The sequence below is a fragment of the Salvia miltiorrhiza genome, chromosome 8 (genome assembly GCF_028751815.1).
Source record: "Salvia miltiorrhiza cultivar Shanhuang (shh) chromosome 8, IMPLAD_Smil_shh, whole genome shotgun sequence".
In the NCBI taxonomy this organism is placed as follows: domain Eukaryota; kingdom Viridiplantae; phylum Streptophyta; class Magnoliopsida; order Lamiales; family Lamiaceae; genus Salvia; species Salvia miltiorrhiza.
Window position 1 is genome coordinate 6,710,278 of NC_080394.1, and position 138,963 is coordinate 6,849,240.

The 138,963-nt window shown below is 33.2% G+C and overlaps 19 protein-coding genes and 1 non-coding gene across 38 annotated transcripts; 16 read left to right on the top strand and 4 right to left on the bottom strand.

Moving 5' to 3' along the window:
• Window positions 1–3,865: 3,865 nt before the first annotated feature.
• Window positions 3,866–4,864, top strand: LOC131000495 (glutaredoxin-C13-like). Its single transcript, XM_057926417.1, has one exon. It carries the CDS (start codon window positions 4,243–4,245, stop codon window positions 4,561–4,563), a length of 321 nt encoding a protein of 106 aa, XP_057782400.1. The 5' UTR covers window positions 3,866–4,242; the 3' UTR covers window positions 4,564–4,864.
• Window positions 4,865–7,125: 2,261 nt separating this feature from the next.
• LOC131000497 (membrane-anchored ubiquitin-fold protein 3-like) lies at window positions 7,126–10,787 on the top strand. Of its 3 annotated transcripts, XR_009093748.1 has the most exons (6): window positions 7,194–7,409; window positions 7,961–8,093; window positions 8,247–8,429; window positions 8,893–9,063; window positions 9,925–10,036; window positions 10,157–10,290. XR_009093748.1 is itself a non-coding variant. In XM_057926424.1 (5 exons), the coding sequence occupies exons 3-5, from the start codon at window positions 8,288–8,290 to the stop codon at window positions 9,966–9,968; spliced, it is 357 nt and encodes a 118-aa protein (XP_057782407.1). In that variant the 5' UTR covers window positions 7,126–7,409; window positions 7,961–8,093; window positions 8,247–8,287; the 3' UTR covers window positions 9,969–10,787. The 3 variants fall into 3 exon arrangements, 2 of the variants coding, with proteins under 2 accessions (XP_057782407.1, XP_057782408.1); XM_057926424.1 differs by having other exon boundaries at window positions 7,126–7,409; window positions 9,925–10,787; XM_057926425.1 differs by lacking the exon at window positions 7,194–7,409 and adding an exon at window positions 7,506–7,745 and having other exon boundaries at window positions 9,925–10,787.
• Window positions 10,788–10,925: 138 nt separating this feature from the next.
• On the top strand, window positions 10,926–14,859 carry LOC131000496 (E3 ubiquitin-protein ligase MIEL1-like). Of its 5 annotated transcripts, none has more exons than XM_057926422.1 (13): window positions 11,034–11,235; window positions 11,371–11,462; window positions 11,559–11,646; window positions 11,779–11,835; window positions 11,937–11,969; window positions 12,071–12,148; window positions 12,309–12,352; window positions 12,435–12,475; window positions 12,752–12,834; window positions 12,914–13,005; window positions 13,119–13,188; window positions 14,206–14,237; window positions 14,418–14,859. In XM_057926422.1, exons 2-13 carry the CDS (start codon window positions 11,407–11,409, stop codon window positions 14,515–14,517), a joined length of 774 nt encoding a protein of 257 aa, XP_057782405.1. In that variant the 5' UTR covers window positions 11,034–11,235; window positions 11,371–11,406; the 3' UTR covers window positions 14,518–14,859. The 5 variants fall into 5 exon arrangements, 4 of the variants coding, with proteins under 4 accessions (XP_057782406.1, XP_057782405.1, XP_057782401.1 ...); XM_057926418.1 differs by having other exon boundaries at window positions 11,038–11,235; window positions 14,199–14,237; XM_057926419.1 differs by having other exon boundaries at window positions 11,048–11,267; window positions 14,199–14,237.
• Window positions 14,860–18,274: 3,415 nt separating this feature from the next.
• On the top strand, window positions 18,275–20,679 carry LOC131000498 (zinc finger protein CONSTANS-LIKE 13). 3 transcript variants are annotated; one of them, XM_057926427.1, is made up of 4 exons: window positions 18,275–19,166; window positions 19,554–19,730; window positions 19,926–20,182; window positions 20,284–20,679. In XM_057926427.1, the coding sequence occupies exons 1-4, from the start codon at window positions 18,627–18,629 to the stop codon at window positions 20,372–20,374; spliced, it is 1,065 nt and encodes a 354-aa protein (XP_057782410.1). In that variant the 5' UTR covers window positions 18,275–18,626; the 3' UTR covers window positions 20,375–20,679. The 3 variants fall into 3 exon arrangements, with proteins under 3 accessions (XP_057782410.1, XP_057782409.1, XP_057782411.1); XM_057926426.1 differs by having other exon boundaries at window positions 18,376–19,166; window positions 19,554–19,751; XM_057926428.1 differs by having other exon boundaries at window positions 18,376–19,166; window positions 19,554–19,697.
• A 3,292-nt stretch (window positions 20,680–23,971) lies between these two features.
• On the top strand, window positions 23,972–24,496 carry LOC130997999 (uncharacterized). The gene has a single exon (XM_057923437.1). It carries the CDS (start codon window positions 23,972–23,974, stop codon window positions 24,494–24,496), a length of 525 nt encoding a protein of 174 aa, XP_057779420.1.
• Window positions 24,497–32,428: 7,932 nt separating this feature from the next.
• LOC131000499 (bidirectional sugar transporter NEC1-like) lies at window positions 32,429–33,989 on the top strand. The gene is made up of 6 exons (XM_057926429.1): window positions 32,429–32,663; window positions 32,765–32,801; window positions 32,878–33,088; window positions 33,160–33,321; window positions 33,410–33,529; window positions 33,605–33,989. Exons 1-6 carry the CDS (start codon window positions 32,627–32,629, stop codon window positions 33,833–33,835), a joined length of 798 nt encoding a protein of 265 aa, XP_057782412.1. The 5' UTR covers window positions 32,429–32,626; the 3' UTR covers window positions 33,836–33,989.
• Window positions 33,990–43,778: 9,789 nt separating this feature from the next.
• Window positions 43,779–45,719, top strand: LOC131000500 (uncharacterized). Its single transcript, XM_057926431.1, has 3 exons — window positions 43,779–44,122; window positions 45,000–45,109; window positions 45,278–45,719. Exons 1-3 carry the CDS (start codon window positions 43,942–43,944, stop codon window positions 45,563–45,565), a joined length of 579 nt encoding a protein of 192 aa, XP_057782414.1. The 5' UTR covers window positions 43,779–43,941; the 3' UTR covers window positions 45,566–45,719.
• A 2,692-nt stretch (window positions 45,720–48,411) lies between these two features.
• LOC131000501 (protein TRANSPORT INHIBITOR RESPONSE 1-like) lies at window positions 48,412–51,690 on the bottom strand. The gene is made up of 3 exons (XM_057926432.1): window positions 51,083–51,690; window positions 49,792–50,284; window positions 48,412–49,611 (listed from the first exon to the last, which is right to left on the bottom strand). Exons 1-3 carry the CDS (start codon window positions 51,535–51,537, stop codon window positions 48,811–48,813), a joined length of 1,749 nt encoding a protein of 582 aa, XP_057782415.1. The 5' UTR covers window positions 51,538–51,690; the 3' UTR covers window positions 48,412–48,810.
• Window positions 51,691–71,128: 19,438 nt separating this feature from the next.
• Window positions 71,129–73,431, bottom strand: LOC131000502 (tubby-like F-box protein 3). Of its 3 annotated transcripts, none has more exons than XM_057926435.1 (6): window positions 73,119–73,431; window positions 72,751–72,983; window positions 72,387–72,474; window positions 72,168–72,297; window positions 71,917–72,096; window positions 71,129–71,751 (listed from the first exon to the last, which is right to left on the bottom strand). In XM_057926435.1, exons 2-6 carry the CDS (start codon window positions 72,973–72,975, stop codon window positions 71,325–71,327), a joined length of 1,050 nt encoding a protein of 349 aa, XP_057782418.1. In that variant the 5' UTR covers window positions 72,976–72,983; window positions 73,119–73,431; the 3' UTR covers window positions 71,129–71,324. The 3 variants fall into 3 exon arrangements, with proteins under 3 accessions (XP_057782418.1, XP_057782416.1, XP_057782417.1); XM_057926433.1 differs by having other exon boundaries at window positions 72,751–73,004; window positions 73,119–73,384; XM_057926434.1 differs by having other exon boundaries at window positions 72,751–72,995; window positions 73,119–73,383.
• Window positions 73,432–77,030: 3,599 nt separating this feature from the next.
• Window positions 77,031–79,176, top strand: LOC131000503 (protein NETWORKED 3C-like). 3 transcript variants are annotated; one of them, XM_057926438.1, is made up of 3 exons: window positions 77,031–77,380; window positions 77,908–78,025; window positions 78,332–79,176. In XM_057926438.1, the coding sequence occupies exons 2-3, from the start codon at window positions 77,917–77,919 to the stop codon at window positions 79,003–79,005; spliced, it is 783 nt and encodes a 260-aa protein (XP_057782421.1). In that variant the 5' UTR covers window positions 77,031–77,380; window positions 77,908–77,916; the 3' UTR covers window positions 79,006–79,176. The 3 variants fall into 3 exon arrangements, with proteins under 3 accessions (XP_057782421.1, XP_057782420.1, XP_057782419.1); XM_057926437.1 differs by having other exon boundaries at window positions 77,262–77,379; window positions 77,904–78,025; XM_057926436.1 differs by having other exon boundaries at window positions 77,263–77,380; window positions 77,911–78,025.
• A 115-nt stretch (window positions 79,177–79,291) lies between these two features.
• LOC131000504 (classical arabinogalactan protein 26-like) lies at window positions 79,292–79,983 on the bottom strand. The gene has a single exon (XM_057926440.1). The coding sequence runs from the start codon at window positions 79,873–79,875 to the stop codon at window positions 79,435–79,437; it is 441 nt and encodes a 146-aa protein (XP_057782423.1). The 5' UTR covers window positions 79,876–79,983; the 3' UTR covers window positions 79,292–79,434.
• A 2,880-nt stretch (window positions 79,984–82,863) lies between these two features.
• Window positions 82,864–83,628, top strand: LOC130998000 (uncharacterized). The gene has a single exon (XM_057923439.1). The coding sequence runs from the start codon at window positions 82,864–82,866 to the stop codon at window positions 83,626–83,628; it is 765 nt and encodes a 254-aa protein (XP_057779422.1).
• Window positions 83,629–84,964: 1,336 nt separating this feature from the next.
• On the top strand, window positions 84,965–87,653 carry LOC131000506 (probable indole-3-pyruvate monooxygenase YUCCA10). Of its 2 annotated transcripts, none has more exons than XM_057926442.1 (4): window positions 84,965–85,822; window positions 85,934–86,164; window positions 86,234–86,356; window positions 87,256–87,653. In XM_057926442.1, the coding sequence occupies exons 1-4, from the start codon at window positions 85,214–85,216 to the stop codon at window positions 87,433–87,435; spliced, it is 1,143 nt and encodes a 380-aa protein (XP_057782425.1). In that variant the 5' UTR covers window positions 84,965–85,213; the 3' UTR covers window positions 87,436–87,653. The 2 variants fall into 2 exon arrangements, with proteins under 2 accessions (XP_057782425.1, XP_057782426.1); XM_057926443.1 differs by having other exon boundaries at window positions 87,278–87,653.
• Window positions 87,654–88,333: 680 nt separating this feature from the next.
• LOC131000505 (protease Do-like 2, chloroplastic) lies at window positions 88,334–98,824 on the bottom strand. The gene is made up of 21 exons (XM_057926441.1): window positions 98,490–98,824; window positions 97,904–98,068; window positions 97,119–97,169; window positions 96,018–96,091; window positions 95,736–95,799; window positions 95,274–95,318; window positions 94,295–94,402; window positions 93,422–93,499; window positions 92,928–92,994; window positions 92,705–92,763; window positions 92,319–92,418; window positions 91,914–91,993; window positions 91,128–91,184; window positions 90,293–90,396; window positions 89,822–89,909; window positions 89,639–89,724; window positions 89,516–89,540; window positions 89,352–89,423; window positions 89,112–89,162; window positions 88,947–89,007; window positions 88,334–88,861 (listed from the first exon to the last, which is right to left on the bottom strand). Exons 1-21 carry the CDS (start codon window positions 98,679–98,681, stop codon window positions 88,623–88,625), a joined length of 1,866 nt encoding a protein of 621 aa, XP_057782424.1. The 5' UTR covers window positions 98,682–98,824; the 3' UTR covers window positions 88,334–88,622.
• A 5,031-nt stretch (window positions 98,825–103,855) lies between these two features.
• LOC131000507 (bifunctional 3-dehydroquinate dehydratase/shikimate dehydrogenase, chloroplastic-like) lies at window positions 103,856–111,075 on the top strand. 2 transcript variants are annotated; one of them, XM_057926445.1, is made up of 8 exons: window positions 103,862–104,173; window positions 108,906–109,011; window positions 109,309–109,868; window positions 109,937–110,000; window positions 110,079–110,328; window positions 110,412–110,560; window positions 110,642–110,804; window positions 110,894–111,075. In XM_057926445.1, exons 1-8 carry the CDS (start codon window positions 103,974–103,976, stop codon window positions 110,935–110,937), a joined length of 1,536 nt encoding a protein of 511 aa, XP_057782428.1. In that variant the 5' UTR covers window positions 103,862–103,973; the 3' UTR covers window positions 110,938–111,075. The 2 variants fall into 2 exon arrangements, with proteins under 2 accessions (XP_057782427.1, XP_057782428.1); XM_057926444.1 differs by having other exon boundaries at window positions 103,856–104,173; window positions 110,642–111,075.
• A 520-nt stretch (window positions 111,076–111,595) lies between these two features.
• Window positions 111,596–111,667, top strand: TRNAP-UGG (transfer RNA proline (anticodon UGG)). The gene has a single exon. It is a non-coding gene; the product is annotated as a tRNA-Pro (tRNA).
• A 1,329-nt stretch (window positions 111,668–112,996) lies between these two features.
• On the top strand, window positions 112,997–117,952 carry LOC131000508 (uncharacterized). The gene is made up of 8 exons (XM_057926446.1): window positions 112,997–113,210; window positions 113,579–113,901; window positions 114,218–116,355; window positions 116,451–116,720; window positions 116,808–116,888; window positions 117,099–117,207; window positions 117,287–117,353; window positions 117,547–117,952. The coding sequence occupies exons 2-8, from the start codon at window positions 113,601–113,603 to the stop codon at window positions 117,584–117,586; spliced, it is 3,006 nt and encodes a 1,001-aa protein (XP_057782429.1). The 5' UTR covers window positions 112,997–113,210; window positions 113,579–113,600; the 3' UTR covers window positions 117,587–117,952.
• A 2,787-nt stretch (window positions 117,953–120,739) lies between these two features.
• On the top strand, window positions 120,740–124,169 carry LOC131000509 (uncharacterized). Of its 3 annotated transcripts, none has more exons than XM_057926449.1 (4): window positions 120,740–120,916; window positions 121,736–122,652; window positions 122,736–122,855; window positions 122,953–124,169. In XM_057926449.1, the coding sequence occupies exons 2-4, from the start codon at window positions 122,440–122,442 to the stop codon at window positions 123,847–123,849; spliced, it is 1,230 nt and encodes a 409-aa protein (XP_057782432.1). In that variant the 5' UTR covers window positions 120,740–120,916; window positions 121,736–122,439; the 3' UTR covers window positions 123,850–124,169. The 3 variants fall into 3 exon arrangements, with proteins under 3 accessions (XP_057782432.1, XP_057782433.1, XP_057782431.1); XM_057926450.1 differs by having other exon boundaries at window positions 121,783–122,652; XM_057926448.1 differs by having other exon boundaries at window positions 120,764–120,916; window positions 121,764–122,652.
• A 3,668-nt stretch (window positions 124,170–127,837) lies between these two features.
• LOC131000510 (uncharacterized) lies at window positions 127,838–130,517 on the top strand. 2 transcript variants are annotated; one of them, XM_057926451.1, is made up of 9 exons: window positions 127,838–128,039; window positions 128,135–128,242; window positions 128,552–128,613; window positions 128,723–128,959; window positions 129,039–129,206; window positions 129,291–129,340; window positions 129,685–129,817; window positions 129,909–129,946; window positions 130,027–130,517. In XM_057926451.1, the coding sequence occupies exons 1-9, from the start codon at window positions 127,976–127,978 to the stop codon at window positions 130,121–130,123; spliced, it is 957 nt and encodes a 318-aa protein (XP_057782434.1). In that variant the 5' UTR covers window positions 127,838–127,975; the 3' UTR covers window positions 130,124–130,517. The 2 variants fall into 2 exon arrangements, with proteins under 2 accessions (XP_057782434.1, XP_057782435.1); XM_057926452.1 differs by having other exon boundaries at window positions 127,841–128,018.
• Window positions 130,518–131,631: 1,114 nt separating this feature from the next.
• On the top strand, window positions 131,632–135,028 carry LOC131000511 (uncharacterized). 2 transcript variants are annotated; one of them, XM_057926453.1, is made up of 9 exons: window positions 131,632–131,841; window positions 132,067–132,171; window positions 132,612–132,673; window positions 132,785–133,021; window positions 133,087–133,254; window positions 133,355–133,404; window positions 134,182–134,314; window positions 134,497–134,534; window positions 134,626–135,028. In XM_057926453.1, the coding sequence occupies exons 1-9, from the start codon at window positions 131,823–131,825 to the stop codon at window positions 134,720–134,722; spliced, it is 909 nt and encodes a 302-aa protein (XP_057782436.1). In that variant the 5' UTR covers window positions 131,632–131,822; the 3' UTR covers window positions 134,723–135,028. The 2 variants fall into 2 exon arrangements, with proteins under 2 accessions (XP_057782436.1, XP_057782437.1); XM_057926454.1 differs by lacking the exons at window positions 131,632–131,841; window positions 132,612–132,673.
• Window positions 135,029–138,963: the final 3,935 nt, after the last annotated feature.

Genomic DNA, 138,963 nt, shown 5'->3' on the forward strand with positions numbered 1-138,963 from the left:
TTACTAGTTTGCAATTATAATTTATTTTGTGGAATAAAAAAGGAATAATATAGAGAAAATTATATTCTGCAGCAATGGTACCCTAGCTAGCCATGTGCAAAGCTAGAGTGTGTTTGTCCCCACAAAATTCCTCCACATCCAAGACTTGAGGAACTTGTATGTTGAATTGGCAACGCAAAAAGTTTACTTTGAAAAAATATCGCAACTTGGAAAACACGAATCCATGTGATACGCGTATAATACGAGATCAAATACTACTATTATATACTTCATCCGTCCACAAAATGTTATCATAATTTGCCGTTTTTGTTGTTCATAAAAAGTTGTCATAGTTAATCTATTTTCAATAATAATTTGTGGGTTCTTTTCTCCATTGACATTTACTAACACATGAGTCACATTCTCCACTCGCTAATTTTATTAACTTTTTTCACTTTTCTTTATTTGTGAGCCCCTTTATCCATTCAATAAATAAACTACACAATTTTTCTTAAAATCCATGTCTCCTTCCCTTATGACAATATTTCATAGAGGGATGGAGTAATTTAATTTAATTAAGGGAAAAGATACAGATTGGCCCCCGAAGTAATAGTCCCTATAGCGTATAACCCATCTTACTCACTGTGTGTGCAATTAAACCCCTGAACTCCGAGAAAAGTGTGCAAATTCCTCCCTCTGACCAAACGCCGTTAAGTGTCCGTTAACGTTTGGGTTTAATTGCACCCTCTACTTCAGGGGCGGATCTGCACCTCAGTTTTTTTTATTTTTTATTTTTATAATTTCAGCAACCCACCTCCGGCATCAACTTAACCGTCCCCGTACTCATCGATTCTGACTTGCACCTTGTTAGCTCGCACGCGCCCAATCTCTTGGTTGTCGGCTGCCCACCGCTTACATGCAGCAACGCCACCAGCTTCTTCATCGCCCCGCACAACAACATCTCCTCCAACACTTTAACCTTTTAGGCTTATCTTATGATATTAATTGTGTATATATTTATCTATATAATATATATTTAAATTTTATTTATTTATTTTTGAATAATTATTAAAACTCTAGATAATAATTATGATTTTATTTTTGGTTAATTTAATATTTGTAAATTTATTTTAAAAGAGAAAAAAGAATGGATCCGGGTCAGGACTGGAGACCCTGTGAATCTAATGGATCTGGACATGAATCTCGTTCTTTTGGACCTAATGGATTTGGACCAGATCCTAACCTAAGTAAAAAAATACAGATATGGATTTGGACCAAATAGGATTCGATCCAGGTCCACATCTGGAGTTGGTAATGCTGCTGCATGTCGGCGGTAGGCAGTCGACGATCAAGAGATTGAGCGCGTGCGAGCTGACAAAGTGTAAGTTGGAGCCGATGAGTACGGGCCCCGGGGGGCGATTAAGTAGATGCCGGAGGTGGATTGCTGAAATTAAAAAAAAAAAAAAGGTGTAGATCCACCTCTGAAGTAGAGGGTGCAATTAAACCCAAACATTAACGGACACTTAATGGCGTTAGGTCGGAGGGGGGAATTTGCACAATTTTCTAAGAGTTCAGGGGTTTAGTTGCACACACAGTGAGTAAGAGGAGTTATACGCTATAGGGGCTATTACTTCGGGGGCCAATCTGCACATTTTCCCTTTAATTAAATACTCAATATACATTAATACCCACAAAATGTAGCAGTTGCCACCTTCCCCAGCTCAACATACATTTTCTAGCTGCGATGTGTAGTCGATACTAGATTCGTGATACCATACCAACATGTAACGTCAAATTCAATTCAAGAATCGTTAATTTGCTTAATTTGACCGAAATCATTATGTATACACAAAATAATGGGGACTATATATGTTTGAAGGTGCTATCAGTGTCAGATTGATCTTCATAAGGTGCTGTAAAGTTTTCGTTAATTTATTTAATTTTATATTACTAATGAATTACAACTAAAATTACAATTTCCAACAAAGCTAGGGAATAAACCTTACCTATTTCAAATTGTAGTTGAATCAGCAGCATCTGCGCGCATGCACAGTATTTAGTTGGATGATGACTGGCGTAACATTACCATTTATATGCACAATTAATACTTATAGGCTTCATAGCTAACAATTTTCGACACGATACGAAAGCACGATACGAAATCGCACGAAATCAATGGGTTAGTGACATGCACGATAAGGTTCGGATCCTTATCGGGTCGATCTGATAAGGACCTGATAATTTCGTGTCGGGTTCGGGTAATCCGATAGAATTAAAGTTTTATTAAATATTTATTTTTAATTTTTTATTCATGATTTCTTTCTACACTTTAGTTTAGCCTTTATTAAATATTTATTATTATTATTATTATTATCATTATTGATGTGAATGAACTTGAGCAAATCAGATCAGCTCCAAATTCGTGTTGTTATTAGATTGTAATCAGATCATGTCGCTATCCTGTCGTGTCAACACGCTTTAAATCGTGTTGTTATCGGGTTCGTGTCGGGTTCGAGTTTAGGTAAATCGTGTCGAGTTCGGGCATTCCCTTAACAGGTCGTGTTCGAGTTTGGCCTTATCAGGTCGAGTCGATATTAGGTCGACCCCATAACGATCCGACCCGCACGATTTGCCAGCCCTACCAAAAATATCCTTATGAAACATTAGATGGGATCTAGTGTCTTTCAATTTTGTGTGTTATTGTGTCCCATTATAATTATATATTTATTATTTTAATGATATTTTTTAATGAAAATATTATGTATTAATTATACTTAATTTTTATTTACAAAAATTGAAATTTTCAAAAAATCATATACCCTCCATAACTTTGAATTTATCAACCTAATAGTGAACTCAAACTAAAACTAAATGATAAAAAAATTATACTTCCTAATTAAATGAAATAAATTTGAATTAATAATCATAAAATTAAATTAAAGTATACAAAAATTGAAGAAAAAAATATATAAAAAATATAGAGAATTGAAAGTGAGACACAAAAGGAGACAATAACAAATCATGACTTCACATATTATACGTACTATATATTTTTCAATAACAAATCACTTCAAGTGGTGAAATATTATTCAATAACAAATCACTTTACGTACTATATACTTATTTATTTAGTGGCATTTTTCATGTCACTTATGTCATTATTAAAATATTTTATTGTGGTCATTCCCGCAACATAATATTACACACGTATGCACCCATTGGAGCATAGTATATAAATACTTATTTACAAGTACAATACAAATACGAATAGTGTGTACGAACTACACAAGTTGGTGGTCGCAACTCCAAGATTCACCACCGAAAGCCTTCCATATATTCCCGATCTTTCTTTCAACATAGAATATAAATTTATTTATTTTTCCCCACAAAGGATGATTGCAAGAATCTTGATGAAAATCGACCACCCCTTGTTCAACAGACATGGGATTTTCAAGCTTCCATCTCTCCAAAAAATAAAAATAAATCTTAATATAGAGAAGAAAACGTGCACCTTCAACGGTCAGTAGAGGCTCAACGTGTTTTCAAGGGTACCCATCCTAAAAAAATCTTGAGATTATATTCTTTGTCATCGAGGATTTGTATTTATTTTTTTGCTAATAATTAATCTGCAATTCTGCATATCATCAGACAGTTTATATATTTCCAAAGAATTTATTCAAAAGTGTGAGAGGAAAGATATATAAAGATCTGAATATTGTGATGTACTACATGTTCAACTTGAGTGAACAAAAATATTTGAGTACGTATCTTTTCTTGAAAAAGTGACTTTATGATCCACGGATTTAAATTTGGCATCCAAAGCGGGAATCCCCTAGAACAATATTAATTTCATATCTTATTATGATCAATGCATGTCACGTGTATTAAATCGTAAGTATATATTAAATTTGTTATAATTAAACAAGAAAAAAGAACAAAACTAATTATATCCTCAATCGAGCTGTAGCATAAACAAGATGACAAAGTTCGAATTAATTAATTATATGTATTAATATCGTTAGAATATATAGAAGACGAAACACATTAGAGAGAATCCAGAATCGAAGCGTCAAACTAGCTAGTGTTGTAAAGCCAACCAACTTTTGAATGTTCTAGTTTGGAATCTTAGCTGCTGCTGCTGCTGCTGGTCTTCATTTATAAATAGAGGCGTAACACCAGTCCATTTGAGGCAAGGTTTGTAACCTACTCCTCCCCACAATTTCGCAGGAAGAAAACTTAAAAAGACATCAAGAAAGAAGAAAAATGGAGAAGATAGGGAAAGTGGCGTCGGAGAATGGGGTGGTGATCTTCAGCAAGAGCACGTGCTGCTTGTGCTACGCGGTGCAGATCCTGTTCCGGGATCTCGGGGTGCAGCCACTGGTGCACGAGATCGACCACGACCCGGAGGGGAAGGACATCGAGAAGGCGCTCATGAGGATGGGCTGCAGCGGGCCCGTGCCCGCCGTCTACATCGGCGGCAAGCTCGTCGGCTCCACCAACGAGGTCATGTCGCTCCACCTCAGCGGCTCCCTCGTCCAGCTCCTCAGGCCTTACCAGCAAACCAACTTATCATCCCATGATTAATTTATAATTAATTATTTCCCACTTAATTAAATTATATTAGGGTTTCTCGATCTCTATGTATTTGTATAGCTAGTTGTGGTAAGATTTAAGAATAAGAGTTGGTGCGCGCCTTGCTAGCTGGATATATGACTTAATGTAGTCATAATATATACTCCATTTAATGGTGTGATTAGGCCTAGCTAGCTATAGCTTTCCATTTAGTTCATTAGCTATGATCGCTATTATTTTAGTTTCAAGGAATATTAATTGTTGTTCTCTTTGCTTTTTGCATATTAATTAAATCAAGATTAATGTTGATTAACCTCTTCTTTTTGCCTACTCATATATAACTAGCTCTTCGCTTCAACGGTTATTTTATTACTGGCCTTTTGGCCACTCAATTGTGAAACAACAATATTATTTCGTTTTATCTAATTTAAAGATGTGAAATTGCGTTTTGTAAGTTTTCTTGGTATTTTAATTATTAATTGATAATAGAATATAATTTTTTTTAAATGATTGACAATGTACATAAATATCTTCCCTATTTATATTTCTTTAATTTTGAGGAACTCCTCTATTTATCTGTTTGGTGTTCGAATGATTCATGATAACCTATACGTAGGTTATTCCAAATAATGTGCAACATACTATGGAGATAAATTCCAAACAATGTGCAGCATATATGTATGGCATAATAATTTCACTTTGTATAATATTAGGACTCGTTTGTCAGGGATGATAAAATATACACCTATAACACTCGAATATTATATCTGCTTCAAAACTGAGGTTCTTCATAAACCATTGATGACCCATTATATATTATCCAAATCTTTTGGGTTTTGTAAATCACCTCCTAAGTGGGATATATATGTAATAAAAAGTATTATAATATTTATTAATTGATTAAACTATCATAATTTCACTCTCCTACCATAAATTAATTAAGGGTAAATATCATGAAAACCCCTGAACTATACCCACTTTATCAAAAATACCCTGAAACTTTCGAAATGTTTTCTAAACCCTCAAACTATCAGGTTTTTATCAAATATATCACGTATCTATTTTTCGGTTAGCAGAAACGTGATGTGGCTCGCCGGATGCCACAATGTAATTTATATAAACGGCGTCGTTTTTGCCATTGCATTTAAAAAAAATAGAATATAAATTACATTGTGGCATCCGGCGAGCCACATCACGTATTTGGTGACCAGAATATAGATGCGAGATATATTTGATAAAAATCTGATAGTTTGAGGGTTTAGATAACATTTTGAAAGTTTCAGGGTATTTTTGATAAAGCGGGTATACTTCAGGGGTTTTCATGATATTTACCCATTAATTAATTGCCAAAATTTGATTCGCATACCATAATTTATTTTTGTAGCAGATAATTTAATACATATAACTAAACATAATATTGATACAGTCATAAAAGATATTTCAATCAAACATATCACACTTTATCTCATACTGCATGCACACTTAGTGTGTGCGATATTATATGTGTTCTTATGTTATACACAAAAATTCATGCTTAAATGTTGATGAAGTTTAACTCAAATGATAAAGTTGAGGTACCATAGTCTCTCATTTTCTTTGTGAGAGGTCTTTGATTCATTTCCATCAGGGTGTGAGGAGTTTTTTCAATTTATCTGAATATAATTTAGTACTATTTGTACTAGATGGTTTGATTACACGTGATGCAAAATTTCTTTGTACTATGTGTTCTAGTTGATTTGATGATGCATTTTTTTTTTTGTAACATATGTTCATTTTATAACATGATACGTATCATATATTTAAAAATATATACAAATAATTCAAAATTGTGTGTATGTTTTTGAGAGAGATCGGAGAGAGAATTTGAAACATGAATATATTTGCAGGAAAGAAAGGGACACAAGGGATGCTTTTCACTTTATAAAATGCCTTGTCCATTTCTCCATTTGCATAAAGTTGTAACAAAAGAAAAATGCTCCACTTTGTGTAGTATAAGAATCCATGGATTCAGCCACTATATTTTAGATAAGGAAAGGCATGAAATTCCCTTTACTTTTCCCATACTGTTTCTTTTTTGGAATCATCATATTTTATTTCCGTATATCAAATCGAACTCATCTCTAAAATACCATACGTACATTGCACATATATCATTGTCAAAACTTTATAATCTTATCATTTTGATAATTTGATTTTGAACTTAGCATACATGTTTGGACCAATATTTCATGGTTGCTACTTTGAATTATTTTTGTGAATATTTTATAATTTTAGGACAAACGTAGTTGATTTTTAAGCGATAAATGAAGTTGTTTTGTATTCTTTCTTGCTTAAAATCATTTGGATTTCTTTTTTCTCTCAATTTCTTATTTCTCAACTCAAACCCAAAAAAATATCAATGATTAATTAATATAATTTTTTAGAGAAAACTGAGAGTTATTATCACTTACTGAAAATCAATAACCATGTAAGTAATTCCACTTTTCGTGAATTGAGAAAGTAATAATTATGAAATGTGTGTGCCGTTTAATTTTATTTAGAAAAAATTTAATTTTTTCAGTGCATCGTATTTTTTTTTTGTTTGTTTGGAGCAAGAGCGCATCGTATTTTTCTTAGAAAGGGAATAAAAGAAAATTTTGACTCCCTCACTCCTAAAAGATACTACTACTGCTACAAGAGAAAGAAAAGCGTGAAAACGCCACCGAATCGTCTCTCTCTACGGAGCTCACATTCTCGACGACTATTCACATCTTATTCTTTTATTTATTTTTACCGGCGGAGGCGGAGCAGCTCTCTCGGCCGCGCGAAATTTTGTCTCCGCCCCTGATTGGTATTCGTATATATGGCGTCTTGATCAGGTTTCTTTTCATGCCCCCTTTCTCTTTTAGTTTTTTTTTAGGTGTTTGTTGTTTTACTGGTTCGTATCATTTAAGCGGTGGAAAAGAGGAGAAAGTAGTGGAGGAACTGGGTTCCCTTATTCCACTTATTTTATTGTGTTTTTGTTTATCAGCTTTTGTTATTCTAGATCTCTGACTTATTTTTTAGTATTTTTTATTTTTTGGTGTCATAGCTTCTGTAGAAGTCCAAAAGGATTTTGTACTACGTGGTGACTACAGAATGTTTAGAAATTTTATTTTGGACATCTGACTTCAATGCTGCGTAATATTTTCCTAGATGTGATGATAGAAGAATATGTAAGTAGGTTTTGTTGTCTAGATATACAATCTGGCGATATTTTCTCATTTATGAAATTGTTTTCATGTGAATGCTCATTTTCTTGTTATTATTGTTCAGAAAGGAGTACTAAAATTTAGTTTTCAGTTCAGTATAGTTGATCGGATTACTTGTTTCAATGAATGTTGTGATGGAAAATCTTTGAATGCAGCGTATTGACGTGTGTTAGATGCAGGGACTTCTTTTGAGGTTTCCTGCGATAATTGAAGGTTTTGGATCATATGAAGTGGTTACTCAGTCAACTGGATGGTGATTCGAATGTACAGTTTCTATTGTGTTTTCTTGAAGATTTATCTAGATTGAGGAAGGTGTGTTGAATCTGGTATTTTATTTGTTTCAAGATTAGTTTTATTGGATACTTATGCAACTTGTCTTTATCATTGTTTGTAAGGCATGGAATGGATGGATGTTTCACCTATTTGCAAGGCGAGATTTTCTAACTTGAATTCTGTTACTCGTAGATTTCTTGCTCCGAGCCGGACTTCCACAAGTATAGTAGAGGATGGCTACTACAACTGAAGGAAGTGAGAGCCTTCAACTGAAATTCAGAATATTTGATGGGACAGATATAGGTCACGGGACATACTTTTCTTCCATCACCGCTGCTACACTTAAACAAAAACTTCTTTCTGAGTGGCCTCAAGGTGAACAAATTCCTTCTTGATTACTTATGGGACTGAAAATGTCTTTGGTAAAGTTTTTTCTGAGACTGTATTGGATGTAGTTAGTCACCAACTTAGATCTCCAATGGGTTTTTTTTTTCCATGTGTAAACTTGCTGTTGTGTTCCAATTTTTTTGGGCAAATGTACATTTTCTGGAATTGCATTTAGTAATGCATGTAACTTCTTATTCATTGGACAAATACTTCATTGGCAAGTGGTAACATTAAAGACTTGCACTACTAAAAATTTGTTGGAGAATACCTGGGAATTTAGAAATGGGTGGAATACTGTAGGATAACTCTAGTTTAGCTTATCTTCTTTGTCCACTATGCTTCTGTATAACTGAAAATTTTAAATGATGTTAACTGTTGTAATATTTTTTTCGAATACTTTGTGAATTTGTTTTGAAGCTTTGACTGAGCTGTGGCCCATCTGCATCTATAGATAAATCAGTTGTGCCAAAGTCAGTGAGCGATATGAAACTGATACATGCTGGAAAAGTTTTAGAGAATGGGCAGAGACTTGCTGACTCTGGTTTATGTGTCGGCAACCTTACAGGTGAAGTTATTACAATGCATGTGGTTGTACAGCCTTCAGTTGCTGAACAGAAGTCAGGTATATGCTTTACTGATGTTTTGTTTAGTTTGTGAATGATATGTCCCTTTTCTTGCTGTGTTAACTTACCTAGTATCAATGTGATCTGAGGTTGATTAATACTTATAACCTGCTATGATTTTGTGAGATGAAAAGCTGAATTCCTTTTCGGCATATTAATCTTGAATATTTGCTCCTGAATTCCTCCCGTTAACTAAACTTTAGCAACTGAATTACATTTCCTCATGAAGCCATAGAGGCATAAATCCACATGATTCATGTTGGTTTCTTTATATAAATGATGGAAACTCATTATTTGCTTTGCCCTCTTGTATTGGGAACTTGCAAAAGTATTGTTTGTTGATATGTAAGACATGCTACCAACATATTTACTAATGGCTGTCCAATGGAAGTAAGTAAGTAACCCATAAATTGGCTTTCTGGTCCCCAAGTTCATGTTCACACGACCGTCTCAGGCTTCACCGAATCAGAGTGCCCTCCTAACTAGGAATGCAAGAGCTCATAGAAAATCCTACATAAACTCCTCTAAGTTTGACATAAAAGAGCAAAAGAAAGAAACTCTTTGTGCAATCCATTTATGTTCCATCTTAATGACCTTATATTATGAATTCAGTGGGAAATTATCCATCCATTTGACAAATGTGCATATGATGGTGAAAAGTCATCATTATGATTTATTAGAACACTCAAAGCCTTGCAACATAGAAGACTGGTTCTCCTCTAGTGCTGGGGATTGGCAATTTTCCTCTATTACCTTTCCTCCTCCTGTACAGCCATAGTATGTTGTTCCTTTGAATTCTCTGAGCTGAACCTCTAGTCGAGTGACAATTCATTTGTCTCTATGCTTTTGGCATAATGCAGGTAAGAAGCAAGATCAGCATTCATGCTCGTGCACCATCCTTTAGAGCCTCTCAAAGGGACTTGAGCTTCTTGTTGCCGAGGCGAAGTCAGACAGTATTTCCACCTCGATTTTGTATGGTGCAGCCTCAGTCTTGGTGGTATGTAAAGAGTGATAAAACCATATCAAAGGTTATAAGGTTGCAGTCATGCTTGTGACATTTTGTGATACTTTAATGATGGTGCTTCTGTTTAGATTGAAATGCACCTAAAGTCACTCAGCAATCGTACGAGTTGGAAGGTCACCCAAGTCGTATCTCTTAAAGAAAGCTAAGCAAGTCATTCACTCATGTTACATATATAAAAAGTAATAAATCTTATGCATTTTACTGCATTTTACACAAGAGTTGGATCTGCTACTCATCATCTTAATAACTAATGTGAAATTGAAGAAAATAGATAAATGAAGCGATAAATTAAAGTATATAAATCTAGGTTCTAGAAAGTAAGTAAAACCAACGAATTAACGATAAAATAAATCATAATTCTAGCAATTATTTCAAATGATTTCTACTTACAATAGATAAGAGGCTTATTTCCCAAAATGCTCAAGTGAAGATATTTTACTACTTTATTCTAATCTTTTTTTAATAAAAACTGATTGCAGAAAATGAGAGGTTTGGAGGCGCAGCGGCTGAAGCTGGATTCCAATATAAACAAGGCTGATTTTAGAGTTTTGGATATAATCAGTTTGATGTATTGTGAAATTTGAAACATTGTGGAAAGTGCTCATAGTTGCACAGTCAATTGTATCATGAAGATCATTGTATTTTTTTGTATTTGGAGATTTACTGGGATTTTTTTTTTTTTTTATGTGAATTCATTTTAACTTCTTATTTAAGACTAAAATTTTTATGCATATTGTCAACCAGCTGTAACCCAAATTACTAAATTATTATACTATGAGTTATAGATAAACTTTGAACTACTTATAATTATGTTGAGTTTATATACATACACGTGGGATTTCGATTTGACAGTTTTTTTATAGTTAACACGACTCCTATCTCAATTCCTTAATCTAACTTGCGGCAACATTTCATGAAATAATTTACATAGGTAACCATCAATCAACGAATGTAATATATATAATAATAAATGAATTTTAAAGGTTATTTGCTATTTAGGGGTTAATGACTACTCTTTCTCCAATCGTCCAAGTTATTACTTCTTTAATAATAGTCGCATTCGAGTAAAGCAAAATTCGACCAACAACGAGCGCTTTTAGCTAAAAACACCGGCGCATTCCGTCCCCGCAAAATCGCCACTGCCGCCGTGAGATTTCCAGCTTCAGTTTTCAATTGGTGGCTGAGATTTCTTGTGGCTTCTAGCTGCTTTAATTTATCGGCGTGGCGCAACATTGCCGCGGCCGCCGTGAGATTTTTTGATTGAATTTTTTTGTGGTGGCAGAAATATCTTTTTTATTTTTTTTCAATCAGCCCGACGATGGAAACCCTAGGAGCGAATTCTGCAGCTGAAGATTCCGGGGCATTGCAGCACGGGTTTGTTTCCTTCTTCCAATTTTTGTTACATTTTGGTGCAAGTTTTCCTTTTTCTATCTGACATGTTCAATTCTGTTTACCAAATGTGGTGTTTAGGTGCGAGCATTACAGGAGAAGATGCAAGCTGAGAGCGCCTTGTTGCGATCAGATTTTTACGTGCCGTCACTGTCACAACGAAGCCACGGTTAGCTTGTGTGTGTGTGTGCGCGCCCCGCGCTACGAGAGAGAAAGAGATGGAGATTTTTTTTTAAGATTTGAATTATATCTGAATTTTCTGGGGGTTTTATATGGTTGATACATGTGGAACTTTGTGTAGAGTACTTTGAGCAACCCGAAAGATAGACACGAGATCGTTCGCCATGAAGTTAAGCAAGTATAAGTCACTTCCCTTTTCACTTCTTTGTATGTTTGTTGATATTTTAAGCTTTTTTCCTGCCAATTATGGTTGATTAAGTGTTTTTTTTATGATATTAGGTTGTTTGTGCAATATGTAATACTGAACAACAGGTTTGTCTGTCATATTATCCTCTGTGTTTTGTGCTTTTTTGTCGTTTTGAACATCCTTTTGATTGTTATGGCTATGAGTTGGGTTGTTTCTTCCTCTGCAGGTGTCCAATCTCTGTTCCAATTGTGGCGTCAAATTTGGTGAATACTTCTGCAACATATGCAAATTCTATGATGATGATGTAATACATTGCTCTTGTTTACTTTGGTGACAATACAAAACTTGCTTAGCAGAAGATTAATTATTTTTAAAGAAAGAGTGAAGCAGATGCTCTTTGAACCGGGGATAGTATTTATTTCTGTTGTTTATTTAGTAACATGGGTAGCTTGTTAATGTGACAGACCAGTAAAGAGCAGTTTCATTGCAATGACTGTGGCATTTGTAGGTAAGAGAACTCAATTAGTGATTTTACATTGCAATTATTTATTTTATTAATATTCTTTCTTTGATGCAATCGATATTCCCAGAGTTGGCGGTCGCGAAAACTTCTTTCATTGCAGCAAGTGTGGTAAGTAGTTTCCCTGTTTTTTTTTTTTTGGTTGGCCTGTTCTTGTGATGCATATTCATGTGCCCAATGAATTACTTTCCATTTTCATTAAGTGCAATTTATGGCTCTATCTAAAGCACTCAAAGATAAAATATCTTTATAATTTGACTGAAACAGTAAAATGCATGTTTTCCTCCTAATTTCCTACCTGGGAATGTGTCTATTATCCCACTTTTTCTTTAATGTCGGTCGTGTATATGGCTTAGAACACATCTTAACTATCTTCTCTCTGCACAGGATCTTGCTATTCTGTTGGTTTACGTAATAATCACAAATGTGTAGAGAACTCAATGAAGAACCACTGTCCTATCTGTTATGAGGTTTAGTACATTACTCCTTAATACTAATATCAATGTGGTCTTATGCCCTTGGGTAAATAATCTTGTCTCTTTCATGCAGTTTCTTTTCGACTCAACCCAACAGACTACAATTATGAAATGCGGGCACACAATGCATGCAGAGTGTTATAACGAGTTGTTCAACCAAAACCAGTACGTCTGACATCTGTGTCTCTTCTCTTCACTTATTTCTATATCATTTGGATCTTTCTTGTCTCTGTTGTCTCAAATTACCTTTTAAACTTTATATCCTAAATATTTTACAGGTATCGTTGTCCAATCTGTTCCAAGTCGGTGTTCAATATGTCTAGTAGTTGGGAAAGATTAGATGAGGAGGTATTTTGTAACATACCTTTTCTGCTTGCAGCTTTATGCATATTCTCTTGCTTTTGTAAATTTGTAATTTTACTTTATTACTAAGAATGCATTCCTTCTTCATGCCATTATATGAAAGATCCCAACTCTGGTTCTTCCACTTCCATAGTTTTCATGGAATGATGCTAGATAGTTACTTCCATGCCATTGTATGAAAGATCCTGATTCTGGTTCTTCCACTTTCGTTGTTTTCAAGGAATCATGTTAAATAGTTACTTCGTGATTCTAGATGGTCTTCCTTAAGTTTCATGTACAAATTCGCAGGGCATTTCTTCACAGCAAGTTAGACTGTTGCATGCCTATTAGTTTCTTGCTCTCTTTCATCAATGCCATTTATTACTGTCATGATCACAATCATGTTTTTTCCTTCACTGCATTGCACCGGGATGCCTTGTGAACTCCAAATATACCCTTGAATATCAAATTTCTGATTAAAGTGGTAGTTGAACACCTGGTTATCTGTGGCTTATTCTTGGTGTTCAGTTATGGCTTAAATTCTTAAAATATAGCTCCTGCGAGTATTTTGTAGAATAAAACATGGCATGGATACAATATTGTTATCATGATAATGATAATAATGGTCCCCACCTGTCGGTGTCACCCTGAAATTCCTAAGCATTGAGTCGAGCATTTAGTTATCAGATATTTATTTTTCTAGAAAAGTTGGCTTCTGGTCTTTCAAAGATTTCATATGGAGCTGTAACTTGTTGAGCAAATTTAATTTACAGTTCTGAATCATATCTCTACAAATTCGTCCATTCTGGTTTGCAGAGATCCTGATTTATTCGGAGATTCTTGAAACCTTTATTCTATCCACTTCTCTTTTCTTACATTTTGAAGATACCTATGCTAACTACTAAGCATCTAGAATTGTGGCATGAACAATATCTGGCCAAATATTCTCTCCTTTAAATTATTATTCTTTAGATACCTGATATGATATTTGATATTTGAATTTGACGTTCTGGTAGATTGCAGCGACTGCAATGCCTGAGGAATACTGCTATGAAGTAAGTTCATCGTCCACTTCTTAATGACATTGTCTTATGTTACATTGTGTGGAAGATAATTGATATCAATCAGGTTGATTTCCGTCTCAATCGAACTTGTGCATATACAGAGTTTCTTCTTTTCATTCTTGCATTGTGTACTTAATAGAATTAGATACCAACGTAAATGCAACTATGCAGGTTGAAAATCTCTGCAACGATTGCAACAATACCAGCAAGACGTTCTTCCACATATTTGGCCACAAGTGCCAACACTGTAATTCCTACAATACACGCGTGATAACAAGTGGGGAGAATCGGCAAACATAGCTCAGTCACGCCGAGCATATTTTTCGCTGGATTAGCAAAATTATTACTTCTTCATGGGGATTTTGATCCATCGTTGCGATGTTTACCAACTATTCTGCGTCTTTTTCAGTTGGTGGTTAACATGCTATCATATCATATGCAACGCGCATTAATCTGGAAAATTCTTGATGCTTGCGGTTAACATGCTATCATATTCATATTGATAAGAATGATTACCATTATTTTTTTCTGCCTACTTTTACCTTATGTATGTATGTATTTTGCCTTGGATGGACATTGCATTCTTGTCGGAAATATTAAGGATATTATTTTATTTTGTGTTCATCTTTTCTTATTTTTTCAACTGTTTGCAACTTTTTTCCATTGGGACGTAAATAGAGTTCGATTATCATAGTTTGAGTGGCAAACTATTTTCTCCCTAAATATTGTTAAATGTTAATAGTGACTCAAATTGCAGTTTCTCGTATACCTATTCCAATATAAAGTTCCTATAATCCAAGATCCATTGTATCTGTATATTTTTTTGCATCATCCAAGATTCCTTATATGAAGTCTCTTTTTTTATCAATTAAATCCTACGACAAACGTTTCAAAATACATTTATTTTTATTTATCTATCTATCTATCTTTTTTTTTTTTGTCTTAATATGGGATTATATACAATTCCTAGCAGGTTCCAGACATAAATTCTTTAGTCTTCTGGTAATTTCAAACACAAATAAATATCTCTGCTGGAAAATGACCTGTTACTGATATTTCAGACATGTTGAGTCCAAAGAAAAGTCCGATAGTTAACTCTTTGCGTGTGCCAATAAAATCATTACAAGCTTGTGTAGTAATTAATCACTACTATTATTAGATTGTACTCCATCCGTCCCGGCTTTTGGTATCCAGTTGAAAATGGCACGCATTTTAATAAAGTGATTGATGTGTTGTAAGTGGAATAAGGGTCCCACCTTTTATGTGAGAGTTAAAATAATTATAGTAGAGTAAGAGCTCCACCTACTTTTACTAAAAATAGAAATGGATACCAAAATGTGGGACGGCCAAAAAAGGAAAGTTGGATACTAAAAGCTGGGACGGTGGGAGTAATAAAAAAGACGAATCAATCTATTTTATTTCATTTTCAAGATTCTATCCATATGTTGTCTAGTTTATATGTTATTATTATATGGTTAAATTTCATAAGTAAGACCAGGAACAAATCATGAATAAACATTCATTCATAAACTTTGGAAACGAGATAAAGATTTCCCCAAATCTAATCATCTAGAAGAGATAGTATTAATAATACATGTATAGGAATATTAATAATAAGATATATATTCCCCAAATAATAAAGATTTCCCCAAATAGATAGTATTAATAATAAGATTTCCCCAAATAGATAGTATTAATAATAAAGATTTCCCCAAATAGATAGTATATATTTTAAAGTTTTAGCCCTAATACATGTATAGGAATATTAATAATAAGATATAATAGGTTTGAAATTGAAAAAATTACAAAGATAAACATGTATTCAAAATAATACTACTATATTACATTGGTGTGGTGGGGGAGGGGGGGCATCGAATAAAAAAAAATGATCTTTGATTGTCATAAAATTTGCTATCAATAAAAATTGTTATTTTTGATAGAGGCTGAATTGCTATATATTTTTCTATCCTCATATACTTAATTGTATACCGACATATGGTACTAGCATTTATTAAAATTGAATGTATAGTAAATAAAACAAGATTTTATTGATAAATAAATGTACTTTATTCATAATTTCAAACTTGGAGAACAAGAAAAGGCAAATGGTCAAAAGTCAAATATAATGTTTAATAATTCATTTCTCTATCGATTTAGCTTGTAGCTAGCTAACCTTGCCTTGGAATGCGATTGTGGCGATTGACATCATCACCAACACACCAACTACGTAAACATGTCATACATCCTATTATCTCTCACGAGAGTTTCGATGTAAAATTTCTATATTTGCTATATCTCTCATCTTATGTATACATCTTCAAAGCATAAGACTTTCAAAGATCGATTAATTAGCCGTTATTGAGTTTGTGATGACTCGGTAACAAAAACTGTAACAACGTAAGCATACCGCATACGACTTTCAAAGATCGATTAATTAGCCGTTATTACTTATTAGGTTTGTGATAACTCGATAATAAGTACTGCAACATACTCCCTCCCTCCAAGAAAAAATTTCCTATCTTTTCTTTTTGAGACGTCCATAAAAAAACTTCCTATCTATTTTTGGACTATACCCCACTATTTATAATTATTTATTTTTCACTTTTTCATAACTCTCAATATTAATTATAACATATTTTCACAACTCTTAATACACTCAACAACTTTTTCTCCACTCTTAATACACTCAATAATCTTTTTCTTAAAACTCGTTTTACTTTCTCCTAGGAAGTTTTTTCATAGACGAAGGGAGTATAATAGACTAAGATACTGCTACATCATAACTAGGATTCATTGTGATTATTGTTTTGCTATTTGCCCGTATGACGACCCCCCATGATCGGAATGCCTCGTATTTTAACTTTGTTTGCTATTTGCCTGCTAATTTTCAAGTGGCATAAAGATATTGTTTCGAATATTATTCAAGTCATGGAGGATGCATCCAACAATAAGTCACAATTTCATTTTATAAAATATTACACCATTATTATATCAGTTTTGAGAACTCATTTACTTTTTTTTCTTTCTAAAAGCATCCGTAGCAATGAGCAATCAGCCCTTAACGAGGCTCTTAGGTGATCCTCACCAGTCACCACTTAAGAGTCATTTCCTCATAGTAATGCTAGCTCTCTAATTTTATTAATTTATCTTTATTTTAAATTATTTTTAAATTAAATTAAACATTAATTTAACAATATAAATTTTATTAAAATTCAACATTACGTTAATTTTTTTAAAATGCAATAACTAAAAAACATTAAATAATTTTTTTTTAAAAAAATCTTCGAACTATGACTACATAGGATCAAATCGTGCTCAATTAACTAAGTACCGTTTTTCATTTAAACTCACAAATCCCCTAGTGTAAGCAAGAAGAAATGAACAAGTTCTTTATTTGAAGATGGGGATTAATTATTTTAAAATGTTGTTAAATTATGTTATTTTGTTTGATTACGAAATTTTAATTTATTTAAAAAACAAATACTACATTTGCATTTTGTTTCATTCAAAAATTTAATTCAACTTTTCAGTCAATTAATTAAAACCTACGTGGTAACAAAAATTCTTTTTTTTTCTGATTTTATTAAAAAAATCATTATTTTTTTTGTTGTCTTCGATCGATATTGCTTACGCTGTGATATTCTTTTGGATCGATTTGCCTTTTTTGTTACTTTAAGTACTGTCTTCAAATATTTAATGACTAACTTAATTAATTAATTAATTAATTATGATCATAATATCAAAGGTTATGATTTCAAAACTAATGCTGACACAAAAAAAATGGTTAGAAACATACCCTTTTTTTTTTAATCATAATGGTTATAAAAACATCTTTGTTATCAATTGTGACTAATTTATGTATTGCCACTAAATTAAAACAATGTAATAGTGTTTCTGAAAAGTGAGCTATAAAATATTGATATATTCACAACCATGGACTATTTGTAAGGTATCTAGATATTTTATTCACAAGTTGTACACAATCTAAATATCTTACATAACATAACAGAACCTCAAAATATATTTCCAAATATAGAAACCATCTACCAAACCCAACATTTTCAGTTAATATTAAACAAATTAACCAATCACAGTAACGAAAAAATAAATTAAAAAAATACAGTTTTCCTAGAATTCATCTGCTTCTTCCCTCTCACAATTTATACGTAGATATTATGACACGTGAATAGCGATAAGGTTTTGCTTTTCGTTTTACCATCTTCCTCACTCTCACACACGCTCAAAATCCCACTGCTTCAATCCTCAAAATTTTCTGCAGAGAGTTTGCAGCACGTCAATCATTCCTAGAGATCTTCCACTTTCTCTCGTAAAATCCAACGATAAAGAAAAAGAGGCGAGATATTATAATTATTTAACGCCATGAGTGAAGCAGAGCTTGATATGCACAATTCTGTTTCTAGGGATCAAAGCGACCGTCTCTGCGATTTCTGCAACGAGTCGAAGGCGCTGCTCTACTGCCGCGCGGACTCGGCGAAGCTCTGCTTCAGCTGCGATCGCGAGGTGCACTCCACGAATCCGCTCTTCAAGAAGCACAACCGCTCGCTCCTGTGCAATTCGTGCAGTTCCTCGCCCTCGTCGATCTTCTGCTGCACCGAATCGGCGGTGCTCTGCCAGAACTGCGATTGGGAGATCCACAACAGCTTCGGGTCGATCCACGACCGCCGGCCGCTGGAGGGGTTCACCGGCTGTCCTTCCGTCACCGAGCTGCTCGGGTTTTTAGGGTTGCAGGATTTGGGGAAGAAATCATTGGATCTCGGCGGCGGGAACGATGAGGAGTTTTTGGATATGTTGGTGTGGGAGACTCCGTCCGTCGTCAGCCTCGATGATTTGATCGTCGCCAATGATTATGATCATTCTGCCCCTGCTTTTCAGGCTACCGGCGTGCCCCCTTTGCCTAAGGTTTTGCTTCTCTGTTTTTTTTTTTTCTTTTCTTCTCCTTGATTTCTGAAGTTTGTATACACACATTGTGACGTCTATACGCATAAATCTGCTGTAGATTCATTTCACGATATAGGGTTGAAGGTTTATAGTTCTTTTTAGCCGCTTGATTGATTTGGTAGGAGACTTGGAATGGTGCTGATGAGTGATGATGGTCTCTGTCTTGTTGCATTAGTGGTCGAGGTTTATACGTGCAGTTATCTTTGCTTTGGTGTGAATAATTATCTTGTAACAGATTGAATACCAAATTTTTCTGCTTGTTGAATGATATTTATCATTCTTGGATTGTGATCTCTTCTTCTGAATAACAGATTGGGATTAACCTTTTGAATGTTGTGATTGTATCAGAATCGAAATGCATCATGTGGTAAACACAAAGAAGAAATATTTTTCCAACTTCACAAGATGGCAAAAAAGGATCCAAACTACAGTGGCTCCCTTGAAGATTTTGTTGAAAACAATCAACCACAAGTAACTGCAAAATGTGTGAAGGCAAGTCCTTGCCTCCAACATAAAGAGGAACCGGTACAACTTCCTTCTTATGAGGTTATGACTTGGTTAGAATCGATCATACTATATTTACTATAAGTACGTATTCTTGATGTATGTCCCATTTCGATTGCAACGTTCTTCATCCATGATCATCTTCCTTCCAAAACACACGATTGTTTGAGTATGAAGAGAGAAAGAAATTAACAAGTTTTGTTTCTCCATTTGCAGGATAGTAATGTAGATTGGTGTTTCGGTGGAGGGGTTCAAGATGAAGGCTTTCCTTCCACATATTTTGGTGATTTCAGTGAGATGAGCCATTTGGTGCCGGACAAGGATTCAGATGCCGGTTTCCAAGAGATTCAAGCGTTTGTTCCTGCCGATTCCAAGGCCTTTCAACTGCTTCCTACTGCTGCAGCGCGTGAACTCAACAGCCAAGAACGAGACTCTGCACTATCGCGCTACAAAGAGAAGAAGAAAACTAGGAGGTAAAATTTCAAACATGTGATATGATGGTTGAATCTGGTATAACTTGAGCTTCTTACATGTATGTATGCTCATCCAAGATTTGGGAATTGTTGTGTGACAGGTACGACAAGCATGTGAGATACGAATCAAGGAAAGTTCGAGCAGAAAGTAGGATGAGAATAAAGGGCCGTTTTGCAAAGAAGGATCGCTAGTTTCTACTCTGCAACGGTGTATGAGTGCTTTCTATAGTGAGATTGTGATAAGGCGATATATATAATGATGAGGAAATTAAAACGAGAACGTATATTCTTTGGGTACTAACAGCAATTTGTTAGGCAAATGTTAGCTTAGCTTTTCCTAGTTTTGCTGTCGGAAAATGTAGCTGTTAGTAACACACATTTGTTTGTTGTCTCCCAACGACGAATGTGTATGTGTTTGTAGCCATGGAAATTAGTTATATGTAACATGAGATATGTATTGTTATGATATTGAGAAGAGTTGGAACATGTTAATTTCATTGTATTCTTTTCCCCACCCATTTTTTATTTTTTGCGATTTTATTATTTAATATTTTGTTGAAATTTGTCGATTTTAGCATCCCAGCCCGCTGGACGTACACATGAAAATAAGTTACTTGCGTTTGTATTTGAGATCAGTATTAACTAATAAAACATACAAATTATAAACTAATCAAGTCATAACTGAAGAAAAAATTTAGAATTACATAAAAGCCAAATTAGCTCTCTCTCTCTCTCTCTCTCTCTCTCTCTGCATGATTCAAGTGAGTCGGAGCCGAACGGCCGTCATCGTCATCGTCCTAGTCATGAAACAAAGAAGCAGCTTAGCAACATCCTGGCTATAAACATCACCGTGGTTGTGGCGTCAGCACTATTATATTCGTCGTGGTCGTGGTCGCAGTAGTCATAAGATGGAACATCGTCTTCTTCATGAGACAAATCGGCATCATATCGATCGCACATATCAATATACCGATCGCCATTACTTAAACCATAGTGATTGCAAGCCATACCACAATAATATTTCAAAGTTTGTAACGCCTAATCAATGCAATATTTCTCCATATAGAGAGAGAGAGAGTGTGAAGAATTGTAGTTGAGGGTGACTCGAGTAAATATTTATTTGAGTTCTAGTGGGATGAGGATTCGGTGAGGGAGTAAGATTATTTATAGGATTCAATATATTTGTTGTATATTGATAACACTAATGTTTCCATGATTTTTAGTGTTCATATAATGTCAATTTTATAGGAAATTGAGTGTTTGATGATTGTTTTGTGCTTAAATTGTTTTATCTTGTGAAATATGATACTTACTCGTACTTTAGTGATTTTTACAGAAATATTGAGTCTGAATTTGAAAAAATAATCTGAAATATAAGTTGTAGCTCATCTCGATACAAGTTTGTGAGCACAAACGGATCGCAAATTGGAGTTCGACGAGAGAGATATGGCGTCGCGCGCAGCAGTGAATAGTATCCAACGGGAATTTTCGAATTTTTGGGATTTTCAAATTTTATCAGTATCTTCGAGTTTTGTACTGTATTTATACCTTGTACCTATATATAGGTCTTTTTTTTTTTTTACCTCTTTTCATATTTTTCAGTTGTAGACTTAGGATTTTAATGCTTTTATAGATTAAATTTCTTTTCTTGCAAGATTGAAGACACCTCTTTTCATATTTTTCAGTTTTAGACTTAGGGTGCGTTCACTTTGATGGATGGGAAAAGGAGGAATAACAAAAATTTATGCATTTAAATGTCTCATTTCTTATCCCACATTTTAGACAAAAGAGAAGTTCACCATTTTTTTCTTCCTTATTTTCACTTGAAGGAGGAATAATATTATCCCTCAGTTTTGGTGTGATAATAAAGGGAAAATGGTGAACTTCTTTTTTGTGTAAAATGTGAGATAAGAAATTAGACATTTAAAGTCATAATTTTTTGTTATCTTAGAGGGATAAAAAACAAACACACCATTAGGATTTTAATGCTTTCATAGATTAGATTTCTTTTCCTGCAAGATTGAAGACTTCAACATTTAAGCTGTTATTCATTGATACCTTTTTGTCTTCCAGTTTATGATCATAATTTCTGGTGCTTGATTTCTTGTGGATTATGTGGCCATTAATTTGCATGTGTAGCTATTCGATTTGAGACCTACCGAAGATAACTGTTTAGCGGATTCAGGAATGTGTGATATGATTGGTCAGATAATCCGCTAAAATCATATCACACATTCCTAAATCCGCTAAACAAGTTATCTCCGTTAGATCTCAAATCGAATAGCTACACATGCACATTCCTGAATCAGCTAAACAGTTATCTCCGCTAGCTCAAACCGAATAGCTACACATGTAAATTATTGGCCAGATAATTCACAAGAAATCAAGTAACTTGAATTATGAATCAAGGCAAAAAGATATCAATAAATCAATCACATAAATCTAATCAACTATTACAAACCATATAATCAGATAAAGAAACTAGCTAGACATTAAGAAATAAATCAAAGACATAATAAATAAGAAAGTAATAAAAATAAATAAAATTGATAAAACTCAGAAAACAGCTTGAATGTTGAAGTCTTCAATCTTGCTATATAGGCACAAGGAATAAATACAGTACAAAACTCGAAAATACTGAAAAAAATCCGAAAATTCCCAAAAATTCGGAAATTCTCTTCGGACACTATTTCACTGTTGCGTGCGACTTTCTTGTTTCGATCATATCTCTCTCGTCCGAACTCCGATTTGTGATTTGTTTGCACCTACAAACTCCTATCGTGATGATCTACAACTTCCATTAAGACCAACGGTCCAAATTCAAATTCCATATTTCTGTAAAATTTATCAAAGTGCGAGCAAGTATCATATTTCACAAGACAAAATAATTTAAGCATAAAATAATTATTCAACACTCAATTTCTTATAAAATTGACATCATATAAACATTAAAAAGTATGAAAACATGAGTGTTATCAATATCAAATTTAAATATTCTTTTATTAAAAATTTGTCATGTGTATCTTCTGGGGAAAAAATAACAAGATCCGAATTTCAAATCCTAATAGAAATTATATAATATATCTTGAATTAAGTTGGGCTTTGTTTAGTGTTTGGGCTTATGGATGATGGGTTTAAATGGCCTTTTATTTTTATCTTTTTAGCTTATAGTACTATACACTTATCTTATTTTATTTTATATGTTCTGTTTCAGTCAAATTTTGATTTGACTAAATTTATTTGTTGATACTTGATAGGTGGTACCTAACTCAATTCAATTTCATTTATTTATTGTGCATCAAAGACAAATCAAGTTAGGTGTCTTTCGATTTGACGAACTAGATAAATTTAGTCTCGCAATATATATTATTTGATTAGATAGACTCGATCCATAATTTAATTTCAAAATAATGTCATATACTAATTAATTATGACTAATTAATTAGGACTTATAAGTCTTGGCCTTCTTTACAATAAAATTTATCTTGGATAATCATGAATCTACTTAGTCTCGAATAATTTCGGACCAATATAATTTAAGTAATCGAAAGCAACCTAAAATCAAGTTGTTTTTATACTTTGAGCTCGTTTAGAACGCGATATAGGATATGGTGTGATATGTTTGATTGTGATGTATTTTATTATATATTATGTTGTTTGGTATAATGTATTAAAATTATTTAAAATTAATAATAGTTATAATTAAGATTTGTATTATATATACCACCTTCGTAGGCATATGATCTCTTGGCGGCAACCAGTGAGGAGCAACAAGTACAACCTTTGGAGATGGCTAAGGTGTGGGAGGCCCCAACACCGCATAAAGCCAAGGTGACTGCTTGGAGATGTCTCAGAAACAGATTGGCAACATGCGAGAATTTGAGAAGAAGAAATGTCCAGATCGGTGTGGAAGAGAGATGGTGCAACGCCTGTATTTCAAGTGAGGAGACGACGGAACACCTGTTCCTCCATTGCCCGAAAGCAGCGGCGGTTTGGGACCAGATTTTTCAATGGCTTGACATCAAAACGGCGAATCCTAGAGGTATCCTACAACACTTCATCTCCTTCATTTCTGCTGGAAAAAGGAAGAAAGAAAGGAGATTACTCAAAGCGTTGTGGGTGGGAACAGTGTGGCTACTTTGGGAGAGTAGAAACGAAAGCCGATTTCAGGGCAAGGTTTGGGATATTGATAGACTTGTTTTACAGATTAAGGGTAGACTCTGGAGTTGGAATGAGGCTTACAAAGTTTTGGGGTTGGGAATACCTTTCTCGTCATGGTGTTCTAAGGGTTTCAATCTTTCTTTATTGTTTTGATTGGCATCCCTAGTGCCATGCTTTTGTTCTGTCAATAAAAGCTTCTTTTTACTGATCAAAAAAATATACCACCTCCGTAGGTGGTATATAGAATCACTCAAATTAATATAACATTTTTTGAATTTTTTATTTATAAAAAACAATTTATTTCGTATTATTTTTTATCAAATAAAATATTATGATATCACATATATATTATATATTCTAATCATCCCTACGAATGATCCTTCTTTGTGTGTATACATTAAGGGTGCGTTTGATTTGTTGTAAAACGGATGGATAGCAAAGGGATATAGGCTTATATGGGTGTTTGGTTTCTTGTAAACACATCCAACATGGCCCTGAGAAAAGGGCTGGCCCGGTGTAAATTCACTGTAGTATCAGCAATACCCAACCGGCCACCCCCCTCCGATACATTTTCCAGATTCTAATACTACTTTATTTCTACCATAATTGCCCTCAACTTTTTCAAATTCAATCATTAAATTTTCAAATTCGCATCCCCCAATTCTCTGCGCTTGCTACCGGGAACTTTGATCATCTTTGCAGAAAATTCGACGGAAGCAACTGAATCAAACCAAGGTACGCTTCAATTCCTCGGAAAAATTGAAGTATAACGAAGATATGCTGAATTTGACGTATGCTGAATTTGTCAAGCGGAGGCCTGACTGAGCGTGGATAATATGCAACGATGTTACGGCAGGAGGTGGATAGACTCGCCGGCGGTGATTCTCACCGCTGCTGTTCGATGGGAAGAAAATAAACAGGGGACGAGAGAAATTTTTTTATTTGAGTAATTCTTGGAGTAATGAGTAATTCTTTGAAAATAGGGAATTTCGTGTTACAGAGAGTGAGAGAGAGATGGAGTAATTCTTTGCAAATGGGGTTTCCGATTTGGTGGGGGTTAGGGCTGGGGGTGGGGTGGGGTGGGGTGGGGTGGGGGGACACGTGTTGGGGATGGGGGTGTGGGTTTGGAGACTTGGAAACACGTGTGGGGGGTTTGGGGGTTGCCAATGTATTTTTTAAAAGTATTTTTTGAATTAATTTGACTCTTTTAAAAGCATTTTTTGAATTAAGTTTATTTAAATTTATATAAGGGTAGAAGAGTAATTTGATTACTTAATCTAGATTTTAATCTAAATCACCAAACAATTGATTCATGTTATCTACATTTTAATCTTGATCTACCAAACACTAAGATACATTATTAATTTTACTTTATGCATGATACATATCTTGAATTTTATCTATATTAGCTTATTCCAATAAAGCTATCAAACATAATTGGAATTAGTATCTACCAGTACCACATATACTTTATATGCATGTTTTCTTAAATAATCGTGAACGTCGTCTCTCAAATTCAACGGGAATTTTAATAATAAAATAAGTTTAACCCGAAAATTTTAACAAATTAAATTAATTGTTACACTATGTGCACAATGCCAACCTAGCTTACGCACGAAATATGACCATAAATTAAATCAAAGTATTTATTTCAAATTGATGGTTTCTTACAAGTCATGAACACTGTCTTTTTAGTAAGTTAGCCATTATCACGTGCACTTTTCGCCCTTCTATATGATTATTAATTTAATTAAGAGATGTTATGTTCAATTCCATTTTATCTTTTAATACCAAATTAAGATAGTCCTCATCCTATTTCTTTTCTTTATTTACTCACTTTGCTGGTTAATTATTTGGTATGACAAATTCTACCTAGCTACGAACGATCACTTCTTTGCGTCGGAAATTAAATGATAAGTGTGTGTGTTGACCTAACGATAAATTGTTAATGCTCAATAACTGAAGTTTTAGTTTTGAGTCCATCGTCGTGCGATTTTTAAATTTCTTTACTTATTTATGTAATGTGATTTATCAAAATAATAATATACAAGTTTACTCGTTTTCAAATTTTAGCTCGTAATTGATCCTTATTTTTTGCGGTTTTAATTTCGAGCCGACTCATCAACGATTTTGAGTCCAAACCGTTAACCACCGAACCGATTTTGAGTCCAAACCGTTAACCACCGACTCATCAACGGTTTTTATTACTGCTCAAGATAATAGATCTAGATGAGTTACACTTTCCTTCCGAACTCCTCTTCTATCTTTGGTTTTATCCTTAAGGGTGCGTTCACTTTGATCGATGGGAAAAGGAGGGATAATACAAATTTATGCCTTTAAATATCTTTTTTTTTATCCCACATTTTACACAAAAGAGAAACTCACCATTTTTCCTTCCTTATTTTCACTTTAAGGAGTGATAATATTATACCTTAAAAAATTAAGGTATTTGCGTGCTTGGGTAGTCACTAATTTGGGAAATTGGAAATCATTAATATCAAAAATTTTCCTTTTCTAAAACCGATATCCCTAAATTTTCAGTAAGGTAATTTATAAGTAGATACTTTTGGTATTGCACAATTGCCACAATTGATCCCGATCAAATGCGTTAATTAAAATGTTACATAAATAAACGTTATCTATTTTTTTCCCCATTCTTATTCATATTGATTCCCAACTTTTTACCCAAACTCGATTTTGATTTTAAAATTAAATCGTACACCCTTAATTTGACATTGCCCGCAACAAACTAAACAATAATTTTGGTGTAGTTTCGCTCGCACACTCAACCTTAAACAAAGTTACGTTATGTCTATTTTCATATGTTTTGTTCATTTTAAACTTATAATTAGAAGTTACTTTAGTTTATGGAATAGCTCTAGTCATGAATTTATGTCTAAGCTAAAAATGAATAAGACAAATAGGCAGAAGGCGCGGCGAACCGTTAGATATAATTATTGTACATTTTCTTGTGAATTATCATAACTAAATAATCAAAAGTGATTCATACAAGAAATTATGTTCGAAAAATACGAAAAAGATAAAATTAAATACCAAATAAACTTAAATTTATACAAATTTCAAATGTGCCTAAAATTGCCTATCTTATATTTCTCTGTTCACTTTAAGTGTCTTATTTTCTTTTTTGGGTTATCTCACTTTAAATGTTCTGTTTATTTTATGAAAACTATTAAGCTTAGAAATGAGAATTTTTGGAGCCCACATCTCCTTTTTAATACTACATCGCACTAGTTAATAATTTAATTAATCTTCTCTTAAATAATCATGTAAGAAACAAGACACTTGTAATGAGAGGAATGAAGTCTGTAATAATTGTCTTATTTGACTATCACAAAGAGTATATAATTATATTTCTTTTTTAGATCATAACCTCACATTCGTTTCTTAAATTTCCAAGCATCTCTCATTTATAAAAAAAAAAAATCATCCCTAGTCTCACACTCAATTTAAATACAATCACTTATTTTTATATGGTGAAATTTTTTATCTATTAAACACACATTCATTAATTATTTTGTTAAAATTTGCATTAAATTTAATAATTTATATTCTTTGCGTTAAAAGAAAGTATTATTTTATGGATTCGTATTTTTTATTGAGACAACAAGAAGATATGTATTTTAACTGGATCGTTACCGACTATCACCCTAATAATGGTGATGAAAAAGAACCATAATGATGAGAAAGAGATATTTTAGTTACTAGGGTGATGAAAAAGAACCATAATGATGAGAAAGAGATATTTTAGTTACTAGGGCCAACTTAGTACTTACTCGCTAGAGGTGTTAATATTATTATATTGGGTTTTATATTTTTAACAGAGCTAACTCTCTCCGTTTATAAAACATCATTTTAATTTTATTTTTTTGCCCGTTTACAAAATATTTTTCTACTTTTTTCTTAAACATAATTCATATTAAGGATGAATTTAACAATTACAGAAGCAACATTAGTCATATCTGAATCGACGGACACTAATAACTTAAAATTACAAGTAATAGTAGAGTCATCTGAACAACATCAATGGACGTGTCGATGGATGAATCAAACATGGCAGAGGCACTAGTGAATTGATATAAATAAATGACGTAAATAACATAAGAAAATAATGAACAATAATAAAAAAATTGTAATGTGTGGTTTAATTTATCCGGGACATCCCGATTGATCGAAGCTAGAACTGTTGAGCGTTGTGAAATGAGGGACGACAGATGTCTGGGCCAGCGGGATTAGTCAGGCGATCCTAAACCAACTAATTATCACCATTTTTCTAAAATTGTGGAATTTTCACTTCACTAAATATACATAATTTTTTTTTTAATTCGTATTCGTTACTTTGAAAAAAAAAATGTTTTGTGGATGAAGTAGAGTAGTTATCTTTTTGTCCTTTTTCATATTGGGCCTTGGGGTTAAACGGTCAAAGGTACTTTTGAACTTCTAACTGTTTTTCCCTATTTTTGCAGCAAGGCATATCATTATTTGAAATTTCAAACTTGTAAATAGACTGTTGGAATAAATATATAAACTATTGTCAAACTACAACGAAAATGTTCAAATTGCAAAATAGATAGAAAAAGGAAAAGAGGATTACAAATGCTATAAAGTTGATGGAATGCATGGACTATATTTGCCTACTGAAATATTTATTCACTTTATTAGCGATGCTGCCGATTCCCAAGATTAATTATTAATACTTGCACATAATAATGGATTATTCGCATATGACATGGAGATACTAATAAATGATAGAATCAACTTTTTCTTCCGAATTTCAAGAAACTTATAATTTATTTTGTAATTAGTCAGTCATCATCTAATAATAAATTATTGATCAATATGCAAAAGTACTGATAAACTCAACCTTTATCTGAGAACCGAATCTAGCTCCTTCATTATCAAATTATTGCATTGGTTCTTATGAACTCTCTCTCTCTCTCTATATCTCTCACGTACACACTCGCACACACATTAGGTGGGGTTACGACTTACGAGATTATTCAACATCAAAATGTGATGTGTCTTCAAAATAGGCAAGTTGTTTGACTGCCTCAACACACTTTAATTTCCTCAAATATCAATGTAGGGGTGGATTAATCGTCATAGCATATTTTAAAATAAAAAATAAGAGTAATTTTTAATGTATGAATTTTATGTAGAACACGTATGAATTTGTTGTATACATATATGAATTGTGAAAAATAAATTTTTGCTACCTTTGGGATTCGAACTCGGTATCATAAATTCATCCAACATGATTACGAATCAACTGTAGATCTTGATGATCTAAGGGTTAAAAATAATTCTTATTTTATATCTTAAGAAGTGTACTTATTTTAGCATATACATATATATATAACTATTGTTTTATTTTTATTTTTAATATTATATTATCAATGCATTGAAAGTATATTTATAGAGAGTGATTAATGTACAACCCATTTTTATTCTTATAAAATAAGTATACTATAACTATAAGAATTCAGTAAAAAATGATTAATTCAAAAAATTAAAAGTTCTGGCACCTATACGGGGATTCGACTGTTGGACCATGAACTTATTTAGCAACCTCATAAATTCACCGTAGATCTTTATTATAAATGATTCATATTTTATAATATTCCATTCGTCCCACCTTAAATAGCACAATAAATTTGGGCATGAAGATTAAGAATAAGGTGTTAAGAGTGTAACATAGATATAGACCTGATCATTAATTATTTAATGTGTGTAAAGTTTATTTTTAGAAAGTGTTATTTTAAATTAGATAAATTAAAAAAAATGTATCATTATAAGTGGGACGAAGGGAGTATATATATATAGAATCATTTGAACTACTCTCATTTTATAATATATATATATATATATATATATAGCCTATGTTGTGCTACTAAAACAGGTGACGAAGTACGACGTCTTAAAATAGAGGAACTCACGTGTTTCTTATACACTTTAATTTAGACTAATCTTCTATTTTATATGCACTGAACTCTTCTGGTTGATATTTTTATGCAAATAAATATATAAATTACAACCGCTATCTATTTATGTAGACTAAATAAGATTTAATTAGTTACTCTTACATATTTGTACTACACATGTTACATAGCTAGTAAATAAAATAGTTGATATTTTTACAAATCAAAGTATGTAATTATAAGTAGGGGAGAAGGATAGAGTTTATATTACTAAAATATGGGCAAACATAGCCATCACCTACAACCACTTTAATTAATGATTGCTAAATATATTGAGCATGCGTAAATTTGTTCTTAACCACACAAAAAATATGCATAAAATTCATCAATATTCCTCAAGTATCTCAATGATTGCTTGAAAAACCTAAAACTACTTCCTAAAATAGTTGTGTGAATCCTAATTTGATATCATTCGGTTAACTTAGTTTTCATGTGTATATAACGTTGATAATTTCTCAATATTCACATACAATAAAGATATTATTATCCTAATCGAAAATGATATAATTTCCAGTAGTTAAGAGTTTTTATTAGCTAATTTTTTTTTTCGAAGAACTGCATGTTGTCTGTCAATGATACATATAAGGTTCGTTCATTTTGATTAAAAGTGATAATTTAGGTAACGAAAAACTTTCCGTTTTACATCAAAAGAATATATATCAGTTAACTAAATGGGTAAGATCACTCTGTAGATAAACTAAAGTTTGTCCAGTGATTTCAAATATTGACACATTTTCGATAATATTTTAATTTTACTTGTAACTTTAGGTCGGCCTAATTATTGGTATGAAATAGTCGCGTTAGCAATCAAATATACACGCAGATTTTTGTATCGAACTTAATTACGTGTCCATTTCGTTTATTTTTATTCGAATATTAATCTCGCGTCTATTTCTGAAGGCCTATGCGATCATTTTTGTACCAGAAAAATGTATATAATTTAAACTTCAAAACGAAATAAATGTACCAATACTAAACATGCTAAGTTTTTTATTTTTTATTTTTTTTATAAGGAAATATTATTTGTGTTAGTTAATGAAATGACGATAATAAGGTAAAGTACGTTGCACGAAGAAAAGCCATCTTTCTAAGCGGAAAAGGGAAGTCGTGTAGAAAGTGTGTTTAGTTCTAAAACGAGGAAATAAAGGCATTAACGGAAGTAGGCCCCGCTTAAACTCTACTTTGCAACTACAACCGTGTTCAATTTTTCCATTTTATTTTAGTAGTATAATTTTTAAAGAATTAATTGAAATTTGCTAATTTAATTAGGATTCTTAATTATTTTTTATATATAAATTCTAATTTTTAAATCAATGGGAGGGAGAGCAGCGAATCCGGGACCTCACTGTTCACACACAGTGTGTTAATTATAAAAATTAAATTTTTAATTTTATAAAGTTAGAGTATATAGTGTAACACAATTAATTTTGGGATATATGGAGGATCCAGTCTGTGACCAATGGCGTCCGTTAATTGTGTCCATGCTTTGATACTTTTTTCTTCACGAAATCAAACGGCTTAATTAAGTTCCAAGCGACTCATGCAATTCTTTGACAAGATTTTCTAGAAAAAAAAAATCTAAATTTAATTATTTACTTCTTTCATATTCATTTGAAATTGTTTCTAATTTCTTAATTTGTCCACTTTATCTCACTAAACGTTTAAAATAAAATAAAAAACTTATGTGATTGGCAACGTCGCATAGCATCATTCGCTTGAAATAATATTCAAGAAAAAAATTTAAAGAGAATCAAATGGCACAAAAAACTAAGACTAGTTTTAGACTTTTAGAAAATGCAAATGAAAGTGTGAAGAAGGTGTGTGGCTTCAAAGAGAAAATTTGGGTGCCGAATTCATAAAGATTATGCTAACCTCATTTACAACAATTTAATTGTCACTACTCCACAAAAGAAATTCCTAACTTTTCTAAACTTTCTAGGAAATGGGTTTTTGCACTTAAATAAAATGAAAATAAATTCATGCAACCCTAAATGCAAGCTTTTCCAAGTTGTTAAATATCTATAAACTAGCTCTAGCTTGCTACATAGGCTTGAAAAATCAAACAAAAAAATTATGACAATTCATTAATTTAGCCAGTTGTTATTCCCAGACAGCTCAAGCCAAACAATAATATCTCCAAACAAACCACAAATTTTTGATCAAATTTCAAATGCACTTGTCTTTTTAGGTCTGTATATATACCAACAAAAATCACAAGAATTTTCTCTCATCATCATCAAACCAAACTTGAGCTCTCAAAACCAAGAACTCACACCATACATCAAGAATGGCACCCAACATGGCCAGTGCTTTTGGCATTCTTGGTAAATCATTTAGTTAATTTCATCATTTAATTTCTTATCGTATTAGTGTTTTAAGATTATCGTGCTTCACCCTAACTTTTTTTTTTTCTTTTTTCTTCAAGGTAACGTGGTGTCGTTCTTGGTTTACTTGGCTCCAGTGTATGTTCCATATCTCTTTATCTGTTTAATTTTGATGTTGAAAATTTCATTAATTAACAAAATTAGGGTTTCGCAGACCAACATTTCATAGGATTTGCAAGAAGAAATCGACAGAAGGATTCCAAGCAATCCCTTATGCAGTGGCATTGTTTAGTGCGATGCTGTATTTATACTACGCCTTTCTCAAGAAAAACGCAGTCATGCTCGTCACCATTAACAGCTTCGGATGCGCCATCGAGCTTCTATATCTAGCAATATACATGATCTATGCAACCAAGGAATCTAGAGTAAGTCATTCTTTTTTCAATTTGCTACTTTTCAATCACATTAATTAATTAATTTTCACTTAATTCTGTAGGTTTTCACCACAAAGTTGATCCTCTTACTCAATGTAACTTCACTAGGATTTATTACAACATGCACGTATTATTTCGCATGTGGGCATCTACGAGTGAACATCGTCGGATGGATCTGCGCCGTCTTCTCCGTCACCGTCTTTCTTGCTCCTCTTAGCATCATGGTAATTACTAGCTATTCCGATCATTTTAATTTATTCTGAAAAATATAGTATTTGATTTTATTAATTGACGGCGTGGGCGTGGGTGCAGAGACAAGTTGTACGGACCAAAAGCGTAGAGTTTATGCCCTTCACACTCTCCTTCTTCCTCACATTGTGCGCTGTCGTTTGGTTCTTCTATGGCTTTCTTATCAAAGATTACTACATAGCTGTGAGTAATTTCTTTTGTCTTTTCATTTAATCAATTGCTTTAATTATTATTATTAATTATTTGATGTTTGTGCAGACGCCCAACATTATTGGGTTTATATTCGGCGTGGCGCAAATGATATTATACTTGGTGTACAAGAACAAGAATGTGTGCCGGAAACAGCAGATTCAACCTGCTGAGGGAGATTCTGCTACCAAAATAAGTGCCCAACTCAAAACCCTAAATAACCCTCAAGAATATTCAGATATTCCTGCGTCTAACAATCGGGAAATCCAGGTGGTCGTTGTCAATTACGATGAAGCCTAGCTAGTTGTAATTCTTGATTTCTTACTTCTTAGCTAGTTTTGGAAAAGGCATCGCCAATTACTAAGTTATTTACTTTGTTATTTTACATGATCGAATATTGTTTGTATGGATAGTGTGTATATGATATGAAAATTCCGTAATTTTGTTGGTTTAATTTCTATATTATACATTATCTTGCGCAATTACGAGGTTTTATGGAAAATATGAACGTATTAATTATTGATCGAGGTATATAAATATTTGTCACTATTGGAATTACACCCAAAAAAAATTAAATTTAGAGATTATTATTATTATTATTATTATTATTATTATTATTATTATTATTATTATTAAAAGTCGGAGAAATAATTTACCGAATACTATTTGATTCTGAAACTTCTACAAAATATCTATTCCGGAATTTTATCCTGTTCAAATAAGATTATTGTTATATGAATTTATTATCTCAATATTTTAGAGGTAAATGTGAAAAGCTGGTAAAAAGCGGATAGTTAGTTAGTGTGTGTGTGTGTGTGATGTTGAGCTGATAAAGGAATAAAAGAATTTATGAGATTTGGTAAGTTTGAATTTATGTTATTTGGAGTATTTGAAATTATAAAAATATATAGGGTGGTGTTTAAGAATTTATTGGCAAAGTGTGGGGATTTGATAGAGATAATTAAACAAAATTTTGGTTCAGAACTTTAAATTTAGCTCCTAGCAAGTCTTGCCTTAGTGTGGAGATTAATTAGATTTGTAATCCATCTCTCTTGTACCGTTTGAATTTATGTATATCTCGTTTTCAAATTGCCCTTCCCGTGCACTTTTTGAATGAATTTACTTACATACATAAATGTTGAGCTGAATAAGCAGTAATTTAATTATGTATGATAAATGAACTTAAACTGGAAAGGAGATGATTTTATTTGTTGTTTATTTTCAATATAAGCATGTAAAAATAGGAGTAATTTCGTTTCAACAAAATTGATTAATAGGGACAGTTACAAAATATTACAAAATTTATTACTACATCTTTAAGTGTAATAAAATTTAGTTACACTCATATATGCATTTATATAAATATTGTTGCATATAAAAATGTAAATAAATTTTATATGCATAAATTATTGCGTTATACACAAAAAAATTGTGTATATAATTTTCATTTAAGAAAAATTGAGCTAATTGACTTAAGGGTTCGAGTCCATAGTGAGCCGATCTTTAAATTTTTTTGTTTAATTATTAATTAATCATATATATATATATATATATATATATATATATAAAAGATATAATATCAAAATGCGAAAGCCTAACAAGATTTTAAATACTGTCACGTTATATCAAAGAAACATAAGAGGATGAGATCTCAAATATAGGTGTGCATAGTGCGTCTTAAATTTGAATTCCCAGTTAAAGTAAAGATGGAAAAAGAATTTTTTACAACCAATTCACCAAAAATGTCTTATTATTATTTATTTTTTTTCCATTTCTACGCTACGTTTGTATTGAACAATAATTCTACTTTTTGATCAATAATTTTCAGGGAGTTGCGGAAAAGAGGCGTTCGAACTGTAATCGTGCGCCGACAAAAACATTTTTCCTAACTGATAGCATTGGACTTTACCTCAATTTTAAACAAAACGTTATTTGGATATGACATTTAAATTTCGATGACATATGCATGAGAACTTTATAACCATAACGAAAAAATTGTATTTAGAAAAAAGTGTGTAGTTTTGATGCAGACAATAAACAATTGAAATCTTCTACACAAGGAACTCGTTTCATATTCTAATGTTTAATTGTACTCTAGAAGCTTCTTGATTTGATATTGATATATTACAGATTGAATGTGTATTGTCCCCGGAACGAGTACGCGCTGCCGGGGGACGTCTTCATGCTTCATAGAATTAGAGTATCACTCGGGGATGACACGAATTTAAAAAAATATTTGATAGATAATATGTTGAGAGGAGAAAGAGATCAATTTTTTTTTAAAGTGATAATAATTGATAGATAATGTGTGGGGTCATGTCCGAAAATGAAAGTAATATACTTTTTTATGGGCCAGATGGAAAAAAAGTAATACTCCCTCCGTCCCATTTCAAATGTCTCGTAACTATAGGTGTCCTGCTCAATTTGAAATGGGACGGAAGAAGTATTTTTTATGGAACGAAGAGAATGCTATTAATTTTGAGTTATGCTCAATTTAAATCCTTGTTAAAGTAAATGAAAAAAAAATGGACGAAGTTAAATGTCCGTCAAGAATAGAGAAATTTTACACTCCTTAGGGGACTATTTGCTATTTTTCCCTTAATTTTATTATAAATACAAAATTGCCACGCAATTTTAAAATTAATTTAAAATTGAAAGTTATGTATGAGGTAGTGTAAAAAAATAAAGAGTGCATAAATTTGGGGGACGTACCAACAATAAAAAATATGCATAAATATGAGGGACGAAGAGAGTATTATAAATATATTATAGATCACTAATCATGTTAAAGATCATATACTAAAGTAACTTTGTAATAACTAAATACTATTATTGAAACTCGTGTACTGTTCTACCAATAATAAAAGTTGCAAGAAAGTGTGTGAGATAGTGGGGCGTGAATGTGATGTGAAATTGTCACTCAAATCAATTTGAAATTGAGAGTTGCCTTTTTATATTACTAGCACACTACAAGAAAATGCGGCTCTAACGATCGAAATTTCGGTCGTTAAAACCCAAAAATCGGTCGTTAATATTTTTAACGATCGATTTAACGACCGTTTTTTTCGGTCGTTGTTTGCATCGTCGCCTGAGTTTAACGACCGTTTTTTCGGTCGTTAAATTTAACGACCGATTTTTTATTTTTAACGACTGAAATTTCGGTCTTTAAATTTTGAAAAAAAAAATAAAAAATAAAAATAAAAATAAATTATTTTTTTAAATAACGACCGAAATTTTATTTTAAACTACCGAAATTTCGGTCGTTAAAAACTAATAAAAAAAATAAAATTTTGAATTTTTTTTTTAATATCTTTGTATCCCACAAGTATTTTTAGTGTAATCTAATGTATTTTGACCTTAATTGCATACCATTTGACGAACTTCCCAGTAGGTCACCTATCTTACTTGTGCTCTCAGTCAAACACGCTTAATCTTGAAGTTCCTTTTGAGTAGTCACCACTCACCAGTACAGAACACTCGTATTATTGATATATATATATAGTACCTATTAATTCATTTAAACTCTAATTCAATATAAAATATCATTAATAATTCATAACCTTATAATATGTCGAGATAATAACTAAGATTTGTGGTGCCGGCGAAACATTAACGGTAAATATACGATCGAATTTAAAATAATAAAAAATTATATTATCGCAATTAAAAAAAGAAAAGAAAATATGAGTATGAAAAATAACAATAATATATATATATATATAATCAAAAAATAAAAATAAAAATAAAAATAAAAATAAAAATAAAAATAAATGAAAATAAAAACGAAATTTAAAAATTTTAAAAATTGAAAAAATAATATTAACGACCGATTATTCGGTCGTTAATAAATAAAATAAAAAAAATAAAAAAATAAAAATAAATAAATAAAAATAATTTTAACGATCGAAAAATTCGATCTATAAAAAAATAATTAAAAAAATATTTTTTTATTTAAAAAATAAAAAAAATAATATTAACGAGCGAATAATTCGGTCGTTAAAAAAAACTTAATTTTTTTTAAAAAAATTATTTTTAAAACAAAAAATAAAAAAAATATATTAACGACCGAATTTTCGGTCGTTAAAATTTAAAAAATAATTAAAATATAAAAAAAAAATTACGACCGACAATTCGGTCGTTAAGAAAAATAAAATATTAAAATATTAAAAAAATAATTAGCGACCGAATTTTCGGTCGTTAAAAAATAAAAAAATAATAAAATATAAAATCGATCGTTAAACGGTCGTAAATCGATCGTTAAGGCCGCAAAATTAACGACCGAAAATTTCGGTCGTTAATCGCGTGTTTTCTTGTAGTGGCATTTGCTCTCCGTGCAATGTATGGAAAATATTTTTATATTCTATATTTATATAAAATTGATATCAACTCAATTATCATATTTATAAATATTATAAAAATTAATTTTAATTGAATATAGTTGAGTTGAAGATATAAGTTTTAAAAAAAAAAAAAAAACAATTTGTCATAAAAAACATAGAAGATATAAGTTTTAATAAAATGAAAATTTTAATTTTAATTTTAATAACAACTCAATTTTAATTTTAATTGATATCATAAAAAAAACAAAGAAGATATAAGTTTTAATAAAATGAAAATGAAAATAAAAATAAAAATAAAAATAGAAAAGAAATGAAAAATAAATTTATTCAAAAAAATATTAGAGAGGATAGAGAATGTTTTAAAATGTTAATCTTTAAATAAATATAATTTTTATATTTTAAATCAATCATTTACATAAAATATATCGTCGTGATCTTTAATTTGATATGTATATTAAATATTTTATAATTAGTCGAATTTCATAATTTTAAAAAGAAATAAAACCAAAAAAAGATAGAGAAAAATGAAATAAAAAGAAAAAATACCACTCCCTCTGTCGAATTTCAATTTGTCATTTTTGTTCTTCCTTATAAAATACATGTAGTCTATTTTTGGTAAGTTTTCCACTCAAAAAAAAGTAGGACCTCTTACTCCACTCATAATACATTCAACTATTTTATTAAGATACGTGTCATTTAGAAACGAATACTTTTTATAAAGACGGAGTGAATATATAATTTATAAATAAATTTTTTATTTTACCATAATTATAAAATTATCATTCAAGCTAAAAATTAATTTAAAATTGATTTCTAATTGAATGTTGCTTTTTTAATATAGCATAAGAAAAATCGATTGTAGAGTATAGATGTGGCAAATATAATAGTAATCTATCTATTATTAAATAGAATACATTTTTGAGAGCCCACATTCATTCTCTATCCTACGTAGCGCTCTCAATAATCTCCATTCTCTTTTTTCTAATTTCTACATTTTACTCATTTTCAATAATAATTAAATATACATATATTATTTGATTCATCATTAATTTCCCATCATTAACATCAATTAGTTATCATCTTGCATTTGGAAAGATAAAATTTATGCTCATTAATTAAAACCTTCCTTATATAATGGCATCAATTACTTTTCATATTTTATACGATATTAGTTATATTCTAATTTTAAAAAAAAAATGCATCATGTTCAAGGATTTATGCTTTAGTATATTATTGCTTTTTTATACAGATCTATAATATTATTTATTTATACTCTAATAACATAAGTCATTTATATTTTTCATATTTTATACTATAATATTGGCTCTATTTAAGCTTCAACCAAAGCAAATCAAATGCATCATGTTCAAAGTTTCACAATAAAATATGATAGTAAGGCCAAATTGTCGTTTTTCAAAACATTCATTAGTGTTCTTTTAGTTTTTTTAATTCACCTTTTGGAAATGATATTTCTTTAATTGATATTATTCTAATTATTCATTAATATTTATCAATCAGCTAATTAATTGGCATGTTACGAAACATAATTTGTGGCAATATTAATTACATTAATAAATTTTCCTTTTTTATACTAATTTTCACCTATAAATTATAGAATTTTGCAACCAATTTCATCCACAATATTACTTCTTTATGCATCTTCATTCTCTTTTCCTATTCAGCAGCTGCGAATGCTATGATATATATTGTATTGTGTGTTAGCAAATTAAGATGATTCTGAAAGTCTCAAGAGAAATAAGAATTTTCTCATAAATAAGAGATCTCAAGGATTCTTGTTGAAGCAGAAGCTCTAGATCTTAGTCTTAGCAAGGAAACCATCACAAATTGCTTACATTGTAAAAAAAAGTATAAAACTCCATCTAAAGAGAATAATGTCTCCAAATGTTGGTTTGATGTATCATTTTCAAATAGATTTGAGAGATATAGATTAATGGCATGTTGTACAATATATAAATCTAGATTTGTGATTAATATGTATATCTTGATTGTTGATTAATATTAATCAACCAATAATAAGAAGTTCCAAAATATAGTTTGTGGCAAAAAATATTGATTATAACAATAAATTTTCTAATTCTATATTATTTTTCTACCTTTAATTTCTAGAATTCTTCAATCAATTTCACTAACATTTCATATTGTCTATGCTTACTCATTCAGACATTTGCAATTAAAAGAGTATTTTCAATATTATATTTGTTGTATTTTCTTCATTCAGAGTTTCAGACTTTTCAACCAACCAATGAAGTATATATTTTCCTTCATTCTGATTTTTCAATTATATGTATTTTCACTCTAATGGATTTACATTTATTGTTGAAGAAATATATCATGAATGCTTTTTCTTAACCTTGTGCTTTCATGTATGTATAGTCAGATTTTGTTGGTAGTAGTAATAAGAAGTTGTGTTACTTGTGCATGTCAGTATATATACTCGATGATGTACTATAGTAATTGATATTCATTGAAAAAATTGAAATACTAATTAGAATATAATAGACTAAGTAATTATTGGGAAACTAATTAAAATAGTAGACTAAGTAACTACTTAGAATTATAATAAGAAACTGAAATTAATATTAAAAGGATAAGGAAACAAATTACTATTAGAAAACTAATTAAAACATAGTAATAGATTAAGTAACTAATTTGAAAAATAAACTAATCTATATATTAAATTTATTAATTATATATAAAAATTAAATATATTGAATGCACTATATTCATCCTCAATTTTAGGTGGCATCTTCTCCATTGTCCATTCTTAGCTATTATAAAACCTCTATCCCACATGAAAAACATATTAAACTTTAACAATTCATAACCTAAATAAAATGACATTCATCATTCCTATATTAGGCATTTGTTATTCCTATATTGATCTTCTATTAAACTTTATCATGGATAAATTTGCGATTCGTGTGGGTTTCACCACATGGCGAATCCCCCCAATTTTTTATTATTATTTTTTAAAATCGGATTCGCGAATCGGGTGCGTCCACCTCACGAATCTGGTGCATTTAGGGTGCATTGAGGGTTATTTTGAATAATTTCATTATTTTTAGGCTCTTTTACAATTTTTTTTAATTTATTGCCCTACAATTATTTGTGTCTCTTCGATCCCTCAACAAAGAAGAATTCAATTTTAAGAAATTATAATCCTACTAGATTTTATTTTCTAAGTTCTATCATAATTAGTAGTAAACTAATAAATTAAATAATTATAAGAATACAAGTGGCAGATTGAAATGCTTTATCTTGCAATTTCAGCTATTATATGTATTTTATTTCTTAATATTTGACTTATATTTGCAATGCAACATTTAATTTATGAATGTTCTTACTTTTTTTCAATTTGATTGGTCATATATAATAAAATATATAAATATAACAGACGTATCCTTCACGAATCGCATAGATCCTATATGTTTTGAAAATCTGTATCCCCACACCCGAATCGTATCGCTCCCGCACGCGCCCCCTCACACCTGTACAACATAGAGTATCATGTTAGTTGATATTTCTATTTGAATTTTTTTATTATTTTAATTCTTTGTTATTTATACATTAATAATTAATGTATATTTTGTATTGTTCGAATTTTGGTTGAGATGTATAATCAACTAATCTAACAAAGTATATTTGATTATTTAGCTATTTTATAAAATGAAAATGTATAGTAACAACAATTTTTTATTAATTCTCTAATTATTACGGGTATGAATTTGTAAATTCTAAATGAGTTTCATCGCAAATATATACTTTGAATTTGATTATTTATATTTTCTTATTCATATTATTAATATACCATAGTTGTTACAAGTTATTTGATTGGGTAGATTTTTATAAAATTTAAACTGGTTCGACAAATTGGCACATATTACTATATGAGTCAAGAATGGATAATAAAATCACTTACTAATAGAGGTTTGGACTAATAAAATTACATATATAAATGAAATATCTAAACTGATTAGAGTTCTATTTGTTAGAGAGTTGACAATTGAAGTTATGGTTGAATATAATTTCATATTTGATGATGTGATGCTCAAAACTCTAGACGAGATGATGCTCTTTCAAGTTTCAGATAAGATGATGCTCATAAGTTAGCGGTGATCTGTAGGGGTGTAAGTGAGTCGAGCTAGCTCGCGAGCTACTCGGGATCGGCTCGAAGATTACTCGAAATCGACTCGATGGTAGTCGAGTCGAGCTCGAGCTCGAGCTACTCGAGTTGGTACCGAGCCCGAGTTCGAGTTTCGTGATACTCGACTCGTTAGGCTCGCGAGCCTAATCGAGCTCAAGTAATTAGTATATAATATATTATATATTAGCCCAAAATTAAATATATTTAAAACCCACAAAATGGCCCAAACGAGCTCGAGTTCACCGAGTTTGAACGAGCTCGAGCTCAACGAGCTTAAATGAGCTCGAGCTCGAGCTCAAACTCGAGCAAGACTCCACAATCGAGCTTAACCGAGTCGAGCTCGAGCTCACAAATATGACATCGAGTCGAGCTCGAGCTCAAAAAAATCAAGCTCGGCCGAGTCGAGCTCGAGCTCGAGCTTCATCAAAATAGTCGAGCTCGAGTCTGAGCATGGCAATACTCGACTCGACTCGGCTCATTTACACCCCTAGTGATCTGTCAAGTTTGAGACGAGATGATGCCCACAACTTGGTTGCTTTTAAAACTCCAAATGATTTATTTGATGTTCGATAACTCAGTTATGAACTTTTAAACATCAAGGCGAGATGATTTTCATAATTAGTTATGATCTTACAAGTTCGATTATGATCTTTCAAACTCCAGATAAAATTATTATCAAAAGGAAAATTAAAAATATTAAACAAAATTAATAAATCTTGTAAAACCAAATGAAACAAATCCCTCTAAAAAAAGGCAACAAATAAATCCTTCATCGTACCTATATCAAATTTATATATTTTTCTACTTTTTTTCTCTTACCCGTCAACTTTTTATAAAATTTCATATGAAAGCTTATAGGAGTATAAAAGAGTATTTTTATTATCTCAAAAAAATTGATATTTAATTGTTAAAAGTTGTTGAGATTAATATATACTCCCTCCGTCCACGAAGGAGTATATATTAAATGGATTTGGAGGTTTTTAAATGGGAAAAATCTGCTGTGGGTTAGGGTGATTAGGGCAAGCCAAGGGGAGTTGAGTTGGGATGGAGAAGGATTCTGGGTCGGGGGTAATAGAGGCTTGGGTGTGGGGTGGTGGAAGCGGGTCCTGGAGTTAAGTCGGGGGAGAAGGACAAATGGCTTAGGGAGAACCTTGCTTTGAGAATTGGGGAGGGTAATCAACTGAGTTTTTGGAATCAATGTTGGGCGGGGGGGTAGAACTTTGGCGGAAGAGTTTCCACGACTCTTTCACCTTAGCGCTCACTGGGAAGGTAGCGCTCACCGGGCAGGGGGTAGAACTTTGGAATCATTCTGGTACCATGTGCAATGAAAAAAATTTCCTTGCCTACGCAAAAAAAAAAAAAATCCCTCCGTTCACGAAAGAACTTTCTATCTTTTCTTTTTGGGACGTATACAAAAAAACTTCCTACCTATTTTTTGACTATACCCCACCACTTATAATTACTCTTACTTTTTACTTTTCACAACTCTCAATATTAATTATAACACTTTTCACCACTCCCAATACACTAAACTACCTTTTATTCACTCTCAATACATTCAACAACATTTTTTCTTAAAACCCGTGTCACTCACTCTTAGGAAGTTCTTTCATAGACAGAAGGAGTATAATTTAAAATGTATCGCTAATTTAATTAATTATATAAATAATTTATATAAAAATATTTGATATATTTTATCATAAAAATAGCGTAAAATATATAAATTACAAAATATATAAATTTCGACGGGTAATACACTAGTGTAGTATTACCGGATTAAATAAAGATATGAGTTGAGCCCTCTTCAGCCGCTCTTGTCTTCTACCAAATTACCCTTCCCGTTTCTGCAATTAGGGTTTGGTTCTTGAGTTGCAGCGCTAAAACTTGATCGAAAATTCACGATGAAGAAAGGTGGAGGAGTTTCCGAGCGATACGGAGACAAAGAGACGGAAATAGGCGGCGTCACGAACAAGAAGAAGATGAAGAAGAATATGCAGAGACTCGGAGGGCGAGGTGGCCTGTCTCTCGCATCATTCGCGAATGCTAAGGCTAGGAATGACAATTACAATCCTTCGGTTATCAGTATGTTTCTCTATTTCTCCTTTTCTTAAAGTTTGCATATCTTGATAATTACTTTACTCTATTTTTCGTTTAATGTGGTAAGTAGTTAGTATAGTGAAACTTGAAATCAGAAATTGACTTAATCTTGTTGTTTGGTTCTTATTCTCCGGCGTTTGCTAGTTTTAGTTTATGTTTTCTGGTGAAATTTGAAGTTATCTTGCGGATTGCAATATGAATGTGTGTTGGGTAGCAAAATTTGTGCAAAAATTGGTGACTATGTTGAAGGATGCAACGACGAGTTGTGAAATATCCTTATTTTGTATAAACGTTTGAATTATGTTATTCTATTGTTTCCTCAATCAAAAATTTGGGTTTGCTTGATACTCGTTCAATGGTTATTTGGAGCTTGCGCATAAATGTTAGCTAATTGATTTTTCACCAAAACAAAATTGCTCTGCACAGAGTTTATTGGAATAGCTGTAGATTAGTAGGATGAAGTGATAAATGGAAGTAAGAGCTTTCAATTCTTTTGTTGGATTGGGGAGAAGGGTTTGCATGAAACTCGGTATGAATTATTTGTGGCATTAGATGGTTGTCGCGACAACTTAGGCATAAGAAACATAATCACAGCTGTGGAGGTTTCGAGACTCGATTTTGTTGGTCTTGGAATTTAGTTTAAATTTTGCTGCATTCAGTATGATTGGCTTTGTTTATCACGATCACTAAGTTGAACTTTTGTTCACCAATTTATCACCTGTTTATGCTTCTAGTGGTGATAAGGTTTTAGATTTGGGGACACTGCAATCATGTCTATAATTGTGAGATGTAACACTTATGCAGGGGACTAAGTGTTGCTGCATCCTATACCTACCTACTAAACAATTGGTTTCTTCTGCAGAAAAGCAAAGAGAATTCTATAAAAATGCTAAGTATGTTAAGAAATATAAGAAGACGATAAACCAACAAGAGCACCGGAGCACTCCTTCCACTACCCAAGGACTGTTAGAGGTTTGAGTTTATTCCCAATCGAATCATTTTCTATTTCTTTCTTGCCATTCTTGGTTCTTATGGGGTTTATAGGTTGAAGTATGAACCTAGATATGCTCCTTGTATCTAAATGTATTAGTGGATTCTGAGGTTGATTTCATCTCAAATTAACAATTTGGTTGATGGCAGGGTGAAAATGTGGCAAACGAGGTTAATCGTGCTAGGCAGAAGAAGACGATGTACAAGAAGAATGCAAGGAACCTCCAAGAGTTGTACGAGAAGAAGCACGAGGAGCAGGAGAAGGCTAGGATAGAGAGGGAAGCGATGATTGAGGCAAAGAAGGAAGAGAGAGAGGCATCAGAAGCTCGAAGGAGGGCTCTCAAGGAAAAAATGTATAAGAAAACGAGGTCTGGCCAACCTGTCATGAAATATAGAGTTGAGCATATGTTGGAAACAATACAAGCTTCAACAAGTTGAAACTCCTTTTGCTTTATATGTTAAATTTTACTATCAAAAATGCTTCTCTCTCTCTAAATTTTTTAGCTTTACTGCTGATATATTTCCCCATAGTCACCTTGGAAGTGTTCTGTAATGAAATGCCAATTCTTCAACTATTTTTTAGTGTGTGAAATATCAGTGTACAACTGCACAGAGAATGTGAGAGACAGTCAAGTTGTATTTTGTGTAATGGGATTTGAGCGCCCCCCTTAGAGAGTGGATCTAAAATCAAATAACACTAAATATTTGTATATATTCTTCTCATAAAAAATGTTATAAAAATGTTATACGTATCTTATTATATTATGTATTATATTACTCCTGTCGTCATAATTAACTTGATTAATATTCTTTTTTGGACGGTCTAAGTTGAGCAATTTTCTTATATGGAATAAATATAATCAAGAAAATATCTAATCATTTATTCATTTTAGTATCAAATGCATTTAAAATGCTAATTTTTTGAATCTCATGCTGAAAAGAAGTTGATCAACTTAGTTGGAACAGAGAGAGTATTTATTATCCAGCCGTTAATTCTCTTCACTATGTTATAATATTATTATAATAATTGTATACTTGTTTTGCCAAACAAGACATTACAATTTCAATAAACACCGTGCAGGGTCTTTCTAAACGCAAATAAAAGTAAAAGCATTTACGTAGTTAAAATTGTTTTGACTTCATTTTAAAGTTAATTTCGTCTGAAGTTTCGTGAAAGTCTATTTGACAAAATAAAATATATTTGGACGAATAATTGCGAACTCATACAATTACAGATTTGACGATGAAAATATGTTTGATTAGAACAAAAAATCTCCGAGGAAAAACTGACACCCACTTAAAGAGAGGCAACTTGTATAATTGACAAGCATTACTTAAAGGTGTTTATGAGATTGGATCTTTCTTTTATATGATAATGTCCACTATAAATTTGTGGTTAATATGAAAAGAAAAAGAAAAAAAAAAAAAACCATAGAGGTGGCAGGCTTTGTTGCAATAATGATACAATAGTGTGATTGACAGTATGGGGTTGAATTTATACATATACATACCTACAAACATAATAAACAAACGTATTTTAAATATTTAACATTTCATAAAACAATAAAAATGTGTGTACAAATCCCAAATGTTCCGATTTGTGTTGTTACAGAAACCCAGAAATTAAAATGCAGAGAAATCAGTTGAAGAATCCTAAAAAAGCCGGAAGAAAATAGAAAAGCATATATTAGGTTTTTATTAATGATTAGATGGGCTACACTGTCCTAAACCAAAACCATGAAAAGTCTAAAGGGCCCATCACATTTTTGTTTTCAAGATAAATAAAGTGGGATTCAGAGACATTAATAACTCAAGCCTCTAGTTTTGACGACTACAACAGTGATCAACGTCTAAAGCTGTTTGACTTATTTGGACAACATAATTACAGATCAAAAGAATCACGTTTTGTCAGAATCACAAAGGAGAGAGAGAGAGTAGAAATGTCTGTTTTTTCTTTTTTTATGTGACACTTCCTTAAGCATAATCTATTTGGTGATATAATCTTTTTGTTTGTGAGGTAGCATTCAAAGCAGAGGTGAAGTACAATGCGATTATGCAAGGGTTTTGTTTGTACAATCTCTTCACCATCAAAATAAGAGACCCAATCTATCTGCTCGAAGACAAAGTAGATTCCTTGAAAGAATATATTCTACAAAAATCGAGGGCTTATCAATGAACTTGTCACAACTTTTGCCAGGACTTGTCAAATTGTGGGACTTTTGCCCAAAAAAACAAATCTTGATGGGATCTTATAAATTACTAAGTTCCAATACCAAATTAGGTTTTTATTTGAGGTTATTCATTTTTCCTTAAAAAAAAAGCCGAGATTTATTTTTATTTTCATGTGTAACTGTCTAACTGATATGGTGCTTCTTATTCTCGGAACTTTTCAATTTCATTAATACAATCATATTTTTTAAGGTAAGAAGTTACCTAGAGTTTCAATTAAATTTAGAGATAAAAGGTCGAACCTCATCACAATCTTTAGTGGTTTTACCAATACTATCACAATATTTGAAACTTGTCAATCCTAGTAGTATAACTTATGAAACTTGTATCAATTTTATCAATTGTTTCTAAGAAAAATAAAAAAGAATTCTTATTAAGCCAGGGTGATTAAATGGAATTTGGGGTGAAGATAATTTGAATGTAGAAAATGAATAGTAATATCCATGCATACTGTTTTTTTTTATTTAGCAAAATTATTATCCTCCGATGTTTGTGTACGTCATGAATAAATTGTGAGTGCTCTTATTATAAGATTGATAAAAATCACTTAGGACTGAAATTGAGGGTGTCGATGATTACTCCTTAAAATATATAGAAGGACTAAGCAAATGAATTAATTTTTGGTTCACAAGAATAGAGGGATTCATCATCAGATAGGTAAAGTATAGCAACCCCCACTTGTTTTATGTCAGCCTTCCAATTACACTTTCTCTCTCTCTCTCTCTCTCCTTTTTTTTTCCTCGTTTCTCTCTCCGCGTTTGTGTGTTGTTATTATCTACCCACTTAAGATTCCACTGCTTTTACTCTCATCTCCAAAAAATAAAATTTAAAAGAAACGACAAACTACGAAACCTCACAAGTAGTGAAGAAATTATTAATCAAGTGAATGATTTGTTGGCCCTTCTCTTTCATGCGTCCAAAGGGCATGCATATGAAACAATATTTTAATTTTCTGTCCAACTATGTGATGAGCATTACGCATAAAATAATTAGGATACAAACATTGGTTGAATAAAATAACAAGACTAAAACACAAACAACCAATTCAAGAGCAGTTTTGTAGTGACAAAGTAATTTATTGCCAAAAAACTGATTACCAAATGAAGCATACGAGTATGAGAAGTTGAAGCTTGAAAATAAACATAAATCCGTGACTAGTATACATAACTACTTCCAAAATCAAATAAACTAACATAGAAGATTGCATCATTATTTGTAACTGATTGCATTGTATAGATAGATAGCTCTCAAGCCAAAGTGAAAAATGATGGCTTTTTTTCGAGCTCGAACACGTTTCTTGTCTCGTTTCAATGGCAAAGTAAGTACCTCAATTCCACCGCCACTGCAATCACATAAACCATTGCTGAAACAAAACAAGAATTATGAGCACGTACAACGCATACCTGCTTCGCCCATAAGCAAGATTCACCGGGTAAAATTCAATCACGGTGCTGCTAGGAATATCTCAGGGATGAATCTTCATCCATAGTCCAGACAAATTCAGGCATGTCGAGCCTTTGCCTGGAAGCAACAGTGCGGTAGACATAGACTCTCTCAACAGAGCAGCTTTCAGGCCTTGAATCGGGTGGGCCTCTCTCGTCTATAACCTCAACGTTGAGCCTAGGCATCTTCTGTGCGAGCAGCTTACAAGCTCCGAAACTCAGGGAGCAAGAAGACATCCAAAGGGATCGCATTGTCTCCAGCTTTGCAGCATTGGCCAAGAGAGCCTTGTCCCCAAATGGACAGTCCCTTATCTCAAGTTTCCGGAGGCTGTCGCAACCAGATAAAACATGGTGGAGGCCCAAGTCACTATCCCCAGCGAAGGCTATTGAAAGCATCTCCAATTTCTTGGCATGGGTCCCGATATATTTGAAGACACGATCAGTGAGGAGGCCCGTCATGGAAAGCCGGCGCAGCTCCTTGCAGTTCTCCACAATGGCCCCAAAACCAGCATCAAGTGGTTCGAGGGTTAAGTAGTCAGGAGCTTGAGGATCAATGATACAGAGTCGGAATCGAATAAAATTAGGCCGATTCCTTGCAATAGCAATCAATGCGGCATTTGACATCTGGCGGCAGAAGTAAAGAACAGATTCAAGCTTGGGGCAGCCTTCGGAGACAGATACAAGCCCTTGTTCCGTCAAAGACACATTAGGTTCTGCTCCAAAAGGATCGGAAGGAAAGACCCTAAGTTCTTGCAGATCCTTGCAAGATGCAGCAAGAGCTTCCAGTCCACTGTCTTCGATGTAATCCAAAACCTGTAAGCATTCGAAAGTTGATTAGTTCACAAATACCATACGACTAAATTGAAGTGAGAATCAGCAGGACTTATTGTAATAATATTAGTAATAGAAAAAATATTTGCAATTAACTGAAGACATGCAACTTAGATAACTGAATAATCGTGTGACAATGATAAAAGGTTGCCAGAATCATACCCAAAGACGCTGCAAATTCTGGCATTGGCAAATAAACTTGACAAGATCAGAACTCGGTATGGCAGCATAACTCAAATTCAGCGAAGTGATTCCAGAACAGACAGAATACACAGCTGGTAAATAAGAAGGAACCACATCCCAAAAACCAGACAAAGCCTTGAGTTGTTTACAGGCTGAAAATGCATCAGCCAGGTTTGAAAACGTATCAGATCGAATTTCAGCTGAATAGGCACCAGTACCTAATTCAACTAATTGGGGGGCACGGCGAATCAGGTTAGCAAGCTTCTCAAGGGGCACAGCACGGTTCAGACGGAGAGTCCTCAGGTTAGGGGAACGTGCAACAAGTCGCTCCAAGGCTGAGAAACTTACCTCAGAACCTAGACAAGACATGTTAAGTGACACCAGAGAAGTGCAGCTATCAGGAAAATGGCTAAGCCAATGCCCACTGAGGTCCTCTACTTCACTCTCCCTCAAATCTAGTTCCCTCAGATGCCTGCAGTGAAAAATCACAATCAACTATCAAAATATTGTAGTATTTAAAAGTAAACCAAGCAAATCCGGATATAAGAGCCTATAATTTGGTGATAAAGATCAATAAAAGCTAGTCTTTTTAAACAAGCACAGGAACATTAAATAGTGATGCAAGTTCTTTTACCATTTTAAAATCTTACAGAATCAAATTTCCCGAGGGAGGAAAATAACAGAAAACAAAAGCAAATAATGCACGCTGAGGAAAGTGTCACAAGGCCCAAAAAGAGTCTAACCCACAAATAAAATTTAGAAAAGAAAAAGAAAAGCAACACTTTTGCAAATATTCTTCAAGATAGCACACTCCCTATCAAGAACTAAACTCTAAACAAGCAGCTTACTTCAGACTTAGGCGATGATTACACAGGCAAGGGAAGACTTCCGGCAAAAATGCAAGAAACAAACCAGATCTTTCTCATAAAAACCTAAGTCAAATGGGTAAATATTAAATATGTGCAACGATAAACGAGATCTAGTAGTCCCTGGGAAAAAGAACACAAGAAAAATATCCTAGAAATTAATCGAATCCTGAATCCACAACTAAAATGTTAAAAAATATTTTTTTTTCAACCACCGCGACATTGCTACCCGTAAGCTGGACACTCTCATTCAGCAGAAACTTGAACAAAAGGTCATCTCGTCTAGCTGCTGCTCATAGGTCGAAATTGTATACACCATTTTAATCGAACCTCCATTATAACAAACAAATAAAGAGAAGGCACATAATAACAAAAGTTAGCAACTATATCTATTAAAAGTTAACCTGCAATTAGCCGCAATCGAGGCGAGACCATCCGTGGTGAAACCCTCGCAAGACGACAGCACGAGAACTTTGAAATTCTTATACGACTTGGAGATCAGCTCCAAGCTCTCGTCCGTCACCACCATGCGCTTCAGCTTGATCTCCTCCAGGAACGGATACGCCTCTGCCATCGCCGCGATCCAAGGGTACAGGTAGGCGCCCCAGCCCTCCGGCACGAGATTGAAATCCGCGAAATGCGGCTTCCCCTTCATCTCCACAGCCCTCAGCTCCGGAAACCGCCGGATCACGATCTCCGGTGATACAGCGTAGCAGTTCCCGACGAATATGCGGCGGCGGCACCACCGCTCAATCTCATACCACGACTTGCACACCAACGAGACGGCGTTCCGGTCTCTGTCGGAGCTCAGGAACGAGAACACGTGCTCCAAAACTTCCTCCGGGAACGAGTACGCCATGGGAGGGGTAAATGGTAAATATCCGAGGTCTGGATCTGAGCAGTTTAGAGAGAGAAATAAGGGGGAGAGAGAGAGAGAGACTGTGAGGTGGAATGAGAAGCCTATTGTAGAGAAGAAGATAAGGTTTTAATTTTTTCCGAGCTTTTATATTTATTCTCACCTGTGGTGAGGTAAGGATTTAACCAATGTCCCAACCAACGAGTGGGAAGGCGACACGTGTCGTGTAAGCATTCCAGCCGTTGGATCCAACGGTGGGGGGTCCCTTTATCTGATTGAAACGAAATGTGGCCGTAGAAGAAGAAAATGTATCTGTGACGTGGGGAATAATAAAGTGGTAATTGGTAAATTCCAGTTACGTTTCGTTCTACTTTTTATAATGTTTGTGTATGAGAAAAATGAAAAACGTGTGTATATCATTATAAGGCATGCACAAATATTTCCGATTACATTTTACCCCTGCTTAATTATACATTTTAGATACATATACGCTTTGTTTCAGAAAAAAGAAACCTATATGTTTCTTGCCTTCTTGGGGTAACAAAATCTATATAATAATATTATAAAAGAAGAGTTTATTCGCTCTCTCTCTTTTCCCACATATTTTTTGTACTATTTTATTGTTTTTCTTTTTTATTAAAATTCTTTTATAAACGTCGTCAAATTTGATTTATAAAAAAATATTCAATATGTATCTTAAATTTAATATACTATAAAAATCATCAAAAATAAATTTAGAATGAGTAAGTTATGAAAAAATTAAAATGTAAAATAATTATTTTCTATTTATTCATTGAAAATTTTAAAAAAATTATTTATGTTTGTGTATGAAAATATTTATATATTTATTATGATGCGTAATATTCTATAATAATAATATGTAATGCTAATTTTCATTATCGAATATTAAATTTATTTAATAACTATAATTATCATTACACTTTATACAAAGTTGAAAATTTACATTTTCATATTCAAAATACTACTATAATTGATATGGATTATTTTATTTTATTTTATTTTTAAGTATGATTGCCTTTCAAGCTTCTTAGTCCAAAATCGATGGTTCACTTTAAATAGATTGATCTAAAAGGAGAGTTAGTATCGAAAATTTATAACTCGAAAAAAAAAATTGAACCAAAAATAGTTAGCGAGTCCGAAGGGCTGACTTGAAAAGCAAGTGAATTGACCTAATTAATCAAAAAAAATCTTATTACATAATAGCTAAATTTTATTTATTTTTAAAATTAAAAATGAGATTTTAATACTTGCCGAGCGTGTCTTCCATAATTAGTTAAAAAAAATTATGACATAAAAATTAAAGAAAGTTAATTATTTATGTGAATGTGTAAGCAATCCTTACTTAACTAGTAAAATCGATCCGACCAATCTGAATTTAGGACTGGATTGGACTTGAAAAAAAGATAACCAAAATTTAAGAATGAAAAATTTGCTTTGACTTGGGTTTCCAATTTTGGACTAAAAAGTCAAAGGTTTTGGGGCCAAAATTAACTCCCTCCGATTTTGTTTTAAAATAAGACGAATTTTTTGTTGAAAAAATATGTCTTACTTTTTTCTTACAAACCAATGATTATAAAAAAAATAATATACTTAAAAAAATTGTAAATTTATTGGTCCAACGAGATAGCCAGAAAACTAAAATTTAGTATTAGGATAAAAAAGAATTATCCGAAAAAAATTCAATCAAATTGACTTGAATCGAAAATGACCTGAAATTGTATGAGCTAATTCCAAATCGTGTGAATTAATCGGATTTACATCCTTATAAATAATCTTGATATATTATAAGAGCATCCGCAATGGGCTTACTTGATAGTGGGGGACCACATTGAGTAAGTTGTGCTGCATTGGGGTTACATGATAGTCTACTTGATTTTTTTAGTTTTGATTTTTATGCTTTTCATTTAAATTATTTATACTCAAATTTAAATAACACATTTTTCTAATAATTAAAAACTCTATTAAATTAAAAATTCTACAAATTACATAAAAATAAAACCCACCTAAAAACATCATTAAAATTACATAAATAAATTACATAAATTCGAAATTTTCATTTTTTTTTTAAAATTCAGGTGCTTGCACTCTCTCTCGCTCGTGTATACTCGAAGACTCGAGCAGGCCTCGAGTAAGCCCTCCCCGCAACGCCTTACTCGAGTGCAATGCTCTACTCGAGTAAGCGCTCGAGTAAGAGCGTTGCGGGTGCTCTAACACATATTTGACATTATATTGAATTTTCAATATATTCCGCCTTTTGTTAAAGAACGTCTATTTTCAACATTTATCATTGTGGGTAGTATATATATTTCACATATTTATCGTAGATATCTTATTGCATTGTCTTGGAGGATTTTTTGAATAGAACGTGTCCTTTGATTTTATATATACGCGGCGGAATAGCAATTAGCAAGTACTCCCTCCGTCCCATGAAACATGACACAATTTTTTTTTGTCTGTCCCACGAAGTATGACATGTTTCTAAAAATGACAAAAAATTTACCATTTATTCACATTTTCACTTTTTCACCTATCACACTTAACATACAAAATACCAATTTCTTAATTCTCATACAGAAAAAAATTGTGTCATGCTTCATGGGACGAAGAGAGTATCTAATTCTTATTATAATTAATTATATTTGCGTTCAGTTATTTATCAGCTCCGCAAATAGAATTTTAAGTGAACAATCAACAATTATTTTTGAAGCGAACAATCAACAATTGTTAAAGTATTTCACATGTCCTACGAATTTTGACACGTTTTCTTTTTTGGACCGTTCCACAAATCTTGATATATTTCCAAATAAGGTAATAATTATTACATTCTCTCTCCTACTTTATCACTTTTATTACTTTATCTCTTCTACTTTTATCAATTTTATTACATTCTCTCCTCTATTTTATCATTTTTATGTACTTTATTAACTACACACTTAAAATATTAATCTACAACTCCTTAATTCTCGTGCCGAAATCAAATGTGTCAAGATTCGTGGGACGGAGGGAGTACCTTTACATTGAAGACATAATCAAATGGATATATGACAACGTATGAAACTAAATCAACTGTCGGACATAATTTTTCCAATTGAATATTTAATTAAAGAAACTCAAAAAGACAAAAAAAAAAACAATTTAACACAATAATAATAATATACTAGTATATTTTATAAATCAACAAAATATGACCAAGTAATAATCATTTAGTAATTAATTAAAATTATATAGTAATAAATTATAATATAAATATATATAGAATAAATTTGAAATTACTTTACCAAAATATTGTATATTCGATTAACAAAATAACATTACACAACACTAATAGAATTTTAAAAAAATGATATAAATTATCAATGAAAAATGCTTGAAACGTGACTTAAAGTTTTTTTTTTTTTTGAGGAATAAAGTTAACTATTTTTATATCTAATAGTAGTTCTCTAAATTCTCAACAGTGACTGGAGTTTAAGGATTTAAACTTTAAAGTATTTTACTTTTTTTTTTAAAGTTAAAATGATGATGACTCATTCAATTAAATTTTTGGGATATTTTCACACGTTAGCTATAAAACATTTGACTTTCCAAAATAATGTTAATAAATAACGGAGGGGATCTCATGATTCTCAAAAGCACGGCTGGATCGAACGGCCAACAATGTATTTTTATGGTGGGGACCACCTTGGGGAGTGAGAGACGCTCTGACGTGAAATTGTGTTTAGCATGATGCCGTGACCACCCAATCATATTCCGATACGTTGTAAACAATCACAATTACAGCCAATTACTCCCTCCGTCTCAAACGAAACGTCTCATTTCTTTTCGGGACGGATATTAAAAAATGTGTATAAAGTAGATAAAGTGGGTTGATGGATATTATTTAAATATTAAGTATAGAGAGAGAGTATATTACCAAAAAAGGAAACAAGACATTTCGTTTGGAACAACCCAAAAAGGAAAACATGACATTTCGTTTGGGACGGAGGGAGTATATCAATAGTTTACTCGCTCTAAAAATCTCTCCATTAAAAAAAAAATGTTATCATTTTCTTTTATGATTGACCTATAACAATTTTGTAAATTTCATTTATAATAGTTGAGTCCATAAAATTTCACTCATATTTAAAATGACATTTTTATTCTACTAACAACCTCACTCACATTTTATTAAATTGTGGATTCTGTGTCATCCACGATTTAATAAAGTTGTATGACCCATATATTTATATTATTGTTAATTAAGTTTAAGTATTGTTAATAAAACTATACTTTCTCCTTCAAAATTTGCTAATGCCACTGCTCCTAACATCGGGGAGCCGCCAGAACAGTGAACAGAATCAAGCAAAAGAACAACAGGCGGAGGGTGGAGAAGAGAGGGAGGCAGCAGAATGTGGAGAGAGAAAGAGGCAATTAGGGTTTAGACTGATTTAATAAGTATATATTAGTGTATTAAGTTAATGTTAAACAAGTCTTAATTATGTCCCAATTTAGAAATATGGCATGAATATTAGGACAATCCAAAAAGAAAAATGGGACAAGATTATTGGGACGGATTGAGTATAATAGCTTGTTTTGTCTTTTTGGTGGTAAAAAAAAGAGCAAGCTTAATAACTCATTTTGAAACACATCAATTTAATTACTTTTGTATTTATTTTATTCAATATATGTTTGTTACAATATTGTAATTATGATCATAATTTTTTTAATTTATTGTGTGTTCAAATCCCAAATTGAAAATAGTATAGCATGTATATATAGAAAACTAATATAGGAAGGGGGGGGGGATAATTTCATTTTCATTAATGCACTATAATGAAAAGTACTTGATATCAGACTTATGGGAGGTGGATTAATTATTGATAGCATATGAATGAATAAGTTTAATTGGATTTGGACATGATTTAAAGAGATGTGAATAAATTGTCCCCAATAATTACCATCCAAAACTCTGCAGTGATCGTGGCAATTGTATTCAATCGATCTCCCACTATTATTGACTTTTTTGCATTAAAGTCTAATCAATTGTCTCGTGTGAAGCCTGTGATCGTATAGATAAACTTGTATCTGCGTAATATGAATTGTATTTTTTATTTATTTGAATATTTGATTTAATTTGTACTACTAGTTTAATTATTTTTATTAATTTATTATAATATACATTTTGATAATGTATTTTGTATCTAAAAGAGTATTCAAGACAAATGTGTAACTAATTAAGATTACTAATTTTTATCCAACTTTGTAAGTTGTGTTGAAGTTCAATGGATCATTTTTTAGATCAATATTCAACTAATTAGTAAAAAAGTAAGCAACGATTTATATACTATCTCAAAAACAAAAAAAAAATAACAACAATAACAATATACAACCAATATTTCCTATATTTGTTTAATCAAATATATATAAAAATACATTGAGGCCCCGCTTGGTAGCCCCGATTAGCTCAAGACAGCAGAGGTATCTAGGCTAATCGATTGTTTGGTTCCTTGATTTGTTATTACGAAAGACCGAGATAATTTTCAAGCTTGTGAGAAAAACATTGTTGCTCTTTTGTATAGGAATCGGCCGCCTACTCTCCGATTATATCATTGATGTGAACAGTGTTCTCGCTACAATTTTTCTCATACAAAATTACCCTTTGTTGGGCTCGGTGCTGCTGCTAGAGGTTTGGGGTGAATCAATTTTTTGTTTTTTTATTTTTTTTGTTTTATCAAATTTTATTTACTAAACACAAATATATGATATCAATCATTATTTTTTTAAAAAAAATTACAAGAGACATCTAATATATAAACAAATCAGCAACTCGCACGCAGACGGGGGACCTTTACACCACACAAAGGTTGAAACACTACCCACACAAAGGTGCGAACACCACCTACACAAAAATAAAAAAAACTATCCGCATGCAGATGAGATTGAACCCAAGACCTCTCACAAATGAGAGTTTTTGGGTGTCTCAGTTTTGCCACTTGCGCTAGGCCTCCTTGGCAATATCAATCATTTTTTCGTTGAAAGTCAAACTTAGGTGAAAATTGCAATAAAAATATAAATTTATATATTTTTTAAGTTAATTATAAATTCATATGAAAATTATAACTTTTTTCAAAATTCATGTATTTTTTTACCATAACCCCTAAATATAATTATGTGTCGATCGAATATTTTAATAGCGGATTCAGAAGTCAAGGAAAGGAAATTTGATTTCTTGAAGGACAATAGGACAAACGAGGCAACAGTAGAAAGGGGCAAATTTGTAATTTTAGGGGGACACGAGTGATTGATAATTGCGACGTGCTTTGATTTTCAAATAATGTTAGGCAACCAATTACAAAAATTGTACCACAACTCATTGCAAGCTGCGATACGACCGACCAAACTTAGGATAAATGATAGTACAAATGTAAAATTAAATAAGATTTAGCATGTGCGTTTTGTTCGTAGATTTAATAATAAAAGAAAGAAGTTGCATTACTGCGACCAGAAAACTTTTTCCTTTTATTATTTATAGAACATTACAAGTGACGATTGATTAAGATCTGTTTCCACTTATTTATTATAACAACTTGTGTAATAGGTATTTGATACGTGTATATTGTGACGAAAGAAAAAAAATAGTGTAGCAGTTTTTTGTTCTTCTAATTATTAACTAAATAAAGAAAAACACATCTACATTTTAACTCTTCAAGTAATTCAAATTTTCAACTTGTTAATTAAAGACGTCTTACAAATAGACTGCACCTCATTGTCATAATATTGTAGCAGATTCATTTAAGAGAATAAACTATTAATTTGTTTAAGTTGCAATCTAAACTACTTCATGCGTTCCAATAATCTTGACTCGTTTCTTTTTTATTTTATATATTATTCAATGCAATATCACTTTATCAATTTTGATATTTTTACATGTAGTAAATACAGGTCAAAAACATCAATTATGGATTCACGATCACACAAATTTCAAATTAAAATAAATTTGATTGGACGATATCAGAATTATATAATAAAAGCATTAAAACGAAGGGGAAACAATATTGTCCATTTTTCTTTCAATTGTGATACAAATACAAAAAACAAATAAATAGAGAAAATAAAAAGGAAATGGTTTTATAAATGGTTAATGAAAGAGAGAGGGAGGGGGGCCACAATTGCACAAACAAGAGCAGTCTGTAGCAAATGCTAATTGTACAGCGCTGTGAAAGCATTCGACGCTATAATGACAAAATCACCCTCCGTCAGACTTGGACAATAAATAGCATGATGGTAGTAAATGAGGGTAATATTGTCAGTACATGAAAAGGACATGGTATAATGGGGTGACACTGCCTCACTATGGACTCCATGGACCTGTCCCTTTATACGCCCCAAAAGCTGATTTTTTTCTGCACTTTTTTTTTTACTATTATATACGTATTTTCGATTTTAGTAAGTATATTAATTAAATAGTAGTATATGCGGTGTAGCATTATTTTTTTGAATTTGACGGCCACCCATCAAATATACCTACGCCGTTTGTTTCGTGGAAACGCTGCGCTTTACACGATGGTCAAATTAGTGAAACGGAGTATCATTTCCTTTTTTCAAAATTTCAAAATTTCAATATAGATACATGTTTTTAATCTTCAATTACTCCCTCCGTCTTATCTCGTATTCCTTTTTTGTTTATCCCATTGATCTTGTCCAATTTCTATAAATAACTCTCCTACTTTATCATTTACATAACATTTTCTAAATATTGTTTTAAATAAATGTAGTTCTGATTTCAAGTAATTCTATCAATAAGAAATCATGATAGTTAATGTGCCGAGAAATTAAGGTGGAAATCTGATTAATTATGGTTAATTAATTTCCAATCAAGTACACAGGTTGCTGAGTTGTAATGCACGTAAAGTAAAACTTTGCAGTAAGATAATGCAATCAAGATTTAATCAATTATTAATTAAATCGCTAAGATTTAATTATTAAGCCCACGCATGGCTCTCCGGGAATCTCTCTCCTCCCTCGAATGGGATGGATTGGACTTTGCCGTATTTATAACATTTTTGGGAAATGAATTCTAGGGTTTTTAAGTCATCATTTTTTATTTGAAACCATTATATTTTTAGCATATTGTTTGTAATCTTCAATTTTATGTACTATTTAATATTATTAATCAATGCAATTATTTTATTTTATAATATAATCCCCCATTCTTGACGGTTCGATGCTACTATTTTTTTAAGTGTGTTGCGATGACTTGTACTTATTTGTCGAACAATTTTTTATATCGAAAATTGCGACTTATTATATACTCCAATAGGAGAGAGTATTTAACAAATTTAGATTGAATATAGAGTTTTGCGAACCATGCACATGAAAGAAAAAAAATACAAAAAAAAAATCGATACGAGACATTGTAAATTTGTAATCATATGCATCACAAATTTCGATAATACCCGTTCAACCTACCTGTTGTTTTAATATTGGAATAATTTTATTAATTTACTAAGTAGAAATTGATGTCAAAAGTTATAACGTCCTCCTTCCATAATATTGAGTTTGGTACGAGTACGAGTTTTAATAAAACTTACTATTAAAAAAAAAAAACTCTTATAACAATTGGAATTAACAATATAAAATTTCGATCGTTAAATTATCGACAGTAACAACAGATTTACGACGATTTCACAATCGATTTCATTTTTTTATTTTTTAACGATTGAACTTCTGATCGTTGATAGTTTTTATTTTTTTATTATTTATCGATCGAAAGTTTGGTCGTTAATATTTTTTTTTTCAAAAACCGAAATTCGATTGTTAATATTATAGTATTTTTATTTAAAAATATATTTAATATTTTTTAACGATTGAAAATTCGATCGTTAATATTTTTATTTAAAAAAAAATTAACGATCGAAAATTCGGTCATTAATATCAATTTTTTTGATATTTTTTAAAATAAGTCGATAATATTAATTTTTTTAAAAAATATTTTTTATATTTAATTCTTATTTTGGAATTGTTGAGAAATTAAAAACTGGTCGTTATTTTTTAGCAACAAAATTATTATTTTTATATAGAAAATGATAATTTCATTTTTTTATTATTTTGTAATCGATCGTTATTTTTGTCGTTACTCTTTCACCGACACCACAAGTCTTAGATATCATTCTCGACGTATTATAAGGTTATGCATGAATGATACTTTATATTGAATGAAAGTTTAAATAAACTAATAAGTGCTAGTTATATCAATAATATGCATCTTATATACTGTTGACTACTATGGTTAATCGTGCTTGACTTAAAAAACTTATAGGATGAGTGTTTCACTAGAAAGTTTGTCAAAGCATATGCGATTGAGTCCAAGTTACATTAGAAATACTGAAATACTTGTAGGATTAAAAATTCGATTGTAAAAAAAAAATACGACCAAAATCAGTATTTATAACGACCAAATTTTTGGTTGGTGTTCGGTTTGATGGACTCAACCCGTGACTTAGTCTTTGGACAATGCCACATAGGATTAGCCATGACTTATGAGTCTTGGCCTTCCCTATGCCAAATTTTATTTTGGATAATTTTGAGCCCGCTTAATATTGAGTAATCTCGGGCCATTATAATTTTGAGTAAATCGTACTGACCCTTAGGTAGTGTTCAGTTTAATAGATTAGATAAGATTTAGTCTCATGACTCATGATATGTTATAATAGGATAATTATTATATACTTCATCCGTCCCATGAAGCAAGATCAAGTTCTTTTCGGCACAAGAATTAAGAAATTGGTATTTTGTGTGTTAAGTGTGGTAGGTGAAAAAGTAAAAAGGTGAATAAAAAGTAAATTTTTTGTTACTTTGAGAAATTGATCTTGCTTCGTGAGACAGACCAAAAAGAAAATTTAGTCTTGTTTCATGGGACGGATGGGACGGATGGAGTATCTTTTGTGAAGAATTGGATTGAGCTGAAAATCGATTGCATCTAAATCTTTATAGCTCGGGAGTGGGACGATTCCAAAACTAAATTGAAGTGCATCTTTGTAGACTAGGTCGGATAGGCCCGAGCCCACAAGCCTAATGCATAGTCCTGCTCGACTTTCATCAAATTAGCAACTTAATATGGCCTTCCTATTTTGTTTCCCTCATGCTAATAAATTTCCAAACTATTCAACATCTTTTATAAGTAAATAGACTTTACACTTATCTTTTTGATATTATTATATATTCTTGGCTACTTGAAAAGGTTATAATAAAGTATCTAGAATCCTATGTTATATTACTACTATTTATCTATGTACCACGAGCTAGGCAGAGGCGTTTCGAATTAATAGGATAGATTTATGATTTGAAGAGTCAATTATATTAGTGGATTCGCAACAAAAAGTAGTCTATTTTTCTATGTTCAAAACAAGAAAGCCAATGGCTATGCATCTTAGTGTAGTACCTCCCTAATTATAAGCTTTCTTTATATATACACCCTCCATTTATGTATATGCACAGTTTGGCATACGCAATGTTCCATTAATGCTCATTATTCTCACCTTTTTCTACCATCTACTACGCCAATTATTGTTGCATTTGCATGCACTGTCTTTTTAGTTGCTCGTATATATTTTTTCTTTTTGTTCATAATATATTTATATACTTCAAAATCAGTAAGAATACAAATATTCATGTGTTACATTCATTTATTTATAAATTTTATTAATTTATTCATAAATTCTCATTTTCACGAAATATATTTTATTGCATGAGTTTTTCCTTTGGTTAGAGCTACTTTTACCCCCCTTTCTCATGTGCGTGGTTTCTTTTTCTTCTTGTTTTTTCTTGGCCTTCGGGTTTATTCTTTAGATGAGTACTCTTTTTTCTTTTTAAAGTTTTTTCCATTGGATTTTACTTAAAAAAAAAATAATGAGGCTCGACCTTTAGTCTGCTTCTATGTGCTTTCGAGGGTTCCTTAGATTTTTCTTTTCTTTCTTAATAATTTTTTATTTAATTAAATTTGGTTAGAGCTACTTTGAGTTGGCAGCATTTCTTCTTCTTCTTTTTGTATTCTTATAAAATGTCAAATAAAATAACTAGGATTTAGTGTAAAATCTTATAAATTGTACGGAAATGGCATTCTCAGAAGCTCAAACTCAAAAATGATAAAATATACTCCCTCCGTCCACCAAAGATATGCCACAATTTTCTTTTTCGTCCGTCCACAAAAAATATGCCACATCCATTTTTAGTAGTAGGGTCCACACAACTCCACTCACATTTAAAGTGGGACCCTTACTCTACTACCAACTTTACTCACATTTTATTAAAGCCCGTGTCGAAAGTAAAGTGGCATATCTTTGGTGGACGGAGGGAGTACTATATAGCACCCATCAAGTCTTTTGTTCTGTATCGATACCTTGTCGTGATCTTTTACATAGTTTTCTACTTTTTATTTCATAATTATGAGTATATGATAGATGAGTTCATATATAAAAATATGAAGGCTAAATATTGAGAGATGGAGAAGGAATCTCGGATCGGTCTGAATAAGTCAATAATTTTACTGAATACGCTAACAATTTTACTGAACAAACATTCCGCCTGGGTTCAAATCCTGAAGGTGACGCGTTTTACGAATATATGTCTATTCGTGCGGTCTCTTGATTTATGCGGTAAATTTATTGATTTACTCAGAACAATCAATAGAGAATTCTCCATAGATACCAACCCTTAGGTAATACGTAAAGGATTACGTGGGAATCACATCTTTTCGCGAGAATGGAGAACCATGAACAAATACATACATAATATATATGAACAATATTTAATCAGACCGCGAATAGTTAAATATGACATGTATATAATCTTACCATCTCTTTTTTTTTTAGCAGAAAATGGAGCAACTTTATTGATCCGGTACCAGCAGTACCAAAGAAATACAAAGGGGAGAGAAAAAGATGAGAAAGGGAGAACAGAAGACAAACAAAAACATCCGCTCAAGACTCTCCAGGCAAAGCTGCGGTGTACCAACTCCTGAACTCCTCTGTTGATTTCTGCACATTATGGATCGTCATCCAACTCCACAATCTCGACTTAAGCTCAACAATAATCTTACCATCTCTTGTTCATGTATTTATGTGTTTGTTCTTAGTTTGTAGTTCTTATGAAAAGATGTGATTCTCGTTTGATCCTAACCCTATATATAGGGTGTGGTTCTAGAGAGAACTACATTATTTGTGAGAACGGGAGAACCATCAAATCTAATGCATCCACTGTAAAAATTAATGCACTAAAAAATTAAAAAAAAAATGCTCCCTTCAGGATTCGAACCCAGGATCTGCATTCATCCAACAAGATGATGCATCCACCGTAGATCTTGATGATCGAATGGCTGAAAATGGTTCTCCGGTCTTCTTTTATTTATGGTTCTTTCTTGAACCTCTCTCTATATATATATATAGGGGAGGACTACAATGAAAGCACTTCTTAAAATATAAATATAAACGTTTTTTAATGTACGAATTTTATCCAACAGGGTTACGAATTGTGAAAAATAAATTTTGCTACCTTTGAGATTCGAACCTAAGACCACGAATTCATCGAAAAGGGTTACGAATCAACCGTAGATCTTAATGATCTAAGGGCTGAAAATTGTATATATATTTCATTTTTTTATTTAAGGTATTGTCTTGTCCATAATTCGCGATGGATAAGTTTTGTAGTTGTGAATTATAGACAATTAATATAAATCAGTTCACATCTAAGAATTTTCGAATTTTCGTAGTTATGTATTATAGGTAAAATATAGTCAATTCACGTGTAAGAAATTTTGTGGTAATTAATTATCGACAAAAAATATGGTTAATTTACAAATAAGACGTCTGTGGTTGTGATGAATAATAATAATAATAATAATAATAATAATAATAATAATAATAATAAATGTAAGAATGGCGTTTTTTATTTTAATGGCTATTTTTATCTTTATGATAATATAATTGATATTATATATATAGATATATAGATATGTTTTGTTTTAAGTAAATTAAATGACACTTGCTTTAATATGTTTATATGAGAGTAGCTTTGCCCATTAGAAAAATAGAAAAAAAAAATCAACAAATTAACTTTGGATTTATTGTTCGATACAAAAAGAAAAAAGAATCAGACAAATTTACATAAAAAAATATGGTGAAATGAAAAAATAACTCCACGGTGAATTAAAAAAGATTTGAAATATACGAGGTTTTAACAGACAGTTATAGGTTGTAAGATGTAACTTCATATCTATCAAATTCAAATAACAACATCAAAATTGTTACTAATTGTAGGAACTAGGAAGGGATGTGACACATATGCTAGGGCCGGTGACAATGGGCCCTACGATAAATTCTATGCATTGCACATTTGTAAATGTCGAGGTATTTCTTAAATATTTATGTTACTTTCCTCAATCAAAAGATATATATATATAAAAAAAAAATACTACCACTTTTAGGAATTTAATTTATCGTTCGGTCTCCATCAAGCATCCACCAATAATAGCCCATAGGCCATAGCTTAGAAAATTGTTGGACCTACCAAACTGCATAATGTAATATATATATACTGCTACGTGAAAATTAAATTTTATTTGAAGAGAAGAAAAAAAAGGTGTTAGATAAATGAGTGGGTTCCCATGCAATGAGTGAACAAATAAATAAACACGATAAATAGAGCTAACATTGTGGCCCACTAATCATGTGGGATTTAAAACCCACTATTCTTCATTTCCTTCCTCCTTTTTGTAGGACATTATTATGTGGATATACATAAATCCAATTACAATTTTTCACTAAAATATTTACTACTTATATATCAATTTCATAAATGTTTGAGAATTGTCCTTACATCATTATTTCTACATAGCATTTTTGCAATTATTATATGCTTATTTGTATTTTATCGTAAAAGCACCGGTAAAAAAACTAAAAAAATATTTATTGCTTGATGAGTATGTTTAAATTTTAGTATTTAAACAAAATTCAACAGAAAAGGGAAAGCAAAATAAGAAAGAAAATGAAACCTTTAATGAGAATAAAGAGTTACGTGTGTGGAAAGTGGGAGGGGTAAGAAAAAAAATAGTTGACTAAATAGTGGTCTGAACAAATAAATTGGGGGCCCAATTTATTAGGAATAACCGATAAGTGGGCCCATGCCCTTCTATCTGCCTACTGCCAGCCTTGGACTGTCTTTTCAAGCTTTTTGGCCTAAATCAACCACCCCCATTTTCTCTTGATAAAAAAGAAATCGGAAAACATAAAAATAATAAATAAATAGAATTAAATCAAAATCTTTTTTAATGTTTTTTCAGTTTTCGATTACTCCTATGAATAAACTATGTTTGAGTTGATATATTTATATAAATAATTGTGAGGTATGATAAATTAAAGTTTAAGTTTTTGCTTGATGAATATTGGCTTTGTTTGCCCCTAAAAAAATACTGATTGGTTTGCTTGCTATAATTGATTATTTTCTACTATTGATTGATTTTGTATCGCTTAAATGCTGATTAATATTTGCATATAAAATAATATTGAATTTTATTATTAAAATTGAAAATTAACAAACAAAATGAGAAAATAAAAAGCGGTTCAATCGGTTTAATTGACTATTCAGTTATCTCGATTTGATATTTTTCATATGGGGAAATGGATGAGATTAATCTTGATGATAATTATAAAATCAATGTATTACATAAATAAAGAAAATACGTAGAAATTTAGAAATTCATGCCGAAATTTGAATCATCTATAAGAAAAAAATTACACAAGTATAAATATATATTTTTAATTTAAATATGTTAATGGATCAAATATGTATCTATATATATAAGTAATTGTCTAATTGTCTAATTGACTATAACCCGAGTTTGATAGCTAAACATGTGTAGAGGAACATCTTTTTTGTCCTTTTCAATATGTTGGTTGTAGATCATGTTCATGTTCAACTTATACTATAATATATATATATATATATATATATATATAATCTTATAGTGATTAAATGTTTGGTTCGATTTAATAATTTACTACCCTAATATTAAGTGGGAAGAAAACAAAAAGGTTTAAAAAGTTTGTTCCACATTTGAATTTTATATAAACGATCTATGATTCGATTATTTCCGACAAAAACGCCCTTACCACCCTATACCTAATACTATGGCTCTCTTAGCTCATTCACGTAGGATTAACAATTTAACATTATCCCTAACAATTTTAATATTTTAATATTTAGCCTTTTCTTATTCATATTGATCTTCTTGAATTTGAAATTATATCTATTAAGTTGACTTTAGTGAAAAACTAATCTGTAATTAACTTTTTTCAAACGTAATACATTTATAAATAAATTCGAAAGCTCATCCTAATGAACCTATACCTAACAAAAGTAATTTTTTTAAAGGGACGCATTATAATAATTAAGAACATTTTGAATGATCCGTCGAAAACTAATTTTTAATCGCTAATGAAGTCTTAGCTCAAATATTATGTATATATATATATATATATATATACACGACTTCGCCAAAGATCAACCCAATTCTATTTAATTATAAAAAACCTTGAGCAATATTATTATGTTTGATCTAACACTCCAACAAATATTGACAAAATATAGAAATTTATATTTATATATTTGAAAAAAATATGAAAGGTTGCATGATTTGATTGGATTAATTGGATTGGAATCAATACCCAGTGTGATGCAGAATTTAGTGTCAAAAGTGGCAATCTTATTGATAGTCGTCAAAAAAGTAACAAAAATGTCAAACTTAAACCAACTATTTTCGGTGCTTAATTCGTATGGGAGTTTCCGACTCTTTCCTACTGTTTGAGATCTTGGCTGTTTATGTTTGTCGACACATGATATATATTTTGAGTTTCTAATTCTTGAGCTCACATTTTACAAGAAATTTCCATTACTCCATTATCCTTTTCTATTTCTTCTTTTTTTTTGCAGAATTATACCTACGTTTTCTTATTGAAAGTCCTTTTTTTTTTCTTTTTTTTTAATGTGTCAGTAGGAAATTAAACGGAAATATATAGAGAAATTAACTTCCAAACCAAAGTTGCGAAAATCTTATCATTGAGTAATTCAAATCATGGAGCATATTTTCCGTAAGGAAAATGCTTTATCTTCTAACTGTGTGCTTTTCTACCTATCTGAGATATTGCAAAAATTTTAGGGTTTACTGATTTGTGATTAATTTGCTTTAAACTGCTGCAATTGTTTCATAACTAAAATTATATATATACAACAAAATCAGTTAAAAGAAACAAATTAAAAGGCCTTATATATTTATTGAATCTTTAGTGAATGCTTTTACATTGCATGATTTTGAAATTAGCATTAACTAAATAATTACATCTTTAATTATTTAATTAATTTTGCACCTAAGTTTTGGATATTCTTAGCTCATTAATATGCCCTATTTCAACGGCACATCAATGCAATTAGCAGATAAAATGGAATAAAGTTTAAATACATCAATCACACTTTGTAAAGTTGTGATAGACGTAAACCTAAAATCTTAAACGTGTGTGACGACTACCAAACTCAAATTTGCATATGATACTTATCCAAACCACTTTTCCAAATCATGACAATATCTATTAATTATATCCTTACACATACCACAAATTCATCGCATGATAGATTGCAGCTATCAGATTTTGAAAAAAGATGTCCAGATAATAGTATTATACATGATTAATGATAATCAATCACGTGATTATTGATTTTGGTCAAATTGTGTAAGCATGCCAATCCAATAACTCCAAAAATTTCACTATCACGGTACGATAATCATTTGGATTTCAATTTCTTAGAGCACTCTCAGCAGATCACCTAAATGCATCACTAATTTTAAAATTAGGCTAAAATAATTAAAAATGAGATAAAAAATGCATTCAGCAGATCCCCTAAATTGGATGAGGCCCATAAAAAAATTTACACTTACCCAAATTCAATCTTAAATTTACACCCACCCTAAATTTATTTTAAGCTTATAATTGGTAGGGCCCACATATGATTATTGTTTTTATGTAGAAAATAGGAGATCTGGTGTATGCATTTACAAAACCGAGATCCTAAAATTAAATAGGGAAGCTTTAGGGAAAAATATAGGAGCATAATTTTGGGATTTCTTAATCCTCTATTTTTGCTTAATTTACTTTTATTGATATATATCAAAATACACACTCACAATACTAAAACTTTTTTTAGTTAAATAGTTGGGTACAATTCACAATCAATATGACAATGTGGTTGATTGAAAGTCACAATGAGACCAATAAGAATATAAAAATATCAAATTAAGTAAAAATTGTGCTAGGTACAATTTAATTAACGATCAAAATTACTTTGATAGCTCTTACTCCTAGAACGCCATAAGCTTTGTAGATAATTACCTAATAGGTGCATGATAAATTTAATTTAAAATAGTTACCCTCTAACTAGATCATTCATGAAAAATTAAAAAAAAAAACCGCCCAACTCTAGGGGCTATATAATTCAATAATTGAGGTTGATTTGAGAATTTATTGTCCACTTCAAACGTAAGATGGACCACTCACTAAAGTTGACGAATGGTCCAAAAGATAAATACACACAAAAAATGTATAACTTTTGTTTTAAATAAAGGATAAAAAGAGCTTCAAATACAATGACTTGTCCAACCGTCGCACCAACGAAGGAAAATAAAGTTATCGATGAGACAAATTTATTAAATGAAAAACCCTTTGGGCGGCCTTTTAGTTGGTGAGTGAGTGAGTGCAATTCTTTTTAAGAGACATCTTAGGGAATAAAAGCAATATTTCTCCCCCCTAAAACATAAATATTTATATAACAAGTCATTTGTCGTGGTATTAAGCAAAGGAAACTAATTACTTTAATGAAACAAAATATACATTTAATCGATGTTTTTTCAGAATCATACATTTCATCCATCTTGTAAATAGTAGAAAGTGGAAGCTTTGGAGATGTGAAATTAACACTTTATATTGAAAATGGAGAAATGTTAATGACTGTGTTATTATAAACTTGAATTCTTTTGTTACTATCATATACATTTAAATGAGCTCTAGAAATATAATGTCTTACTCGAGTGGTCAACATAAAAATGCAATTAGTTTATAGAATAATTGCACTTAACATATATAGAACTGTATTTCCATGGTGATGTAATTGCGCTCCTTTTAAGTTAAGTGCACGAAAATGCAAATACATTATAAGTTAAATGCAAACGATTTATAATTTGTACATTAAAAATAAGGTGTAACACAAAATACAGAGCTCGACATTGTAGCAAATACAAAATTTGGGCTTTACTACAATCGTAGCTAAAATTTTGAAATATGGGAATACACATTTGCCACGCAATTGATGGGCTTACGCCCTTTTAAAAGATTATAGAGCCCAACTCGCACAAATCAAATCACTTTATCGTGGGCTTTTGGCCCATTAAAGTTTATATATCCACGTTTTCGACAAAACCCTAATCCTGCCTCCGGAGCCATATCATCTTTGAAATCCTTGAAACAATTGAAATCCCTAATTCATAACGTTTCTTATCGATTTTGGTCTTTAATCTTGTTTTGATTTGCTGCGTATCGCCTCCCCCCACGTTTTGTTCTGCTGCGTATCAGATTTTTGCCTGATTACTCTGTTGCGGATCACATTCTTTTTCCCAGATTTTTCCCTGCGTATCGGATTTGTTCTTCAGTGCTCCCCACGTTTTGTTCTGCTGCGTATCAGATTTTTGCCTGATTACTCTGTTGCGGATCACATTCTTTTTCCCAGATTTTTCCCTGCGTATCGGATTTGTTCTTCAGTGCTTCTCAACTCCGTCGTCTCTAATTTACTAAATTTGTTGCTTTTTGATATTTTCCCTAATTTTAGTGGTCAGATTCGTTGCATTTGGACAATTTTTTTTTTCTTTCCCCAAATTGAAATAAGGCTGGTGATGACAAGAATGTTGGCAAGAGCTGCGACGACATTTATGCGCATTTCACGGTTGCTACCGTGTTGTTGTTGTTGCTATGATGAATGTGCCAATATGCTAATCTGAGGCCTCATTTTGATTTTCTTTTTCAAATTTAACTGTTTGGAATTTCAGAATTACAAGTTTTTGAATTCAATAATGCTATTTGGACAAAATAACAAAAAAATGTTAAATACTTTTAAAAATATTTATTTGAACTTTTTTGATTCAAAATACAAAAAAGACGGTTCTTTTTTTTCAACGTTTTCACAATGCCAGAAAAGCTCCGCATCCGAAATATTGGATTACGTATAATGCATAAGAATAAAGAATCTGTCAGATTTTGAATATTTTGTAAAAATCACATGTAAATTGCGTTCTGGTTATTCTATTCGATAGTATATGAAAATCTTTGAGACACGGAGATTAATCTAGGCTGCATTTAATCTGTAAAAGGAGATTAAAAAAAAAAAAGTATATTTTCACATATTTATTATAATGTAAAATTATCTTTGGGCAAGATGAAATATTTTTCAACATTTTCTAATCTTTTATCTCTAATAAACATATGATAAAAAAATAAGAAAAATATAGTAATACTTTTTCATCTTTTTTTTTATCCATTATTTTTCAATAAAAATTTAACAATCAAAATAAACGCACCTTAAAAAGAAAACGAAACAAGCAAATCACCTACCAACTCCATTTGTTGCATAACAATAGTATACATAAATGGTTGTGTGAAACAAACACAATCTAAATTTATAAGGAGATGTTCATGGTATTATTATTCGCAGGCGATTTTGGTGTCGAAGCTGCTGAGACAAAGGGCAAATGCCTGGAATGCAGACAAGGGATACTGGTAATCCATGGTGAAGGTATCCTTCCCAACTTTCCCAAATTGGAGGATAACATCCTCACCATCACCAGCCACCAGCTGAAAGTTCTTCACCGACGCCACCGTCACGCGCCCGTTGAAGTTGAGACACCAGCACTGCAGTTGCTCGTGCCACCGGGGTGCCTTGTTTCTCAACACCACCGCTTCTTCTGCATCTCTCACAGATTGGTACCCATCCGTGCTCGTCGATTTTGATCTCAAAAATGGGAGTGCGGGGAATGAATCCAAGTTTGCAGGAAGGAGTTCCGTCGCCCCTTCTGGCTCGACTATGGATGCGCCTATGGCGTCCATGACGCATTGCATCCGCCTCGGACCCCTGCCAACACATAAATTTGAATATACTCTGTATTTTAGAGGGCGTTTACTTTGAGTGATAGAGCATATCGAAAATACACACAGTTGGCAATTCCAAGGATCATATATGATCAATCTTTTCAATAAGAAAAGTCTATCAAGGACTAAAAGGGTGTTAAAACCTCACCTCGAACCCAAGACATTTAACTCGTACGATACATGGGCAACGGGATAGTTTCCAGAGGGGACCCTCGGAGAAACTTGTCTCGTTCCAACCATTCGGGTGGAACGGGATCTAGCAACTCTAGCTACGCCATTTGGAGGCTGCGTATCATAGATTGTGAACTTTGTCCCCAAAAAATTCGACCTGTCAGTTGCAGAGATGAGAAGCTTCAACATTTAAAAGCACACAATCATGTAGTTGAGAAGTAGATTTACCTTAACTTGCCGAAGTAGTTGCTGCTGCCCTTTAAAACATCATCACTCTTTAGGGATATAATGTAGTCCGTGTAGGTTGGGCGTCTACATCTTCGAGCAGCAAGCAGGAATTTCCCATCATCATTAGAAGCTGTCGAAAGATAAACCAAAGCACAAATGTGAGGCTATTTGTTGATATGATCATATGAAGAAAAACATATGAAAACAGTTAAGATGAACCTTGGCTGAGATTAAGGTAAAGGTGATAGGTTTGCATGCCACGGTTCCGTTTTATGAAACATTGAATCCAAGAGCTTCTTGGACCAGGCTGCATATGAATCACAACAAAGGTCATCCCAGTCAAAATTCAACAACAGCTCCTTCATCTAATAAACCACTAATTAATCCTATTAGATAGGAAGCATTTTGTGCTCAGCAATTGAAGGACTTTATGTGAATCAGAATACCACATATTTCGCACTACAATTGAAGGATGCTTGATTATGGTTTGTTAGAGCTTCTCTTTTTGCTAGCAAGACTCACTTTTAATTTTCATATCTTGATATTGTCATTTTAGGCATGGTAAATGAAGAAAATAGCAGACCTGCTTGAGAGAAATGGGAAATGTGAGCCTCCCAGAAGTGGCGACAATGTCTTTGATGATGTGCCTCCAGCTCCTGCAAACACCAGCACAGGCAACCACACTGTTTCTCCGACGCCACGTGGATTCGGATTCCTCAATCCGCATCAGCACATCCCTCAACAGCTCCGCCGGCATGTTTGCCCACCAACTCAACTCAACGCCATCATCATCACTCCTTGACCTCATTCCGTTTCCTACTCATCAATCTCCAACAACTGCAATCAATACAAATAAATTACCAAAATCCCTCCTATCATAAAGGCAAGCTTTTTAAATAACGAAATCAATGGTTGTGGCTCAGCGCAGCTAACAAATTTACACTTACTTACCACCAATTCCCTAATTCTTACACAAAAATTGGCAAACACAAATATAATCCCCTAGCTGGAGATGAACAGCAACGTGGATCGGTTTGAGAAGTTAGATATGGTTGCTCTGCAAGAACGCAAGATATTGTGCTGTGTGATGCGTATTTGTTAGACAATTACAGCTTTAAAAAGGCGTGAGGAGTATCTTTATATATATAGTTGGGAAATGGAGATGATTTTATCTGTTAGGTTTTGCGAATTTTTGTCTCCTGTTTTTTATGCTTTATGAGTTGAGTTTTCTTCACGAGGGGAATAATAATCAATTAATAATGTTGTTTTTGGCGTCAACTTGTCTGATGCTTATGCTCCATCTCCTCCTAAATTGCTACTTTATTCCCTTCATTTTTTATTAATTAAACTAGTATTAATTCCAATAAATCTATGCAGCCACATTTGGCCACCCACATATAATTTATTTTTTAAAATAAAAATAGGATTTAGTTATTTTATTGTATTCTCTATATTGTAGTTATTTTTTTGTAATTTTTTTTGCATTTTTTAAAAGTTACAAAAAATTATAAATAAACTAACTAAAATGTAGAGAATACAATAAAATAACTAAATTCTATTTTTATTTTAAAAAATGAATTAAATAAATTTAAATTTTCTCTATTAATCTAGAATGTGGGTGGCCACAATGTGGCTATTTAGCATCACTCTATTAATTCCGTGTTTGCATAATCACTTGATCGCTTCAGTTACGTAAAATCGATCAAATTTTTAATAGATGATATGGTATTTTTGAAATATGGATTAAGAAATGCAACATCGTTCTAGAATAGAGTATTGTAGTCTTGTAGATATCTCATTTCATATGATTTATAAAGTAAAATGATTGTTCATGTACAAATTTGATGTTCAACCTAGTTTGTGTAGGAATTTGAAATGACGTGCGTAGGTATATGAATATTGAATAGGTAGTAGCGTACTTGAAGTTAGTTTCTGTATTTAATTTCATCTTACGCCGCTAATAATTCTTGTATGACAAGTTAAAACGTTTTTTTAATCTATCTATATAATATATAAAAGAGGAGTTTTTCCCTCCATCTTTTCCCTCTCTTTTTCACTCTCTTCTTCCATCAATTTTTTCATTCTTTTTTTCATTTAGTTTTTCATAATTTAATTCTTTTCTAAATATTGTCAAATTTAATTCATGATTTTTTTCAATATGCATCTTAAATTTAATACTATTGTATAAAAACATCCAAAATAAATTTAAAATGAATAAGTTATGAGAATTTTAAAATATTTTATTTTCCCTCTTCTCATTAAATATTTTATTTTCTCTCTTTTCATTAAAATTTTATAACTTTTTATTTATGTTTGTATATGAAAATATTTATTATGACGTGTAACTCTATAATAATAATGTGTAAATGCTAATTTTTGTTATTGAATAATTTTGATTACACTTTATACAAAGCTGTTAATATAATTTTTAAATTCAAGATTTTATTGTATAATTGACGTGAATTATTTTATTTTATTTTTAAAATATATTTTATATTTATTTATATTTATTTAAATATATCGTTAATTTCGATGTTCGTCGTGCATCGCATGAATGGACATTCTAGTTTATCTTTATTTAGAAGGTATTTGAAGACTTAACGCAACCATATCAATTTTTATTGTTTATTTTAATATTAAAAGTAATTATTATTATTATTATTATTATTATTATTATTCCGCAAGATATTGTATAAGTATATTTTTTAGATATATCATATTTTTAGTTGAATATAAATTACAAAAATTTCAACAATTCGCACAATAACTATAATAGTCAATAAACTAGATTATATCCAAATGATATATATGTTCACATTTCTAAGGAAAACTAACCAACGACGACCTCGTATTAAGGCAAAAATATTATAGACAATTCACACCAGTCATCTTAGATGAAGATTTTAAACATACTAAATATTAAAAAAAAAATTGTAAGATTGATCTCCATATTTGGTGGATGAGTCGAAACCCAACACAAAAGATTGTGTCGGAACTTATATTTGAATTTTGACTTTTATTACGATCTTTCAAATATAAAGTCAAGTTGTAGGTGTATTTTTTGCTTTTGTTTTCTTATGGAAGCTAAAAAAACTCGATAATTGGTTTCTTTGAGTTCACCTTTCACCTCGTACACAAAGAGATCATAGTATTTATTTGGTAGTTAATATAGCTAAAATCTTTAAAATTATAATATCGTTTAAAGTTTATTTCATTTGAAGATTGATATTATTTAAATTATTTTTAACATATAAATATACATATGTATATATAAAAACTTTCACATTAAATATTTATTTAAAATTTAAAATTAACACCTTAAATAGATTAGGATGCTACTATTTTTAAAGTTTTATTTCTAGAATCATATATTATCCTTCTCTATGTTTTAGATGCTATTTCCTCACTCTCGCGCGGAAATCCAAATTCATCCAATACATTTTTAATAGGGAAAATAAGTAATATCCCGGGAATTGAATACGATTATTTATAGTACTCCCTCCGTCCCATGAAGCAAGACCAAGTTTCCTTTTTGGTCTGTCCCACGAAATAAGATTAGTTTTTAAAAATAGTAAAAAATTCTCTTTATTCATACTTTTCACTTTTTCACCTACCACACTTAACACACAAAATATCAATTTCTTAATTTCCGTGCCAAAAGGAACTAGGTCTTGCTTCATGGGAGGGAGAGAGTAATATTAGTCCTTGTCGGTGGCTCAATGCCTCATAAATATATTTCATTCAATTGTAATCACATCTTCCACGTGGATGAGAAATTGTGACATCCACTTGCATTATTGATATTCGATAATAACTCCACATCAAATGCACAAGTACTCTCGTCTATAAATGTTGCAAATCTGCACTATTTAACAATTATCATCATTTAAACATTTGATTCGAGATTCGGAAGATGGATTTAACAGGTTTGGGGAGGTGAATATTTTGACATATGAATCACATGTGAAAACGGTCATCTTCTTAAACTCGTCGAACTGTCGAAGCCCAATTTTCATTTCTTGAATTAAGGCTCAAATGCAAGAATTTGTTTTGAAATTGAAAGTTAGAAACAATCGAGTTTAAAGGTATTTACAATTGCATCAAATTGAATAATTGGATATTGAGTTGTCGATGTTAAAAGATATATTATAATTACAATTTAACCTAAAATTTATACATTCAAATATTATAAACTCTTATTATAAGCTCATCTGTTAGTAGATATATACAAAAGAAAGCAGTCAAATACAATGATCTAATTTCGTTCCTGAATCAGATTCAAAAAAGTTGATATTAGCAAGTTTGAAAATATCTTTATTAAATAAATTATATCAATACAAGTAAAAAAAGGAAATTATACTACATTCGTCCTTGTAAAAAGTATCAATTTGTAAATGGCATGAGTTTTTATAAAATAATTGAATGTATTGTGAGTGGAATAAAAGTCATATTTTATTGCGAGTGAAAAACTTTACTAAAAATAAATTGAATACATTTTATGAGAGCGGACAAAAATGATAAATTGAATACATTTTATAAGAACGGAGAGAGTATCAATTTAACACTGAATGTATCATAACAATTCCTAATGGATGCTAATCTGCCCGACCACATGTGTGCAATTACGCGCAAAGCTTAAATTTACGTATTAATTATTAATATTGTAAACTGTGTGCGTGTTTATACTAAAAAATCCATTTACTTAATGCATTTGTAAATTATCTTCAATTTTATTTGCCAAAAATCAGCAATTCGACCGTTAGCTTACTTTTTTTAACATATGGAGGAGACGCTCCCAGTCCACCTTACCTTACCATAGCTCGAGAAAATTAAAATTCGAGTCAAATGAGTTTATAGTAAGAATTTCAAGACCCAGATAAATGAAATCTCTATTGACCTATTTACCCTTGGAAATTAATCCAAGTCAGGTGACAAGTTAGTAAATAAAGTAGTCCATGAGGGGCAGAAGAGTCAATGAAACCGAGAATTTGAATTTGCAAGCGCTGGAAATCCCGAGGCCGTATGACACGTGGAGAGTTTGCGTTGGAGGAAAAAATGATTAATTAGAGTAAGACAATGCTGCGGAGTCCAAGGCGATCAAGTTTAAATTGTAGCTTCACTCTCACTGGTTTTTCAAGAGCGTTTTTAGAGAGAGAGAGAGAGAAAGAGACAGGGCAGCGGCAGCCGTACGCCGTCGGAAAGAGCAAGCCAAGGTGAGCTCCACCACCTCTGCTTGATAGAGAATAGTGGTTGTTTGCTCCATTGTTGATGTTATATGCATGAATTCGTGTTTTCTTTCAATTAACTTTGTTGGTTTGTTGGTAGCTAGAGAAAGATTTGTAGTTAGATGCTTATTTTCACTGCTTACACGTTAATCGTATCAAGCAAGTTTTGAAATAGTGTTAGTTATTAACAACGAGAAACTTGCAATCATCAAGTATTTTGCGAGTGAAATTCACTAGTTATACGTCAATCGGAATAAGCAGCTTCTGGTCTCGGATTTAAATAAATCAAACTTTAGCCACGAACTCGCCTTATCCACTATCTTCTAATCGCAAAGGGTAAACTTGAAATTGTTGTTACTTATTTGGTTATTCCTGTTATTTTTTCTTGAATGGTTTTTCTAAAAACATAGGTTAGGAAAAATTGAACATAGTATTTCGGATGTGTCCAAGACTAATCGGAATCAAACCGAAGTAATTTTGATTAATGAAATTCTGCAAATTTTGAATCTATGAAGAAGAAGAAGATGATGATGACGGAGGCGAAGAAGAAGGATTTATCACACTGGTGGTGGTTTGACAATCACAGCAAGGGCAGTCCGAATCGATCGCCATGGCTTCAGACAACACTTTCAGGTGATGTATTTCTTTTCTTTCTTGCAAAATATTTTGTCGGATTATTTTCCTTTAAATCCCTTTTTTGCATAAAAAAGGTGTGTAATTTGAGTCGAAACTTTGAATGAATTCACTTTATTCCCACTTTAGATCTCAGTATTTGACCGTTGGAGGTGAGGTCTGCACAATAGAATCTTGAAATATGAAAAGATACTGACTGTGGATTGAACTATTGAAGCAGCTTTAGCTTTAGTTCAATTAGATTCATAGCGGAAAAGAAGAAGAAAAAAATGTGTTGAGATTCAGATTTGCTGATGTTGTGTGCAGAGCTAGATGAGAAAACAAGAGCAATGCTGCAGGTGATCGAGGAAGACGCGGATTCCTTCGCGCAACGCGCTGAGATGTACTACAAGAAGAGGCCCCAGCTGATGAGCATGGTGGAGGACTTGTACCGGACTCATCGCTCTCTAGCAGAGCGATATGATCAAGTTAAATCCGAGCACGGAAGCCGTCTCCCATCATCACCATGGTCATCATCACCATCTCCATTGCCCTTCACCAGATATCGCCTAGAGAAGTCTCTGAGCTTGACTGAGGGAGCCTACGACAGCTACTCCGAGGCCTATGGGCCAGATGAGTCGGATGAGTCTGAGGTCGATGATCCTGATGAGGCCGAGGAAGTGGTGGTCGGATCAGACGTGCCAAATGTGGTTCCTGATGAGGAGGAGCTCGTGAGGCTCAGGGAGGAAGTGATGAGGCTCGTGGAGGAGAATGCTGAGCAGAGGGAGCAGCTCAAGGCGAAGGACGAGGAGAAACGCGAGGTCATAAGGCAGCTAAGTCGAGGCATGGAGTTGCTCAGAGAAGAGAATGTGATGTTGAGAGAGCGTCTTAGCAAGAAAACTCCCAAGAAGGAGAACCAGGTTGAATACAGCAAAATGAAGGAGAATTTCTTTGAGAGATTGTTCAATGGATTTGGGAAACCACCAGTTATTGCTCTTTAGATATGTACTAATTAAGGATTTGTTCACTAGCAAGCTAGGTATATATATGTCAATGTTGTAAGAATTTGTTTGAACTACAATTTGTTTGAGGGCTTCACTTTAAACTGTATTCTTTATTCTTTTGTGTGTATTGTTTTGTCATTTCAATTCAAGAAGTCACTATCATTTGTATTCTTGTTGTAAATTTGATTGTTTTTTTTTCAAGTGATACATGAATCAAAGCCTGCCAAGTTTTTCTTTATGAAAGCTTAAAAACAGAACAAATATCTTGATGAATTCAACATAATTCAGAAAGCCATAAAAATCAACCTCTAAATTATCTCCAGCAATCTACACATTACAAAAACATCACAACAAGTCATAAAAAATTTAAGAAAAGAAACATATTCCAATAAATAGAAAAGACTAAGAAATAAGAAGGTCAATTCATCACATCACAGAACATAAAGTAAAACCTGGATGAACCGAAAAGGCAGCAAACAGCATGAGCAGTGAGCAGAAGAACAGCTCGGGGCTCCTCCGGCGTGAAGAAGAATCGGGCTGCATCCCCATTGGCGACAATGCAGCTCCGGGGCCGGGAGCTGCAAGTGCATCAGGATTTGGAGGGCTTGGGCTAGAGGGAATCAAGGGAGCTGAGGAGTCACTTGGAGCAAGCTCGGGGCCGCCCGGTGAAGGGAAAACCGGATACATATCCGGTGATAACGCAGGCGGAGATGATGATGATGGAGAAATGGGGTCAGGCAGCAATGCAGGTGCAGCAGAAATGGTGGAGGCAGGCAAGTTATTACCCAACACAAGTGTACATGAAAATGCCATAAAAGTAGTGATAAAAATAGTAAGAGATTGAGTTGTGTAGTAAGAAGTAGCCATTAATGATAGAAGAAAAGGAAAAAAGAAGCAAATCTATGTGCAAGGAAGTGCTAGTGAAGTAAATGCAGCACAGGGGTTGGAAGAATGAATGGTTGAATGATTGTTGGAGTCTTCAATCATATTTGGACGATGGGGGGTGGGGTGGGAGGGGGAGGTGAATGACAGGTGGCAGGAGGTGATTGGGTGGTCCATCTGAGGAAACAGCTACACATGTTGAGGAAAGGGACAAGATTTGATAAATGAAAACACATGTAGAGTGAATTGGCTAATGTTGTCTTGTTCCTAAATGGCTGTTTTCTGCTGCTAACAATGTTGTGTGTGTTGAGAGCATATTGGTGTAATAGGACAACTGAGTTCTTTCAATTTTTGGAATCATTTGGCTACTTTTTGGAGGTGGGTTTTGCATGGAGGGAAAAAGGGAATTGGGGTAAAAAAAAATATTTGATTTTTTTGGAAAGGGATAAAAGATCACACCTTTTTCAATAAGATTGAAGATTTTAAATGGTGTGGAGAGGACAAAAGTAGTAAATGAATATTATGGTCATGAAATGAAGCTGTTTTGTTTAGTAGTGAGACAATTATTGCGTTTGGTTTTTTGGAAAGAGATGAAAAGAGTTAAAAGAAAATTCTAAATGTTTGATGACATTGAAAAATTATAGTAGTAGTACTTAGGGGTAAATTTTGAAATTTTAAGGGTGCGTTTGGATGTATTTGGTTTTCTCCTCCTTTTTTTTTCTTTTTTTTTTTCCAATTTTGTTAATGCTTACTACTTAGAGAAATAATTGCGCCGTAATTGCTAGATGGGGATTAAAATATACTCTGCTTACGGAAAACAGAAAATTCATCCCAATAAAAGGCCCTACTTGTCAGTCCAATATTTATAATATTTTCTTAATGGGCCATCAGCCCACATGCTGATTTGGATGCAGTTAGCATAATTTTTTTCATCAATTTGGAACCCAAAATTATAAAACTGATTCTCCAATGTAAATGCTCTTAGAGCCTCCAAAGGAGTTCTACGATTATGGATGCTCTTATGATTAAATTGAACGAATATACTATCTTCGTCTATGAAAGAATTTTCTACTTTTCTTTTTTGAGACGTTCATTAAAAATTTCTTATCTATTTTTGAATTATAGTTATAACATCGTTTCATCACTTTCAATACACTCAATAATCTTTTCTCTACTCTCAATACACTAAACATTTTTTTTTAAACTCGTGTTATTCCCCCTTATGATGTTCTTTCATGGACGGAGAAAAGTATTATTTTGGATGATATACCAAAAGGATATACTTGTAGTAAAAAAAATTGAATCTAAATGTAGTACTTTCTCCCTCCACAAAAATAATCCTAGAAAGGGACGACACATGTTTTAATAAAAATAGTTAGTGTATTGTGAGTGGAAAAATAATTTCATTTAAAAAATAGTGTAAATAATGATAATTAATTATATTGTGAGTGAAGAAAATGACTCATCATGTGAAATAAAATTTCTAAAATTAGAAAAAAGATTAATTTTTATGTACGTCCAAAATTGCAAAAAGAGAGATTAATTTTTATGTACGTCCAAAATTGCAAAAAGAGATTATTTTTTGTGGCCGGTATTATTCTCGGCAAATTAGCGTGATTTCCCGCCGCCAATATCAATGTGAAAAATAAAGGTTAGTTGGACAAGAGAAGCATCATAACAAATAAAATACATTAAATACGTGTGAAAAATCAATCTGATCAGAATTATCCTCATTTAGTTAAAAATTTATGGATCATATTAGTTTTTTGTTTTTAAAATTGATATACCTGAGCACATCCATCTATCTATATGTATATATATAGATGAATGATTAAATAAAATTCTTAATGTACGATTAGTTCATATTGACTTATTGAGCATAATGTCCAAATTTTTAAAATTCTTAGACGTTTCAACAACCGCAATACCTACATAGACAAGTTAAAACAAAAACTTACAAAAAATGAGTAATCTTCGTGTGAAAAATAAAGGTTTTTGTTAGAGAAGAGAAGCACCATATATAACAAATAAAATACTAAAGAATATCATTATTGTATATATAAAAAATTATTACGTGTGAAAATCAATCTCAATTATCCTCATTTAGTGTGAAAAATAAAGGTTAGTTAGAGAAGAGAAGCACCATAACAAATAAAATACATTATAGTATATATAAAAATTTATTACGTGTGTGATCAATCTCAATTATCCTCATTTAGTCAAAAAGCCTTATGGATATGTTTTCAAAATTGATATACCTGAGCACATCTATGGTTAGGATAAATACAGCTCTTAAAATATAAAATGCGAACCAACTATAATGTGTGAATTCTATGTAGAATACGTATGAATTTGTTGTGTAAATGTATGAATTGTGAAAAATAAAATTTTCGCTAACTATAGAATTCGAACTCAGGACCATGAATTTATCCAACAAGGCGATGAATCAACCGTAGATCTTGATGATCTAATGATTGAAAATGATTCCTATTTTATATTTTAAAAGTTATATATATAGGGAAAAGTTCTATTGAGAAAGACAAATATTTAAAGAAATGAGAAACAATCTCATTCATTGATCATGATCCATCAAACGGTCCAGAATTAAGAATAAATATCGTGTCTAGATTTTGATGAACATATCAATAATTGTTGTAAACATGTCGGTAATTTTCTATGAACGGACGTATTTGTTGAAAAGATGTACGTATTTGTTTAAAATTTCGCACTCCAGGATTCGATCCTCAAACGTCCCCGAACGTTCAATAAAATTATTGCTATGTTCATAAAAAACTATTGACATGTTCAACGTTCCTAACTTTCAGGAAAAAAAAAATAATAATAATTTCTCCATAGAACCTAACCTTTGAAAATGATTTAATTATGATTATAATCACGTTTAAATTTTTAGCGAATTTTAGTTTATATAGCTTCAATAATGCATCTACAGATTTGAGCCCACCACACTGCTACATGTACAGAGAGATGAAGATATGTTGTTTTGTCGAAAATCGGAGAAGGGTGCTTTTCGACCGGGAAGTCACAGCTTCAAACGATCTGTTATCTTTCATCTCTGGTACTTCTCCAATTACAGGTTGTGCAGATGGTTGGATTTGGCGAGCGACAAAGGAGGGCATGTATACAACAAAGTCTGCATACGAAGTCATCAAAGGGCTAGGAAACGAGGCTTTGTTGGAGTCTTGTAATAGGGAAAGGTTGGCGAAAATCTGGAACATACAGGCTCCACAGAAGACGAGAGTAACGACGTGGAGAATCCTCAGGGACCGGCTGCCAACGTGTGAAAATTTGAGAAAGAGAAATATCCCACTTGGAGAGGAGGAGATTATGTGTAATGCTTGTTGTCAACATTTAGAAACGACAAATCATCTGCTTCTGTCGTGCCCGAAGACTGAAAAGGTTTGGATTGGAATTCATTGGTGGCTGGGAATAAAAGCAGCGTGGCCTCAATCGGTTGAGGCTCACTTCGATCTGTTCACAAATCTTGACAAAGGAAATGAAGGTCGACTTTTTCTTGCGACAGTTTGGGTTTGTACCACTTGGCTGTTGTGGAAACGACGTAATGAAAGCAGATTTGAGGGCAAGAATTGGGAGATCAATGACGTGATCGAAGAAGTGAAAGTGAGGATGTGGAGTTGGAACAAGATCTTTGGACTACTTGATAAGGAAATTAGTTCTCAAGCTTGGTTCTCTTGTGTATTTCCTCTTGCTCTTGTGTAATTTGGTGGTACCTCTGGTACCATTATCTCTTCTAATAAATTTCTTTTTCTGATAAAAATAAAAATAAAAATAAATAATAGTTACGTTTTTCATTTTTCCCCTATGATAGTTTTAAACTCCTAAAGCGTCAGTTGCTCTTTGTTGTCGGTGTAATTTGGATTTCTATAAACTTATTTTATTTTCCAGGAGTTTCCATAATGGAAATAAGAGAAAGAAAATGTTAGTGTGTTTTCTTCATATAAATAATAAAAACAAAGTATTGTTTTAATTTTATTTATTTTAATTCTGCTGTAGTAAGAAACACAGTTTTTTTTTTTGAATTAGTAGTAAGAAACAAAGTTAGTTAACAAGAGAACGCAACTTTCTGTCTATGGAGAATCAAAGCTAAGAAGAAACACGTGAACAAAGTTTAAGAACATCTCAAAATCAAAGTTGAAGATAAAAATGAACTTCTCTTTTTTCCTTCTGGTATTCATCTCTTTGTATTGCACATATATCGTCGTCGTTGTCATTATTATTATTATTATTATTATTATTATTATTATTATTATTATTATTATTATTATTATTATTATTATTATTATGATCGCTCTTCTGGTATTTGTAATTGTATTTTTCAGTCATCTGTAAATAAAAGTCCTCATGTGACATAAATTAAACTTTTCAAAGGTTAAGAAATAGTAATAAATAGAGGGACATAAAATATACTCCCCGGGTTCAACTCGGCGATCGCCGGGATAATTTTTATTAATAATTATTATATTTAAGTTGTATTTTATATTTTTTTCGACTTTTATAAATAAAATTATAGTTTTACCAATCTAAATTTATTCCTAAATATTTCATTCGTCACAATAAGTGCGGTTTTTTTTTTGTCATTATCGTCCATCCACAATAAATGCGGTCTTTCTATTTTAGGATGTATACTCTTATAATTTACTTCATTCACACACAATATTTACAAAAAAAATTTATATCACAAATCATTTATTAATTATCTAACAAATTAACTTGATGAGACAATTTCTCCACTTTATACACATCTCTCAATATTTTTTTAAAAATTCGTACCTTTATATCCACATCACATTTATTATGGACCGTGAGAGTATAAAAATATAATTTCTCGTCCATTTTCAAAATCCTAGCTCCGTGTACGACGATACCTAAAAAATTATAATGTGAATTTAAACTTCTCTTCTTCCAAATAAATAAATATAGAAAAGCAACAGCGCACGTCAGTATTATGACTATTACCATCCTAGAATATATATATAGAATTATAAGAAATATCTAAATATAATTAAATAATCAACCTATACGTAAGTGGGAAAATAACAGCACGCAGATGAGATTACTACCTACACAAAAAGTGAAAAACTACACTGCACTGCAAGCATGTGGGATTGAATTTGAACCCAACACGAGGAGACATAGAAAATATTATTAGCTTTTTTTTTGTTTTTTTTGAGGGCAGATATTATTAGCATTAACGAAATCCGGTATATATAGATCATCTTCCCCCACAACACCTATCGATCTACCCATTTTCTGTGCGACCAACTACACTAGCTTAAATCTTTTGATGGGCGAAGGCGAAGCGGCGGTGACTATCGTGGGCGGCGGGCCGTCGGGGGTGGCGACGGCTGCGTGCCTGGGGCAGCTGTCGATCCCCTACACCCTCTTAGAGAGAGAAGAGTGCTTGGCGTCTCTGTGGCAGAAGCACACATACGAGCGCGTCCACCTCCACCTCCCCAAACAATTCTGCCACCTCCCCCTCATGCCCATCCCCGCCGCCTACCCCACCTACCTCTCGCGCCACCACTTCCTCCGCTACATAAACGACTACGCTTCGCGATTCAACGTCCGCCCCGTCTACCTGAGGTCGGTGGAGGCGGCGGCCTACGACGGCGAGTGGAGGATCCAGGCCAGGAACCTCGACTCCGGCCAGGTGGAGGAGTATCGCTCCAGGTTCCTGGTGGTCGCCACGGGAGAAGCATGCGATGCCAGAATGCCTCAGATCCAGGGTTTGGAGAGCTTTGCCGGGGAGCTTCTGCATTCCACCACCTATACCAACGGGCAGAGGTTCGCCGGAAAAGAGGTTTTGGTGGTCGGAAGTGGGAATTCCGGCATGGAGATCGCCCTTGATCTTGCCGACTACGGCGCTAAGACGTCCATAGTCATCCGAAGCCCGGTCCCTCCTCATGCAACAACTCATCCATTTTCTACATATATATAAATCATTTTCCAAATTAATACTGTAATTTTTGACCAACATATTAAGATGTTGAATTTATGGGTGCAGATTCACATACTGTCGAGGACGATGACCTATATGTCACTAGTTGTAGCAAGGTATTTACCAATGAAGTGGGTTAACTCAGTTGCGACGTTGATGAGCAAGATTGTGTATGGGGATTTAACTAAATACGGAATTCAAAGGTCTAAACAAGCCCCCTTTGCTCTCAAGGAGACCGGGAAATACCCAGTTATTGATGTTGGTACATTGGATAAGATCAAGTCGGGGGAGATTAAGGTTATTATCATTACTGTTTGATTTTTTTTAATTTTGATCACAATACTTCAAATATATGATCTAATCCAGGTGTTGCCTGGGATAAAGAGTATAGAGGGGAACTGCGTGTTATTTGAGAATGAAGAGATTAATGCATACGATGTGTTAATTTTTGCCACAGGCTTCAAAAGATCTACCAAACAGTGGCTAAAGGTAACAAAATATGATGCCATCTACTTGGTCTTGTATTTCATTTTAACATGCAATTTTTGGAGGGGTAATTATATACATATACTCATTATAGCCGCCAATTTAAAAATAAAATAAAAATATTAATAAATTTACTATTATAACCCCCAAATAATAACAATCATCATAGCCCCCATTTTTCATGCTGAGTACGAGATATCTCCCAACTTTCATTCTACGGATCCTTGCCAAATATTGCAATCGCAATTTCAATATGCGAAATCCCTTATTTGTATTCTATTTTCGGTTCATTCATTGCATATAATTTCAATTCCTCCAACATTATTATACAAGGGAAATTCAGATCATGTCTTCCTGCTTTCATCTTTTCATCTTTGAAATCGTCCAATTGTGTTTCAATTTAGATACATGCATGTGAAACTTTCTTTATCAAATGAATGCACTTGGACAAGAGCAAGAAAGTGAGTATTTCAAAATCCAATTCGTCCATAATACTACCTTGTTTTCTACTTAAGTTTACGTTTGGTGGCCCAAAATTGATTTGGCTTTACACAGGGTATATGGAATTTTACTCTCCTTTGTCTCACTCCTTTTTTTATGTTATTGATGTTTATGTTGGATCGGATTAGAAACTGGAAATTGGTTGTACCACCGGTATTGGCTGATACTAGGGATAAAAATGATTGTGGCACTATAATTTCCAGCAGAAATTTACACATTCAAATTGAGTGATTTCTCACAAGTCACAGTCGTATAAAAGATGGGGGCTATAAAGACAATTTAGTAAATTATTAATAATAATATTATTATTTTTAAATTGAAGGTTATAATGAGTAAAATAGGGGCTATGTATATAATTACCCTTTTTGGAGATTGATTTGAAAGTACTAATAAATGGGCAGGACGATTATTTATTGAATGAAGACGGCCTTGCAAAGCCCACTTACCCAAACCACTGGAAGGGTAGAAATGGGCTTTATTGTGCTGGGCTGGCCCGCCAAGGATTATACGGTGCTGCAATGGATGCCCAAAACATAGCCCACCACATCCAAGATCAAATTACAAATCATAACTACATTTAGTTACGTATCATTCAAAAACAAATCTGTGACGTCCTCTTCCTGTAATCATCATCATCATTGTATAATACGATTAGCGATACCTGCTTTCCCCTTATTTCAAGGTCCTACATGGCGTTTTAAAAATTTAGTATTTCAAATCCCTACAATTTTAGAGCTTTTAACTTTATAATGTACATCCTACGTGGCAAATTAATTCTACATATACTATTTCATTTTTATTTTACATTTAATATTTAAATTATACCAATTATCCAACAAACATTTTATCACATCTCACAAATCCGTCTCTAACTTTTAAATGTAAATATAGAATGATTATGGTGAATTTGGAAAAGAACAAATTTTGGAAAGAATTTTAACAAGTGAAACTTATAACCTAAATTTTTATCTATAAATGCCTTAGTACCTCATCGTGTTTTTACAAGCAATCGCAAAGTACCCTTCTTCTTCTTTTGTTGTGTTTCTGCGATTCACCTTTTTATTTCTATTTTCTGGTGGGTATCCGTCGAAATTCAGGTATCCGACGGGTGGCGGGTTGGTGGGTATCCGCGGGTCACGGGTATGGGTAGCAAATAGTAGTGTACAAGAAGTTGAATTTTTCTCTAAAATTTGCTGCATTTTCGTGGTGATTTATTGCATTTGTTGGGTGGTTGATTGCAAGATGTCGACGCCGAAAAACAGCAGCGCCCCTACCTCTCAAGCCTTGACGGGTATCCTGCGGGTAGTGGGTGGCGGATACCCGACGGGTGGCGGGTATCCATGGATCACGGGTATGGGTAGCAAATAATTTTTTCGAATATACGTTTCGCTAAGTCATGTTAGGGATGAAAGTCATCTTTAATTTATTTTTTTATTTTAGTTTGATATGTAACGTAAACCTATGTGATGTTAACACTTATTTTATTGAATTGAATAATATTCATTATTTATAAATTATAACATCAAATAATTCCCGTTGAATTTCGACGGGTTACACACTAGTAATAAATAATAATAATGAATAAATACTACTAATACTGCGACCCCCTAAATTACAAAAAGTCTATCTAAATCTATATCACATCAGACTAACTACACTCCCTAAACAACAAACTATAGCCATTGCACAAAATTTTCTTGAGCGACTGATGCAAATTAACAGTGATATGGAAACATGACGCAAAAATGAGTAAGGAAAAAAAAAATGCTTACGCCCAATGAAGGCCATCGTTACCAACCTCAGAATTTGAAACGGGGGAATCACCAACCTCGCATTCATCGTTTTGTCCCACTGAGTTTACGTATGGAGCTAAAAGATCGTCGGATCTTTCTGATGGAATTCCATAGCCTTTGAGTATGCTCTTTGAAGCAGCTAAAACCGACTCCCTCTCTAAAACGACCAAAAAGTTGTCTTCGAATTCGAAGACTAGATATTTGTCCTTGCAAGCTGATCAAAGTTGTCCAATTGTTAGGAGACAGCCGTCCATGAAATAAGGTTAGAGGAAACATTGAGGAGGAGGAGGAGCACATACAATCGACTAGATGAGTCAGGTGGTGAATATTTCTGATCCACGTCCCGTTTAACTTCAAAACCTGTCATAGTTTCTCTCCGTACGTTCAAACCCACAAACAGCAGCAAAAGATTGCACGCATAGACACCACACAAAATTGTCCTAATATAGTGACAGTTAACTTACCTGCTCGTTGCTCATATCTTCATATCCGATGTTTTCATCATTTGCCAGAACCTGTACAAAGTAATACTCAGTATGCTGGAAAGGTAAAAAACACCATGTACATGAGTGCATTATCGAAAGCACACTTCTTTTGTTGGGTAGAATTGTAACATTTGTTTAGAATAAGAGAAATAAATATACGAGAAGAGAGATTCCTAGGTGAGAAGTGCGCTGCTAGAAGGGCAAATCCAGTGCATATACCTGTGATAGGATCACGATCTGTTCTCCTTTGAACTTTGGCATGGAGTACCGGGCCTTCGTCAACAATTTCAACTAGCAAAATAAAAGCAACAAATCAGAAAGCTAACTTGAGATAATATTAGTGAGGTCTCAACTACCAAGGAACAATATCAAAAGAAAATTACCCCAATGCTATCTTCACATTCTTCCCTGCCAGAACAAAATATATTAGGTAATCAATAAATGAGATTAGCAGCGTAACACCTAATAACAAGTGAATGAAATAATTGCAACTCCAGTAATCGTACGTTATCAGGGGTTCTGAAAGAGGAGTAAACACCAAACCAGCAACTATTAAATATGAAGGTTGATCTCCCTCAATATGATATGGTACCTTCATGTAGATAATAATAGAAAGAGTTATATTGAATGCATTTCGAGTCATTTTACAAGAACTGAAAAATCCAACCCATCGGATAGACATCAATTACCAAGTGCACTCGAGTATCCAAGGTCACTTGAACTTGCATGGATTGCCCTCCCCTAATAATGCCAAGTTCTGCTACATCACCGGTAAACCTGAAATTGAGCATTAGTATATCAGGGGCAGCTTAATAGAAAATAGAAAGTACTGATAGATCCTTCATTAGATTAGAGGAATGAGTAACAAAATTATAACTAGTGAGAGATTGTTAGTTCAGATAAAATGAAGCGTGAGCTTCTCCAGATGACCACTACAAAAATGAATAGTGAAGTTGGAACAGCAGTAAGAAGTTCATAAAAAGCAGTTGTAAATTCAGACTATATAACTTGGAATCACAGTTCTAACACCGACTATAAACCCAAAAAGAGATATTGGATGAATGATTAAGGAGGCTTGCAACCCCCCTCCCCCCACCCAAAAAAATAATGAAAATGTATGCAGTAAGAATTAATAGAAATTAAAATAAAGTAAATTGTACTTTTGACTGATAAGATAGCGAAATGCAATGCGCTCAGATGGTCGAAACGGTACAGTTCCTTCACATCCAACACGAACATTGTTGAAGCTTACAATGACATCCCCCTAGAAGACAACACAAAAACAAATTGTTAATTGATGTGCAAAGAAAGTAAATTTTCTCGCTGTTCACTACTGTCTATTGGGAAATAAGCAGAAAACATATTTGTGGAAAATGAATCTTTAAGACTCTCAACTTTTAGGTAGTGGGCATGCAGTTGTTTATTTAATAATTTTAAGCTCTAGGCAGAGTGCAAAATCGTTTAGGTCAGGCAAAAAACTGCAACAAAATGAATTAGATGAAAAGTCCAAAAATGCATGCACTTCACATGCATCACATGGAAAATTGTAAGACAAGGAGCAAACAATCCAGCCATCATCCAAGAAATATAAGCATTTGCCCAGCTTTTCTCCCCAGATAGAAATTCAAGCATTCCATCCCTTAATGGCACCAAAAAGCTTAGCTTCTTAACATAGTGTTTCAAGGGAATATTTGCTGATTTGAATTTAAAAAAAAAAAAAAAAAACAATTTTTATCATTTTACAGAGAAGCAAGTTCAGTTAAGAGTGACCATGAGTTGTCTATTTTGCAGTATAAGCAACAAAATTGAGAATAATTCAAACTTAAAGAAAGAGCAAAAAATGCTAAGAAATAATAAAGCTACCATTTTATAAAAAATAAAAAAAACAACAAAACTCATGTCAAAGAACAGAATGTGAAGAGGATACCAAATAACTGAGTAAGAGCCAAAAAAAAGGATCAAGAGAAAGATCAACAAGCTAGGAGCTAGATATACCTCCTTTAACACTTGACTGGCATGGGAAGTTGGTTCGACTTTTCGTATAAGCACGCCCTGAAGTGACATGTTAAAGAAGTATCAAGGGGATTATACTAAACAAACATAGCATGAGACAGAACCAATCTAGATATTCGTAACTGATTGCCAAATAACGATCTAATTAAGTTTCACTTTCACTGAACAATTACCAAATAACTCAAATCTAGTATATAGGCAACTTGTCTCTACCAGAGCCCATGGTAATAAATAACAACTACAAATTGATAAAAGAGAGGAATATACAAACAACCCATAGCAAAGGACAAAGAGGATACAGAGCCAAATAAAAAAGATTTGTTAAAAGTGCCTTCAGGAAAATCAAGGAGAGTTTCTCATCAGGAAGAACAAACAAATTGCTGCTTAGATTAGAGTTAAGAGAGTGAATATTTGTGAACAATGGGCACAACTACTAGCTTCACTGTAATATACATCCAAAAACATCAGTATAGTATGCGAAAGAAAGTCCCGACCATAAGGCTGCTCCTGGTATTAATTAAGTAGAGTCAAACTACTCTCACTACCAGAGATACCAATCTACCATCATTTTCTTAACCCATTATGCATCTCACATGTGAAAGATATAGAAGAAATACATAATTCTCGGTATAATAGCATGAAATGAAGTAAAGCAACAACATTCCACAATTTTTTTCCAGTTCATAAAAAGAGAAACGCAATAGAAAGTAATATGCAAATTAGAAAGAACAAAAAGAGGTTCTAGACTAGCTATTCCAAGAGAAACACCTCATTAGATGGCACATTTAAGCATGCTCGTAAAGCTGGATTCTCCAATTTTTGCAATAACACGCCAAGACAAGGGAAACCTGAGAAAATATGCCAAAATTCCAACAGTGAAGAACAATTATAACTTCATGAGTTGCCAAAATGGTCATTATAGTCCAAAAAGACAAGCATATAAAGTGATGGCAGATAATAAATAATTCAATGATTCATGCAAAACACAGATGAGTTTGCAATAAAATGCATCCTTTAGTTGTATAGTGTCTTGGCATTACTTTGCTGCGCCAGATCCTTGTGGAATTATATTAGTTAACAAAATAATACCTGGGGGTGAGAAGAATTAAAGACTAGGTATTCACCAAAATAATAATAATAATAATAATAATAATAATACTCCCTAGAGCTTACCAGTGTATTTCCCATTCCTCTCATAGTCTTCAAGAAAATGAGAGACAACAGTCGTTGGAATGACATAGCCGATATTCTCAACCTCATCAGATCTGTATACCTAAAGGGGAGATCTTCTGAGTATATATTAATGAAAAGAACTGACACTGATCAAGGTCTGTATATAAAGGAAAGATCCCCAGTATGTTTATTGAATCTTTTTTCCTGATTACTGCTAAGAAGCCATTGGGTGTCTAAAACCAGGACCATGGAATTCTTTAAGTTAATGATGCCAGACGTCCTGTGGGCAAACTAATTTTACATTGTGCAGTAAACAACAATCCTATTAGGCAAACTGCATAAGTTAGAAGAGCAGAAGGCTACCAAAACATTTTGTGATAACACACCTGAAAGGCCACCCCAATGCATTCTCCTAGGTCATTGAATGCAGGACCACCACTGTTACCTAAAAAACACTTCTTAGCATAAGCAAAGGAACAAAAGATAGGGACACAACATAAGTATGGGAGTAAATGTCTGTGTAAAAGAAAATTGATAGACACGATATCTGGCAAAAAAGTAAATAGTTCCACCAAAAAGGGAATCACCCAAAGTCACACATCAACTAACCAGGATTTATTGCAGCATCAATTTGAATACCTAGCAAGTCAGAAGATCCATGAGCGTACGAGGTTACCTGAAAGTACATGACAAGCAGGTAGTGATCGTAATTGCATGTGCATCAGATATATACGAGAATCACAACTACTGATTTTGATATGACTTATTATTCTCTTTGTCCCTTCCCAATGTTCCCATTAAGATTGTAGAGTCGGAAAATGCTTCTGCGCAGTTACTTGACCAAGTGGATTTAATACATAGATTCTAAATAAAATCAAAAAACTCTTGTAAACAGATGTGACAAGTAGGAGTTGCTTTAAACTAGTGATATCATATTATGGCCCAGGAACAGGAGTGAGATAGTTAGAGCGTCAAGTAATAATAATTTTGCTGGAAAATCTTGAACTTACCTTCAAAACATTGGCCAACGCCTTAAAATATATAGTCAATTGCTTTCATGAGAACTAGTTTCTAATATAGAGTGTCATACATAGTGAACTAACCTCAATTCTTGACACCACACCCTTGGATACCGATATTGTTTCTCCTCCAAGAGGATAGCCCACAACAGTCACCGAATCCTGCAAATTGTCTTATGATGGTGAGATCAATTTAGATAAAAAATAGGCCATTTAGTGAATACGCATGTAGCAATCTACAACACTCTGTGAATATAAGCATACTCAACAAACTACGCAGTAAGTTAGGTTATGATATAAGCTTTCGACAGACACAAAATAAACATAGAAAGTATAGTTTCAACAAAATTAAAATGAACACAAAGAAGGTAGAGAAATAAAAATTCTCAAATATGAATGAAGGAAACAACTTTTTATATCAGAACCAAGGATACCAAGTCACCCACAGCAGACCAACTGTTTTCACTTCACAAAGTAGCTCCTGCCTCAATAAGAACTATCTAAAATCACAACAGAAAACACTAATTACTATTCTCCTTTTTCACCCTTCACGAAGACGCCATGTGTTCTTTGAAAGTGGAAAGTACTCAGAGATGCATCGGACGAAATATAGAGAAAATATAGAAACGTCAATGTATTAGATACAACGAGATAGTAACCAGCACATTGCAATAAGTTCATCAGTGCAATGCCACTTTGTAGCCTTGGTGAATGAATTTCTTTTATTCTCGTGAAACAAGAATGATGGAATATTCCAATCAGAAAACATGTGGAAATAATAATTTTTTTGTGAGATGATTTTATGCTGGTAGCTTCCATGAGTAAACAGGTGGAATCAGAAAAGTAAAAGAGCACTATGTAAGAGAATTGATATTCAATCGAACCGATCCCCTGCATATGTAAGAAAAGAGCAAGAGAACATTTAGGTTACCTTGCTGGAAAGAGGAGAAAACAAACCTGTAAATTGGGTAAGCGTCCGAAATGCAGTGGCTCAGTGCCTTCCCAGAACTCCTTGCTTTCAACAAAAAGAAGAGCTAAATCGCACTCTACACCTCTCGCTAGAACCTGAAATTAGTACTGAGCACAGTGTCAGTGACATAGTTAAAGATCCAACATGAATTTCTCCATTCCCTCACCCAGACCTGAAAAACTGAATAAATTATGCAAGAAACATAAAAAAGAATGGCATCGATATATGAAAAATAAAGGATTTTAAACAATTCTTGAAACACATCAGCAGTTATTAGTAAATCTATTGCTGTTGGGAAGAGATCAAGCCACCCCAACAAAGGCATCTTAAAACCAAATTCCATGGTTTAGAAATCTGTAAAAATCAGCTTTACCACTGAACTGCTGAAGAGGAAGAGAGAAGATCATTGGCCACTGAAGAAATTCAGGATGCAAAAGGTGGAAGAGAGAAGAAAGAACTTGAATAGTTGAATGCAGTCACTGGCCAAAACAGTTATAGGTATAAATTCTCGAAGATATAGAGAGGATCATTCTTCTAGTGCTCGAGAAACAGAAACCGTGTACAACAAAGTTCTTCATTGCCATCTTTTTTTCCCTCCTTGTCATTTTTCCTTTTCCTCTTTGATACTTATCTTTTCTTAATGAGCTATAGTACCTGCTATTGGCCCTAGCTGGTTCTGTTATCCCACTTATAAAAGCTTACAGTCAGAAGAGAGGGCACAAAACACCAACATTATAAACTATTGCTGAGATGGGATATTTATGGCATCAATCGATAGTGCCAAATATCAGATAGCATATGAAGTCAAAGTGATTCATTGCTTAGGCATTTACTGCTTGGTGGGTTTATAATGTATACCCTTTTCTGACAACCGACAATTCAGACGTATTACAGAGAAAATTACAACTTAAAAGAGTAAAACAACAATATAATTGAGTTGGGTAATTCAATTACAAAGAAGGCTACCTTGGCAATATACTTCGTATCGTCCCCTCTTCTTTTTACTTTCACCTGCATTAAGATTTAACATAAAAAATTTAAACAGCATTCAATCCTTGATTTCCCATCATCAAGCTTAAAACAATTAATTGGAGACTAAAGAATTTTCAAATACTAATGGAAATATGTTAGCTAGCAGTAACTAAATATCAGTAATAACGAATTTGAAATAAACCTTTTATAAGCTAAAAGTTTTAAAGCATAAAAGCTCGTGTCTAAACACATGCAACCATTTTGAAATTGACCAAGTCCATACATAAAGGTAGTTCACCTTAAAAAGACCCTAAGCGTTGTGTTTCAACATTTACTAGAGTCTAGAGCACATAACAAAGATGGCCGATATACATCCACTTAGTACAACAAGCATGTTATATTACGCAACTTGTAAGTAAACAATAAACTGGAAAGCTTTAAATATTCAGAGATTGCCTGTGTATTATACTCGACACAGTGGGCATTTGTCAACAGCTTCCCATCCCCAATCATGAAAGCACTGCATAGGAAAACATAATATTCAATAGGTGAAAATATTTTCTTCTTTTTCTTTACTGTTCTTTCAATCTTATTTTATCTTCCCTTTTCTTTTCCGGGAGGGTGTATAATTTGGAAAGCAATTACGTAAAGAATATCACCCAGAAATACTTTTATCTAAATCAAGTCAAAATAACATATTCTTGAAATTTTGACATAAACATGTTAATTCAGACATGCCTTCCAGTACTCGTATACTGTTTTTGTTTCTGCCAAGGAAGGGAATAGTCTGGTTCAGTGTGAGTGCAGTAAACCTAATGAAGGGAAAGAAACAAAGAATTAGCAAAAAAGATCAAAAACCTATGTTAAGTTTAGATCAAGTACATCTGAAAATACTAAAAAGTATCAGCAAAAGTCTATCATGAGGCCATTTGAGACTTCGGTAAAATTAGTACGAAGGAAGAAATAGAAACTAACATTGACAAACAAATGGACAATCAATCATTTCCAAATGAGAAAATGGGTTCTATAATGTATGTTGTAGGAGATTAGAAAGAAAGAAAAAAGTGAGCACCAATCATTTCTACGAGTAAAGAATTTGCTATCACAAAGAATGGTATTAGCAACATAGACATTGCAGATATTGTTTTCTTGATGAGGGTATTCACCATTTATGTGATGCTTGAAAAAGCTTATTGTTGTTAATTAGTTGGTGAGAATTCTCTGCATCTACTTTTTTGGGACTTCGGAAATTCCTTACTTGTAGAAATGATTGGTGCTCACTTTTTCCTTTCTTTCTAATCTCCTGCAACATACATTATAGAACCCCTTTTCTCATTTGGAAATGATTGATTGTCCATTTGTTTATCATTGTTAATCTTGTTGATTAGAGGAAAAATTATCATATTCATTTTAATTTAGTAACTGGTCATTGCTCACAAGTCTCTCTGTTAGACTTTACAAGATTATATTAAAAAATAGTATCATATCCTGTTAGCAAAATCAAGTGCTGTTATATCTCAATCAACTTGGTTCTATTCCAATGTCAAAATCTGGACGCAAGATAGTATATGGTAGTTCAAAGAATTGAACAAAGTTCATCTCCTCATCCAAAGCATCATTAGACAATGTATCAGCGATAATAATCACACCAAAACAAAAGCAACCTCACAAAAAGGGTGTAATCAAAGGATCACCAGAAAAATGTGAAGCGTAGAAGTCTGGAAAAAAAAGGAGAACAATTTATTTTGATCTTTTGAACTTTATTATATATGTGAAATGAAGGCGAAAAGATATTCCAATTCAAGCTAACCATAATATTATAAAAATCCAGTTATTCACCTTTACAACAGCATTAAGGAAAGAAGCGTCCTGAATATCACTTGTCTCCACCTGTGAAATATATTAGGATTAGGGAACAAAATCAGTGGAAATCAGCTAGAATAGCACAGAAATTGCTCGTAGTAACCCAGGAAAAATAAATAACTATACTTTATAAGAAAATGTTGAGCATGTAGATCTGTTGAATGTAAAGGTTGTGGCCAAATATGGAAGACAGATAACAATTACGCTATAGCCATCAATCGAAAAAAATAGCTAGTAGGAAAATGCAAACATGATATAGTTATGCTATGGGGAGACAAGATAGCCAAGATTTTGTTCAAAGTTCAAACTAAGTCTTTTATATCATCTCAAGACCATCAATGGACAATATTCATGTGTTATACCATTCGAGGATTGGTGACATGTTCATTTTTAAGATATGACATAGTTATTTATGATAATGACGTAATTTAAGATCATGAAGAGAGGTTCTCCATTCATTGAATATTCTGACAAAAGATTATCATCCCTAGGGGATTAAATCCTATGTAATAGTCAATTTTAAGTATTCTAGTATTTATAATAGCATTATTCATTAAGTTCCCACCTCTTATGTACTTATCAGTTATCATTCATGTAAAAAACATTAGGACATGGACCAGACTTATTCGCCATAATAGATTTTACAGCCAATGGCCCAGGTACCATTCATCTCGAAAAATCCACCCCAGTCGAGAAATTTGAGCACTGTGAATCTGTGATGACTTTAATCAAGCAGACTTTATCGAGGATGCTCAATGTACCTTTTGCTCCTCCGAGTCAACCAGAATTCCCTGGTTGCCTTTCTTCTGTACAGCAACTCCTTTGGACGCTGTTGATTGGGATCGTTCATTTTTGCTACCATCAGCATTTGAAAAGGACTTCTCGTCTCTTGATCTCCTTGATAACTTCTGCGTGATATATTCGTTCTGCATTGAACATTAATATACATATGAGTTAATCAGGCATAAACCAATACTCCCATTGAATATAATGTATCAATCATAGACTTCTTGCTCCCAAAGTAAAAACTATACAACATATTCAACAATATTACGTAAAACAACTATGAATAGCCTCCATCGCATAGTGTATCCGATACCAACACATGAAGGTGTCAAGAGGCTTATAACTTCTTATAAAAAAATTTAAAAAAAAAAAAAAAAAAAAAAAAAAACCAACAAAAAGATAAATAAAGCCGAACCTATGACTTATTTGATTATACTGTTACTGACGGCTAGATTGAAAGAAAAATCAATAGCAAAAAAGAATATTTTTCAGTTGAGAAGAGCAACACATCAAACTTAATACAGCAGCGTCGAAGAAATTAAGGTTTGGCATAACGTATACCTCAATGGGGTAATTGCCGGGTGATTTCTTAGGTTTTCCTTTAACAGGAGCTCGATTCTGATTGTCAGAGGATTTATTGTGAGCACTACATAAATAGTTAGGTCTACGCCAAGTGGAGAGGAGGCGGTGGGTGGTGGAGAGGCCGGTGAATGCGGCGGCGAAGAAACAACAGTTAGCGGCGGCGACTGCCATTTAAAAAGTCCGGCAACGCAGGGGGCGCCAAGATGGTCTGCTCTTTCCTTATCCTTCCTTTAACGCATACAAAAAATATCCAATTTTTTTGCCTAAAAAAATAAATAAATCCAATTTTAACATAAAAAGAAAAAGAAAAAATAAGTATACTATAAGCATAGCTAATTATATATAGGGTGAATTACAAAATAAGAAACGAACTTTGACTTATTTTTAATTTCAACATTACTTTTAAATTGTTGCAAATAAATATATATATTTTAAAAAATTTGTTAATTGAGGCTTCAACTTAAATTTTAAATAGTCAAAAAGATGACATGAGTCACATGACATCTCGTTTCTGCATTTTTCTTTTTCTCCCTTTAACTTCTGGGATGTAATTTTCAATTGTGAGCCCTACATAAATAAGTTAAGACATTATCATTTTACTTAGAACTAATAGTACGTGTTGGACATTATCATTTTATTTAGAACTAATAGTACGTGTTGCATGTGGTACTTCAATTATTAACTTTTCGAATACATTTCCATCCAACTCGCAATTGGGTACATTATCATTTTCTTTTGAAATATTAGTACGTGTTCGATAGGGTACTTCAATCATTAACTTTTTGAAAATATTTCTTTCTAACTATTATGAATTAGAGTGTAATTTGTCGAAATGTGATGAGTGTAACTTTACGGTGTTATTTGTAATTGTTTTATACTATTTTTATAATCATAGTATATAAAATAGTAGTTATTATGTAAATTGCTTCTTTAATTAACTTAATTTGATCAAATTAATTTGGTGGTGTATTTTGAAGTATATTAATCTCAATCACTTTCGTTAATTAAATATTAATTTTTTATTAGGATATAGAAATGCATTGTCATATCAGTTTTCTTTTGATGAATTTTTTTTGAAGTCAATGTGAAATTGTAGATGTTACAAAACTAAGAAGAGGAAAATGTGTAATTTTGACATAAGATATGATGAAGGATCGATGTGCCGCGTTTGTTGTTAATCATATCATCTAGAGTTTGTAAGAGTAAAAGTGGTTGTTGAGTATAATCTCGTCTAGAGTTTTGAATGGCCGTAATTGACTTCTGGGCATCATCTTATTTGGAGCATGAAGGACAAAACTCAATTCTAAGCATCATATGGAGATTGAATTACCAAAGTTGGCTTGTTAGTATCATATTGTTTGTAGTTTGAAATACCATAACTGGGTTTTGAGCATAATCTCGTTTGAAGCTTGATAGACTTATGAGCATTATCTCGTCTGAAACATGAAAGACCATAACATTGTTATGAATATCATCACTTATAGAGCTTGAGATAACATCGTCAAATGTTAAATTATATTAGATCATAATTTGAATTGTTAGCTCTCTACATCCATGATACTAATTAATAGGGGAATCCTTTAACTTTTATACTTGTTTTGCAGCTGCAAGTCAGCCTGACCAGTCAGTCACGTTAGATTAATCACACGGGTTACGTGGTCATGACCGTAATTGGTAATTTACATGGATTGTCACCGTACGTTATTTCTTGGTAGCACCCATTATTTCACCAACTTCCAGACTTCGAATTTGAAGTTTACTTGTTGATCTTTTCCTTACTTTTACATTTATCTTTTATAATGTGTGGGATGTTTTATAAGGGTGTGAGCTTTCAACTATGAACTTGAAATTTTACAATGAATAGTGAGTTCTATATCGGACAACTGTTGTAAATGAGAGATGGATCACACGGGTTAGAATAATAAAGAACTTAACAATACTGGAAAGCCTCTCACACTTTTCTTGAACTTCCATCGTATTTAAAGATAAATTACATTGCATAAGTAATAAATAAATTAAAAAATCGCACGAAGGAGGACTCGAGCCCAGGACCTCAGGTTTTTGACATTAAACCTCTATCGCTAAGCCAACACACGCACACATTGTATTTAAAGATAGGAATTGAATAGAGTCATTGGAGAGAGTTTCTTTCATTTTCGATCTTTTATCCGTTAAAAACCCCTTCCATTTGAAACAAGAAATGACTGTGATAGTTGAATCTGATCATTTATATTTTGTAGATTTAAAAATATAAATATTACTCCCTCCATCCCACGAATCTTGACACGTTTGGTTTCGACACGGGAATTAAGGAGTTGTAGATTAGTGCTTTAAGTGTGTAGGTAATAAAATATAAAAGTGATAAAGTAGGAGAGAGAATGTTATAAAGTGATAAAGTAGGAGAGATAATGTAATTAAGACCCCTTATTTTTGGACTAATTATTACCTTATTTGGAAATGTGTCAAGATTCGTGGGACGGCCCAAAAATGAATATGTGTCAAGATTCGTGGGATGAAGGGAGTATATCTTTGTATTTTTATTTTTTATTTTAAAAAATGTGATTAATAAGGATGATATTTGGACATACATAATTACGAAGGACTGGGCCCAAATACCTAAAGCTTATGGGTAGAGCTGGCAAAATCGGCCCGGCCCACGCGTGTTTAGGGTTGGGCTGGGCTGTACAAAATGTAGGCCCAAAAAAACTCGGGCCTAAAAAACCCGCCCAATCAGCCCGCCGGACTGATCGAGCCAGGGGCTAAACTCGGGCTTAAACTGCTACTGGCGTGCCCTGCATCTACCCTACCCCTACAAGCTTGCTGCCTGCGTCTGCTAGCCTCTTACCAAACTTATAACCGAAAAAATATATATATATATATATATATATATATATATATATATATTGTGTTTTATCATTGATGATGCAAATGACGAAAATGATTATGAGATGATGAGCAACTAGATTTTTGAGCTATGATTCTTCATCTTTGCTTACATCATGACTTTGAATCTCTGATGCATCATAATTCATAACTTTTGGTAATTGAGTAATTATATTATGTATATGATGTGATCATGGGATGTTATAATAAATCATACTTAGATAACAGTAGCACTAAAAGAATAATTATATTGTATAATAAGTATTTATATAATGTTGTAACTTTTTATAAGCATCGCAATTTTTAAAATTTCTAGTTAGTAAAATATTAAAGGGTACATATCACTTTTTGGCCCATCGTTCGAGTGTTTTCTCAAATATATCACACTCTAAGCATATTTACAAAACAATACCCATCGTTTCATTTTTTTTCTTATTTGTGGCCCGCAAAAATAATCCGACGATCGGATTTTGACGTGTTCCGGCCAAGTTCCATGTAACTATTATACATCACCATTAAAAAAAAGAAAGTAAAATACACGTAAGAAGCCAAAGAATCGTGTCTGGCTTCTGAAAAATAACGCTTCAAACCTGTTTCCTCAAAGCAAAAGATTCAAAAGAATTGAACCCTAAACCGAGCAACATCGCGTGGGAGCTACGGCGACGGCAGGTCTAGTAGCAGGAGCGGCGGAAGAGCGAGGAGGATCTGAACGAGCTCAAGGGCTGCATCGAGCTAGGGTTCGGGTTCAACGCGGAGCAAGGGCAGAGATTGTGCACTACCATCCCCGCGCTCAATCTATACTTCGCCGTGAACCGCCAGTTTCTGACGAGCCACCTCACCAGCCCCGGCAGCACTGGCCCCACGCGGCCGCCCCTCGCCCCCGCGCCTTTACCACCCACCACATTAAGCATCCGATCATGCTCTTTCGGGAGGACCATGGGAGATTCCGATTCCTGGAAGATTTTGAACAAGGTGCGGTGCCGATTTAGGTTTATTTCCGATATTTGTGCATTTTCAAATAGACCGAAACATGAAATTGATGAAGCGAAATAGATCGAAAATGGAAGAGCAGCCGGGCTTAGGGTTCAATTCTTTTGAATCTTTTGCTTTGAGGAAATGGGTTTGAAGCGTTATTTTTCAGAAGCCAGACACGTTTCTTTGGCTTCTTACGTGTATTTTTACTTTTTTTTTTAATGCTGATGTGTAATAGTTACATGGAACTTGGCCAGAACACTCCGATCGCCGGATTATTTTTGCGGGCCACAAATAAGAAAAAAAATGAAATGATGGGTATTATTTTGTAAACATGCTTAGGGTAGGATATGTTTGAGAAAACGCCCAAACGATGAGTCAAAAAGTGATATTTACCCAATATTAAAGGCCGAAATCACCTATTCAAAATTCATAATTTATGTCAATTTGCGTTTTTATGTATTAGATTGTTAGTGAAAAAAAATATTAAAGGCCGAAAACAAGATTTAGTAAAAAAAAAATATTGGACGAATTTGGCCCAACCACCCGATCGAGGCTGAATTGAGCTTGAAAATTGGCAGCCCGATCGAATTTGAGATGGACCAGCTCGGCCCGATCAATCTCAAAAGTCCGCTGGCCCGCCCGTTTTGCCAACCCTACCTATGGGCACCTGAGTATGCTAATGTATAACTCGTAGGTCCTTTTTCCTTTTCTTTTTCAAATGCAAAGAAACCAATCATGTGAAACTTCTCCCAAATAGAAAATTAACACGTAAGTGGTGTCGGGAATTATTATTGTGCAATCATTTTGAAAGATTGCTTCCGTTATATACTAAATGAAGAAATGAATCTATCCCTAAAAAAAATGAATCTATAATATATTAAAAAAATTAAATTAATTCTAAAACTGAACGATAATTTTTGATTGTACTAAAATTGAAAATTTATTTATAAATGATATATATATATATATATAATCTTTTTATTTTTTTTATTTTTTAACTATAAAATTTGAGTAATTATAAAATATTTGATATGTATATCGAATTATAAGTCACAACACGAGCTTTAATTTAATATATTAAATTTAAAATGTAGAAGTGGTATTTATTTAAAAATTAAAATTTAATAAAATTTTCTCTCATCTCTCATTTTTTAAATAAATCTATTTTTAAAAATTAATCTTTATTTTCATTTTCATTTTTTTATTTTAATTTGTTTTATTTTCTTAATTGTTTTATTTTTTCATAATATCAATTCTTGAAGACTTCCATAGAACTGCAGAGGTGAAGTCGGTGAGCTTAAGACAATGAGCTGGGGGTAATTTCTCCTCTAATTGCAAAGAAAAAAGAAATTGAGGAGGGGATTACAACCCTATGTGAGGGTCAGGGGGTGGTGGGTAATTCTTGTCTAGCATAAACGAATATATGTACGATATAAATTTGATATTATTTTTCTATATATTAACCTTAAAATTTAGAATACTTTATTACTTGCCATATGACGTCAAAATTTGTTTCGTTCCCGTTAAATAGGAGCCAGTCAAATGCAGATTCTAATTACATAGAACAATTAATTTGTTGAAGATTCTGTTTCTCTCTCATCAGTGATGGGGTGGAAGAGTGATCTTCTAGTGTGCACAAGCTTAGAATGCGAAACAGGGGAGGAAATGCTTATATCCATGGACTTAGCCAAGAAACAAGGCGCAGATATTGTGGAACTCTGCGTTGCTTCTCTCTCTTTCTCTCACATTTCTGAAGTTGAGCAGCTTCTCAAGCTCAGGAACTTGCCTTCAATCGTCTCCCTCGGGTATTCCTTTTCATTTACTCATCATTTTTTCATTTACTTTATCAACAAAACATCACCCCATAAAATCAATAACTGATTTATACACAAAAAATACTTTTTGTTTTCTTGATAAGAGAGACAATATATCATATATTAATGGAGTTTAGAGTACCATCCCCGATTTAAATACAATATTGTTTTTTATATAGACCTGCTTTACATTATTGTTAGCATTCTGTTACTGTTACAGCTTCATAAAAGTGAAATGGTTGTGTGCGTGTTGGTATAATCACATAAGGATTAATATTAAAGAATAAAAGTTTCAAGTAACAATATAGTATTATTATAAGATTTTAAAAAATTCATCTCCCCTTAACCCATATATATAGAGAAGAGAGAAAGAGAGGGGTTCAAATGAGAACTGTTAAATAAAATGATAATGAGAAATTATTATCAGTCATTCGATCGTGAAGATCTACGATGAATGTAATATTTTAATGGATGAATGCAATATTGAGTTCGAATCTTAAAGGAATGATTTTTTTTTTCAGTGACATTAAATTTAACAGCAGATTCATTAATTTTATATAAAAAAATGTATTATTCTTACGTTCTCACGAAAAATTGAGTTAACAACACCCTATATATATATACATGTGTGTGTGTAAATGAGATCATGTAGTACTCAATCTCATTCATCGATCTTTTTGATCCTATGATCAATATTTTCTTTTTTCACATTTTTCAAGCTTACTTTACCGTAGTAGGGGTATAATTGAAATTCAATTGATTATTTTATGCATATGTTTCAACATAAATAACTTTGTCGATTCAAGGTTATGTGATTTTAGAAAATATTATATATGTTGTTCAACACAAATATACATACGTAGGAATACAATGATACATATGAAATTGGTTGATGCGACACCATCATCCGGCACATGGTTATGTGATTTAAAAGAATATGCATGTAGTTGATTACAGATGTACATATAAAATTGGTTGATGCAACACTACTATTTGATGCGGGGCATGTGAATCAAGAAGCGATAAAGTATAACCGAAGCAATTTTTCATCTTTTATTTGAAATAATTAAAAAAAATAAAAATATGTAATACAACATGATACGATATAAGGAGTTTAATTTATACACATGTATAATGTATATTTTAAATTTGATATTACATACTCTAAAAATATGATCAAACATATATGAAGTACTGGTTTTATTAACTAAAATAGGAAATTGACGTTATTTATGATATAGACTCCCGTGAAATATAGAAATGGCGTTGAAATGTGAAAATAAAAATAAAAATTGCAGCATTATTAAAAAATAAATAAAAATTGCAGCAGTTTATTTCAGTAATGAAATGGCCGATGACTAGTGTACATGTGGCCACGCCGGGGGTTAGTGTTTGATTTATTGTATTTTGAGCATGAATTTCCGGCCCCTTATAGGATTGTTAAATAACGAAATCACATAATTATATACTATTCTTTTTTAACGTGTATATAATTACGTGGGATTAATAATAGGTGGGATTTGTCTCCAAGGGGACACCAAGCGAAGATGCGAATTTCTGTATATGAACAGTGAGGTTCAGGAATCAAATCACACCGCTCCCGACTCCCCCTCTCCCAAAGTAAAATAATAATAATAATAATAATAGGTGGGATTAATAATAATTTCGAATTCCCCCTCGCTTAATGCCTTAAATTATTATCAATTAAATTGTATTTTATTATCACTTTTAAATATGAATTGATTTTTTAAAAAATTGACTCGATAAATACCATTTTCACATCTCTCTGTAATACTTCAACTCTTTGACTTTATCAATAAATTGTGAATTCGCCCCTGCTTTCAAATATGCCACTTTCCTTAGAAACGAAAAGAAAAAAAAAAGAACATACCACTACCTGTTTTCTTTTTGTTTTTTCTTTTTTTGAGAGAGAGAAAAGAAGAGCTATTGTTCATATTTTAAGCTGAGTGATAAAAGACGTTAAAAGGAGTAATATTCATATGAAAATATGGAAGTCCGTTATGTTCATACGAATCATACCAAACAATACGTGTCTATCTGTTATGTTTATTCAAAGTAAAATAGAAGCCCAGTTATTACGAAAGGTCATTTTTTTACAATATGTCAGCGTGATCGTGATACTGATGGTAACATTTCTTGCCTCTTATGTTCAATTTTAGGCTGACACAGACGTTTTCTTATTATCAAGAAATAGAATATTTTTCACGTGATTATGTTTGTATGTGAACCGATTGTTAAGTCCTTTTCGTTATAATATTTGGAGTTAATTAGTTTTTCTCATTCGCTATTTTTATTTTTATTTTTATTTTATTATTTATAATCTGAATTGTATTCGCTTATTTTTAAGAACGAACTCTTGATTTTATCCCCCTCCTTCTAACTTCTAAGGTTGTGCTAACCTCTCCTTCCCATTCGGTCCCTTTCCAAATCATGGGTTATAATTCTTTAAAAAATATAGTATGTATTAATTTTTAACGGAATTTGGTTCAATTTCTTTATTATATCATGAAATATATTAATATGATATTTAATATACGCAAGATGCAATGACATTTTTTAGAGTTATTCACTCACTCATATTAATTGGTTCAAAGAGGAATGTCTCACAATTGATTATACATATAGGGTGTGTTTGTTTTTTATCTTTTTAAATAGAGGAATAATATAATGAGGTATGAATTTATCATTTAAAATGTGGATCATTTTTTTATATCTTGTTTAGTTAGAATGATAATATATTTATAAACTCCTTAGAAGGTGGTATAAAATTATACCATTCTTTCTTAAGGTATAAAATTATCCATTTCCCAATGGATAACGAGCTGCTCGAAAAATTATACAATCTACCCTGATTTTTTCATACATCAAAACAAACGAGGTATAAGGTGATAAATATAGCTTATTCCTTCCTTATGCCTCAAAGCAAACACATCCTATATAGTTTAAGGCAATGAACACATTAAGTACTTGGAAAACTGAAATCAACATGCAATTTTCACATCGCATATGCCCTTAATCGGTTCATCCTTGATAAAAGACTGGTAGGTTCTTTTTTTTTTTTTTTTTGAGAGATCCAAAAAACTGGTATAGTTTCTAACAACATTAAATATAATATTACATTCGGAAAACCATCTTTAATAATAAAAATACAGTATGAATTTATAACCGAATAAAGTATAAAACATAATTATTATTATTTAGTTGAATAATAATAAAACATTAATATAACATGACAAATGGACCAATAAATCACATCGCATTTATTTGATGCTAGTCGGTAGGTAAATCATACAAAATACGTGTATTCTATGATGGGTAGAAAACGGCATTATGAAATGGGCTCAATTGATAAAGTATGTGGTTACCGTTACATTTTTTTATAGGGTAAAAAAAAATATTATGAAAACCCATGAACTATACTCATTTTATCAAAAATACCCTGAAACTTTCGAAATGTTATCTAAATCATCAAATTATCAAATTTTATCAAATATATCCTGTATTTATTTTTCGGTCACCAGAAACGTGATGTGGCTCGCCGGATGCCACAATGTAATTTATATTCTATTTTTTTGTAATGACATGGAAAAAATGACTTCGTTTCGTACCATATTCCATCGTGTTTATCCCTAATTGTAGGTTATTAGCGTGAATTTCAAACACGATAGAAGTGAATTTTAAATTTCAGAATGGATTTTTTAAATTACATTGTGGCTTTCGGCGAGCCACATTACGTTTTTGGTGACCGAAAAATAAATGCATGATATATTTGATAAAAACATGATAGTTTAAGGATTTAAAGAATATTTTAAAAGTTTCAGGGTATTTTTAATAAAATGGATATACTTGAGGAATTTTCATGATATTTACTTTTTTTTCTTTTTTTTTAAAGCGTAAGTTTTGCGCCAATAATTCATGCATTCCAAACAAATTGTGGGCTCTCTGAAAACTACATCAAAGACTTTAGAAAACTACAGGGGCAGAATGTCACACATTAATTAATTAATTTTATTTATTTATTTATATTTGTGTATTGTGTTGTGTGCCTTGTAAATAAAGACTTTGATAGATTTACCTGATCTATCTACTGCGAAACGAAATACTCCTTGGTAAAATAGATTAGGACTTTTATATTGTATAGAATAGGAATATCACATTGGTCTAATTGTATAACAATTTAAAACAGTGGACATAAATAAATGTTAATTAAAAATACAAAACGAAATACCACTTCTTGTACTCAATATTATATGAGATAGGTGATTTCTTTTTGAATATTTTTACTTATATACTACATGCTTCAACGAGGAATATTTACTTTTCGAAGCTGAAAAATAGATGGAGGGTACGATTGATACAAATTGGACATTTAAAAATTTAAAATATATTTTCAATAATTCATGATATACTTGATAGTGCGAAAATAATTTGGAATTTAATGTGATATATATATTAGTATAAATAAAATATCAATGCTACTATATAATTAATCAAACATATTTCTACATTTAAATGTACTGTTAAAAACTAAGTGCTAAGTACTGTTTATTATTAAAATTAATTTCAGAAAAAAGGCCTACAATATTTTGGGCGCCATCCGGGACCAAAACAATTAATTACGGAGTAATTTAATTGACGAAATCTTTCTTTTAGTTTGGAATGATTTAGATGTTAATGGCATATTTCTTCTTGGGCCCAATAGATGTACAGATCAACGAAGAAGACATTCTATCATAGAGGCCACGTGGCTTCAAATTCTAAACCGGGCCGTTGCTGTGGGCGTCGAATTTGTAGAAATTAATCACGAGGTCCCACTTCCTTTTCTTCTTATTCATTCCTTTTTTTAATCGCATTTTCTCTTCTTCTTTTATTTAATTTCACAATCTTTTAAATTTAGCATTTTTTTTATTGTGTATCAATTCTATTATTGAAAAAATAGAATGACTTTTGAAACTCAATTATCTTAGGTTTTTGAACTAGTCAACTATCTAAGTTGATTGCTCATGTGGTATTAATCCTAAACTACTTATACAATCACAAATTTTTTTTTTTTGACAAAATAAAAAACGAGAATTCTAATACTATTATTATTATATCGCATGCAGGTGCGCGCTTGGGAAATTGTTAGCAAACTGAAAAGACAAGTATCCAATACGAAGGTGATCGTCTCGAATTATGTAAATACGGGAAATTTGACGGCGGAAACACTGGGCGATTTGATCGTGGACATGCAGTCTGCAAATGCAGATATCATTAAACTCGTGATTAACGTTGATTCCATCACCCACGTAGCCCCCATTTTCCACGTGCTCACTCACTGCCAGGTGCCACTGATTGCTAGAGCTGTGGGGGATAGAGGCCTCATCAGCCAACTACTGGGCCCCAAATATGGTGCATTCATCGTCTCAGGCAGCCTAAACGGCAAAACCGAACCAGGACTGCCGCCTTTAGCTAGCATCAGACAGATATACAAACTACACTACATGGATTCCCACACTAAAATATTTGGCGTTGTCTCAAATCCAGTCGGCCACAGCAAAGGCCCTCTTCTCCACAACCCTGCCTTCAGACACACGGGCTACAACGGCATCTATGTCCCCCTCTTAGTTGATGACATCAACGAATTCTTCCGAGTTTACTCCTGCAATGACTTTGCTGGCTTTAGGTACCTCTCATTTCTTTCTTTCTTTTTTTTTTCTTTCTTTTACATGTCATAATCTGATTTCCTTCTAGTGTGGGCATACCTCACAAGGAGACGGCCGTGAGCTGCTGCGATGAAGTCGATCCACTGGCTCTGGTAGTGCTACCACCTTTCTCATATATATATAGTTTTGATCAGTGTTAATTGTTTGTGATGCTCTGCCTTTCTTCTCAGCTGATAGGCGCTGTCAACACCATCATCCGGAGGCCCTCCGACGGCCTCCTCGTCGGCTACAACACCGACTGCGAGGCCTGCATAACCGCCATTGAAGATGCATTCAGACAACGCCACAACGTCAATGGACATGTGTCACCAATTTCTGGGAGACTGTTTGTCTTGATCGGAGCCGGTGGGGCCGGCAGAGCAATGGCCTTCGGAGCTAGGAGCAGAGGGGCCCGCGTCGTCATCTTCAACCGCAGTTTTGGTCTGCACCACTACATCTCTTCATCATGTAACTTGTGTGTGAATTTTTTTTACATTATTTCTATGTTTTGTTTTTGGGTGAAGAGAGAGCAAAGGCTCTTGCTGCAGCAGTATCTGGTGAAGCTCTGCCCTACGAGTGCTTGAACGAATTCCGGCCCGAAAAAGGGATGATTCTTGCTAACTCTTCTGCTATTGGGATGGACCCAAATCCCCAACAAACTCCCATTTGCAAGGTTTTCAAACCTCTCAATATATTCCATTTCACATAATATATAGTTTTTGTTACAATGTGTGCATGGTGTGTGCTTTCTTAGGCTGCCTTGACGTCGTACGAGCTGGTTTTTGATGCGGTTTACACACCGCGGAACACTCGGTTATTACAAGAGGCTGCGGAGGTTGGAGCCATAGTAGTGAGTGGTGTGGAGATGTTCATCAGACAAGCTCTTGGTCAGTTCAAACTCTTCACTAATGGATTAGGTACACATCTCTGCTTCAGACACTGCTTGCTGCTTTTTGCCTATGATGGAGTAAGTATGTAACTGTATTACTATGTTGAATGTGTGCAGCACCAGAGGAATTCATGCGCAAGATTGTACTAGACCAATTCTGAAGCTTCCCGCATTCAACAAAACAGATTTGAGATTTGTGTAAAGAAATTAGAGCAATTCTGAATTGTTCCTACTTTTCAGTTTCTAAATTTGCCTATGTCTCAAAAGATATATATACATGATTTGCAGCATTTGCATAATCACTCCTTCACGATTGACTTAAAACACACTAAATAAATGATTTACAGCATTCCCATTTTGTAACTCAGGATGGGAGTATAGGTTATGACCATATTAATTAAAATACCCAAAAATGAGAATGACATTCACATAGTTACTGTCATCATATTCAATGAATGAAAACTGCAAATTAGATCTCTGTTAGATCCGTTGCATCGGCTAAATCATATTACCAAAAAGATCAACTTTTTGAACTTGCCCACTTGTTCTTATCTTTCTTAATTCATGATGAAGTAATAGGGGAGGTTTGAACTTTGATATTACCTCAATATTAATTGAAGTTAAGTATCATATATGCTTATGAACTTATGGATGAAACAAATGACCTTATTAACATCCAATACGATTCCCACAAGCGCGGTCCTGATCCTTGAAATCGGTTTACCCAATCATCAAAGTTCAAAGGAAGTACAAATAGAGAGGTCCCATCACAATGTCTACTGTCTATAAAATGGTAATATCAGAGGCAATAGCATCAATGGGCATTTGGTCTAGTGGTATGATTCTCGCTTTGGGTGCGAGAGGTCCCGAGTTCGATTCTCGGAATGCCCCCCTTTTTTTTTACACGCCTACAATTTTTTTATGTATTTATAGTTAATTAACCTAAAAAATAAATATAAAAAAAGCATATGTAGGGACTATAGATATTTATTTATTTCGGAATTCATGCGCAATCATCTTGATCCGGTTTACTTTTTATACTTCCTTCCATTTCAAATGTCTTATTTTTCTTTTTTAGTTGTTCCACTTGAAATGTCTTATTTCTCTTTATAAAAAAAATAATCTTAAAAAGTAAGAATTTTTTAGGCTTGTATCACATTTTCAACTCTACACTACACCACTTAATAATTCAATTAACCTTTTTTTAAAAGGTTACTGTGCCGAAAAGAAACATGACAATGAGTAATATATTTTTTTTTTTTGTAGCTCATAATTAATGATCCCATATGTGGCTCAATCATTGGGACCATTTTTTTCTTTTTTTAAACTTGAAAGTTGAAATAGACAAAAGCATCAGCCACAAGCCCATTCTACATTTATTTAGGCCCAACACATTAATTTGTTTTAACCCAAACAGCTAGCAACATTATTTTGCCACAAGCCCAACTCCATAACTTTTGCAATACGAAGCAACACTTTGCAACTTGTTCTCTGACATTTAGAGGAAGCTTTAGGCCTGGTGGTGGTGGATCTAAATGAAAATTTTGATCCGATCAAGTTTATCATTCTCTGACTCTATAGCCAAAACATTTGACAAGCAGATCGCATCAAACTTAGATCTATGGCTTCTTCATAACCAAAATCTGCAACATCGTTTAAACAAATGTATCTGTATTTGGTGACGACTTCCCGCTTCTCATCCCACATCGTTTAAACAAATGTATCCGTATGCGTGCGTGTTTCTCAGAGACGGAGATGGCGCGGCGCTTGGACGGAGGTCTTCGGAAGAGGTGGCAGCGACCGGCGAGGTTTGGCAATGGCAAGGGATTTGGGGAATTTCTTTTTTCTTCTATATTTTGCGTAAACTCAAACAAAGAGATGAGTTACCTTCTTAGTTGAGCATGCCAGAAAGGCCCGTTTAGTCCAAAATCAATCAGGCCCAATTGTTTCTGAATTTATTCTTCACAAAGCCCAAGAACTAAATGCATGATCCATCCCAATCCAAAAAGTTTAATTGGGCTATATTTTGATAGCTATAATCACCATAGGCTGGCATATCCACTTTTTATTCGTAATAAGCAAAGCAGCTAAAAATAAAACGAAAGAAGGAGAGATTGAACTCGGGACCTCTCTCACCCTAAGCGAAAATCATACCACTAGACCAAATGCCCTTTCATATATTCGATTTTCTATAGTTTTATTTATCTTTGTCGTATGATCAACAAGGGATTCTTTCCGTTTTCCCTCCAAAATTTGCCCCACTAAATAGTCATCTTCCCCGGTTTCGGGAAATTTCTACTTCCCATCACTTCATACATTCATCCACAGCTCATTTGCGAATATCTGCTTCTCACTCAAACCCTAACTACTGTAAATCACATGTTCCACTGAATAATCGCGGATTATGCTCTCGCACACATTCCAAATCCTTTAGGTGAATAAGCTTTTTTTTTTCGTTTTTCCTTTTTTTTTGAATTTTTCACGCGATGAACGCTCGTACAATTTCGATTTTCAGCTTTTTGTGGCGCTCTAATATCTCATTTGTTCAAGCATTTAGTTTTTTTTCCCTCATCTTTAAATGTAGATGATACTATTTCATTATCTTTAGTGCGGTTCCCGTGGTTTGTTACTTTTAGATATTCATGTTGGCTATGATGATGATGGCACTACCAAAATCACAATCCAGATCAAGAATGGTTTAATCAAATATTATAATGCTGAAATGTTGTAATTTTTATGTACACATGATTCAGTGATTTTTCTTTTCTATAGCTTCGTTTCTAACTCTGCGTTTTGAGCTAGGATAAGGAAGTTGCAAGGTGGAATGGCATTGTATGAAAATACTGTCCCCTTGGATGACACAGTTGCCCTCGACAGCCCCATCACAAAATCCGGGCGACTGAGTATTGATATGAACACTCAGGTTTTGGATGGATGTGAATCAGCTCAACAATCGGGTGATCAGATGAATGATTACTTGGAGAAAGGTGTAGCTCTTGATAGTGATGATGAAGGGGAGAATCGAAATGAGGCTGCAAATTCGATGAATGAATGTTGTGGTGTAACTGGAAGGTTTTCTGGCAGGAGTGTTATAGGATTGCTGAGACGACCGCTAGCTCCTGCAGGTAAATTGCTATTCACTTATTTGATTAGAAATGTGGTGAAAATTTGAAGCTACAAAATGTAATGTATGTCAGCCCCATCTTCTCCTTGTGAAGTGAAGGATTTCAGCAACTAATTGCTTCCATGAAAAAAGCTTTACTTGTTTTACTTGGAGATTCTCGCATTGGAAAAAATGTTCTTTAGCGAATGTTTATGTTTTTGTATGTCTGAAACTCTTCTTGGAAGCGTAGTTGGTTGAAGTCAGACGATTCAATGCAAATTTGCAGCGTTCTCTCATGTTGGTTCTTTGAGTTAACATCAGTTCTCTCTTTGCCCCAGGTTATTTCCGGAGGCTTAACAAGGTTAAGAAGAATGTGTTAGGTCGTCTTGATTCAGCTATAAGGGAAATGGGTGATGAAGAAAGTGCTGCTGAGAGGATTGGTATGTGTAATGATTATAGATTTAAAGAACATCGTGTGGTTGTGGACAGTGTAGTATCCAGTTCATCAGAGCAAAAACCGGTTCTAATGAATCCAGCGAATACAGAGGAAGAATTACTCGAGAGGAAGTTGTCCTCAGAAGAATCTAAGTACATGGTTGTGGGGAAGGGTACAAATTATGACATTAAGCGCTCAGAGGTGATTGAATCTCCACAAGTTTCAGAATCACAAGATAAGGCCCTGCGGTTTGTGGAAGACTACCTTTCAGTTTGTGATTTGCGTTCACACGAAGACATCCCAACTAGAAAGACAGACATGATCACGTCACCTCCCTATTTGAGAGCAAAGGGTGCTCAAAGTTTGGCTAGGAGACTAACCCTTGGATCAATTGCTAGCAAGTTAACAACTTTTGACTGGGCTGAAATGCAGATTGATAAGGCTGAGTACTCCTCACCAAGACTGTATGGGGATTCGGTCTTTGGATTTAAAGGTGACAAACCTGGTTCTGTAACTGTCGATCAAGAATCTACCAATGTTAAGTTGCAAAATGAGATCTTCAATCCTCAGCTAGAAGAGAAGTTGCCTGGAAACATGTTAATTTCCAATAATTTTGACACAATTTGGTTGAGCTCCAATGACTCTGAAAAAGTGCGATCAAATCCTGGAATGTGTATTTCACCTGATTCCATGGGGTTGGACGAGCAGCTTGATGCTGGAATATCAAGGCAGAATGTGGAGAATGTTGAACACTTAAGGCTTACACCAGATGAATCATGTATTGGCTTAGACACTCAAATGGCTGCTGAAGCTATGCAAGAATTAGTACATGCAGGTACTCCGATGGCTGATGTTTGTTTCATCCATCAAGGTTCGAACAACCCACTTATGGACTCGTCTAATGCGGTAAATAATATGAGTAAATCAAATGCAGCCAGTCAGGAAGTGGCTTTTGTAGACTGGAGGTGCAAAGAGAAACGCTCTAAAACTAGAAAAATTTCTATTGTTCAGGACAAAAGTTTATGTAGGTTGGCTGCAAAACGAGTTAAGAAACTGCGGAAAACTTTTTCTCAACATGTGGTAGGCAAAAATTTGACGACCAAGAAACTCATGGCTGAGGAATTCTTCAATGACAGAACAGAAAATACAATAAACAGAAAAACTGCAGCATCTTCAAGGATCACCTTGCAGCAAGAGGAATATGGAATTACTGAAAAATTTAGCTCAAAAGAATTTCAGAAACTTGATCGTGTACGTAGCAGATGGGAAAACGAGACAGCTGATGGCATCAAGTGTGATCCCCCTCGAAAAGAAAAAAAGATAAGTAGTAGCTTTCACAAAGGTTCATGCAAAAAGGGGATCGGTGCAACCTCCTTGAAGTCAAATCTCGGTACATCTTCTGAAGTGGTTAGAGACAATGCAAAAGGCAAAGAAAACTCTTATCTGGATGTGGCTGATAGGACTCTTTCAGAGTTCAGCACACGGGTCTATCCAAAGGGGAAAAGAGCACATGTATCCAGACCACGCCATGCAATTTGCTCGAGTAACCAAAGTTTTGCATTTGCCTCAAATGATAATTTTCTGAAACCTGTAGAAGAAGCAGTAGGCAGGGAGGTAAAGCTATTAGTCTATAGCAGACGGCGCAAAGTTTCATTAGGAAGAGAACACGCAGAGAGTTCTGTGAAATTGGCTGTTGATTTAAGTTCACCTCTTACTGATAGTGCAGTTCCAGGCAAACAAGTAAATATTCCTATTGAATCTGATGCCAACAAACAATTAAAGCAAATTGTTGCTGCAGATGATGTTTCAGTTAACATGAAAGTAGACTCATTGTCAAAGGGGAATTCTGCCAAAAGAAAGCGATCATCATTGAGCCCTCTTTCAAGATCTCCCCTAATGAAAGAGCTTACAAGATTGGGTTACACTGATTCATTGCCTGATTTTCTTCCTAAAGATTTAAGAAGGAGAAGAGCTACAGAGAAAGTATGCATTTTGTTCAGCCAGAACTTGGACACAAGCACACTCAAGCGGCAGAAAAAGGTACATTCTACCATCAATCAACCGTCAATTGTTTAAATAACCTGGTATTGTTGTCGGTGTGAGTTGCATATTTACTAATATATTCATTGATACAGATTGTAGCACGACTAGGATTTTCAATTGCATCATGTTCCTCTGCTGCAACACATTTTGTAGCTGATAGATTTGTACGGACAAGGAACATGTTGGAAGCCATTAGTCTTGGCAAACATGTGGTGACACATTTATGGCTTGAGAGCTGCGAACTAGTTGGCTATAATGTTGACGAAAAGAGTTACATCCTCAGAGATGAGAAAAAGGAAAAAGAAATTGGTTTCAACATGCATGTTTCGCTCACTCGCGCCAATCAACATCCACTTTTGAAGGTGATACATCAATTACATTTTGAACAGAAGCAGCATTGCAGTGAAGACGTGTGCTTTAATTTATGACTTCTTTCCATTGATTTGCAGGGTCGTAGAGTCTTGATCACCCCAAATGTGAAACCTAGTGTCGATGTGATAAACAGCTTGGTCAAGGCAGTTCAGGGAGAGGTACGAGCTGTCACTACAAACTTCAAAAAGTGCTACATTACATTCCATAAGATGAGGAAATTCAAAATCAAATGATTTCAGTTAGGACATGAACAAGACAAATATTAAACACAACCTAAACTTTCTGGATTAGGGTGGTCCTGGTGGACCAGGCAGAGTATCATTTCTGAGAACTCAATCTAAAATTACAGTTTTATGAATGTTCCTCAGGTGGTCCAAAGCATACTGAATGCGACGAAGGATAAGCTGATTCACAATGATGTACTAATCCTCTCCTCTGAAGAAGATTATACAATTTGCTTACAGTATCTCCATAAAGGTACCAATCTTTTCTAAGTCTCTTATTATCATTTTGGCTTTTTCCCTTTTGATTGATGTACTTATTCTTCGACATGCAGGAGCTTCCATCTATGACTCAGAGCTTTTGCTGAATGGAATTGTAACTCAGGAACTGCAATACGAGAGGCCAGTAAAGTTCAAAATACATTTACATGAAACTTATAATGTGTCCAAGAATTTGATTTTTTTTATCAAGTCATGCACTAACTTGATTCGAATCCGCGCATTTCTTGAATAAAACATCATGGTGAAATGCATCTACAAGTTTTCACGTTGATGTGTTGATTTTGGGTTTCTACAAACTGCTTTCTTTGTACAGGTATAGGCTTTTCAAAGATAGGAAGGAGAATGGCCATTGACGTCTGTCATCAAAGGCAAATTGGATGATGTATATGATGTACAGAGTGCAACTCATCAGTCATCCCTACTCATATGCGCACAGGATGTGATGTGCACCTCTTTTCATGCTTATTAATGGTTAGTTTTCAGTTTTCAATTTTTGTAATAATTTTATAATATAAAAATGATTTGGAGTTTTAATTAGGATTTGTTTTCAAAATTTTAGGGTTTATATAATTTGCTTCTTATTTTTTGTATATAATTGTTTGATTGCTCAAAATGTGGGTCTCTATATATTTTTACTTTTTAGTTTTTTGTCAGTCTCTTTTATTAGGGTTGATCTTTTCATAATTAGGATTTATTATTATCTTTAGTTATTATTTAATATTCTTTAGTTGGGTTAGATTATTTCATAATCATTATATTAGTTTTTCAATATATTTAATAATTTCAATTGTTATTTATAAATAATTTATAATTATTTTAATTGTAAGTATTTCAGGAAAGAAAAAGAAGAAGACAAGACTTGTGTCTCTCAAATCCCAATTTAACAAATTTGAGGCTGGAAGAAATGTATGAACTCCTATCTTCATATAGTATTTCATCTCAAATTTTAAACATATCTATATAATATATACAAATGAGGGTGCAATATGTATTAAACCTAAATCTATATAATATATAAAAATAAGAGAACTGCTGATTATAGTAACTCTTTTTGTTTTTTCCATAAAATCGTCTTATTGGTAATTCATTTTTTTTAATTAATAAATACGTGTACATATTTGCATGATTAGATAACAATAGACAATAGACTCATATTTTACATACATATATCATGTTTTGTCCAAAGTAGGTAGAGCATATACAATATGTATATATCATTGTTTTCTCTCGTTTTCTTTTACCCCCCAAAATTGGAAAAAGGCACGTTAAATGCACGTGTCCAAAAAGTCGGTATGTTGGTTGCTTTCTTTAAATAGAGAAAAAAACATGTAAATACATTTAATTTAATGTGTATTATATAGTTTTAAGCTAGACACTCTGTGTGTTTTTCCCAATTATAACTAGTTGAATAACATCCAATTTATTTATTGTGAACATGCGCATGTGAGTGTCAATGGTTTTATTGTTGGCAATGTCTGTGAGCATGCAGAGAAGTTAAAAACTCAAACTGATGCCCATTTAATTTTTCTTAAAATAGAATGATATGTTGGGGTGTTGTTATTTGTTTTAAAAGTCATTAATCCAACTTGTTCCATTTGTGTGACGAACGGAACCTTTATTTTTTGTGCATTGCCCCGATCCAAAACGAAAAGCGCCCTCTCCAACGTAATCCTCTAGAAGAAGTCAGATTATTTTTTTTATACCTTGAATGAAAGCGGGGGAGCCATCTGAAATTATTATTATTATTATTATTATTATTATTATTATTATTATTATTACATTTCACGTCACCAATATAAGATAACTTGAAGAAAATTCTCTTGAGATGTATATTTTGCAGACATCAATATATCCACAAAATGTTGTAGATTAAATTAGAAGTCAAATCGTCATAAAAAAATGGGCGAATTCAATTTCCACCAAATCAAAATATGATGTTAAATTTAGCAGTGTCAAAGAATCTTATTAATTCGTGTGAGTAAGCTAGCCATGGAAACATTAAGATGGTAAATTTTTTAGTTTTGTCTTCCGCCATGGTTGAATTAAATGGAAGTTTCGCCTCTGGTATGTTTTCTTCGTATGGAGATATATATATGGTTGAGATGACACAACAAAACTTTAAAAATTGGAATGATTGAGAAGATTATATAACATGATTATGAAAACGAAGCACTGAATAACAAAAGTTACTAGTATATATTTGGAGGCTATATATTGTAGGGAATTTAATTTGAAGGCTATGCACTCTAGAGTTAAATAGTAAATTCATAATTATGTATTACTCTATTTGCCCCGCAAAACTTGAACAGTATTTCTTTTCAGGTTGTCCTGCATAGCTTGAACATTTTTTTAATATAACAAAAACTTTTCTCTTTATTCACATTTTTGCTTTTTTATTTATGGCACTTAATACACAACTTTTTTTTTTTAATATGACAAACTTTTCTCTTAATTCCTTTAAATTAGTAGCTTTTTGCCATTTTAAGAAGGGTTAATTACGCAAAAAATTATGAACTTTGGGCCAATTTCCAAACTTGCCATGAACTTCTTTTTTTTTTTAATCAAAAATTCTCTAAATTTAATCATCTGAACAATTTTTCCATGGTTTTCAAAAATCCTCAAATTGAGTGCTAACATGACATTTTTAAGTGACCTGAAAAATGACATGGCGTCACCGGCTGTGAATCAAAACGACGTCGTTTAGTTGGGGGTAAAACGACGTCGTTTTGAGCCCAAACCTCTCTCTCTCTTAGTTGAGCCCAACTGCATCGCCGGACCAGAAGTCGAGCAGCAGCAACGCCGGAAGTCGAACTCGTCAGAAAGACTCAGCTCTCCTTATCGCAAACCCTAACCTTATTGCATCAATTTATGTCTCTTCGATTTTGGGTAGAGGAAGGCGACAGAGGGGGTGGCAGATCTAGTGTGGTGGTGGGGGAAGGCAGTAGAGGGGGCTGCGGAGAGGACATCGGAGAGCGCGACGGAGAGGCGCTGGAAGAGGATCGCGCGGGAGAAGGCATAATCGAGGGGTGGGGGAAGGCAGAGCGGTGGATCTGAATGGGTGGGCGGCGACAGGGGCGCCGGATCTGGTGCGGCGACGGGTGGAAGGAGGTGAAATTAGGGTTTGGGGATGGGGGAAAAGGGGGAGACGATGGGGGGATTGAAGGTGGCGGCGAATAGTTGGGAGGTGGTGGGGAAAGGCAGTGCGGTGGATCTGAGGGGGGAGACGATAGGGGGTTTCTTTTCTTTTTTTGTTTTTTTGTTTTGTTCTTTTTTTTTCATGTGTCAATTTTCAGTCATAGTAGGCGTCATGTCGGCGCCATGTCAGCTCGTAATTGCCATGTCAGCAGAGAGCTTCACTGGAACAAAAAAATGTGAAAAAATTATTCAATCCCTTAAATTCAAGGAATTTTTTATATAAAAAAAGCTCATGATAAATTTGAAAATTAGTCCAAAGTTCATAATTTTTGGAAACCTTTTAAGAGGAGGCCTTCTTTTAGATTATGACTGTTTTCGGGCCTTTGACGTGCAATCTACGGGCCCAGCCCACAATAAAGAGCCCGAATTTTCTCCTTAATTCGTAGTACTACGTACTCTACTCGTTTATAGTTTTAACGCACACTTCTCTCTCTTTGCCCTTATTCGGGACATCGGCGGCTCGGCGGCAAAATCCGCAGAATTTCACGGTTAGTTCTAATATTCAACGTCAATTTTGATGAATTATCCTTCTTTTTGTGGTTATTTTAGCTACTTAGGATTGGAGAGTGTATGATTAATGAAAAATATTAAGTGCGTACCAGGTAATTTATTTGTGCGAATTGCGGGTAATTTTCATGGTGTTTAGTTTGATGATTTTGCCAATTCGATGTTTGTCTTGTTAATTGAGAAACCAACGCTTTAATTAGTACCTACAATTGTTTCCTTTATTGTTATCTGGAGAATTACATCATGGCGATGGAAAAATATTTTAATAATCTAGGGTTGAAGTGTGATGTGTTCATGTATCTAGAAAAGGTTGCTGGGGTTATTTCGAACTGGATAGAATGTGAGGTTTGTACTGGGTGGATGTGAATCGGCAGACATATGTATATGAATTTGGGTTGAAACTTGAAACCAAAATTTGAAGCTGGATGTAAAATTAATGCAAACAATTGGTTGTCTGTTGATTTGGGGGAGAGGTAACACTTCAAAAATTGCGTATTGGTTATTTGAAAATTGAGATATTGACATTGCTGGTTTTGGTTCATAGTGATGTCGCTGTGCTTAAAAATTGGAAACACTCGTTTAAGTAAGGATGTGAAAAAGATACTTATTAAACATTCACAAGTCTCACTAAAATTCATACCTCACAAGATGCTTTGTAGTATTGTCATGCATTTTCTAGTCACTTAATGAGGACGTTCTGCAGTGGTTGAATGTTCTTTAGTCTGCATAAAGATTCTTTTTTTCATCTTCAATTGCCGGAAAATAAATTATGTATATATGTATATATATATTTTTTGCAGTATTTAGTTTGACTTTGAGGTAGGTTAGCCTGTACAAATATGGCCAGGAAAAGCAAGAGAAGAGCTAGTGCTGCCACTAAATCTACTTCAGAAGAGGTTGTTTCTAACAAGAAACTGAAAGCCAGTGCAGCCACTAAATCTACTACAGAAGATGCTGTTCCTAGCAAGAGACCACTGAAAAGGCTGAGAAAAGCTATCATTGCTTCTGATTCTACTCCAGAAGAGGTAGTATCAAACAAGAAAATAGTTGAAGACCAAAAAGGCGATGATGCAAAAGAACCTGTTCCAACTTCTAAAGTGAGGAAGCCTTGTACATGGCTTAAGCTTGACAGGCTTAACCCTGAATATGGAAGCAAATCTCTTCAGAGTTGTAAACAAGATAAAGAAGCCAAGCCTGCTGCTGAAGTCAGAGCCCTGGAAAATAATAAGAGGAAGATAAATGCAAAACGTGAAGAAAAAGGTCATTCCCATCCAGTTACTGATGAAAAGAAAAATTCATTTCGCCATAACAAGGAAGCAGGGCCTGCTGCTGAAATCAGAGCCCCAAAGAGAATAAGAGGAAAAGAACTGAAAAACGTGAAGAAAGAGGTTATTCCCATCGGGTTGCTACTGAAAAGCAAAATTCAAGTCGACGTGAAAGGGAAAAAGAAATTATCAGAGAAATTGATGATGAAACTGAGAAAGAACTTGGTGGGTTGATCTTTATGTGCAACTCGAAAACTAAACCAGATTGCTTTAGATACCAAATAATGGGTTTGCCAGCACACAAGAAAGAGGTTGTGATGAACATCAAGCCTGGTCTTAAATTTTTCCTTTATGATTACGATCTCAAGCTCATGTATGGGGTCTTTGAAGCATCGTCTGCGGGTGGCATGAAACTTGAGCCAACAGCTTTTGATGGGGCTTTCCCAGCTCAGGTTGACTGTGCTCTTATAGGTTTACCTTTTTCCACCCCGATTTGCATTTTGTTTTCTGATTTATTGTTTTTTTTCTTCTGCAGGTCCGTTTCATTGTTCACAAGGCATGCCTTCCACTACCTGAGAGTGTGTTTAAGAAAGCAATCAGAGACAGCTACGATGAAAAGAAACGCAAGTTCCAAACAGAGTTGACAGTAAAACAAGTATGATTAATCGATTATGGCTCCTGAATGTGTTACTAAGATTCCAACATTTTCAGCAAGACTTTGGAACTATAACTTCATTCTTCTTCTTCTGCAGGTAAAAAATCTGATAGGCATGTTCAATCCCACCCCTTTGCTGCATCCAAATGGCAAATCCATGGTCCAAGATTCAACTTATTGTTCGGCTCCACCGGCAACTTCATTTAGTGAGGAATACCTGAGGCAAAGATATTTGACCAAATGTGGCAATTCTGATACACATGAGAAACAATTCTCTGACAACCATGTCACTCATAGCCCTGTTCCTCCCCGGGATCCACTTTTTCTTTCTGAGCAAGAATACAGAAGTAATGGGCTTCAACAGGGCAGGCATCTCTTGCCAGAAACTGCAGGCGATAATGTCAGCAATAGATCAGTGCCTAAAAAACTTGATCTTGAACTAAAGCATCTACTTAGGAACCCGGTTTCTACGAGTATGGGTTCAGCTATGCAGCAAAGAGAAGTCAATCAACCTGATCCTTTCTACCTTAGTGAAAAGGAGTACCGCACATATGGCCTTCGAGTGCCCCAGCGCCAGGTAATGCCAAATGCAGCATCTCCCACGATGACAGAGCCTCGCAAGAATTCATATGACCCATATGACGAGGCCACCACCTCATTGGTAAATCGGTATCTGTCTATGCCGATCACAACAGCAGCTCCAGCAGAATCATATCCTCTGGCTGGTAGGGAGCTTTATACCAGTGGTCAGAACCACACAAGCCATATGCTAAGCCATCCTGCAAGGACATTTCCTGATGGAGATAGAGCTTTTGCACCCCATAATTTTCACGAGCCATCTGTATTCAACCAAAGGTCGTATTCACTGAGTGTTTCTTGCGAACAATCAGAACACAACCGGGGAGTCAGTCTCCACCATGAAGCTGATTTGACGTCTACACCAGTCTCTAACCGCTACTCCTTTGCAGGACCTTCTCTATCACAGCACAGATAAGATTATTTTGCTCTTTTAACTGATTAACCTTATGCATTCACAAGTCCTTTGCTGCAAGCGTCAGTGTCAGCTGGAGTTCGTCAGAGAAGCGTGGCTTACTGCTGCGATTATGTTGTATATTAGCTATGAGTTTCAACTCCTGTGTTATTCAAGCATATCTATTGACATATTATGATCATGTTGTTATGGTGTGTTAAAATAATATGTCTACATGCCATGGAGTTGAGTCCACAGTTTTTTTTATCTCGCTTTTTGATTTAATGTGCACAGATAAATTGTTAATTTTTGCTGACTGAAATAAATTGACATCTTTTGATATCTGTCTCAACCTATTTCTATTTCTTTCATAGCCATAGCAATATTTCACTTTCCTCGAGTACCACAATATCATAAATAATTACAGTTTGATGAGATTGGCTTTTGCTGATTGCCAACATCAAATGAAATACTCCATTCCGTTTCATTAAAAGTGACCTGTATTTTATTTTGGGCCGTCTTATATATAGCCTGTTTTCATAAATGAAAATTTTTAACCATTTTAAAAAATGTAGATCTCACTATTTTTAAGTAATTTATGCATTCTTGTTCATTCTCGTGTCGAAGAGTTTTGAGTCACTTATAGTGAGACGGAGAGAGTACTATTTTTTTTGCCTTCCCTAGTTTGATGTTGTCTGTTCTCAGATTCAAACTCAGTTAAATCCAAATAAAATTATAAATATGTCGGTGGCTATGCAGGTTTGGTTCTTTGGGATCGAACTTCTCTCTAAAGCTTGAGATTTTTTTAAAAAAAATAGGCCATCTTGTCAGCTGGTACAAATAATTGAAATAAATACTATGTTTGATGTGCATCAGCTTATCTACAAATATCTTTGCTTCACAAATAATTGCACCCTCTTATAATAAGTTTCTGGTGATTTATGTACCATTCAAGTCTTTATCAAAATATTTATTATTGGAACAGGGTAGTTGGAATAAGATTTTATACACTATCTACATCTCGGTAGTGTCGTAATTTCGACTCAGCATTTTTATTTATTTATTGGATAGCCTAAGCACACCTCCCAATATTCTCTTTCACATCCCATTTTTTATAGGATTAGTCCATAATCTCGTGGTGTGTTCAACAACTTATTTCAAAGACTCCTTTACCCCACATTATTGATTCCAATAAAGATTCTCTGAATTATGGCAATAAAAAATACTATGTGTTCCAACTAATAAACAAAACAATAAGACATCGCATGAAAAACGATCCATTGCATTCGTGGATGGCCTACTATGGCTAGTACGTATAAGTTAAAAAAAAATGGTATAATATCGTTTGAATTTCACCAACACCTTTGAAATACTATTTTTACATATTCACATTGAACTATATAACGATGAACGTTAAGAGAAAATATGAAAAAGAAAAGGAAAATTTAATATAATAACGTTTGAATCTCACCAGCACTTTCAAAATATTCTTAAAACTATTTATGTCGTCTGTTTTTTTATAAGAAAAAACTATTTATGTCGTCGCACTGCATAATTTACGACTAGTGATAATAGCAACCTTTCAGCAAAAAGGTCGACCGCCACTTTCTTATCAAACGGAAATAGTGTAAAGTAATTATAAATTATAGGGTAAATATCATATTAAACCTTGAACTATTCCCGCTTTATCAAAAATATCCTGGAAGTATCGAAATGCTCTCTAAACCCTCAAAGTATCATAGTTTTATCAAATATATCCCACATCTATTTTCCAGTCACCAGAAATGTGACGTGACTCGTCGGATGCCACAGTGCAATTTATATTTTATTTTTTTTAATCCATGTCATTTTATATTCTATTTTTTTTAATCCATATTATTTTAAAAATAAAAATCCACCATTAAATCTATTCCATAGGTGGTTCCAATTAGGAACCCATCTCTGCTTATCTCCGCCTCACAACAGAGGCATGCTCTGCCTCACCAATGGCCATCAACCCCTCAAGCAGCCGCAGCCTCACCCTTAGATACAGTATAAACCCTCTCTCACTCATCGCCACCACAAACCGCTTCTCATCCAAGCACCCCTCCAGCGCCGCCTCATACGCCTCAAACCCCACCCCAACCCCCTCCGCCTCCAGATTCTCCACCACCTCCATCGCCCGCCGCGCCCCCTATTTGCACTATCTCCGCTATCACCTCCGCCGCCGCATCCACCATCCTCGCCTCGCTCAGTTCAGATCAAACGGCTGAAGCTGTCGGAATCGGAAGCGCAGCCAGCTCTCCCTATCCCTCGCAAAACCTCAATCGCTTCCGCGAATTGATCGATTTTGCAGAGCGAGAGAATGAGATAGTTGCAGGCGGGGGGAATAGCTATCAATTTCATCTCCGATAAAAAAAATTCGCACCGCCAGCAGCTAGCGGCGCCGATCGAGCTTATTACTGGGAAGGGTGGATTTTTAATGGGAAGGGTGAGATTTTTATTTTTTAAATGACATGGATTAGAAAGTAGAATATAAAATGACATGGATTATAAAAATATATATATAAATTACACTGTGGCATCCGACGAGCCACGTCACATTTCTGGTGACCGGATAATAAATGTGGGATATATTTGATAAAATCTTGATACTTTGAGGGTTTAGAAAGCATTTCGATACTTCCAGGGTATTTTTGATAAAGCGGGAATAGTTCAAGATTTAATATGATATTTACCCTAAATTATATTGTGGTTGGTGTGGTCATCTGTAAATTATAAAAAATAGATGTGACTGGGTTGAGAGAATATTAATGACATGAAATAGAGAAAAATTAATTAAAGGGGTTATTGCTGGAAAATACATGTAGTTTGTCAATTTTCTGATTTATAACATGACTTTATAATTTGACCAGAAAATACATCAATTTTTAATTTAATTGCAATTATAACATGACTTTATAGTCGGACAAGAAAATTCACCAAGTTTCAATTTATTCTCAATTATAACATGACCTTTTTTAGATTATTTTTCATCATAAATGTATTAATATTTATTGTATTTATATTAAATTGTTATGTATAAAATATTGTTAATTAATTGATTAATTTTTATAAAAATTAAGTTAGATGATTAATTATTTCATAATATATATATATATATATATATTTGATTTTAATATTCTATTAATATATTACATATATAATAAGTATTTATTTATTTAAATTATGAAATTATAAAATATTAGGACCAATAAATAATTTAGGTACATATATTAGAAACTATGTTAAAAAGTAAATAATATTATATATTATTTACATATAGATGTATATTTATCAAATATATATATATATATACACATATATATATAGTATATTGTGAGATGAAAAGAAAATTAAAAATATTTAATGTATTAAACTTTGATATTATTATACTAAATTAATTACAAGGTCATGTTATAATTGAGAATAAATTGAAACTTGGTGTATTTTCTTGTCAGACTATAAAGTCATGTTATAATTGCGATTAAATTGAAAATTGATGTATTTTCTGATCAAATTATAAAGTCATGTTATAAACCAGAAAATTGACAAATAATATGTATTTTCCGACAATAATCTCTTAATTAAATATTAAAAAGATTGGATGATTGGATTGTTAGAATACTTTAAACATAGTCTAATAATCCTTCTGTCCACCAAAAGTATGATATTTTTTGTGGGAACAAATTTTAATAAAATGTGTTGTGATTTTTATGTAGCAGAGAAATGGTCTCAACATTATATAAAATGAGTGATTGAGATTGAATTAAGTGTGATTTTTTTTTTATTTTTATTTTTGTAAATAAAGAGTATTCTAAAAAAAAGTACAATATTTTTAGTGGACACTAAAAATGACAAAAATATCGTGCTGTGCTTTTGGTGGACGGATGAGTAGAAAAATAAAAAGAAAAAAAGAAAAAAGAAAAAGGCAATTGCCTTCTTCCCTCGAACTCAGCTGTTTAAACTTGAAATGATTGCCTCAGAGAGAGAATAGAAGTCCATAATTGTGGGGTGGACCTTGCTTACAGTTAAATGAAATGCATTTAATTATTGAAACGTTTTCCATAAAGTCTGGTGCCACTACCATTCTTCTCCTCCTTCTGCTACCTCACACTCGATCGAATTGCCCATGGCAAACGCTCTCGAACTGCCGGTGCCTGACACCTCCTCTGGTAACTATCATCAACCATGCTGTATGCACAACTTTTACCTTTTTCGTTACCTGCAACTTCATCTTCATTATTTTTGTTTCTAAAGTTGTGATTCATGTTTTGGATAATAATAATAGTTGGATCAGAGAAAGCAACATGGGTAGCATCTCCATCCTATGCATTTTATCATTTCGGCACCAGCGGGGCGGCGGTTGCTGCTGCTTCCACCGTCACTCATCCTTTAGGTACGTAATTTCTTCCTCGTTTTTTTACTTTACATGCAATTTCTGTGTTTTTACTTGTTTACTGTAATTTCTTTCTAATGAGGAGAGCTGAACAATTGGTTTTGATTCGAATTTCGATCTCACTTGTTGGAGAGAGTTTTTCAAGTAGTATCTACTTTGAATATCATATGATTTAATGCTGTTGATCAGTAGCTAAAGGGGTAAAGCAAAATACACTGTTGTTCATGTTATAGATGCCATTTTATTTTATTTTATTTTTTTTAACTTTGATTATTGGAAGTATGTGATTTGGTTTATGTTGGAGCACAGATCTTCTAAAGGTTAGGCTGCAAATGCAAATGGTTGGCCAAAGAGGCCCGCTGATCGGCATGGTGTGGATCTACTTAATCTCCTTTTTTTTAAAAAAAAAGAAGAAGAAGAAGAAAGAGTTTTTTACTTAGCTAACAAATTGATGATGATAATCCATTTTGTTGTGTGCAGAGACAACTTGGCATAAACTTAGTGAAGAATGAAGGACTGAGGGCCTTGTATATGGGATTGACACCTGGGCTAGTGAGATCACTTTTCTATGGAGGTCTTCGTTTAGGCTTATACGAACCATCACTGCGTCTCTCTGAGATGGCTTTTGGGTCCCCCAACATCTTGACCAAGGTAGTGGTTGGAGCCTTCTCTGGTGCTCTTGCAACAGCAGTCACCAACCCGGTCGAGGTGTTGAAGGTACTGTCTCTGTCTGTGATGGATCTTCAACTCTTTTAGGAAGATCCTAATTAACCACCTCTGCAATCTTGTGTTTTAGGTGCGGATGCAGATGGGGAGATTGACCACTAAAGGGCCGTTGCAGGAGCTGCGGAAGATGGCTGCAGAAGAGGGGCTGACCGGCTTCTGGAAAGGGGCCGGGCCTGAAATGACCAGAGCTGCTGTCTTCACCGCGTCACAGCTTGCTACATATGATGAAACCAAGAGGGTTGAGTCCTGTTCCTTGCCTATTTAGTTCATTCTCATGCTTTGTTGCAGTATAAGTCCACTTATTCCCCCTTCTGAATTGCAGCTCGTGATGCGTTGGACTTCACTCGAGGATGGATTCTATCTGCATTTCATGTAATTCAACTTACCTAATATAATCTTTGTGGTTTATGCCCTCTTCATGTTAGAAAGTATGATCTTGATGAAAAAATATGAGATATTGGAGTAAACAACTTCCTGCTCTCTCTCTCTCTCTCTCTCTCTCTCTCTCTCTCTCCTGATCATGCATATATTAGTACTCAATGATGATGAGTATGCAACATTGAATTATTGAAACGACGAGCACCTTGTTGCTTGTAGTTTAGTTAGTGACAATACCTCAGTTGTTAATAGTTTGATTGCTTCAATTTGAAGACATGTATGATTAATTGTGTGCTGCATCTGATGTTTCTTATTCCTAACATTGTCCCTTTACACAGTGCAAGCACCATAGCTGGCGGGGCGAGCACCATTGCAACTGCACCCATCGATGTGGTGAAGACCAGACTTATGCTGCAGCGAGAGTCCAAAACTGTAGGAGCCTACAAAAATGGCCTCCATTGTGCTTACCAGGTTCTTACTTCTTCTCTTCTTGCAGCCTTTGTTTTTTGCTTCATTAAGACATTATAGTGTTCATGACAATCATTTTTGTTTGTCATTTCAGCTTCTGCTAAAAGAAGGCCCTCGAGGTTTCTACAAAGGGTGAGTTACACAATGAGAAACTGCTTCTTTCTGCAAAATCTTGAACCAGTTTGATTTGTTAACTCACTGTTTTCAACTAGGGCGTTTGCATTGTTCACGAGGGTTGGCCCCCAAACGACGATCACCTTCATGCTCTGCGAGCAGCTACGAGGACTCGTGGGACTGAAGGCGCTATAAACCACGAAAATCGCGTGTTTCTTCCCCCAACATTCTTGGTGCAGATTCAGCTGCGAGTGGTAGGATAAACATAGTTGAAGAAGTGAAGATCAATTCATTTGAGGCTTTGAAAGAAAGCATTTTTGTTGTGGACCAGAAATGTGATCTGCAGCGTTGGTACTAATTAGTAATTACCTGTCTTGATATAGGTCGATTGTTTTGTCTATATCATATATATAAATGCGTATGAGTTTATCAATCTTTTTGATTGTTTAGTTTTAAGAGTGTCGTTGTATGTATATTGTATCCAACAGTGATTGATTGTGAAAACAATCAATACATAAATGAGAAGGATATGATCCATGTGTAATGGTCTATTAATCATGAAAACTATGGTGACGAGCTCGTTTTGGAATCTTGCAAAGTTGCATCTATCACAACCACATGTTTAATTAAAGTACATTTCCTTGAGCAAATTCTGAAGTAACAATTGCAGTCTCAAAACAAAACAAAACTATTGTATTTGCAAAGATCCAAAAAAAAAAAACTACTGTATTTGCAGTTTTCTCATTAGCCACCACCGTTATATGCATTATAAAATTAGCCGCAAATGACGATGCGTGTTCTCTCTCTTAGTCATGAACATAGTGTTTACTTTAGGTAATATGTACGTTAATTTATTACTTCCTTCGTCTCATTAATATTGTCCTGTTTTTCTTTTTAAGTTGTTCCATTGATATTATCATGTTTTTATTTTTGGTAATGATTTTACACTACAAACAATATGACCTGACATCTTTACATACTTTTACTACACTAACTAGCAGATAGAACGTACGTTGTACGTGTAATTAATGTTATTTTATTTGATAATTTATTATTTTAAAAAATCTATTAATTCATTACTTTTATTAGATAATTTATTGAATGGATATATTTATTTATAAACCTTATCAATAGCTATATAATATATCACATAGATTTAGTGTAATATCTAATGAATTAATATATTCTTATAAATATATAATATGTAAAACAATTTTAAAATAAAATACATAATATGGATAAAATAGGCAATCCACAAATTGTGCCTTAAGATGCCTTAGACTCTTTTTCTATTACTAGTATAGATATAGATTTAATTCTCCTTAATAATCGTGTTAAAAAAATGGAACAAGCCTGATGGGACGGAGGGAGTATTTATTTTAGTAGATTGATTAATTTTATAATTATTTGATCATTCATCTATTCAAATGAATATTGTAGTATCATATTGTGTCAATTTATAAAACGTGTTTGCTTTGTCCTTTACCATTGCAAGTTCTCATTTCTTCACAATATCAAGTAAAATAATTAGATGAAAATAAGTTACAATGTTTTTTTCACTTGAAGAAGTTACGATATTGAGATAACATAAGAGCTCGTCGTCGTTTCCTGTGTGCTCGATTTAATTATTTAATTCATTTAATTTAATTAACCTAATGAGGACTTAATTAATTTTAAATGGAGTAGTAAATAGCAATGAATTTGTTAGAATGAATTAATGAAAGAATGGTAGTGGTGGGGGCAAAGGCGCGCCCAAGAAAAAAGCATCGCCCCTCAAAAAGGACCGCATTGCAACTTCGCCTTTTCTCATCTTCTTCAAAGTCAATAACGCTTCAGATTCATCATTTCGTCTGCAAAAAGATTCTCCCACAGACAGAATCTCTCAAAATCGCCAATGACGGACTCCTCCTCTGGTAAATCTGCGTTTATATTTTTCGAAAATTTGATTGAAACTAGTGTGTACAAGTTGTCATTCCTATTGTTTTATGCACAAATGGTTCATAATGCTGGCCCCAATTATTCATCGGCTTGTTTCTGAAGATTGTTTCGAAGATGTAATGTCGACTTTATTTTTTTATTTTGGGTGTTGAGGTTGTTTTGAGTTAATTTCTGATTTTTAGATTGGATAATGTTTGTAGGATCAATGAAAGCGAAATGGGGAGTATCCTCATCTGATGTGTTCTATCATTTCGGCACGAGTGGAATGTCTGTTGCTACTGCAACCGGAATTACCCATCCTTTAGGTTAGTTCTTTCTCTATTTAGCTCCTATCGTTTTCTTAGCTTTTCTTTTCTTAATATGTATGTACGAGTGATATCTGTGTCCGTTATTTTTCTGATAAAGAGAACAAGTGTTGAGAATTGATTTACCGTCGGTTTGATGTCTCTTGCTTGGGAGAACGTTTGTAAAAGCTATCATCTTGGATTTGTGATTAGTGTAACATGGTGCTTTTGGTGAGTAGGTTGATAATTTGGTTTATGGCTCACGGCATTCAAGCATTCACTGCAACTTTGATATCAGTTTTATTTCCTTCAATTACTATCAGATGCTTAGATGATAGCTCCTGTATGTAGAACTGTAGGTTTGGGTCCTAAATTGAGATTTGATTGGCCATCAATTAGCTGGTCAAGTCTAAGTTGTTTTCTTTTTTGTTTATTTTATTTTTATTTTTTGGGAAATACAGATGTTCTCAAGGTGAGGCTGCAAATGCAACTAGTCGGCCAAAGAGGCCCGTTGACTGGCATGGTGTGCATCACTACTTGATTTTCTTTTTAATAGAAGAAGCTTCTTAATTAGTTATACCACTACTGATGGGGGATTTAAGGATAATCTTTTATTTTTCCTGGTTTGGTGTAGGGAAAACTTTCTATGCAAGTAGTCAAAAGTGAAGGACTCAGGGCCTTGTATTTGGGATTGACACCTGCATTAATGAGGTCAGTTCTTTATGGAGGTCTCCGTTTAGGCTTATACGAACCTTCAAAATATGTGTGTGAATTGGCTTTTGAGTCCCGCAATGTCTTGATGAAGATTGCATCTGGAGCATTCTCTGGCGCTGTTGCAACAGCATTTACCAATCCAGTGGAAGTGTTGAAGGTACTGAACGTAATGGATCTCGAACTCCCTCTAGAAAATTCCAACTAACTCTGCTTTGTTCTTAGGTACGGTTGCAGATGACAAGAACAAACACTCGCGGGCCGATCCAGGAACTGCGAAAAATTGCTTCAGAAGAGGGCATTGCAGCCCTATGGAAGGGGGTCGGCCCTGCAATGACCAGAGCTGCTGCATTGACTGCTTCACAGCTGGCAACATATGATGAATCCAAGCAGGTGAACCACCCTTTGTTACAATAAAATCATTTATTTTTTTTAGTTTATTCTCATGCTTAGTGGCATTCTAACATTGTAATTATGTCATCCCTCTTTTCAGATGTTGATGAAATTGACGTCTCTTCAGGAAGGATTTTATCTGCATCTCACGTAACCTGACTTCCCCTTGTACATTTTTAATAGTTTGTGCTTATCTTACCCTCCTGTGGAACAGTGGAAGCTTCCCTAGCTTGGTTAGGCAGTAGATAGTCTTGAACAAACATATGATCCTAATAGAAATATGAGATATGCCGCAAATAAATTCTGCTCTATCTGGTGATTCATTGCTACTCCATACTTCTTGCATCCTAGACTGATTGACACTATGCAGACTGATACTTGTACACGTGGGGAAGAGACTATGAAAGTTTGAGATACTTAAGAAACTGCTAGCAGCGTAGCACCTTTAAGGAAATTGGAGTCCTGCTATCTAGAGATCGTCCACCTTATGTAACCGATAAGGAGTATTTCTTTGCTTTCTTGCTTAAATGATTTTCAATCGAAAATAGCAAATTTCTGCCTGAAACAAGCATGGTCTCATAATTTTGCGTCAACTTAATAGTTATCTGTAGAAGTTGTAGTCTCATAATAGAGATGTATAATAGTGTAACAAAAAGTATGATAAACTTTTGACGTAGCTTGGAGCTGAATAGTTTAACGAAATAACTTAAGTTGCGCGGGTAATTGTTGGTTAGTGGCCATGCCCCAATTTAGAAATGTTTCTATTGATATTGAGGTAGAAAAAACATAATGATTTGGCTGTGATTTAACTTATTGGAGTCTGATATGCTTCGATTCTAAAGCAAAAAGTTTTAATCATGTGTTGTATGAGTGGAAATCTTTCTGCTGTTTCTAAATTTTAATTCTGTAACTTGTCATTTTATACAGTGCAAGTACTATAGCTGGCACTGTGAGTACCATCATAACTGCACCGGTTGATATGGTTAAAACAAGACTTATGCTGCAACGACAATCTCAAAGAGTTGGAAGCTATAAAAATGGCTTCCACTGTGCCTACCAGGTTGGCTTATTCTTTGATTCTCTCCCTAATCATTCAGCATTTGGGCACCTTTTCTAAATGATATTTTTTCATATTCTGTTTTGTTTGAACCTGCTTATAATTTGGAACAAGTAGCATTGCTTGTTGAAAGCACTGATAATGCATTATACTTATCTGACAACCATTTTCGTGTACGATTCCAGGTTCTGCAAACAGAGGGTCCTCGTGGTCTTTACAAAGGGTGAGCACTGAGCACCACTTGTCGTTTCATTATGATTCATCTGGAACTGGTTGATTACCTAACTAAGTGTCTGTTGTTGGAAATCAACTAGGGGGTTTGCGATGTTTGCAAGATTGGGTCCGCAAACAACCATTACCTTCATAGTGTGCGAGCAGCTGCGTGGCCTTGCCGGACTGAAGGCCCTCTAAATCGGTAATGTTACCTTCTTCGGGATAGACATGATTGAAGAACTGAAGATGGATGTATGATTTTTTTTTTTTTTCTAGTAGAAATTACAAGGCAGGTGTGTTTGGAATAGGTGAATTGTTTTATGAAATGCGATATAAATGTGTCCTCGTTGATTGGTGCTACTTGTAGTTAGGGGGGCCAGTCTGTATTCTGTATATGAGTATTATCTCATTGCGGGACCATTTTTAAGGCGTGTTGTTGTATTCACTATTTTTGGTAATGATTTTACACTATATAAACAATGTGGTCACACACACCTTTATTCACTTTTACACTCAAAAAGCAAGTTTTTTAGCCTCCATGCCCAAATGAAATGGGACTATTGGACTGGGACGGAGTGAGTACTATTTTTCAGGATAAAATGGTTGTTCATCAACATTTATGCTCTCTGCATTTCACCATCTGCAAAAGACAAAAATTCTCCATAATTATCTCACGAAATATATGTATCTATATTCATAGAAAATTGATACTATAAAAACTTTCCCCAATGTTGAAATTTTGAACCAATTTCAACGGGTATATATATATTTTACTCCTTCCATCGTATTAAAAGTGGTCTGAATTTCATTTTAAGTTGTCTCTTTATAAGTGATTTGTTTTTATAAATAATAAAAATTAATTTTTTAAAAAATGTAAATCTTATCTCTTTTAATTAATTTACATCTTTTCTTTAATTAGCGTACTTACAAATTTTATATCATTTATAATGAGAAGAATGAATTACTATAATTTTATCTTATTATTATGGTGGGGGAGAAGCAGCACTACGAGTCCTTTATTTATTTACTTTTTTTTACAACTTCAAATGTAGAAATGGATAAAATTGGGAAATGGGAATATCAACTCTCTCTCACTCTCTTCCTTTTGGGAGTTAGAGAAGATATTGAAATTAAATTAATCATAAAGAGTGATGTTTTTCGTAAAAAGAGCGTTCAAAATATTATTTTATATGTCCACAAAAAAGTTTACACATTGTGAACAATGTATATTTTAATAAAATGTGAGTGAAGTTTAAGATTGTAATCGAGTCAAATCGAGCTTAACATTAGTAGGCTCGAACTCGGCTCATTTAAATATTTGGGTATTTTAGCTCTGCTCGAGCTCGATTCGAGCTTCAATCTTATTGATCGAGCTCGACTCGTCATCCATTTACCGAGCTCAATAATGTCGAATTCAAGTTTGGGCTCGAACTCGACTCGTTAGATGTTAAAGTTCGAACTCATTAAAAAATTAAAAGAAAAATTTTAATTAATATGTTACTCGAGCTCGACTCATATAAGGTTCGTACACTAACTCGATCGAAGGCTTGTGAACGAGCTCACAAACATGTTCGTGAGCTCAACTAGCCGAGTGCTGTCAGATTGAGTTAAGCTCGTTTACTATCAAATGGAGCTCAAAATTAGCTTTTTTCGAGTCAAGTCTCAAATAGCTTACGAGTAGCTGTGTTCATTTAAATATTGGTGGAGTTGTGTGAACCCTATTACTATATTTAGTTGTGTGATAACTATATTACATTAACTTTTTAGGATTAACATTGCAGCTCTTTTTGAAAGAAAAAAAAAACCTTTAACTCATTTCAAGAGTTCGAGTTGCATTAGAATCTGGTTATTCAAAAAAAATTATGAAAAACTGGAAGTTACAGTTCAAGTTTAACTAATTCTACATTAAATTGTATGCCAATAATGTATCTCTATTTTAGTCTCTATTTTTATAGGATAAGAATCGAAACGTACTACTATTAATCACCAAACAAAATACTCCCTCCGTCCCAATAAAAGTGACCACTTTTTTTTGGGCACGGAGATTAAGAAAGAGATTGTTATGTTTTAATTGAGTGTGACCCACCAAAATTAGTGAGTAATTTTTAGAAAGTGGCCTACGATTGTTGACCAAATTAGTGAGTAATTTTGGCATTTTTAGAAAGTGGCCTACAATTGTTGACCAAATTAGTGAGTAATTGTTGACTTAATTAAAGTAAACTTTTACCATTTTTAGAAAGTAGCCACTTTTAATGGGACACCTAAAAAGAAAATGTGGCCACTTTTATTGGGACTGAGGGAGTAACAGATCTTAAAAACATCAATGTCAAAATTTATGAACAAATTGGATAATTAGTGTGTGAAAAAAGAAAGAAATAAATAAAAAGGTGAAGTGGATGGTGGGATAAAGTGGAATTTAACGTTAAATATTGCCAAGTAAGAATAGAGACAATATAATGTCGGATGGCCTGGAAATTGCTGCATTTTTTGTTACTATTTTCTTTATTGGAGGAGACTTGGCGGGACAGTCTGGCAACCTCTACATTCACCCTCTCTTTCTTCACCTATTTTCCATTTTGCCACTCCCTCTCCCCTTTTCCACGCTACTTTCTCATTTCTTTCTTCTTATCCTATTTTCTATTTTACCTAATTTATTGGTCAACATACCACGATCCAGTGACATACAGTATTATATTTTATTGTCAGATTTATATAATTGAGGTGTTGTTTTTTATTACTCCCTCCGTCCCAACGAAAATGGTGTTTTTCTTTTCGGCACAGGATTTAAGGAGAATAAGATTGTAGTTTAAAAATGTGTAAAAGTGTGTGGAGCCACATTGTTTGTAGTGTAAAATTATTACCAAAAAATGAATGCACCACTTTCGTTGGAAATGCTCAAAAAGGATTACGCACCGCTTTCGTTGGGACGGAAGCAACAGTATTTTTTTGAAAGTTTGTGTGCGTGGCAATGTTGGAAATCGTTTAATCCCCGTTGAGGTAGTTTTGCTATGTGAATATTGACACTAATTGAACATGTAAATTTGTTGAAACTTTTATGTGGGGTAGTTTCTTTGAGTAAAAGATAAGGGGGTTATTAATTTGTCTACATGAAATGGCTTGCAGTTATTAGGTTTGTCGACAACACTTGTAATGATCGGGTTATCCGTTTATTTAAATGTGAGAATTTGAAAAGTTACACTATTTTTTTTTTCATTTATTTAATTCTCCCCCGTCCCACTTATCTTGAGACATTTTTCTTTTTGAACAATCTCACTTATCTTGAAATATTTTTTTATTTGACAAAATGTTTATCCTTTATTAATCTTTTTATATTTTCATCTGTCACACTTAAAACACTAAATATTATTCCCTCTACCCACTCTAATATAGGCTCAATTTTTTTGACACGAAGATTAATAAACTTACTTTTATTATCAAATACTAAGTTCTTTCACATAAAAAGGATAAAGCTTAGGGTGTGCGTTTATTTTGGTAGTAAAATTTTCATTTGAAAATGATGGATAAGAAAATGTGAGATAATATTATATTTTTCTCATTTTTTATCATGTGTTTACTTTGTTATAAATAGATGGATAAAAAAATTGAAATGTTGGAAAATATTTTCACACCCTCCCAATAGGATAATATTATCCAACATTTGTGAGAAAATGTATGAAAAGGGGCTGCTCGAATAAATTTTGTAGCCTGATCGGAGAAAATTATCCATCATAGGAAACATGTGAAAATGATGGAAAATATATTTTTTCTAACCTTTTTATCAAAGTAAACACACCCTTAGAGTATAAAAAAGGAATTTATTATAAGTGTTGGATTGTCGCTTCATATATTTTTATAATTATTATCAGCTTTTCAAATAGACATACAAGAACTCAACAATCATATTATGAAATAAAAATATTTTTGAATATTCATTATTTTGATACTCCATGGCTTCGACTTTGTCTAATAGTGATTGATCAAGTGTACACTTGTAAACATATTTATGTGAGCACCATTTGTGAACAACATTCTCATTTAATTCGCATTAACATATAGTATCATTTTTAAATATCTATTTTGATTTTAATATTTATTGATGTCAGTAATTTTACAAATTTCATAAAAATTAAAGCTCGGTTTGTTCATTTTTCGTATAATTTCAAATAAATGAATAAAAGAGCTCATGACTTTTTATTTTTATATAATTTATAAAATTAAATACATTAATAATTCAAAATCGATGCATAAAATAAAAGGGAACATATTAACATCGATAAAACGAGAGTAATGCTCACGAGTGATGAATTAGAGCTAGGCTATATATAGTTCACCTTGAGATAAATACATAGTCAGTGCTAAAATTTGACCAACCTAATTTTCAACATCTATGAATTAAAATATTAATTAGATTTTATATAAAAATATATTTTGACCAAGCA

Coding starts and splice junctions, on each gene's coding strand:
- LOC131000495 (XM_057926417.1), top strand. CDS start 4,243: ATGGAGAAGATAGGGAAAGTGGCGTCGGAGAATGGGGTGGTGATCTTC.
- LOC131000497 (XM_057926424.1), top strand. CDS start 8,288: ATGGCTACTACAACTGAAGGAAGTGAGAGCCTTCAACTGAAATTCAGA. Junction 8,430..8,892: donor TCTTTCTGAGTGGCCTCAAG/GTGAACAAATTC, acceptor CTGCATCTATAG/ATAAATCAGTTGTGCCAAAG. Junction 9,064..9,924: donor AGTTGCTGAACAGAAGTCAG/GTATATGCTTTA, acceptor GGCATAATGCAG/GTAAGAAGCAAGATCAGCAT.
- LOC131000496 (XM_057926418.1), top strand. CDS start 11,407: ATGGAAACCCTAGGAGCGAATTCTGCAGCTGAAGATTCCGGGGCATTG. Junction 11,970..12,070: donor TATGTAATACTGAACAACAG/GTTTGTCTGTCA, acceptor CTTCCTCTGCAG/GTGTCCAATCTCTGTTCCAA. Junction 12,835..12,913: donor ACTGTCCTATCTGTTATGAG/GTTTAGTACATT, acceptor TCTTTCATGCAG/TTTCTTTTCGACTCAACCCA.
- LOC131000498 (XM_057926426.1), top strand. CDS start 18,627: ATGAGTGAAGCAGAGCTTGATATGCACAATTCTGTTTCTAGGGATCAA. Junction 19,167..19,553: donor GCGTGCCCCCTTTGCCTAAG/GTTTTGCTTCTC, acceptor TGATTGTATCAG/AATCGAAATGCATCATGTGG. Junction 20,183..20,283: donor GAGAAGAAGAAAACTAGGAG/GTAAAATTTCAA, acceptor GTTGTGTGACAG/GTACGACAAGCATGTGAGAT.
- LOC130997999 (XM_057923437.1), top strand. CDS start 23,972: ATGGCTAAGGTGTGGGAGGCCCCAACACCGCATAAAGCCAAGGTGACT.
- LOC131000499 (XM_057926429.1), top strand. CDS start 32,627: ATGGCACCCAACATGGCCAGTGCTTTTGGCATTCTTG. Junction 32,664..32,764: donor CAGTGCTTTTGGCATTCTTG/GTAAATCATTTA, acceptor TTTTTCTTCAAG/GTAACGTGGTGTCGTTCTTG. Junction 32,802..32,877: donor TTGGTTTACTTGGCTCCAGT/GTATGTTCCATA, acceptor AGGGTTTCGCAG/ACCAACATTTCATAGGATTT.
- LOC131000500 (XM_057926431.1), top strand. CDS start 43,942: ATGAAGAAAGGTGGAGGAGTTTCCGAGCGATACGGAGACAAAGAGACG. Junction 44,123..44,999: donor TTACAATCCTTCGGTTATCA/GTATGTTTCTCT, acceptor TTTCTTCTGCAG/AAAAGCAAAGAGAATTCTAT. Junction 45,110..45,277: donor CTACCCAAGGACTGTTAGAG/GTTTGAGTTTAT, acceptor GGTTGATGGCAG/GGTGAAAATGTGGCAAACGA.
- LOC131000501 (XM_057926432.1), bottom strand. CDS start 51,537: ATGGCGTACTCGTTCCCGGAGGAAGTTTTGGAGCACGTGTTCTCGTTC. Junction 50,285..51,082: donor TCGATTGCGGCTAATTGCAG/GTTAACTTTTAA, acceptor TTTTCACTGCAG/GCATCTGAGGGAACTAGATT. Junction 49,612..49,791: donor AGAATTTGCAGCGTCTTTGG/GTATGATTCTGG, acceptor GAATGCTTACAG/GTTTTGGATTACATCGAAGA.
- LOC131000502 (XM_057926435.1), bottom strand. CDS start 72,975: ATGAGGTCAAGGAGTGATGATGATGGCGTTGAGTTGAGTTGGTGGGCA. Junction 72,475..72,750: donor TTCCCATTTCTCTCAAGCAG/GTCTGCTATTTT, acceptor ATTCATATGCAG/CCTGGTCCAAGAAGCTCTTG. Junction 71,752..71,916: donor TTAAATGTCTTGGGTTCGAG/GTGAGGTTTTAA, acceptor ATGTGTTGGCAG/GGGTCCGAGGCGGATGCAAT.
- LOC131000503 (XM_057926438.1), top strand. CDS start 77,917: ATGATGATGACGGAGGCGAAGAAGAAGGATTTATCACACTGGTGGTGG. Junction 78,026..78,331: donor GCTTCAGACAACACTTTCAG/GTGATGTATTTC, acceptor TGTTGTGTGCAG/AGCTAGATGAGAAAACAAGA.
- LOC131000504 (XM_057926440.1), bottom strand. CDS start 79,875: ATGGCTACTTCTTACTACACAACTCAATCTCTTACTATTTTTATCACT.
- LOC130998000 (XM_057923439.1), top strand. CDS start 82,864: ATGTACAGAGAGATGAAGATATGTTGTTTTGTCGAAAATCGGAGAAGG.
- LOC131000506 (XM_057926442.1), top strand. CDS start 85,214: ATGGGCGAAGGCGAAGCGGCGGTGACTATCGTGGGCGGCGGGCCGTCG. Junction 85,823..85,933: donor CCATAGTCATCCGAAGCCCG/GTCCCTCCTCAT, acceptor TTATGGGTGCAG/ATTCACATACTGTCGAGGAC. Junction 86,165..86,233: donor TCAAGTCGGGGGAGATTAAG/GTTATTATCATT, acceptor GATCTAATCCAG/GTGTTGCCTGGGATAAAGAG.
- LOC131000505 (XM_057926441.1), bottom strand. CDS start 98,681: ATGGCAGTCGCCGCCGCTAACTGTTGTTTCTTCGCCGCCGCATTCACC. Junction 95,800..96,017: donor CAGTATACGAGTACTGGAAG/GCATGTCTGAAT, acceptor TTTCCTATGCAG/TGCTTTCATGATTGGGGATG. Junction 92,764..92,927: donor TGATGCTGCAATAAATCCTG/GTTAGTTGATGT, acceptor AGTGTTTTTTAG/GTAACAGTGGTGGTCCTGCA.
- LOC131000507 (XM_057926444.1), top strand. CDS start 103,974: ATGGGGTGGAAGAGTGATCTTCTAGTGTGCACAAGCTTAGAATGCGAA. Junction 109,869..109,936: donor AATGACTTTGCTGGCTTTAG/GTACCTCTCATT, acceptor ATTTCCTTCTAG/TGTGGGCATACCTCACAAGG. Junction 110,561..110,641: donor AACAAACTCCCATTTGCAAG/GTTTTCAAACCT, acceptor GTGCTTTCTTAG/GCTGCCTTGACGTCGTACGA.
- LOC131000508 (XM_057926446.1), top strand. CDS start 113,601: ATGGCATTGTATGAAAATACTGTCCCCTTGGATGACACAGTTGCCCTC. Junction 116,889..117,098: donor TCAAGGCAGTTCAGGGAGAG/GTACGAGCTGTC, acceptor AATGTTCCTCAG/GTGGTCCAAAGCATACTGAA. Junction 117,354..117,546: donor CAGGAACTGCAATACGAGAG/GCCAGTAAAGTT, acceptor TTCTTTGTACAG/GTATAGGCTTTTCAAAGATA.
- LOC131000509 (XM_057926449.1), top strand. CDS start 122,440: ATGTGCAACTCGAAAACTAAACCAGATTGCTTTAGATACCAAATAATG. Junction 122,653..122,735: donor ATGGGGCTTTCCCAGCTCAG/GTTGACTGTGCT, acceptor TTTCTTCTGCAG/GTCCGTTTCATTGTTCACAA. Junction 122,856..122,952: donor CAGAGTTGACAGTAAAACAA/GTATGATTAATC, acceptor CTTCTTCTGCAG/GTAAAAAATCTGATAGGCAT.
- LOC131000510 (XM_057926451.1), top strand. CDS start 127,976: ATGGCAAACGCTCTCGAACTGCCGGTGCCTGACACCTCCTCTGGTAAC. Junction 128,243..128,551: donor CACCGTCACTCATCCTTTAG/GTACGTAATTTC, acceptor GTTGGAGCACAG/ATCTTCTAAAGGTTAGGCTG. Junction 129,341..129,684: donor GGATTCTATCTGCATTTCAT/GTAATTCAACTT, acceptor CCCTTTACACAG/TGCAAGCACCATAGCTGGCG.
- LOC131000511 (XM_057926453.1), top strand. Junction 133,405..134,181: donor GGATTTTATCTGCATCTCAC/GTAACCTGACTT, acceptor CATTTTATACAG/TGCAAGTACTATAGCTGGCA. Junction 134,535..134,625: donor CCTCGTGGTCTTTACAAAGG/GTGAGCACTGAG, acceptor GAAATCAACTAG/GGGGTTTGCGATGTTTGCAA.